This window comes from Marmota monax, unplaced genomic scaffold, assembly GCF_021218885.2.
Source record: "Marmota monax isolate L192 unplaced genomic scaffold, Marmota_monax_Labrador192_F-V1.1 WCK01_AAM20220418_F8-fsc00337, whole genome shotgun sequence".
Classification (NCBI taxonomy): domain Eukaryota; kingdom Metazoa; phylum Chordata; class Mammalia; order Rodentia; family Sciuridae; genus Marmota; species Marmota monax.
In genome coordinates, this window is record NW_026691996.1 from 136,990 (window position 1) to 281,168 (window position 144,179).

The 144,179-nt window shown below is 36.7% G+C and overlaps 4 protein-coding genes and 1 non-coding gene across 6 annotated transcripts; 4 read left to right on the forward strand and 1 right to left on the reverse strand.

Annotated features, from left to right (window-relative positions):
* The first annotated feature begins 6,956 nt into the window (after nucleotides 1-6,956).
* On the forward strand, nucleotides 6,957-13,904 carry Ccng1 (cyclin G1). The gene is made up of 6 exons (XM_046451175.2): nucleotides 6,957-7,178; nucleotides 8,225-8,488; nucleotides 10,451-10,704; nucleotides 11,090-11,168; nucleotides 11,249-11,347; nucleotides 11,579-13,904. Exons 2-6 carry the CDS (start codon nucleotides 8,225-8,227, stop codon nucleotides 11,768-11,770), a joined length of 888 nt encoding a protein of 295 aa, XP_046307131.1. The 5' UTR covers nucleotides 6,957-7,178; the 3' UTR covers nucleotides 11,771-13,904.
* A 5,058-nt stretch (nucleotides 13,905-18,962) lies between these two features.
* Nucleotides 18,963-28,025, reverse strand: Nudcd2 (NudC domain containing 2). The gene is made up of 4 exons (XM_046451185.2): nucleotides 27,772-28,025; nucleotides 25,730-25,778; nucleotides 25,372-25,523; nucleotides 18,963-22,580 (listed from the first exon to the last, which is right to left on the reverse strand). The coding sequence occupies exons 1-4, from the start codon at nucleotides 27,958-27,960 to the stop codon at nucleotides 22,497-22,499; spliced, it is 474 nt and encodes a 157-aa protein (XP_046307141.1). The 5' UTR covers nucleotides 27,961-28,025; the 3' UTR covers nucleotides 18,963-22,496.
* Nucleotides 28,026-28,482: 457 nt separating this feature from the next.
* Hmmr (hyaluronan mediated motility receptor) lies at nucleotides 28,483-57,777 on the forward strand. The gene is made up of 18 exons (XM_046451186.2): nucleotides 28,483-28,626; nucleotides 31,078-31,176; nucleotides 31,637-31,716; nucleotides 33,240-33,287; nucleotides 34,850-35,038; nucleotides 36,066-36,152; nucleotides 36,317-36,417; nucleotides 42,747-42,821; nucleotides 42,949-43,124; nucleotides 43,584-43,732; nucleotides 45,183-45,397; nucleotides 47,403-47,519; nucleotides 50,920-51,066; nucleotides 51,327-51,479; nucleotides 51,581-51,680; nucleotides 52,806-52,982; nucleotides 55,925-56,087; nucleotides 56,666-57,777. The coding sequence occupies exons 1-18, from the start codon at nucleotides 28,581-28,583 to the stop codon at nucleotides 56,683-56,685; spliced, it is 2,142 nt and encodes a 713-aa protein (XP_046307142.1). The 5' UTR covers nucleotides 28,483-28,580; the 3' UTR covers nucleotides 56,686-57,777.
* A 9,192-nt stretch (nucleotides 57,778-66,969) lies between these two features.
* Mat2b (methionine adenosyltransferase 2 non-catalytic beta subunit) lies at nucleotides 66,970-83,828 on the forward strand. Of its 2 annotated transcripts, none has more exons than XM_046451208.2 (7): nucleotides 66,970-67,241; nucleotides 77,478-77,672; nucleotides 78,821-78,935; nucleotides 79,119-79,271; nucleotides 80,227-80,420; nucleotides 82,287-82,400; nucleotides 82,747-83,828. In XM_046451208.2, exons 1-7 carry the CDS (start codon nucleotides 67,212-67,214, stop codon nucleotides 82,915-82,917), a joined length of 972 nt encoding a protein of 323 aa, XP_046307164.1. In that variant the 5' UTR covers nucleotides 66,970-67,211; the 3' UTR covers nucleotides 82,918-83,828. The 2 variants fall into 2 exon arrangements, with proteins under 2 accessions (XP_046307164.1, XP_046307155.1); XM_046451199.2 differs by lacking the exon at nucleotides 66,970-67,241 and adding an exon at nucleotides 69,542-69,709.
* Nucleotides 83,829-108,955: 25,127 nt separating this feature from the next.
* On the forward strand, nucleotides 108,956-109,091 carry LOC124097083 (small nucleolar RNA SNORA77). Its single transcript, XR_006853107.1, has one exon. It is a non-coding gene; the product is annotated as a small nucleolar RNA SNORA77 (small nucleolar RNA).
* Nucleotides 109,092-144,179: the final 35,088 nt, after the last annotated feature.

The following is a 144,179-nucleotide window of genomic DNA, read 5'->3' on the forward strand; positions in this document are numbered from 1 at the left end:
CTGAGTTTTGACTTGTTATTCATAAATCAAATGACTCTGAATACTTTTACCTCTCTGGTCTTACTCTCCTTTTCTCCCAAAATATGGACTCCAATCTGTTAGGGACAGAATTGTGGTCTCCAAAATTTGTATGTTGAAGCTATGGATCTGTTTGGAAATAGGGCCTTTAAAGACATAGTTAATGTCAAATGTGCTTACAAGGGTGGGCCCTAATTCAATATGGTGGGTGTTCTCATAAGAAGAGGAAGAGACACACAGAGACCATGTAAGGAAATGGATGGCCTCATGGGAATAAAGGAAAAGCCTCAAGAGAAAACAAACATTTTGACACCATGATCTCATACTTCCAGCCTCTTGAACTATGAGAAAACAAATTTCTATCATTGAAGCAATCTAGCCTGTTGAGTTTGTTATGGCAGTCTAGCAAACTGATACACAATCTCTGCCCTGAAAATCTGGCAAAGATTCTGGAAAGTTTGGCTTTAAAAAAAACTGTATGTGAGCTGCCTTTTGTAAACTATGAGTTTAACTGAAAATAAAAGATACCATTTTGCCTTGATGGGAGTCATCATTCACTTTCATATATAGGGTACAGTCCATTCAAAAAGAAAACTTAGCAGAAGAAAGACTAAAGAAAAACATAAAATATTGGTTTATATTTTTAATTTGGTTTGTATTAAATCAGCTCCTCCAAGTTTATGGAGTCTTATGTCTGGCAGGTTAATTCCACTTTTAGATTAAGCAGCTGAGGGGCTGGGGATGTGGCTCAAGTAGTAGCGTGCTGGCCTGGCATGCGTGAGGCACTGGGCTCGATCCCCAGCACCATATAAAAATAAAGACATTGTGTCTACCTAAAGCTAAAAAATAAATATTAAAAAAAGTAGCTGAAAGATTAACATTATTCAAATTACAAAGGCAAAGTCCCTGATAACATCTTGCTTAAATACAGTTAAGTCAACGATGCCAACAGTGCTATGAACTTATTTCTCTGCAATGTATTATTAGCTCAGTTAATCCTCACAACAGACCATAATGTTATATGTTATAATCACTCAATTAAAATATGAAGGTATTGAGGCTAAGAGTTAGTAACTAGGGAAACTGAGACCCAGAATGTAGTCTATTCACTAGTATCTCACTCTAATCACTGGTACTAGTTTATTAAAAGTTCTTCTCTAAGACTAGCATTGATATAAAATTTCATTATGGGATTTGACAGTGCTATTCACATACAAATTTTTAAAAACTTATTCCTGCAGTGCTAGGGATTGGACCCAAGACTCCACATAAGCTATGTTAGCACTCTACCACTACAGTACATACTCAGCATATTTTTTAATTTTATTTTGAGATAGGGTCTTGCTAAGTTGCCCAGGCTGGCCTTGAAATTGTGATAATGAATTTGTCTTAGCCTCCCAAATATCTGGGATTACAAGCATGTACCAATGAACCTAGCACATCCATGTATTTTTATGCTCTCTCATACTATATTTATAGTTACTTGATAAACATTATAAATGTTTATCTTGCCTACAGTTATTTTATGTGCACTCTCATTATTGCACTCTCATGATGTACATAAATGAATATTCCCATTAAAAACAGGAACACCCGGCCAGAGATGTTTATTTTATTCTTAAATCTATGTGCTCATATTACCCACAATACTATATGTTCTACAAGGCAAGGAACTACTCTAGTCTGTCCTCCACTGGCACAAATTAGAAGTTCAATAAATATTAACAAACTTTATTTTATTTTTATATGGTGCTGAGGATCAAACCCAGCGCCCCGTGCATGCCAGGTGAGCGCACTACCGCTTGAACCACATCCCCAGCCCCTAAAGCAATGTCCTCTTAACTTTTCTTCCTGATTGGGTTTTGATTGCCTTTCTCCAATCTTCATTCTGATGCCAAGTGTTCATTCTAAATCCACACTCAGTTATGGCATTAACTGTAAGCGCAAATAACCAAAACGGGAGGAGACATCAAGGGAGATTCATCAATGCCATTTATTAAGCTTTGAAGTCAATCAGTCAGGCATCGGAGAGGCTCATTTTGGGGGTAGAAAATGGCCAATGGTTACAAGAAGGGTCTGTATTTTATAGGTTACAACAAGGGGGACTTAATCAATGGAGACTTCAGCAGAACATGGCACTCTGGGCAGTCAGGAAAGAAACACATTATGGCTGGGAAAGGATGATAAGTCTCCAGCTCAGCACTCATTGCTTATCTTCTTCCTCTCAGGTCCATTGTCACCGAGAAAAGATTAATATTTGCCTTCTTCCCAGGGATTGTCATTTTCCATATCTTTCATTATCTTTGAATTCTATGGTTGGTTCCTCAAAGTCTGCAGTCACCAGAGCATGCCTCAAAGTCTGCAGTTCCTATATTCTAAGAATGATGGCTGTGAGCCAGGTGTAGTGGCACATACTTGTATTCCCAGCAACTGGGGAAGCTGAGGCAGGAGGCTCAGGAGTTCAAAGCCAGCCTCAACAAAAGCAAGGCTATAAGCAACTCAGTGAGACCCAGTCTCTAAATAAAATATAAAATAGGGCTGGGGATGTGGCTCAGTGATTGAGTGCCCCTGAGTGCAATCCCTGTATACACACACACATACACACACACACACACACACACACACACAGAGAGAGAGACAGAGAGAGAGAGAATAAATAAATAAAAAGAATGGTGGATGTGGTATTCACAGTCCTTCAGGATGAATAACTGCTTCTCTACCCAGTTTCATTGCTAGAACATCCCTCTTACCTTCATACTTTAGCCAGAGTGATCTACATTTCATTCACAGAAATCAGTTTACTCTTTCCCCTGTGTCTTTGTACATAGTGTTGTTTTTGTCTGCATTGTCTTTTGCAATCATCTCTTCATTTGGCTAAATCTTTCAAAACCCAGATCAGGAATTACATTATCTTGGAAATCTCTAAGAAGCCCCTTCCTCCATGGCGACCTTTAACACTGACTTAGTTTAAATCTTCTCATGTGCTCTTCTGGAACACATGAGAGTGCCCACCTCTTCATGCCACTTACTCTAGAGTTTGCATCTCTTCCTGAAATTTTTTTGTGTGATTTGTTTTGTTTTGAAGACAAACTGAAACATGTAATATGTTACCTTAATTACATGTTTTCCCTCCACACTCATGCAGCCACCCTTGGAATTCTGAGGAAGAGGGTTCCCCATGGTCCTCTAGCAGCAGCAGAAACTGATGCTGGAAAGAGGCTTTGACCCACCACCAACAGGAGGCAGTAGTAAACAACCAACTTGGGACTCACTAATTGTTAGGATAATGAGGTTGGGGTAGAGGAAAGAGCAAAGGCAAAATCAGATAGGGGAAAGAAGAGTTAAAAGGCTAGAGAGACAAGGGAAGTTGTGACCTAAAGCAAAGAAGCTATCATCAGTTTACTGCCACCCTAGGTAACAAAGGTTCTGACCTAGGAGGATCCTGATTTTAGTACAATGTAAAGGGAAAAGAAATTTAAATTAGAATGAGGAATCAAAGAAGCCACTGCCAAGCAAGTTATCTTCAAAGGAACAGAACAGAGTAGATTCACCAGAGCATGCCTGGAGCGGTGGAGGAGGCTATAAATAGTTATAAGAGAAGATCAGGAAGTAGATACTTTCCTGAGGGTCTCACTTGATTGAGTTCTTTTTGATCCTCTCTTCCTTGGTCCTCTTCATAGTTGAACAATTCTATATTCAAACATTCTATACATTTGTCAGTGAATCTGAACAGAAGGTAAAATGCTTGCATATTGTGTGTGGGGGGGTGGGGGGGGGGCAAATCCTTTATCACCTCCAAGATGGAAATAGAAACAATTAGGAATTTCCCTGTGAGTCAGGGCAGTATTAGACACATCACCAGTGTTACACCTGCCTGTCACAATCCTCATTGCTTAAAGGCACTTCTATACTACCATGTAGAGAATATGATTAAATCTTCCCGTTACTGTCTGGATTCCTGCCTAGCTTCAAGGTAATTATTCTGAGCATTAGTTCTTATTGCACTTAAATGTTGATGGAGAACAAAGTACAAAGACAGGAACTGAATATATCATTGAATCTAGACCATATTCTAGAAATCAGCCAGTTAAACAATTCTTGATAGGATGTCATGTGAAAATCTACACTTCTTTTAAAATAAGATCATAGGTAATGAAAGATTCATTTTTCTTATTTTCCAAGAATAGATAATTGTTGATTTTTAGATTTTTCTAGTTAGGTCTTTTAAATTATTCAAATGATGGTCTGTATCTAATACTATGGAATAAAATGGCAGGGGAAGGGGAAGAAGAAAAGGAAAAGAAAGTTCATTTGATTTGATTTATATTTAGTTACTATTTCTTCAGTGCTAGTGAAACAATGTTTTACATAAAAAGTAAAAATATTCAAATCTTGAAGAATACATTTTTTTCTTATAGAAACAATGATATATTTTCTAAAGCTTTCAAGTGAAAATTTCAAGTGTAAATAAGATGTAGAAATTAATACATGCAATGAAGATATTTTTATTTCTGTTAAAAATTTCTACTACTCTGATTTTCCTTCTAGGCTGAGAATAGAAGACTTAGTCTGACAATAAAAAACAATCAAACATATGTTTAAGCAAGACATTAAAAAAAGAAACATTAGCCAGGCTCAGTGGTACATGCCTGTAATCCCAATGACTCAGGAGGTATAAACAGGATGATTGCCATTTCTGGGACAGCCTGGGCAATTTAGCAATCCCCTGTTTCAAAATTTGAAAATAAAAATTAAAAAGGGCCAGGATATAGCTCAGAGATACAATACCCTTCGGTTCGATCCCCACTACTGCAAAAATAAATAAATAAATACATTAAAAATGTTAGGGGTTATAGACATAGCCCAATTGTAAAATGCTTGCCTAACATACATAGAGCTCTGGCACCAGCACCAAAAAAGAAAAAAGAAGGGAGGGTAAAAATAAATGTTTGTAACTTTGTAAGTTAATAATAAAGGCCACCATTTATCAAGTAATTTGTTGTATTCTGGGAATACTGCCTAACTCTTTATGTATTTTCATTATTTAATCCTCTCAATTACCCTATGAGTAAGATAATTTTTACTTCCTATTTTTGATAAAATAGAAACTCAATGTTATTAAATAACTTGCTTACAGTCACAAAGCTAATAAGTTTATTTTATTCTTAAATCTATGTGCTCATATTACCCACAAAACTATATGTTCTACAAGGTAAGGAACTACTCTAGCCTGTCCTCCACTGGCACAAATTAGAAGTTCAATAAATATTAACAAACTTGTGTGTGCTTGTCATTGCTATAAATATTTTATAGTTCTTAAACTCTTTTTCTTATATAGTGTGAATTTAATAATTAGGAATAACAGGACCTAAAAACTGAAAGGAGAACTGTACATTTGTAAACTCACATATTTTTGCAGGTAGTATTTTCAATTAAATTTAAATTACCAAGGTAAGCCAGGCCTGGTGGTGCATGCCGGCAATCCCAGATACTTAGGAAGGCTGAGGCAGGAAAATCACATGTTGGAGGCCAGGTTGGCAACTTAGCCAGACCCTGTCTCAAAATAAAAAATTCAAAGGGCTGGAATTAAGTTCAATGCTATAGTGTCCTAGGTTCAGTCTCCAGCATCACAAAAAAATCAATAAAGTGCCAATTTATTTTCATTGTCTACTTTCAAGGGCGACAAAAGCCCCTTCCCCATTTGTGCCACAGCTTCTAAAACTGACCTGAATATTTGACTGAGGTATTATCTTGAGGCATTAACTTTTTCTCCCTTAGCCTTCCTCCCCCTTCCCCTTCACATCACTGTCCCCAATTATTCCAGGGCTTGGTCTTGCGGCTCTGGCTCAGGAAAGTACATGGCAGGGCAAACAGCAGAGGTACCAGCAAAATCTTTCAGATTTTCACTCTTTCAATGTCCAGAGAACCATGGAACAGGAATTGACCATGAGGACAAAGATCTCTAGCTGCAGTCTGTAAGCGCTGAGGACTGATCTCTTATGCCCTCTTCCTCAGACTTTGTTAACTAGTAGACCCTTATTACTTGTGATAATCCAGGAGAGAGGGAAGGAATCCAGAAAGAGTTCCAACTAATTATTTTCCCACTAACCTGGCAAGTAAAAGGCCAATACAGATTAAGTTCATTATATTAAATAAGAAGAGTAATATTACTCTACACCCAGATAGGAGATTGAAATTCACACTCACTACATTGAAGATTTTCCTGTATTGCTCTTAATGGTCCACCACACAGTTTTCGTTTTAAATCAACTTAACTGTTTACATTACTATTTAAATTTGTTTTAAAAGCATGTTCAAAAAAATTAGTAGAGGATCAAGAAATTACACAGTCCAACGCCATCACACTATTTGACAAATTATACAAAAAGCAAAACGCGACGAAGATAGTCGATCTCCAAAGTTCACAAAGAGAACCTGCTGGAATTTAAATAAACCGCACACAGACAATCTACCACCTCTCCATGTGTAATGAAAAATCAAAGCTTGACTTTTTTTTTTTTTTTTAACTTGTCATTGTATTTTTAGAAAGAGGAGGCAGAACCACTTTGCAATTACAATACTGCAGAGAAAATTCCCCGTACATTCTGGAATGATAGTCTGACAGTTTGGCTGGCGGCAGAACGACCGGCCGTGACAAGCGCTGGCACGTTGTATTTAGTTCGGCCCCCTCCGGCGTGAAGACCCTTTAGAAAATTCTCCAATGAGAGACGCTTAGGGGTAGGGGCGTGGCCTCAGCAGGGCGGAGAATTCGAGTCTTTATAATAGGAAGTGTGCGCTGATTGGCCAAGCTTTTTTGCCTCTATGGACCAGCCCTCTTTGGACCACGGAGGCCATCCATCAAAAGAACCACACCAATCAGCGGCAAAAATGCTTCCCCCCGCGGGAAAGGCCCGCCCTCCAATATATCACTCCGGAGGCCAGGCGTGGCCCCTTCGGCTCGGAGCTGACCCTGGGGAGTGCAGAGGCGTCTCGGCTGCGCTGCTGAAACCACCACCCGCAGCTCCCCCTCCCCGGGCCTTTCCAGTCTGTCTCTGGAATCCCCTCCCCTTCGCGATCTCTCGGATTTGATATCCTGGGGCGAAGTGGGAGTTAGGCCCGGGGAGGGTGGTTACTGCTGAGGAGCCGCAGTCTCTGTCAAGGTGAGCTGAGTGGGGTTTCGGGTGACTCTCGGGCGGGTGGAGAGCAAGGTGGAGGCACGCGCAGAGGGCTAAGTCTGGCCCGCGCCCTTGTCCTGAGAGTGTGTGCACAAGCCCAGGCTAGTCTGAGCCTGGAGGGGCGGAGCTGGCTCAGTGCTCCTGAGGTGTCAGTCCCAACGACCACTCCAGGAGCCTAAAGGTTGGACCCCTGAAGTTAGTGGTTCAACCCTAAGGTGTCCTGCCTTCCCGTCGTTAAATTGATGTGAGGCTCTAGTTACCTTCCGCGTATCTAGACTTAACTGTTGCGGGGTCTTAGTTGTATTATGCACAGTTACAGTAATTCCCAGGTTCATCTCGCAGACTAGGTTACCGCACCCCGCCCCGCCAGCCTACTACGTGCCCCGCATAGCACCCTCTCCCCCCCATAATACTGATAAAAATCAACCATTACGTAGCACTGTGCTACACTCTTTAATCATCTTGTGTAATCGTTACAATCAGATATTGTTACCTTCATCTTAGATGTGGAAATGAGCTCATTATTGTTCAATGATTATTAAGCATCTACCTATGCGCTAAGCTCTAAACGATTTCATTTTAATCTGCACAGGTAGACTTGTGCAGGTAATAACCTTTTTCCCACTTTACATAAAAGTTAAGGAAAATTAACCAACATGAATGGTTCACATTGTTAATATGAGGCACAATACATGCTACTGTTCAATCCCAAAGTTTTGGTATCCTGCCTTACAGTGTCTGTTCGTTTGTTATCCATTGTCAGTAAGCAACTTGCACAATATTTCTTGAAGACTTACATTTTTAAAAAATGTATAGTTCTTGTGTTCTAGAAACTCAGAATTTACAATGTGACCAATTTGTAGAAGGGGGCAGGGGGAATGTAACAGCGCTTTGCAATGATTTAGATTCCCTAGCTCCATTGAGAGAGGGAAGATATGTACTATAGAACACCTCTTTGCACAATGCAAAGATAGCCAAGGAAAGCAGAAAGAGCTACTCTTACTCCTAACTGGGATTTGTTCTATATATAGATGATAGAGGTACTGACAACAACTGACTCTCAGAAACTGCTACACCAGCTGAATACCCTGTTGGAACAGGAGTCTAGATGTCAGCCAAAGGTCTGTGGCTTGAGGCTAATTGAGTCTGCACACGATAATGGCCTCAGAATGACTGCAAAACTAAGGGACTTTGAAGTAAAAGATCTTCTTAGTCTAACTCAGTTCTTTGGCTTCGACACGGAGACATTTTCTCTAGCTGTGAATTTGCTGGACAGATTTCTGTCTAAAATGAAGGTATGTTTAAGCTATATTATCCTGAATATTTCTTAATTTTGTTCATTGTGTTAGAGATGTAATTGCTAGCTTCTGCCTCATACTCAAAAACTTTTGTATATTCATCAAATAATCAAAACACTATAGGAATTTTGTGCACTATTGTATTAGATGCTTCCTTATCATAATCAAGAATAATGTATCATTTATTAGTTATATTCTGAGATGGAAAATAGCCCAATATCAAATAATTGCAGAGTCTTCCAGATGGAAAATTGGATGTTTTTAAAAACTTGACAGGTTGAATATTTCCATGTATTTACAGTTTTTTTTTTTTTTTTTTTTTTGACAGTAGGATTCATTTTTACATAATTATAAAAGCATGGACTATAATTTGTTCTCATTCAGTCCCCAGTATTTCCCCTTCACCTCCTCTTCTCCCCATCTGTTCCCTATTCTCTACTGGTCTTTCTGCTATTTAGTTTTTTTGTTTGTTTGTTTGTTTTTTTAATTAGTGTGTTGTGAATGTACATGATGGTGAGATTCACTGTAGTGTATTCATACATGTACATAGGAAAGTTAGGTCAGATTCATTCCACTATCTTTCCTTGTCCCACCCTCCTCCCTTCCCTTATTTCCCTTTGTGTACTCCAATGATCTTTCTTCTATTCTTTTTTTTTAAAAAATCTGCCCCCAACACCCCACCCCCCCTATTTTTTTGATTAGCTTCCACATATCAGAGAAAACATTCTGCCTTTGACTTTTGAGGACTGGCTTATTTCACATAGCAAGATAGTCTCCAGTTTCATTCATTTAACCTAGGTTGGCTCCATAGCTTGGCTAGTGTGAATAGTGCTACTGTATGCACAGTTGTTTTTTAAATTTAACGAAGTTTGTTAAAGGCAGAATGCTAGATTATGATTAAGAATGAGGATATATTTCTCTACTAATCATAACAAATTCTAATTGTTTTAACTATTTCAGTTTCAAGAAGTATCATTTTCCAGGAGTATGGGTATATAGTTATTTCTCTGTAAGACATCCGTGTAGCTTTCAAGCTTAAAAGCTTAACTGTTAAAAGTTCAACTGCCTTCCCTGTACCCACAAGATCACTGGATAATGTCAAAATTAGAATGAAACTCACATTTTAGTCTTTAGTAGCTAACACAATGCATCATGTATAGAAAGAATCCGATATTTGTTGAACTGAATGGTTCAAAAACTTATTAAACAACTCTTTAGACACCATGTGTGGGCACTACCTTTGAATCTGTGTTTCACAAAATGAAGAGTATAGAGCTGTCCTTCAAATATAATAGTTTTATGTGGGAATGTTTCTACAGATAATCATCATAGGAGAAGTCATAATAAGAAAATTAATTATGCTTTAAAAGAAGTGTACATTTACTGTTAAAGGCTTATAAGAGAAAAATTTAAAAATTAAAATTGTTTTCAAAAATGTTCTAAGAGGAGAACAGAGATATTGATTAAAACCTTACAGTTTCACACTGTAGACATTTAGAAAATGACAAATACATAAAAAGGATTTGTTGTAGATTGAAATTTATAGGCAAAGTAAATGGTATGTGTTATAGTAGTATTTTAAAAATATTTTTGATTACTGCAAAAACAGTGTGGAAAAAAAATATAACATCCTGGAAGGAAAATTGTGTATAAGCTATAACATGTTTGAGTACTTGTGTTAAGTCATTGACCAGTTAATTTAGTCAAATTAGAACACAGTGTTTGCTTGTAGTTCACAATGATTAAAAAAAAAAAGTCAGAATTTTGTTATGCTGAAGCCACACATTGTACTGAAAACTAGTTATATTGGTCAAAAAATAGTTCCAAGAGGGGTACGTAGTGTTGACAGGCTACATTTTAGGTATAATGACTCATAATGATGAGTCTGAGTTCTATATTATCCTTTATTCTATATTAATTGAAATATGATAGACGCATTGGCTTGGTTTTTGTTTTTAGGTACAGCCCAAGCACCTTGGGTGTGTTGGACTGAGCTGCTTTTATTTGGCTGTAAAATCAGTAGAAGAAGAAAGGAATGTCCCATTGGCAACTGATTTGATCCGCATAAGTCAATATAGATTCACGGTTTCAGACCTGATGAGAATGGAAAAGATTGTACTGGAGAAGGTGTGTTGGAAAGTTAAAGCTACTACTGCCTTTCAATTTCTGCAACTCTATTACTCACTCATTCAAGAGAACTTGCCATTTGAAAGGTATGTGCCCTTTGTTTTGAACAAATGAACTTTAGAAATTTGAATGATATTGTCTATATATTGCATAAAATCAATATTTGTAACAGTGCAGCACCTAATTCAAATTTATAGGAAAAGAACATTCAATAGGTATAGAAATAGATTAAAATGAAAATAAATCTTGATATTTGTGGCAAGATTCTGTTCATTTTATTTATTTTTGGCTCAAATCATTTAAAACTCAGGTTAAGAACTTAATGTCTCTGATTAAAAGGGAAATTTCTTTTACTTCAAATGACTTCCTATGATAAATGTGCGTGTTGTTTTTAAAAACAGATTTCAATATTTTTTTTAAAAATTGTTCCTGACTAGATATAATAAAATCACTTCCATTTTCTTTTTAAAGGAGAAATAGCCTTAATTTTGAAAGACTGGAAGCTCAACTTAAGGCATGTCATTGCAGGATCATATTTTCTAAAGCAAAGGTAAATATTTTATAAAGAATAAACATTTATGTAGATCTGTTTTTATATTTGACATTTACATTATATTTATTTCTTTTCAGCCTTCTGTGTTGGCTTTGTCTATCATAGCTTTGGAAATTCAAGCACAGAACTGTGTAGAGTTAACAGAAGGAGTAGAATGTCTTCAGAAACATTCCAAGGTGTGTCAAGGTCATAGCTTAAATCCTATTAACAACTGTGAAAGAAACTTGACCACTTGTACTATCTCCTGAAATAAAATGAAAGGTCATATGTTTATTTGAAACTTAAGTAGCTAGCCTTGAATCTTTTTTGACCAGGAAAGACACAAGTTAGTAGGCTGTATTTGTTACTGTAGTTAAATACAAGACTTTATTTTAATTCATTAATAACTTTTAAAATTTTATGTGCAGATACATGGCAGAGATTTGACCTTCTGGCAGGAGATTGTATCCAAGTGTTTAACGGAATATTCGTCAAACAAGTGTTCCAAACCAAATGTTCAGAAGTTGAAATGGATTGTTTCTGGACGTACTGCACGGCAACTGAAGCATAGTTACTATAAAATAACTCACCTTCCAACAATTCCTGAAACGGTTCCTTAACTGGCAAATATGGTTGTTATTCTTCATATAGAGAAATTTTTCCAATGACATAATTTTCTTCTACAATTGAAAAATTGCAATATTATTTTCAAAATAAGCAAAAAGGAGTTGGAATAGCAGAGGGAAAAATGACACTGATCTAGTCAGCTAATATTTGAAGGCATTTACTACACATAAGGTGCAACACGCTTAGAGAAAGGAATTATCCAACCTCTGATATGTTTGTTTCACTTAATGACCATTTAAATTATCAGCTTAGAAAACATCCTCAATGATAGATAGTCCAAATTTGTAAAGTAGCACTGAAATAGGACCTCACCCCAGTCATCTTGCAGTATGCATAACCTAAGCTTTAGCTCATTTAAAGTTATACAAGCCTAAGTAGGATAAGAGGACCAAAAATATCCATTAAAACAAAACAAACAACAAACAAAAAACCAATTTGGCCCATATTTTTAAAAAATCATACTTAAAGAAAGAGTAATATAAGGAGATGATCTCTGCACTAGGAAATTGCCAGTGTATCATTGTTATAGCAGTTGAACTACTAGGAAGTAATTAGATGATAAAAAAAGTAAACTTGGCCATTGCATATGTTATATATTCTTGTCATCTAAATTTCTTAACTCACAGTAATGATTTATCTTTTTGCTCTTAAAACGAAATGTTAATAGTTAACATCCACATATGATTATGAATCTGAGAATAATGAACAGTTAACTTGTAGTAATAATTAGGCAGACTTCTGCTAAGTTGGGATTTTGTTTTGTTTTGTTTTGGTTGTTGTTTACTTAAGGTCTATTTCTGTAGCAATAAAAAACCTCTTCTCTTGAGGCCTTTTCTCCAGAACCCTGAGATGTGGATTCCATAATGGTATAATGAATTTAAGCTATAAAGCCTAGCAGAATGTTCTCGGACTTAAAAAAACTGTCTAATAGTATGATGTAGTAAAATAATGTTTAGATTTAATTCACCTGTGAAGCATTCAAATGAAGCTAAAGGCATAAATGTGAAACAGTGATTATAAGCATGGGAAGGTAAACTGTGAATCTTCATTTCCTACATTGATCAATATGTTGTATTTAGGTGGTACTGAAATGGTAACCTACTTAAGTTAAGTGTTAAATTATCAGATTTACATCAAAAATGAACATTTCACAAAAGCACTTTAAGGCAAGATAAGGGTTAATAGTCTAGGCAATGTAAATGATTTCTTGGCACCTATAATTCAAGTAATAGATAATTCAGAGATGAGGGTTCAATGCTATATGAGAATTACATTTCAATTTGAGGGCATTTTATATAAAGCAAAAACTATAGACCTAGTAAATTTGGCATAATCATTATCTTTAATATTTCTTCTAGAAACACATGATGTTTGTATTCATGATAAAAAAAAACTTTTACATAGAATTTACTGCCTCATTAAGAAAACGTTTCTATTATATTAGTAACTCAAAATAAATTAATACTTTGAAAACTTGCTTTACCCTGTTAAATTTAGGCCAGATAAAGCACTCCCCAAAGTTTTTACTACAGACAACTGCCATTGCTTCTAATGTAAAATTTTGTTTAACCCATTATGTCCCATCATTCTATATACAGGGCACCTATAAAAACCTATAGAATTTTATAGGAGCCCTATAAAACTCCTTCATTTTTATAGGTGTCCTGTATATAGGGTGGGATATAATGGGTTAAAAGGAAGAGAATATACTTTCACAAATGCCCCTATTGTGTCTTACGTAGGCAACTTCTAATTATGAGATCTCTGAGGTAGTGTTCACTATTCTCCAGATCAGCGTGTGAATATAAGGAGACATACCATGTTAAAGTGTTGTAAGCAATGATTCAGTGTAGTGTGTAGCCCGAGTCTATCCAGAAAGGCTGTAACCAATTTTGACAATGTTATGGATATATAAGCACTGAAAAATAAACCAAAGAACCACAGTTTATTTTATCCTTAACTTTTGTAAGGTGTGTCAAGGATAACTTTTCAGTTTTCCCAAAAGATTGATATTTCAATATTTTGAAAACATCAGTGTTAATTTTGAGTTGGCAGATGTAACCTAACAAACTACCATTATGTTTGGTACTAAGGAATATACCTTTCAATAAAATTATTGAAATGCAATCCTTTGCTGGGTGGTTTTGTTCCTTTTCTGATTATTTTAGCATAGTAATGAAATAATAAAAATGATAAAGATCTGTCTCTATTTAGTATATTGAAATTGTTTACTAAAGATACATGGAAGCAGAAATTATAATCTCTTTTAATGTACAGCCATTACCTAATTGACACTTTGTAATATTTTGATACAACAAGTTAATGTTTAATATGCATTAAAAAGATGTTTGTGCAATATTAATCACTTTTGTTGTTTAGATTCATCACTGCTATGGATGTAGATTCCACCCACCTGAAGCTTTTTTGTTTTGAGAAAAAAGAAAAAGGTTTATTGCTTTGCAGGCAACATGGGACTCCTGTCCCGAAGACTGTGATTCCCCCAACCTCTCAACCTAATTAACTAGCATTCCAGCAGCAAAGTGACTAATTATGTTAATCCTGGTTGGATCAGTTGGTGATTATTGTTCAATAGAAACAATATATGATCTCAAATTATTAATATTTAACTACAACTAATAAGATATCTTATAATGTGGACATTGCCAGGAATTACTGATCAAAGAAAAAAACTCTTTTGCACTTGACTCCTATTAGACATTTAAAAAACCTTTAATAGTGTTATTTTTTTAAAAGTTACCTGATTGTTTTTCTAATTACGAAACATGCTGTTTAAATTGAGATATACTACACACTACTATCCTTAGAGCTATTTCTGTGCTAACTTTTTTTTATAAAGTCATTTTTATTTATTCTTTTATTTTGTAGTGCTGGGGATTGAACCCAGGGCTTTGTGCATGCTAGGCAAGTGTTCTACCACTGAGCTACATTCCCAACCCTTAACTAATATTTTAAAGCTGGCAATGGCAGCTTTTGCTGTCAGGTACTATTACTAGATGTTTTATATGAATCATCATGTGTAATTCTCTAAAGTGAGTGAGGCCATCCAAATTTACAAATGAAGTAGAAGCACAGAGAAGCTAAATGATTTGCCTCTGGTCACTTACTTGGTACTTGGAGGGGGAATTCAAATCCAGGCAGTTCTGACTCCAGAGGCCATGTTCTTACCATACTCTTACCTCTTACATTACCTTGTAATATAGATTAATTGTAAATAGAGGATTCACTGGACTCATGTGAAACTGTAATTTCTAAACAAAACTAATTCTAGCCACATTAACTTCAGTGTTGTTATGATCATGACAATAATAATAGAGAATTTTACAGTAATTAATTTTTGTTAAGATGTCATTGCTTATACATTGCCAAATTGTGACACAATTTTACATAAGCCAAAACAGTATCCAAAATAAATTGAACTAGAAGATAAAACAATTTTTATGTCAATTCAACAAAGTATACTGAGGAGCAACCAAAATTACTAAGGATAAAGGACATACAATGATAAAGCAATTGACTGACTAAAATGAAAATCCTAAATTTGTAGACACAGAGTATCACAACTTAAAAATACATCAATCAAACTGACAACACTGAAAAGTGAAATGGTCAAATCACAGTTAGGGAATTAAAACATTCCTGTCAGTAATATATAGAATTATTGGAAAATTAGCAAAAATGTAGAACTGAATAAAACCACCAACCAAATCTGACTTAAACCATCTTAAAAATACTTCCTAAGCATCATTTTCAAGCACATGTAAATAGTCACACCAAGGAAGACCCTTTCATGGATCTTAAAAAGAATCTTAACAAATTTAAAAGATCTTAAATAAAATGTTTTCTGAACATAAAATAGAAATCAATAGGGAAATCTGCAAGTGCTTGGAAATTAAAGATTAATGATTCATGGCTCTAAAAGGAAGCCTTAAAAGGGAATCTGAATATAATTTAAACAGTGTAAATGAAAATAACACTGTGGAGTGCAACTAAACCAATACTCAGCAAATTACAGCATCAACTGCTTTTATTGAATAGGAAAAAGGGTCTAAATCAATTAGTTTTAACTTTAAGTAAAAAATAAAACCCAAAACAAGCAAAAGGAAGAAAAAAAAACAGAAAGGAATTGATGAAATTCAACACCAACACCAGAAAAAAATTAACAAAATTAAAAATCAGTTATTTGAAAAGAGTAAAAACGCTGGGGCAGTGGCACTTGCACTTGCCTATGATCCCAGCAATTTGGGAGACTGAAGGATTATAATTTCCAGGCCAGCCTCAGTAACTTAATGAGAACTTGTCTCAAAAAATAAAAAAGGCTATAGTTCATATTGGTTGAATCCCCAGTACTAAAAATGAAAAGAAGAATAAAACTGATAAACAAGCAAGATTGACAAAAGAATTATGGATATTAGGAATGAAGCCAATATAACACTACAAACCTTAAAGACATTAAAAGAACACAAAGAAATATGAACAAATACAATCACAGTAAAATGAACCAATTCTTTATTTTTTTGTTTTGTACTAGGTATTGAAGCCAGGGATGCTCTACCACTGAGCTATAGCCCCAGCCCCTTTTGTTTATTTAAGTTGCAGAGGTTGACCTTGAATTTGCAATTCTCTTGCCTCAGCATCTGGAGATGTTGGGACTACAGGTACGTACCACTGTGCCAGGCTTAAACCAATTCCTTGAAAGACAAGAAGTACTAAAACAACCAAAATGAACTGGATAGCTTAAATAAATTATATAATTATTTTTTAAAAATAAATGCTTATTTAAAATCTTTCTGGCAAATTCATAAAGGATTAAGATTCTACAGTGTCTCTTTCAGAAAATTAAATCTAGATGGATCAACTGAACAATATATCCATGACCAAGTCTTGGGTGGGGGGTGCGGAGATAAGCAATTTCAAAATTTGAAAATCAATATAAAGCCACCATATTAACGTTCTAAACAGGATAAAAACATTTGATCAAAGCAAAATCATTTGAGAAAATTCAACATACTCTGATAATAAGCTCAGCTAACTAGAAATCAATAGATGGGAACCTCCTCAATCTGATGAAATTATGTATGAAAAAACTACAGCTAATTGGACACAGTGGCTCCTGTCTATAATCCCAGCAACCCAGGAGGGTGAGGAAGATTGAAGTTAGAAGCTAGCCTCAGCAACTTAGTGAGGCACTGTCTTAAAATTAAAAAATAATAATAATATAAAGCTGTAAATGTATAGATAGAATTGGAAAGGTAGCTCAGTGGTAGAGTACCGCTCCCCTCACTCTGCCCACCACCCCACTGCTGGTTTAATCCCCAGTAACAAACAGAACAAAATAAATGTACAGCTAATATCCTACTTAATGATGAAAAGCTTTACTTTCAAAACCCTAAAGAACAGATAAGATCACTTCTTCCACTTTATTGTTCTAGCTGGTGCACCAGGCAGGAAAAAGTAATAAAAGGTATATAGACTAAACATGATAAAATACAACTTCCTATTTATGGTTTATGTAGAAAACTCAAGGAAGGGATCAATAACAATAAGAACAAAAAACTCCTAGAACTAATCATTGAGTGTAGTAAAGTAACAGACTATAAGTCAACAAACAAAACTCTAATATATTTGTTGTAGATGCTAGTAATATACAAATGAAAACCCAAATTTCAAAAACATTTACAGTATCTCCTCCCTGAAAATGAACACTTAGGAATAAATCTAATAAAATAGATAAACTACAAAGAACACAAAATGCTGAAGACTGAAATCAAAAAGGAGCTAAATGGAGAGATACTTAATGTTCTTGGATTGAAAGACTCAGGCAATTCCATTCAAAACCCCATCAGGAATCAGGAGACTAAGGCTGGAGGATCAAAAGTTCCAAGTCAGTCTAGCAACTGAGCAAAACCTTGTCTCAAAATAAAAAGGGCTAGGGATGTGCCTCAGTGAAAGAGCTCCATGGATTTAATTCCCAGTACTGCCAAAAAAAAAAAGCTACAAGGATTTTTTCATAGATATTGCCTGGCTGATTCTAAACTTTATATAGAAAGATAAGGAAATAAAATAGCCAAAACAATTCTGAAAAGGAATAAAGTTGAAGGAATCATACTAACCAATTGCAATATAAAGCTATAATAATCCAGGCAGTATGGTATTTTTAAAGGATCTACACATAGTTCAATGGAAAAGAGCATACAAAAACACATAAATATATAACAACTGATTTTTGAACAAAGGTGCAAAGAGAATTCACTGGGGAATGGATAGTCTTTTCAACAAATCATTTTGAAATAAATGAACAGCCACATACAAAAAAAGTCACCTCCACCTAAACTTCATACCTTATACAAAGTTAACTTAAAACAGGCCACTGATTTAAATGTAAAACATAAAATCATAAAACTTTAGGACAAAAACAAAGGAAAGAATCCTTATGATTGGGTTTAAGGAAAGCATTCTGAGATATGGTACCAAAAGCATGATCTACTAACATGATGATTAGACTTCATCAAAATTAAAAACTTCACTGCTTCAAAAGGTACCATCATGAAAGTGAAAAATAACCCACAGGACAATTTACAAATCATATACCAGATATTTGAGGTAATATATAAAGAACTTTAAATAATATGACAATCCAATTTGAAAATGGGCAAAGGGCCGGGTGTGGTGGTACATACTTGTAATCCCAGCAGTTCAGCTAAGGCAGGAAGAATGCAAGTTCAAAGCCAGCCTAGCAACTTAGCAAGGCCCTGTCTCAAAATTTAAAAATAAAATAAAAAGGGGGCTGTGGTTCAGTGGTTAAGCACTCCTGGGTTCAATCATTGGTATCAAAAAAAAAAAAAAAGAAAAGAAAAAGAAAATGGGGCAAAGGATTTGAAAAAAACATTTCTCCAGGGGAAGATACACAAATGTTCAATAAGCACAAGACTGACATAGGCTTTAGGGAAATGCAAATCAGAGATACCACAAAGAACTATCACTCTATATCCACCAGAATAACTAGATTCCAAGAGACAGGTAAGTATTGGCAAGAATGTGAAGAAACTGGAATTCTGGTACACCACTGGTGGGAATAAATGATGTAACTGCTTTGGAAAACAATCTGATGGTTCCTCAAATTATTAAACATAACCTGAAAATTCTATTCCATATAAAACACATATGCACATAAAAACCTCTACACAGATGTTTATAGCAGCAATATAAAGCATAGATAAAAGATGGAAAACCCCCAAATACCCATCAATTTACAAATGAATTAACAAAGTATGATAGAGCCATGCAATGGAACATTCAGACATAAAAATGAAATACTGATATATGCTAGAACACAGATGAACCTCTAAAACGCTGTTGTAAAATAATCCAGTAACCAAAATCCACATATTATTTGATCCCACGTATATGAAATGTTTAGAACAGGGAAATCTATGCAACAGAAAATAAATTAGTGGTTGCTTGGCTGGTGAGGCAGGAAGAGATGACTGTTAAAGTGTACAAGGTTTTGGGGGGCTGAGATTGTGGCTCAGTGGCAGAGCGCTTGCCTAGCACATGTGAGGCACTGGGTTCAATTCTTAGCACCACATATAAATAAATAAAATAAAGGCCCATCAACAACTAAATTTTTTTTTAAAAAAGTGTACAAGGATTTTATTTCAAATGACAATATTCTAAAATTGACTATGGTAATGGCTATACATACTATGCATATTGAGTTATATACTTTCGTTGAAATGTATGTGAATTATGTCAATAAAAGCTATTTTTTAAAAATTAAGTGATCCCATTTATAATTTAAATGCATACCTTTTTTGATACTGGGGATTGAACCAAGGAGTGCCTTACCACTGAGCTATATTCCCATCCCTTTTTATTTTGAAACAAGAGTCATGCTAAGTTGCTGAGACTGACCTAAAACTTGTGTTCTTCCTGCCTCAGCCTCCCAAGTTGCTGGGATTACAGGCATGCACTACTATGCCCGGCTATATTATATATTCTTGAGAAGACAAAAATGTATAGATCAGTGGTTTACAAAGTTTAGAGATTGGGAGGTATGGGGTGACTACAAAGATAGCATAGGGGTATTTTTAGTGATTGAACTGTTTTAGGGTGATTATGAAGTTGTTCACATGTATCTATACATGTGCTAAATTTCACTGAATTATACTCCAGAAAGTTAAAATTTTCCTGTAAAACTAAATGCCAAAAAGAAACCAATTAAAAGAACAACTCATTCCTGAAATTACTAGGTAAAATCAACAAAGTAGGCATCAGAGGAGGACAGGCTACAGTGATCCAGAGTTAAGTATTGGGGTTCAGAGATGATGAGGAGGATGTCCCTGCTCAGCATAGAATATTAGATCTCCCTGTGAGATGACCTATGACAGGTAGTCAAATAGATTAAGTATAATAGGAATGAGACTTCTTACAGCTATGGGAGTTATAAAGATATAAAGAGATAAAAGTAAAATGAACCTGATGAGATTTGGATTCAAAGTTTAGGTGTGAAGTCATATGGTTTTACATATAATTTTATATATAGATACACACACAGATGTACTACACATATTATATACAAACTAACAGTAATTACTTACACACAGATCATAGTTTTGCGTATGTGGTGCTGGGGACTGAACTCAGGTCTTTGAACATGCTAGGCAAGTGCTCTACTAATGAGCTATACCCCCAGCTTCTTAAAAATACCCTTATTCACTAAAGAGAACAAAAGGGTTCCTTGGAAAAATGGCTGATTCTTGGGCTGGGGCAGGGAATGTGTAATTAGCCTGGTGTATATTAGATCAGAGTAAGAAATCACTCAAATAATCATGGGAATATGTTAAAAGGACAACAGAAGTCACCTAGCATGTGTCTTTTACTGGCCAATAATTTAATTTTATGAATTTAAAACATCAAAGTAATAAAAATAATAGATTTTAACCCACCAAGACATTGATTCTACAGATATAAATTTTGACTAGAAACATGGTAGTACTTTTAAATTACCTTCTCCCAAAATAATTAATCTTAAAAGGAGGTACTTTATAGTGAAGTATGGCAGCCACTATCTTATTCAGTGATCTAAGTAACACTATCTTAAGTAGGACAAATTGAAATCATTAATCTATGATAGGATAAAATAAGATCACTTCTATAACATTCTTGACAATAATTCACAACTTGAATTTCATCATGAAAAAATATCAGAGACACTGGGGATGTACCTCAGTGCTAGAGTATTTGCCTAGCATGTTTTAAGGCCATGGGTTTGATCTCCAACATCACAAATAAATAATTAAATAAACAAAAGGAATATCACATAAAGCTAGAATGTAATCTTTGAAAATGCCAAAGTTTTGAAAGCCAATGGGGGTTAAAAACAAAACACAAAAATAACTTGTTCCAGACTGACATCTACAGGCAGGTCATGATTGTGAAAGAGTTTTCTTGTTATGACAGACATTATTGGGACTATCAGTTTACTGTGATTAGAGGGAATATCTGAGGAACAGATGGTAGTAATATGTCACCATAAATTTCCTAATTTTAATGGTTAGGTTATAGTTATGAAAGTGAATGTCCTTTTCTGCAGCAAACACACAGTAAAGTACTAAAGTGAATCATCTCTTAAATTTATTTACAAATGGCTCAGGAAGAAAGAAATTTTGTGTACTTTACTTTGTAACTTTGCTATACATTTGAGATTCCTTAAAAAAAAAAATTAAAAAGGATACAGGATGAAATGAAATCTCGACAATTCCTATATATAGCCAGGGGCAGTGGTGCACAACTGTAAATACCAGCAATTCAAGAAGTTGAGGCAGAGGATCAAAGGTTTGAGGCTGCCTGGGCAAATTAGTGAAATCTTGTGTCTTATGGAGTAAACAATGGACTGTGGATGTAGCTCAGCAGAACACACCCCTGTGTTAAATTCCCATTACCAGAAACAAGAAACGACAAAAATCCCTGTCTATATTTCTGAATAACTAAGAGAAAAATAATGCCTCTGCTTTATAGTGACCTAAATTTGCATTCTGCTACTACAAACGACATGCCCAATAACCGTATTCACTTAGCTGCTTCTCTGTTGTATTATTACTTCTCATTTGTATTATTAGTTTTTTTAACTTTTTCAATTTCTTGACATAAAGTAATCCCTTAAGAAATAATATTATAATTAAGAAATTTACATTAACTCTTTTAATATTGTTACCCAAAATACTTTTGTGGAATTTTTGTTAAATTTTTTTTTTTTAATACTTATGTGAATTAATGTACTTAGATGAAGGGGCATACGATCCTCTTTCTGAAAAAGTTTATTGAACTTTATTCCTGCATCACACTTATCAAAAGAAAAACTTAATTTTCTCTGAAGGCACCCTTTCATTTAATATGATCTGCACCCCAATGTTTTTTATAGTAAAAATGCATTTAAATATGAAACTGGTAAAATGTAGCGTATAAAACTCCATGCTGAGCAAAAATAAGTCCAAAAAAATTACCATATGTTCACAGACAGTTCCCACTGTACGTTTCCTATGTAAATCATATTTGAATGCAATTTTTAGAACCATGTTTAAATGTATTTTGCAATTTAACTGCAAGCATCCGTATTTTTCTTCTAGCACATAATCTGTTCCTTTAAGTTGGCAACATCAGCTAGGATCCACAGAATGTAGCAAAAAAAAAGAAAAGCAGTTATTTCTCAAGGTTTGAGAAATCTGGTCCACCTTTACTGTAGTTTCCTGAGATTTCTGCTCCACTGAAGTCAAAACCAGGATTCTAAAAGACATGAAAAAAATGTATGATATAAAACTTAAACTAGGAAAAAGGTAAGTATGAACTAGTAATTGATTAAAAAAAGGAGATCTAAATGGACAAAAACTGAAAAGATACCAAACCTCGCTATAATCACCAAAATAAAATTTAAAACAATGAAGTATTTTTCAAGTTTACAATTTATAGATATTTAGATTGATATGTATAGTACTGCATTGACAAGCTTATAGAGAAACATATTTGAATATCAATACATAAACCGATTTTAAAAGCTATCTTGAAAGCTTACTGTATTGCCATGCAGGGTTCTGTAAATATATATCAACACATTTAACTCTCACAGCAATTCTATAAAATACATACTACCTCAGGCTTTCATCTTTTCATTGGGCAATTTCATTTATTTAACAAATTTACTGAATTACTACTGTTTGAAAGACACCATTAAAGGCATGTGAAGTTCAAGAGTGAACAAAGATTCCTGCTCCAGTGGCGTGTCCATTGTAGAAGAGACCAATAAACCATGTATTATTGAATGCAAGGGTTGGCAAACTTTTAAGTAGTCATATGGTAAATATTTCAGGCTTTGCAGACAACACAAGTATACACAAATATACAACTTTCACAAGTACACAACTATATGAAATTGCTGCATGCAAGATAATACACAAACAAATGAGCATGTGGGATGATTGATCAACATATGCTTCATCGAGCAATGATTTGAAAACAATGCAGAAGTTAGCTAAACTATGGAAAAAGAGTATTCAAGTCAGGACAACTAAAGAAAAGGCTACTATGTTTAATAGTAGTGAACAGTATGGTTGGAGTAGAAGGACTGAGGGGGACAGCAATAAGAGAAGAGAAGGTTGGGGAGATAACAGAGTAACTGTTTAGATTAATCCAGTAAGAGGAGCAATTTGCAGAGTTATGAGAAATTGTATGATCCAATTTGCATTTTAAAAGGACTTCTCCAACTGCTATTTTGAGAAGACAGCCTGGGCAAGGCAGAAGGAAGGAGGCCAGTTAGAAAATTACTGAAGTAATCCAGGCAATATATTTGAGATGGTACACAGCAGAGTAGTAGTAGCGCTGGTGGTGATAAGTGGTTAAATTCTGAATACATCTGGAAGATAGTTCTAATAAGACTTCCTAACAAACTGGAAAGGTCGTGAGAAAGAAGATAGGAATCAAAGAGAATTCCCAATTTTTCTGACCTATGCAACTAATTTCCATTAACTGATTTAACCTTTTTTTTTGCAATGCTGGGGACTGAACCTTGGGCCTCATACATGCTAGGCAGTGCTCTACTACTGAGCAAAATCCCTAGACCCAATTGCGTTTAACAAGATGAGAAGGATGGAGGTCAAATAAATTTATGGAGGAAATTAGATTACTAATTTGGACATGATGAGTTTGGTACACCTGTCAGATAGTCAAATGGAGATGCTGAACAGGTAATTGAATATGCAGATCCAAAGTTCAGAAGAAAAGTCTAGGCTAGATATATGTATTTGGAAATCATCATATAAAAAGAATTATTCATCAAAAATTTTTAAAAGTGCTTTGACTCAGTAATTCCTCTCCTAGCTATCTGGCTCAAAGATATGTTTCTTGGAACATTCAAGTAGTTTTACAGAGACGGAAACATAAGCTCTGCTTAAAATAGAGGAAAATGGAGAAATCCAAATATTATCAACGAGAAATAGCCAAATAAATAATTAATAGACCCAAACTAGGAAATGCTCTGAAGCAAATTAAAAGGACTGAATTTTATCCATATGTACTATTAGGGAAAGATATCCAAGATACACTATTACATGAGAAGACAACATGAAAAACAACACAGCGTGGAACCCAATGGATCACTTAAAATAGCTTCATTATATGATATACAAACTACACCTCAGTAAATATGAGAAAGAGTACACAGCAGAATGATTAAAAACTCACTTTTTTCATCTCAAACAACAGTGGAACAGGTTGTCTTTCAAGCAGTTTTCCTTTCCATCATGGATATTTTCATAATGCCTCAGAGAGGTATGAGTATCTCTGCCTCTCAAATCTAATGTATTTAATATACTCTATTCACTAACTAAAATCTTGCTTTGCCTTTTGCATTCTCTCTTGATTTGATACCACCCCTTTTAGCAATTTGCGATATAAATATTTTGCATTATGAATTCAATCCATGGCCAGATGACTAATAAACTCTCAATATTAAAAACAACAACAATAATACAGTGTGAACCTCCACTTAAACTAAAAATGAAACAAACAGAAATGCCAAAATAGAAGATGAAAATGAGACATGAAACAAATGAGGGAATGATGGTGAAGGGACCTTATACATTTTTATGCCACATATGTATCCTAATATTAACTTTATAAGAATTCATTACTTGGGGCTGGGGTTGTGGCTAAATGGTAGAGCACTTGACTGGCAAGCGTGAGAAAATGGGTTCGATCCTCAACACCACATAAAAATGAATAAATAAAATAAAAGTATTATGTCCATCTACAAGTAAAAAATATTTTAAAAAAAAGAATTCATTACTCACGATTTACTGATGTACATTAAGTAAATTTAAACTCAAAATCATAGCAATACAAATAAGTTATTTTCAAGAAAATTTTAAAAAATTATAAAGGCAAATTTTCTAATCATTTACCTTAAAAATTACATTAATTTTTATTACTTTTTATAAACACATTGAGTTTTAATGTCAAATAATAATTATTCTCTTATTTTTAGATATTTAACCTTACACCTTCATAGAGTCATCTGACTTACTTCTTTTTGGAATCTCTCTAATGTAAGTTTTCTCTGCATTTGGTCTTGTACCCAAGGATCAGCTGCATATTCAGATTCCAGAAGAGAAGTCCAACAATTTGCCGCATCTCTCTTTGTCTTTGTGAGAACAATACGAACCATTTTTCTATCCTCTAAAGAAAAAAATTACAAAAATACTAGAGTTTATTGTTTTATATATTCCTAAAAACATTAGGTAATTTTTGCATATAAATGTTCTCAAAGTATTTCTATATTCTCCAAAGCTCTGAAGACAAAGGACTTAAGGGGAAAGATATTAAGTTCCAATACAAAATTAATTTTAACAAAGATTCTATGAAGCCTAAAAGATTATCCTTACCCAAAGTCCATGTTCCCTCATCAGCTATTGTAGAATCAAAGAGTTTGCCCTGAAAAATAAACATGTTACTAAATATAGAGTTTCTCATTAGTTTTACAAAGCTTTCATTAAGACTTAGCTAATTTCAAACTGAACACATCTTACACCATTTCACTACATTTATGTGCTCAACCTTAAGTTTCCTTCCAGGGTTAAATGAAATCTAGGTTATAGGAATATTTACTATGACAAGCAACACAGAATTCCCTAAAGGAAGACCAGGGCCCTTGAATATTTATTTATTTATTGTAGTACTGGGGATTAGAACATAAGGGTACTCTACCCATGAGCTATATTCCCAGCCATTTATACTTTGCGTTTTATTTTGAGACAGGGTCTTGCTAAATTGTTGAAGCTGGCTTCAAACTTGCCATCCTTCTGCCTTATCCTCTTGAGTCACTGGGATTACAGGTATGCCCCATTGTGCCCAGACTTAACTTTTTAGAAGATGAAGAAGTACTACTGATCACTAATTGGCCAAATGTAAAATTTATATATTAAATGCGTTAATTTTACTAATCAAATTTAAGAATACAAAAAGGGATTTCCTGCTTTAAAAATGGTTTAAAATAAACATAAATAAACATAAAAACTGGATCAATCTCTTCGCTGACATGTTGGCATTAAAAACAAAAACCTTAAAGCAAATACTGTAGCTCATGAGAAATGTGCTCTAATTTTTCACAAAACCTTGTGTCAATAAAAAAAGAAGCAAAATATAAATTTAGACGAAAATGCCCATGCTCAAACACATACTTTTCCCAAATTTAAGTTATAGTAATTGAAATTAAAATGTTACTTTTAAAAAATCATTTAGCCAGGTATGATGACTAATGGCTGTAATCTCAGCAACTCAAGAAGACTCAGGCAGAAGGATCCAAGTACAAGGTCAGCCTCAGCAACTCGGGGAGACTCTGTCTCCAAATAAAAAATAAAAAGGTGCTGGGAATTTTAATTATTCTGGAAAGTAGGAACTGTACAGATATTCAGAAAGCTCATTAAGATCCAAGAGGACATAAATCAATGTCTTTTGCACAAATCATCCCAGGCACTCAAGGCGCTTCTATAGAAAATAATTGTAACAGACGAGCAGTGTGAGACAATAACATACCAAGCACTCTGCAAGCTCTTCAATCGCATGGATACCATACTTTGATCAAAACAATCCTAAGAAAGGTTCTATAATTACCACACCTTGCATATAAACAAGGTCGTTAGAACTTTGAATAACTTTTTGCCTAAGGTTAAAAAACTAGAAAACTGGCACAGCAGGGTATCCCACCAAGTAGTCTCCCTTCACCTCCACACTACAAGATAACCCAACATCTTGGGATTCTTATCTAGGAACAAAATTTATTTTCAAATTGTTATGTGAACTTTGACTGCTTTGGGTTTAGCAGGTCCAGACCCAAAGGGCATCGATGAGAAGAAATGCGCGCTAATTATTTTTTCTACTCCTCTTCACAATTGGCTTGACCACTTTGCAAACACGTAGGGTTTGTCTAATTCCAGATAACAAGTCACCTGACACTATCTCTGAATTCTCACCCTGTTATACCGTCCCTTCCATGTCGTGTTTTCCCATACCAGCCTACATATTTACTAGGAACGTAACCCGCTCTGCAGCAGGAGGATTTTATCGGTCTTTCATTTCCAAACCTAGATCAGTGCCCGGAAAAGAGAATATGTAGGATCAATGCTTGTCCCTTTAACGACCTAGTTAACCAGTTCTCCGCACGACCTCTGGAGTAATCGCAAGCAGAGGCCTGACTTTTTTGGGAAATTAAACAGTAAAATGCAACCTCGAAATTTCCACAATTCAAGATTTGCCCTAAGAATGGGTGCTCTGAGCAGAGCAAACACAGGCCAATTTCACCCCTTTCCCAGGCTGCCGGCGAGAGGAGCCGACCTGCCCAACAACCACTCCTCGGGAAGGGCGGGCTTTAGGGCCCCCGGGCTCCGAAGGTCTATGGAAGGAGAACGCCGGCCCGTCTAGCCGCTACCTTGAGGATCTCGCGGCCGCCTACGGCCAGGGCCACGTGCCGGCTCTGCAGACCGCACTGGATATCCTGAGCTCGAGTGCCTGGTGGCACCTGCACTTCAATGAACACCTCCTCCAGAGTCTGGTACCACTGACCCCAGGGCGTCCCGCACGGAACTACCCCACTGCGCTCCTCAAATGGGGCTGACATGCTCTCGCCGCCGGCCAGGACAGCCGCACCGAGCCACCCGAGCGCAGGCGCGAAATCCCCACGCTCCGGTTCCGCCTCGGGTCACTGCACATGCGCAGGGGCGCAAGGTGGTGACTCCCTGTGTGCCCTTTTTTCCCTCTCGAGGGCCATTTAAGGCACTGAGAGGAACCGGTTTAAAAGAACTGAAATCAAGGGAAGGGACAGAACGGTGGGAGAAGTTTGGAACCAGTGATGGAGGAATTCATTACCCCCTCACTTATGTGACGCCAAAATGCAACCTTAACTTTCCAGTTTGAAGTGCGCTTGCGCAAATGTTGCTAGTGTTTAGGCTGCAAGTGAGCAACCGCAAAAGTGATTGGGCGTGGAAGCAGCGAACAAAACCAACCTCCCATTGGCTGGCAGTCTCAATGTACAGGTTTTCTAATTGGATGCGGCAAGGAGCTAGTGCGCATGTTCCTTTGGTGTTTCCTTGCTTGATTGGTCTGCCCCGGGGTTTTGGTTTTCTCCAATTGGCTAATATGTTGGTGGGCGGGGACTCTGCGGGGATATTTGAATTCAAACGAGTAGCTGTCGGCAATCGTTCAGGAGATTTAGCTTCGTTTGGGAAGCCGGCTGTCAGCATGTCTTTTCCTAAGGCGCCGCTGAAGCGATTCAATGATCCTTCAGGTGTGTACGTCGGGAGGTGCGGGCTGGCAGCGGAGGGACGGGAGATGCCCTTACGCTTCTCGCCCTTTTTGGTCCCCTTCACCCGGGAGAGCCTGAGGCGACTTTAGGAAGGACCGGGGCTCCCTGTTTTTTATTTTCCCGTAAACGTTGTGACACACGCCAAGCATGTTAAGGATTCGAATGACACAGTGGTCAGTGAAGCAGTGTCCCTGCCCCGAGGACCTTTCCTTCTGACGGGGAGGAATATTCCTAAGCAGCGCAACGAAGAATGCCTGGGGCGAAGGGAACAGGGTAGGAGGCGTTCGTCTCCCCTGGTCCTGAGGTAGTGTCAAACACTCCTGCCATGTCCTCAGCTTCCCTGTCTGGGAAGTCAGGCGCTGGGTAAAAGCCTTCCTGCCTCCATCGTGGCCTCATGGGCCCGGACCCAGAAATCTCTTAGAATTAATAAATCAATTCAGCAAAGTAGCTGGATATAAAATCAACACCCATAAATCAAAGGCATTTCTCTACATAAGTGACAAATCCTCAGAGAAACTAGGAAAATCACCCCATTGACAATATATTTTATATTTCTACACACAGAATTAAAACAAATTCTAGGAAAAAAAATGCCTAACTTTGTTGTTTATGAGCTACACTGATATTTTCTATTATGTTTTACTTTTTTTCAGTGCTAGTTGAATCTACTAATGAGTGCTTATCTACTATTTGAAAAATATTTTAGGGACAGTAGTAGTTGCTTGGAATGGTCAATGTTCTTTGATATTCCCTTTTTATTTACATGAGAATCTAAACAAGTAAATAGCTTTTTAGAGAATAGATCTAACCTGTTGATTTCAAATCAGCTAAAGCTTTATGCTAATATTTAAATCCTGAGAGTCTCATCTCAACTCTGCTACCTGTAAGCACCCTGAAATTCCTTAAAATTTGGGACTCCAGTTAAATGAGGTTACACAGTATGAACTTTTTGAAAGTAAAACTATAGTATAGTTCATACTTCATATAATATGACTATAGATTTCTAGAGCTTCAATTTCCTTATCTATAAATTAACATGTAAAGTTTTTGTAAGGATTGAATAAAATAATATCTCTAACCTGTTTAGCACAATGGCGGCATTTAGTAAATACTAAAAATTTCTACTTGTTATTAGTGCAATTGCTTTCTGTCTCTGCATTCCAATTGTAGTTGATATCATCTATACATGTTGATATTAGCCAGAGATATATTATTACTCTAAATTTTTATTACAGACTTTTTAAAAAATTTTTTAAATTTGTTTTAATTAGTTATACATGACAGTAGAATGCATTTATGCACTTTTGATATACATAGATGGGATATAATTTCTCATTTTTCTGAGTGTATATGTTGTAGAATCATATTGGTCATGTAGTCACACATACACACACACACACACACACTAATGTCTGTTTCATTCTACTATCTTTCCTATCCCCAAATCCCCTCCCCTCCCCTCCTAACACTTCCGTCTACCTAATCTAAGGAAATGCTGTTCTTCTCTAGTGCCCCCCTGCCTTTTTGTGAATTAGCATTCTCATATTAGAGAACACATTTGGCCTTTGGTTTTGTGGGATTGGCTTATTTCGCTTAGCATGATATTCTCTAGCTCCCAACTATTTACTGGCAAATGCCATAATTTTACTCTTCTTTTACTATTTTTCTTCTTTAAAGCTGAGTAGTATTCCATTAAGTATATATACTAAGGCTAGATCATTTTAGTTATGATTCCTAGAATCCCATGGTATTTATCTTAGTGACTCTATTTGAAGACAGTTGTACCAAATATTTTATTTTGTATATTTAGTTCTTAACAACAAAACTATGGGCTGGATTCAGGGGCACATGCCTGTTGTAATCCCAGTTGCTTATAAGGTTGAGGTAACAGCATCATTAATATACAGTATATATACAGTATATATTAATGTATAAGTTGTCAGCCTGGGCAACGTAGTGAGACTGTCTTTAAAAAAAAAAGTCAGGGGGGACTGTCTTTTTGTTGTTGTTGTTGTTGTTGTTGATGGACACAATACCTTCATTTTATTTATTTTATGTGGTGCAGAGGATCGAACCCCGGGCCTCGCACGCACTAGGTGAGCACTCTACCACTGAGCCACAATCCCAGCCCCAGGGGAGGCTTTCTTAAAAAGTGTGTGGGGGGTGGGTGCTGAGGATGTAGCTCAGTGGTACTGCAAAAAATAAGAACAACAAAATCATATGATTTTTCTTCCTTTGACCCAGTCTATAGAAAAGGCAAGATTAGGATATTGTTCTTCATCATTTCAAATAGGTACTATTGTTACACTTACAGAAACAAAGAATCCAATTATAAATGGCATTTTTACACTTATATTCACATTATCATGACATGGTTTTAACTTCACATCATAAATAATATTATATAATACATTGATACTTTGTGTTTTCTAGGCTGTGCACCCTCTCCAGGTGCTTATGATGTTAACACTTCAGAAATATCTAAAGGACCGGTATCCTTTCAGAAATCACAGAGATTTAAAAAACAAAAAGGTAATGGGCCCCAAAATAAAACAATGGTTATATTATTTTATAAGTTTTAAAGTTATAAATGACAATATTTAAATTTAAAGTTGCTGTTGCATCTCAAAATATATAAAACTAGAATTATATTTACACTTTCTTGATGGATTTATGAAAGGATCAGATACAAAATAATGCTTTCATCATCATACTGTATATTAAGCAATATACTTATATTAAGCAATATACTCATAGATATGTAATTTTCTCTTTGGTTATTTCCTTAACCTTTCTCTTGAAGAATATTAGGAAAATGAGAAAGGTTTTTAGATGTATAGATATTGTACAATTAATTATTTAGAAATATATTATCAAGAAAAGAATAACTTTATATTGCTGTGTTTTTAGTTGCAGTAATATAGAAATTGTGTTTTGTGTGGTAGAAACATGTAAATACTAACTATGATTGGTACAATTCATTTTTCTGCAGAATCTCAACAAAATCTTAGTGTTGACAAAGATAGTACCATGCCTTCTTCAGCTAAAAAAGCTAAGACTTTGAGATTAAAGGTGAGGAGCTTTTACTACCATCTGGCTTATCAATTATCATTGAAAACATATCCAAAGGGTATTATATGTAATTAGAATGAGTTATAAGTATAAATCAAAATTATAATTAAATCTGTAAATAGATGGAATAAGTTATCATTAGGACTCTTTCAAGTTTTATATTCTGCCTAGGACTTTACTAAATCTATATTTAAATGTGCCCTTAGTTCACAATTACAAAATGATTACTATTTTTCTGTCATTTCTATATCAGATAAATTTTTCTTATAAATCTATACAAACTATATGATACTTTCATTAATTACTGCCACTTGAATTGTATAGGGTTTTTTTTTTTTTGTAGTATTTTGAGAAAACTATAGTTCTAACCACACAAGTATGTGTAGAACTCCCAAATAATAGACTTTCTAATACAAAATAATATCAGTTTAAAAATTAATAAAACATGAGATTGGTGTGCCTTCCCCTCAATGTAGAAACAAATAAACAGATTTTATTTAAGATGTTTTCTTCCATTTTTAGATGGCAAAAATCAATACTGTTTCTAGCTACTACATCAGAAAAGCTGTTGTATATAAAAAGATGTAGTGTGAAATTGTGTGTCTTAGGATAAAGGTAATGAGAAAATCAGATTTTTTTTTTTTTTTTTTTTTTTTTTTTGTACAGGGCATTGAACTCAGGGGCTTAAGGACTAAGTCACATCCCCATCCTTTTTCTGTATTTTATTTAGAGACAGGGTCTCACTGAGTTGCTTAGCACCTCACTGTTGCTGAGGCTGGCTTTGAACTCATGATCCTCCTGCTTCAGCCTCCCAAGCCACTGGGATTACAATTGTGTGTCACCACGCCTGATCTTAGAATCAGATTTTACTGTTTACATTTTTCTGTTATTTCTCTGGAATTGCATATTTGAAGTTTAAGTTGACTTTAAAAGATTTTTTTCCGTATGAGATTGGATAATCAAAATGTGTTGTTGCTATTTAACATTAGAAGATAGGTAGTCAGTAGTTTATCCATAAACTTCCATTTATCCTGCCCCCCACCACCCTCAACGGGGCTTCATAGAAACAGCTATTGGCCTATTGGGTTGAAAACTTAAACCTCAAGTATTTTGGGATATTTGGGGAGTGGGGGTACCAGGGAATGAAGTCAGGGGCACTTGACCACTAAGCCACATCTCCAGTCCTGTTTTGTATTTTATTTAGAGACAGGGTCTGAGTTGCTTAGTGTCTTGCTTTTGCTGAGTTTGGCTTTGAACTCCTGATCCTCCTGCCTCAGCTTCCTGAGCCACTGGGATTACAGGTGTGCCCCACCATTCGTGGCTTATTTTGAGATTTTAAGAACCTTTCCTTCACTTAACCAAATAAGTGATCTACAAAATATTTCGCAGACTCAGTGAACTCTTTAAAATAGAAATTAACTATTTGGAAAACCCTTAATTTTTTCAGATAGCTAAAAATCAAATTTTACGTGATATTTCTTGTGCTTAAGTTTGATTATAATTATTCTTTGGCTTTTAAACAGAAAGAATCTGAAAAGAATGATAAAGATTTGAAGAGACTAGAAAAAGAGGTGAGCAATACTTTTATTGAAAAGTAAATATGCTGTATTACGGAAAAAGGATCACATACAACTGAGAAACTAAGATTCCGTTGTAGTTTGGGCAATCTGTGTCCATTTATTAAAATTACAATATATGGACAGATGAGTGGGTCAAATATTTATAGTGTATACTCTTCCTGTATGACATTCTTTGTTAAGACAACATAGCTAGAGAATTAACATGTGGAGCATACAATTCTAGCAGGTTAGATGGACTGTGATGAAGTTATGCTAACTGTACTGTCCAATATTGTAGATGCTCACCACATCTAGCTATTTTTGGCTTTTTTTTTTGGAAGGGGTAGGTGTATACTGGGGATGTAACCCAGGGACATTTTGCCACTGAGCTAAATCCCCAGCCCCAGGGTCTCATTAAGTTTCTGACGCTGTCCTCAAACTTGAAATCCTCCTATCTCTGTCTCTCAAGTTGCTAGGATTATACGCGTGCACCCCTGTGCCCAGCACATGTGGTTGTTTTTAAATTAATCCTGAACAGAACTTAGTTCCTCAGTTGCATTAATCACATTTTAACTGCTTAGTTGCCTCTACTGGGCAGTGCATTTATAACATGGCAGGCATTTGTATGTGCAGTGTTGACCTAAAGAACCCACTTATCTTTCACAATACTAAATTGCTCACTGTACTCTTTGCTTCTCTGCCAGTCTTTTCCGTACTTCCATGACTAACAAGAATGTGGTGGACATGTTCTTTTGCTATATTAAGACTTTCCATTTAATCACAGTCAAATGATATCTTAGAACCAAGAATATACCAAAATAATTGTGAATCTTTTCTCTGGTTGCTTTGATCCCTTTGTATTTAATAATACTCATTGTCATTTTATTGAGGGTACATGTCAATGACGATACATGCAATTGATACTTAACATCTAAAACCTGAGTCACAGTGAACTAATTGGTGAGTGAGTGGTAGTGTCAGGATCAGAACTGATAGCTTGCATAAATTATTTCATTTGGTATAGAATTTTAGGTGCAAAGATTTTCCCCGATCATTTTAAAGTTGTAGGATTTCCTTGTCTCTGGCTTCTACATTTCTGTTGACAAATATTAGGGCTTTTGGGGTCTTTTCTTATTTTGTTTTGTTTAATCTACAAGTTAGTAACGGCAAGAGTTATGGCTGATGCCTACTACATTGTACTTGACAGCCTAGTTCTGCCTTCTCAAAATAAGAAAGAGTCCCCATCTCAAACTATAATTAATATTTGTGTAATTAGAACTAGAAAAGAAGAGCTGTAATAGGTAGAAATACTTTTTTAAAGTGAATAGACAGCTTAATTGAATTTGGAAATTTATGACAAAGTTCTTCAGTTCTTAAGATGCATGCAGATTTTTAAGATTTACAATAAGGTAAATATTATTATTCAAATAACTGATAAAATAAGAATATCTATGAGAGCATGGTGTCAAAACTCATGGTTTTTCTAGAAGCTTTAATGCTTTTGTTACCAGTAGCATTTATTTACATTGGTATTTTATTGGCGAATTATTCATTTATGATCTTGTTTTCTCCAGATTCGTGTCCTTGTCCAGGAGCGTGGTGTTCAAGACAAGAGGATCCAGGATATGGAAAATGAGTTGGAGAAGATGGAAGCAAAGTTAAATGTTGTAGTCAGGGAAAAAACATCTCTCTCTGCAAACAATGCTTCACTGGAAAAACAGCTTATTGACTTAACTAGAACTAATGAACTACTAAAATCTAAGGTATTTGAACCTCATGATAACACTTAAAATCAAATAAATAATAAGCATGTTGAGAAAACTCATTTCTCTTGTTTGGGAATTGGAGGCTCTGTTTGAGCCCTTTTCTTTCTCTGAATGTACCTTAAATATTAATACTTCAAGTAACTAGTGTTTCTCTTTTTTATTAGGTTGTTTGGCACATGAGTGGTTATAAACAAACAAGTTACTTTTTGTTTTAATGTCTTCACATTTTCTCACCTTTCATAATCAGCCCCAATTAACATCATCAATAAAAATCACAGACTTTACATTTTGACCTCATTTTAAAGATCTTTCTCTGAAATACATAATAGCATAGCAGCATGCTTCTATCTTTAGTCCTTATGGGAATAAAGTGGGAAATGAATTAATAGAATAAGTAATGTTCAATAAATAATCTGCATTTATCGATATTAATGCACTCATGATCTTAAAGAGCTGAACATGGTCCTCATATGCTTGTTATAGAAGTTGAGGGAGGATGTAAATCTGTGTTCAGTTTAATAAGAGTCACTAATTAAGAGCCTGTAATGTTCAGGGCTCTTTTCACTTAGAGAGTCAAAGTGCGTTAGACTCAAGCATGGGGAAGGGAGCAGTAACCTGGGCCATTCCCGGGAGCCTTCTGATTTAGTACGATGGAGACGGAACCGGTATTCTGCATATTTCAGATTTACCAGGTGATTAGTTTTAGTAAGCCAACACATATCAGTAAATTCTCTTGAAGAGGCAATTTTAGAGGTTTGCTGTGGATTTTACAGCATATAAACGTAAGTAACCACCCAGAGGGTTTCAGAAATAAAACAGAAAGTCACATTAAGGAAAGAAAAGGACAAAAACAGTATTAGTATGGAATCAGTAATTATGTTGATAAAAAGCTATTTTCTCTACCAAAGTATAGTATAGGCAAATAATAGCTACAATGATAGGTAGAATAATCAGTATTTAGATGATTTTATATTTGGCATAGCAGAAAATATTTCTGAATTTTTTGCATGTTTATTGTGCTTAGTTTTCGGAAGATGGTAACCAGAAAAATATAAGAATGCTAAGCCTGGAGCTAATGAAACTTAGAAACAAAAGAGAAACAAAAATGAGGGTGAGTAGTACCTTTGGTAAGTTACTGTGTCTAGATCTAAATATTTCAAATTTCTTTCTTTTTTTAGTGATTTTTTTAAAAAAATAAATGACAGTGGAATGCATTACAATTCTTATTACACATATAAGCACTCAAATTTCTTAAAACAAATTTCTCTGGTGTAGAGTATGATGGCTAAACAAGAAGGCATGGAAATGAAGCTGCTGGTTACTCAGAAGAATCTGGAAGAGTCTCAGGGGAAAATAGCACAACTTGAGGGGAAACTGTAAGTGAATAAAAGAAATTATTAAGTGTAACCAGTTATTTTGTTTTATTTATCTGATAAGTAAAAACATAAAATGGCACACATTCATTGACTGCCTCGTGGTGTTTATATATATGTTTGTGTATATGTATACACACACACACATTGTGTACTATTTAAATCAGGTTAAACATATCTATCTTCTCAGTTATTGCAAAAACATACAGAATTTCCCCCCACAGCCCACACTGAGAATAGAAACCCAGGGCACTTTGTCCTGAGCTACAATCTCAGTGCTTTTTTTTTATGTTTATTTTTTAGTTTTAGATGGACACAATATCTTTATTTTTATGTGGTGCTGAGGATCGAGCCCAGTGCTTTATGCATGCTAGGCAAGTAGTCTACTGCTGAGCTACAACCCCAGCCCCAGCCCTTTTTGTTTTTTGTTTTCTGATGGTGTCTTATTAAGTTGTTCAGGGCCTCACTAAATTGCTAAGATTAGCTTAGGACTTGTGAACCTCCTGTTTCAATCTCCTGATTTTCTGGGATTACAGGTATGCACCACCATGCCTGGCTCTTTCTTCTATTTGAGGTCTACCATATATAATTGTTATCTGTAGTCACCTTGCTGTAAAATAACACATCAGAACTCCTAACTCCTACCTAATGGTAACTTACTGCCCGTTGACTAATCTTTCCCCTCTCTGCCTACCCTTAATATTCCTTGCTCTGATAACCATTCTGTTTTCAACTTTATAAGATAACCTTTTTTCGATTCTACATATGAATGATATTGTGATATTTTCTTTCTGTGCCAGGCTTGCTTTACTTAACATAATGATATCTAGTACCATCTATGTTGTCATAATGACAGGATGTCATTCTTCATTATGATTAAACAGTATTCCATGATTTATATGGACCATTTTCTTTATCCATTATTAGTAAATATACAGTTAGGTGTTTTCATTTTCATTCCATTTCTTGGCTATGGTGCATAGTGCTGCAGTAAACATGGTGTATTTGTCTGTTTGTTTGTTTGTTTGTTTAAGGAGAAACCTACAGTTTTCCATAATGGCTGTACTAATTTATATTCTCACCACCAGTATGCAATGGTTCACTTTTCTGTACATCACCATAAGCACTTGTTTAATTTTTAATTTTTTTGATGATGGCATTCTTACATGACTAAGTTTTCACTTACTTGACTAGTGATATTGAGCACCTTTTCATATATCTGGTAACCATTCTTATGTCTTCTTTTGAGAAATGTCCATTTGGATCTATTGCCCATTTTTACATCAGATTATTTGGGTTTTTGCTATTGAGATTTTGAAGTTCCTTATATATTCTTGATATCAAAATCTTGTTAGAAGGGCTGGAAATGTAGCACAGTAGTAAGGTACTTGCCTAGCATGCCCAAGGCCAGGAGTTAAATCCCCAGCACCACCAAAAAACAAAACAAACCTTGTTAAATGTATAGTTTGCAAACATTTTCTCTCATTCTGTAGGTTGTCTCTGCATTCTGTTGAGTGTTTCTTTTGCTGTGCAGAAGATTTTTAATTTGATGCAAGCTCATTTGTCTTGTTTACTTTTTCTTCTTATGCTTTTGGGGTCTGGTTCAAAAAAATCTTCTGATTCCAATGTCTTAAAACATTTTGTCTGCTTTCTTCTACTAGTTCATTGTTTGAGTCATAAGTTTAATCTTCAATCCATTTTGAGTTGATTTTTATAGCTGGTGAGAGATAAGGTCTAGTTTCACTTTTCTGAAGGTAGATACCCATTTTTCCCCATACCATTTATAGAAAAGAGAGTCCTTTCTGCAGTGCTTATTCTTAGCACATTTGTTGACAACCAGTTTGCAGTGGATGTATGGGTTTATTTATGTCTCTTCTAATCCATTGGTCTGTGTGTAATTTTATTTCAATACCTTGCTGTTTTGATTACTGTAACTTTGTAGTATATTTTAAAGTCGGGTAGTGTAATGCCTTTTTGTGTTCTGCTCTTTTTGGGCAAGATTGCTTTGACAATTTGGGGGGGGTTGTGGTTTCTTGGAATTTTTAGGATAATTTTTTGTAGTTTAGTAAAGAATGCTATGGTATTTTGACAGGGATGATATTAAATCTGTAGATCACTTTGGGTACTATGGACATTTTAACAATATTAAGTCTGCCAATCCTAGAGCATGAGATGTCTTTCCAATTTTTTGTATCTTCTTCAATTTCTTTCATCAGTGCCTTATAATTTTCACTGTAGAAATATTTTATATCTTAGATTAAATTTATTCCTTAAATTTTTTTGTAGCTATCATAAATGAAATTGCTTTCATGATTTCTCTCTTTCATGTAGTAAACGATTAGGGAGTAATATTGATACCTATTTTTGGATGTTGAGTTTGTATCATGCAACTTCTCTAATTTAAATTTTTGGTGGAGCCTTTGTAGTTTTCTATATGTGAGATCATGTCATCTACAGACAATGAAAGTTTGACTTTATGTTATCCAGTCTGGATGTGTTTTATTTCTTTTTCCTGCTCTAGTTAGTACTTCTAGTACAACTTTGATTGAAAGTGGGCATCCCTATCTTTTTCTGGATCTTAGAAAGCTTTCAACTTTTCCCAATATGCTCACTGTTGGCTTATTATAAATGGACTTTATTATATTGAGGTACATTTTTTATACCTCATTTGTTCAGCATTTTTTAATCATGAAATGTTGAAGGTTTTTTTGGTTTTTAAATTTTTTTGGTTGATGATAGGGATCAAGCCCACGTGCATGCTAGGTTGGCATTCTTCCACTGACTACATCCTATATCCCAAGTTGTTTTTTGTTTGATTGACTGATTGTTTTTCGTGGTACTGAGGATTGAACCAAGGGCCTCACAGGTGCAAGGCAAGCACTGCACTGCTGAGACATAACCCCAATCCCAGCTCCTCTTTATTTTGAGACAGGATCTCACTAAGTTGTGAAGGCTGGCCTCACACTTGGGATTCTTTCATCTCAGCTTCCCAAATAGCTGAGATTAAAGTTATAATGTCACCATGCCTAATGGCTTGAATTTTATTAGATAACTTTTCTCTTTCTCTTGAAATGATGATGTGGTTTTTATCCTATGTTTTCTTGATATGGTTTGTCATAGTTATTGATTTGCTTCTGCTACACCATCCTTGTATATCTAGGAAGAATCCTACTTTATCATGGTGAATAATCTGAATAATCTTTCTAACATGCTACGGATTTTGTTGACAGTTTTGTATGTGTGTAGTGTATGTACCAGGGATGGAACCCACGGGCACTTTACCACTGAGCTACATCTCAACCTTTCTTATTTTTTGATTTTGAGACAAGACTGCTGAGGATCTGGCTAAGTTGCTGAGCCTAGCCTCAAACTTGGAATCAGCTTGCCTCAGCTTCCCAAGTTGCTAGAATTACAGCATGCACCATCAGGCTCAGCTGTGCTACAAATTCTGTTTGCTAATATTTTGCTGAAGATTTTTATGTCTATGTTCATGAGGATTTGGGCTTGTAGGGTTTTTGTTGTTGTTGTTATTGTTGTTGCGGGGGTAGGGATACCAGGGATTAAACTGTGGGGCTTTCAACCACTGAGCCACATCCCCAGCCCTGTTTTGTATTTTATTTAGAGACGGTTTCACTGAGTTGCTTAGCACCTCACTTTGGCTGAGGCTGGCTTTGAACTCGCAATCCTCCTTCCCCAGCCTCCTGAGCCACTGAGATTACAGGCATGTGCCACTGTACCTTGCTACAGTTTTTTTTATTGTTGTGTTCTTGTCTGGTTTGCATATCAGGGTAATCCTGTCTCCATTTAATATGTTTGAAAGAATATCTTCCTCTTCAGTGTGTGAGAATAATTTAAGAAGAACTGATACCAGTTCTTCCTTAAATGTTTGGTCAAACACAGCATTGAAATGTATGATTGGGGCTTTTCTTGGATGGGACACTTTTCTTTATTGTTTCAGTCTTGTTATTGATCTGTTCAGGTTTTCTATTTCTTCATTATTCAATCTTGTTAAGCTGAATGTGTCCAAGAAGTCATCCATTTCTTCCAGATTGTCAAATTTGGCTTATAGTTGTTCGTAATAATCTCCATTGAGTTTTTTGTGTATCTACAGTGTCAATTGTAGCATACCCCTTTCATTTTATTTATGAAATAAATGTATTTGATTTTATTTGAGTCTTCTGGTTTCTTTTTTAATATTTATTCATAAATTTTAGGTGGACACAATATCTTTATTTTACATTTATTTGATACTGAGGATCGAACCCAGTGCCTCGTGCATGCTAGGCGAGCACTCTATCACTGAGCCACAACCCCAGCCCCTGGTTTCTTTTTTTAAACTAGGCTGAGAGTTTGTCAATTTTTAAAATCTTTTCAAAGAACCAACATTCCTTTTGTTTATCTTCTGTATTTTATTTAGTTTCTGTTTCATTGATTTTCACTCTGATCTTTATTATTTCTTTCCTTCTACTAATTTTGTGTTCATTCTAGTTTTTTTGCTTTGGGGAGATGCAGCCATAGGTTGTTAGCAGTTCTTCGCTGGCTTTTCTAAGCAAATTATTCCTTAGTCAGATTTTAATCTTTCCTCAACACTTATCACTTCCTTAATTTTCCTGTTTCTCTCTCTCTCTCTCTCTCTTTTTTTTTTTCCAGTCCTCCATGGTTTACATAGGAAGCCCACACTGGGGTCCAGGAGTATGCTTTTATTTATTTATTTTTGTGGTGCTGGGAATTAAACCCAGGGCCTTGTGTATGCTAGGTAAGCACTCTATCACTGAGCTACACTCCAGTCCTCCCTATTTCTCTTAAGTGACAGTGAACCCTAATCATTCTCAAACATTTAATGCTAGAAAGTTATATGAATGTAGTACTTTTGTCCCATCTTCAGTAGCAATGATAAGGAAATGCTTATGATCTTCCCATTAGCGTAATCTTACGGAGATGGTAGTCAGAACCAAACTGAGAAACACTGGTATAAGAAGCTGTGATTAATGCACAGTAATATTCCTTTTTTATAATTACTTCTGTAATTTACATATAATAAATGCACTGATCTTAAATATTCAGGTTGATAACTTTTGACAGTTATATACATTTTTGTGACCATTAACCAAATAACATAGAGAATATTTCCATTCCCTCAGAAAGTTACTTTCATACCCCTCGTTACCTGACTGCTACCTGTGTAATGCTGGCCATCCCTGCAGCTACTTTCTATTTTTCATCATAAATTTGAGAAGTTTGTTATAGTATGGGTTGGGGGCTTCTTTTGTATGACATAATTTTTCACAATTCATCAATGTATACTCTTCTTCCTTCTTATTTCCGAGTAGCATTCTATTCTATGAATATATCTCTATTTGTTTACTGTTCTTTTCACCATTTTAGGCCTTTTTAAAAGTTTCTTACTCTGAAAAAGTATAAACGTACATTTTTGTGGATATTTATTTGTACTTTTCATGTGTAAATATCTAGAAGTGGAATTCTTGGGTCATAGGGTAATATATAACATTTAAAAAAAAAAAACTTCAAAGTTGTTGTATCATTTATACCCCCACTAGCAAGGTGGTTCTATATTTCTAACACCATTTGATGTATCCTGTTTACTTTGGCGTTTTTAATGGATTTGAAGTGGTAGTTTGTAACTTTGTTACTATGAACCTTGAATATCTTTCTGTGTACTTATAGATCATTTCTACATCTTCTGTTGTGAAATGTCTAGTTAAGTCTTTTGTTCATTTCTTAAATTAGGTTGTTAAGAAGAGTTGAACATATAAATAATTGAATGCCAGATAGCCTGAAACAAAAACTTTATGACACTCAAAATGCTATTTGGGTGGGTAAGGAAACCAAGAAAGCTACAAAATAAGATTATGTCTTTGATTTGGGATGTTGTGAGATGATTCTCATGATCATAGCTCTTTTGTCATAGTACCTTTGAAAATCTTTTTTACTTAAGTAAAATCATTAGTCTCCCGCTTGCATATAAATTGTCAACCTGAGAAGTAAGTCACTCTTAATGATTAAGAATTTGAACTCTGCAGTCACTTGCCTAATACAACAGTATCTTATACATAGTAAGCATTATGTGCAATTATTTTTTTTATTGGTTGCTCAAAACATTACAATGATCTTGACATATCATATTTCATACATTTGATTCAAGTGGGGTATGAATTCTTATTTTTACCACGTGTCCAGATTGCAGGATCACATTGGTATACATCCACGTTTATACATACTGCCATACTAGTGTCTCTTGTATTCTGCTGCCTTTCCTATCCCCTTCCTATATGTGCAATTATTAAATAAACTAACATCCAATTTTTTTTTAGTGTTTCAATAGAGAAAGAAAAGATTGATGAAAAATCTGAAACAGAGAAACTCTTAGAATACATCGAAGAAATTAGGTAATATGAAAAAGTAGCTTAATATTGAACCTTATTTTGTTAAACACTGATGAATACATCATTTTCATCTTTTTGCTGTTTCCATGTGCCTAAAAAGATATGTTCTTTTTCAATATTTTTAATATAGTTGTGCATCAGATCAAGTGGAAAAATATAAGCTAGATATTGCCCAGTTAGAAGAACATGTGAAAGAGAAGAATCATGAAATTTTAATCCTTAAGCAGTCTATTGAGGAAAATGTTATCTTGTCTAAACAAGTAGAAGACCTGAATGCTAAATGTGAGCTGCTTGAAAGAGAAAAAGGTATTATTGTGTTTATAGTTAGTGCATTATTGTATTTAAGAAAAGCACTGCTATGTCAAAACAACCTTTTTAAAATTATGTAATCAACAACAGAAAACGTTATTCTGTATTTGAAATTTTTTTTGAAATTTTTTTTATAATGTTTATTCTCTATTTCAGTATGTTGCTTTTCTTGATAGAAAAAGAAACAATTGTGCAATTCATGACTTCCCTTGACTGGCTATTTAAAATTGGTAGATAACATAGAACTAGTTTTGAGGGTTTTGTTATATAGCATACAGTGTATGTTATATGTTGTAATAATTGTACAAGCTTCATAATTTTTTGCTTTTTTCCTTTGAAAATATTTGGTCTGTGAATTGTGCTAAACACCAGCATAATGAAGTATTTTGGGTATCTAGGGTTTTTTTAATGATGTTTGTATGTTGTTACAGTATTTTAAATGTTTTCCTTTTATAGAAGACCTTCTCAGCAGGAAAACGGAAAGGGATGAAAGTCTAAATGCAGAGATGCAAAACTTAAAAGAGAAGCTTATTCTGGAAAAACAAGAACATGAAAGACTACAACAAAAAGAGTTGCAAATTGAGTCATTTCTCCAACAAGAGAAAGTAATTAACTGCAATGTTTTTTTAATTAAAGAATGCTTATTATGTGTCATAAATTTCACTGTCAGAAAACGTTGTTATATATCCTTTGATTCAACAATTCTAATTTTAAGATCTAATCCTGAGGAAATGACCATGGATATTCTGAAGACTTAGCCATACACCTTCACAATGTGTTCACTATGGGGTTATTAATAATGTGAAAAAAATTAAAATACAGATGTAGCAAAGTAGGGATCATTTAACATTGCTTTCCTATTACATTTTTGTATTTGAAGCCCATGTAGATTATTTAGAGTTGTCTTTAGAAGAATATCTTACTACAGGAAAAATATAATTATAAAATTTAGATTACATGAATAACATTACGTGTGTGTGTGTATGTGAGAGACAGACAGAGAGAGAAAACAGTCCACTAAAATATAGTGCAGAAATAGATAATTCTCCGTATCTTATAAACATGAAAGAAGCTCCATCTCAATAGTAATCAAGGAAATGGAAATAAAATTTTTCCATTTACAAGATTGGTGAAAATTAAAACATTTAATAATGTAAAATATTGGTAATGGTTGAGACAATTGGTACTTACATGCATTGATGTGAAGTAGTATGTATTTGGTTAACCTACAACAAATGAAGTAGAACACATTGAGTTAGAAAGATCTCAACTATCTATGATTTTTTATAATGACCTTTACATATGTCCAAAAAATATGTATGTGTATATATAAATATATTGACAAAGACCAGAAGGCATACATGTTCCAAACTAGTAGATGTTTCTGGGAAGAGACAACTAAAGTTGGGGTGGGAAGTAGTCAAAGATAATAGTCACTTTCTTTGTAATGTTAGAATGTTTTTCACAATGATGATGTGTTTATATAATTGATGTACTATATAGCTTAAAGTATTTTATATAATGTTGAAATCATAAAATACTTTTATATAGTATTATAGGAGAAAAGTATACATAAAAACCAGTTGTAAAACAGATATAAATATAATTTTAGTTTTATAAGTTTATGTGTATGTTGCATAGGAAAAAAAAAGCCTGAAATGAAAGTTGCCACAGTGTTAAGATGTGGAAAATAGCTCATGAAAAAAGTTTGTGTTTGTGTATGTATGTTTATGTTTATTTTATTTATATATAATATATATATAGTCCTGGGGATTGAACCCAGAGGCGCTTTACCTTTGAGACAGGATGTCACTGAGTTGTTTAGGGTCTCAGCCCCCCGAGTTACTGGGATTACAGGCATATGCCACTATGCCCAGCCATATATCTATATTTTTTAATGTTATTTTGAAACTCTTAAATTTAGTTTTCATACTTCATTTTATATATATATATATATATATATATATATATATATATATATAATTTTTTTTGTCTCTTCATAAAACCTAAGAATGCCATTTCAAATTATTTTGTTGGTTATCTTTTTGGATATAGGAATTATCTTCTAGTCTTCAGCAGAAGCTATTTTTTTATCAAGAAGAAATGATTAAAGAAAGAACTCTTTTTAAGGAAGAATTAAAACTTGCACTGGAAGAACTAGATCTAGTTCAGCAAAAGGAAGAACAAACTGAAAGACTGGTCAAACAGTTGGAAGAGGAAACAAAAACTACAGCAGAAGAACTAAAACTCCTAGAAGAACAGTTGAAAGAGTTCGTATTAATAGTGTACCTCTTATTTATATATGATTTGAGATGTTTAAAATTATTTCCTGGTTTATTTTTTTAAGATTCTCACCTCAATTGTGAATATGTGAGATTGAAATTACTTTTCAAGAAGGAATAGACAGAGACAAAGTCTATACATGCAAAGAATGTCTGTGCAAGCCAATATGACAGCTAAAATAAAAAGTATTGTCCCTTCTTAAATTTTTAAAGCCAGAAGTAGTTTTAGTTAACAAATGACAGAAGCTTTGTGCTATTTTACTACTCTTATGTATTCTAAAAGTCACTGTACATCAGCTTTACAGTGATGAATTTAGGGGAAAAAAAACTAATAACTCTACCCTTTAATAATAAAATGGATTGCATTTTTTTAATCTATGTGTACATCAATTTACATAGTATAAGTTGTACTTTTCATTACATTTCATGAGGCAGCAATCAAAAAACAAAATGGGGAAAAAACACCAGAAATGGAAAACATTAAAAAATAAGAAATTTATCAAAGTAGAAAATCTGAGATCTCATTTTGGTTTTTGACTCTAATTTTATATTCCTTTCATTATATTATACCTCTTTCACCACTTTATGTATTTATATTAAAATATCCATTTTGATTCTTGAATTTGAATTGCAAATCCTTGGGAACTCATCACTAAAACATTTTATTAGTAAGGAACCATGGATTAGATATGAACCTATATTATTATAGTAAATCTCCCACTTTTTCTTGTTGGATTTTTTTTTGTTATTAGTCTCTTTTCTATTTTTTTGTGATTGGTGATGGCAAAGAACACTTAAGAGTTTATACCTATTTTTTTGGAAACAGTACAAAAGTATAAATAGGGGGATTGTTCTGTACTGCTCCCAGTCTTAAAGAACAGGAACCTTAAGAAACTGAGTAGATATCAATTTCACAGAGGATAGTTGAGACATTTATCCTAAAGACAAAGAACTCTTGTGTAGCATTCAAGACATAAGAATTTTATTACTGCATCTGTTAACTAACTGTCTGATTCTGAGCAAAACATCATTAGTTTCTGTCATTTTCTATAAAATAAAGAAATTTAATTATAAGATGATCTCTAGGGTCTCTCCTAGACTAGAAATTTCAGGCTTAGGAAAATATCAACTAAGGATTGAAAGTAATTTCTCTAAAGGATAATGAAGAAAATGTTTTTATTACAAACCCTTTAGTAACATTTGATAGCTTTTGCTGTGATGTGTATATTTTAAAAATCTAAACTCATTGCTTAATGAACCTGATTAACTATTTATCTTATTTCAGTGTCCTACCTAGTTTGTAAGTACACAATGCTTATTACAGTTTTACTTTTGTATATTCTTTAAAAGGTTTCTCGTAAGCTCAGATAACTATGTAAAAACTTTTTCACCATTTTGATAATCTATCATGAATATTTCAAAAAATTCTGTGATTTATAATATATAAAGATGACTTAATTTATTTTGTCAATATAAAATAATCCATTTAAGTGTTGAATTTTTTATAACAATTATGTGGATTAATCATATAATCAGAATAATCCACAGAATCTTATAACTTTTTTTCCAAAAGAACTTTTAAAAAGAAGTGTTTAACTATATTTAGCATTAGTGTCTAAGTGCAGAGAATGAAACTTGAGTAAATCTGGGTACTTTTTAACTTGTAATTTTGGGCTTTTGTTGTTAAGATTCTGCATTAGGGCTTTTACTTACCTCCTGTCCCCCAAATTTTAAACACCCACTTAAATGCATATGATATGAAAAAAGGAATTTAGTAATGCATAAATTTGGATGAAAAAGAGTAAAATAAGAGCAGAAGAAATAAGATGAAGCCGGTACTCTTAGTACAGTAAATAAAAATATGAGAATTAGGCCATAAACTCTAAACTAATGCAGGTCCTGATAGGAGTTGTATGATTCACATTTCCTATGTATTCTCTTTCTTAATGATCTGTTGTTAGCGTTTTATCTTCTAAATTTTTCTTTTTCTTAGGAAGGAAGCTGAAATGGAGAAAAATGATGCTGCTCACATGCAGGCCACCCTAATTTTGCAGGAAAGGTATAATAGTACAGTGCAAAACCTTGGAGATGTTACTGCTCAATTTGAAAGGTATTTTTCTTAGGAGCCTTTACTCTCAAATATAATGTGAGCAGGGAGAAGTGTTTATCTACAGAAATCTGTGAACAAAGTAATCACACAAAGGATGGCTGGTACTACTTTAAATTATTTTTGTTGTTGGTTTGTTTTGTGGTCCTTGGGATTCAACTCAACAGTGCTCTATCACTGAGCTATATCCCCAGCCCTTTTTGTTATCTTGAGACAGTTTCACTAACTTGCTGGTCTGGGAACTTGTAATCCTCTTGTCTCAGTTTCCCAGTCTCCCAAGTTACTGTAATTATAGGCATGCTCTATGACACTTGGTTATTACTTTCCATACCATAAAGACTTGCCATAAATTGGTCACTATATTTATTCAGAAATGTTCAACTCCCACTATCTAGTTTTAATTTCATGCATTCTTGAACTTTTGACACTTCTATTTTCTTCCCTGATATTGTTTGCTTAAATTCAAAAACTTTTATGTCCTCATCAAACTTAAAAAACACCCACATGGCTATAAAGTCATACTGTCTTCTTACCTACTAGATTATTTCTATCTTTTAACCTTCAGTGACATCACTATATATTTGATCCTTGTTTCTCAAAATTTTCAACCTTTCTACTGGAATTTTCCCCATCAATATGAATTAATGTTAATGTGCAGTCATCTTTAAAATGCATGATTTAAAAAAAAAAATCTCCTTGACTCTTCCTTGCTTCTTGTACATGTCCAATACAAATCATTTCTAACATGTCTTAACCTAAAATTATATTCCTATTCCCAGTCCATCTTCTTAATAGAAGCTTATCTGTCTGCGTATTATATCTACTTCTTTACCTCTTGCTATTTTTCCTTTAAATAAAAGAAGTTTAATTGCAAAATATAACAGTGTATTAATATTTTTGTTTATCATAGTTTAGACCATTTGGGGAGGAGGTTTCTGCCACTTTAATATATATATTAGACACAAAAGAATATACATGAATAATAAAGCATAAAGTATAAAATCAATACATGTGAACCCATGAAAGACAACCATTAAGTATAATGATATTCAACAACTTGGTTGTATGAGTTTCATCTCTATGCCATTTCTGAACAGGTAACACTGTCTCAAAGCCTCCATTTAGTATTTTCTCACCTTTTTCCCCATGCATTATAGTTTTATAACATGTATACCCATACAAATATCACTTATCTAATTATACTCTTAGCATCAACAGAAATTGTCATCATACCATATGCCATTTCCTATGACTTGACTTGCTTTTTCACTCTGCCTTATGTATTTCTAGAACAGAATTATATTGTTTCATGAGAATATAGTTTGTTCATGGTCATGCTGTGAATATCTAAGTATGAACATACCACAATTTTTTTGTGCATTCTTACTTTGCACATTTGGGTTGTTTCCTTTTTTAAATTTATTTATTTATGTTTTGGTTATTATTGGTGATATATTTAATGAAAATTATCTTAGCGTCTCCTAGTATACAAGTATAGAATCCTTGTGTGTAAATGATAATTTTTAAAATTTAATACCAATCATTTTCTAAAGTGAGGGTAAGAATATACCCAGTGTTCTACTTTCTCACCAAAGCTGCTGTACTTTTAAAATTTTGCCACTATGCTAATGTAAAATGACTTTGTATTGTAGATAATTCATCAGCACTATGAGTTGTAAATATTTTCTTCCACAGTGTAGCCTGTCTGCATTTTCTTCATGGTTTCTTATGATGGGTGGAAATTCTTGATTTTAAATTTGGAAATTTTAATTATTCTTTTAAATTTATAAATTTTATAAGAACTTCTTTCTATCCCAGCAACATGAAGATATTTACCTATTTTTCTTCTTAAAGTTTCAAGTTTTACTTTCATTTTTTTGCCTACAACTGATTACTGTGTGTACAATGTTACGAAGATTAAATTTCTTTTTGTTTGTCCCTATGGAGAAATAGTTGCCTACTACCTATTCATTGAATACTACTTCCTTCCTAGTGATGTATTCCTTTATATGAAACATTCTGGTAAACATGTAGATAAATAATATATATTTTTATATATTTCACTAAAAACTTTTATATATCAGAACATATATGTAAATAACACAATCACAGTGTCCTCTAAAGGAATTTTTCTTCTCAGTGGTTTAAAAAATAGTGCTTTAGAGCAACATGGGAGACTAAGACAGTAGGAGGACAAGTTTGAGGCCAGCCTGGTGACTTAATGAGACACTGGGGGGCGGGGGGGGGGGGGACTGGCTTAAAAATAGTGCTTCAGGGGAGGGACTATAGCTTAGTGGCAGAGCACTTGCCTAGCTGGTGTGAGACACTGGGTTCAATCCTAAGCACCACATAAAAGTAAACAAATAAAATAAAGGCATTCTGTCTATGTACAACTATAAAAAAAACTTTTTAAAAAAATAGTGCTTCAGGAAGTCTTAATTCATTCTATATTATTAGTATGCTAATGACATGAAAATTTCTTTCTTCAAACACACTTATCTTTTCAGCTCCATATCATACATCTCTGTGTACTTGATATATTGAAGTAGATATTTTATTATTGCCTGATAATAACCTGCATCAAATAATTATTGGTCTTCTTTCTCTTTCTGCCTCTATTCTCTCATTGTTTTATCGTGTTTTTTTTTAATTGCAAGCAATAACATCTTCATCTTCCAGCCTTTCACCCCATAAATCCTAGACTTGTTTTTCTTTCCCTTTCCACCAACATCCAATTAATCTCTTTAGTTTTTCTGTTCTGCCTACAAAAGAGATCTCCCATCTTTCCATTGTTAACACCTTAGTTTAAGCCTCCGTAATTGCTCACCTGGGATGATAAATAATTGTCTTCCTTCTGATCTCCTGGTTTTCCATCCTCCAATTTTCAGGATCCATCCTTCACATATCTCTGGAGTAATCTACATACAAATTAATGGTTCTCCCTTATTCTTTAGGTAAACCCATTGTGCCCCTGATTGGCTTCATGCCTCTGGCTTCTGTTTCTGCCTCTCTTATTCATTAGATTCCATTCTGACCCCTTAGTGGACTTTGTTCTACCTCACTTTCATATCAGCTTTATCCTCTGAAATACTTTCCTCTAACTGCCTAGCTAATGCCTCCTTACATCATGTCTCAGCTTAATTCTAAATTTCTTAGAAAGGCCTTTTCTGAATCACCAACCAAAATGTAGATTCCCCTATTTTACCAACTTAAAGTGCTTTGTATATTCCCTTCATAACACTTACCTTAGAAGCCTGAATTCCTACCTGGGTAAGTGCAGGAATATATTATAAAGTTTTGTTAACTTTGCTGAAGAGTATGTAAAATATAAACTGATTCACTCTATTTGTCATTTTCATAGTAGTTAGAAAAATACTTTAACTTTGTTTTTCTTTTTAATAAGCTATAAAGCATTAATAATTAGTGAGCTAGAAGATCTTAGACTGGAGAACTCATCACTACAGGAAAAAGTGGCCAAGGCTGAAAAAAGAGCAGAGGATGTTCAACATCAGATACTGACAACTGAAAGCACAAATCAAGAATATGCAAGGTATGAATAAGCTGCTTGCTCACACTAATATCTTAGAACCATTAAAACTTCTTAATATTGTCAAAATCCAGCTACTAAGTGGTGCAGGGAATTGTCCCATGGCTTGCTTTTGGTCATCTTAAATTATAAATTTTTTTTTTAAATCCATAAAATTAAGATACTTGAGTTATTTGGGGTATTTTAGTTTGATTTTAAAAAGCAAGAAGTGAAAGAAAAATCAATGTCTAAAATATTTAGTGACTTTTCTCTCTAATTCAAAGGATGCTTGTAGATCTGCAGAACAAATCAGCACTGAAAGAAGTAGAAATTAAAGAAATGACAGTTTCTTCTCTTAAAAAGATAACTGATTTGCAGAACCAACTCAAACAACAAGATGAAGACTTTAAGAAGCAACTGGAAGAGGAAGAAGTAAGGTAAGTTAGAATGGGAAAGTGAGTACCATGAATGGTTATTTTTTCTAATTCGTAATTAATTTTTATAATTAATGTTTTCTTAATTTAATTTTCCCATATAGAAAAGTTGGGAAAGAAAACACAGTGGCAGAATTAACTGAGGAAGTTAATAAATGGCGTCTCCTTTATGAAGAACTGTATAAGAAAACAAAACCTTTTCAGGTTTGTCTCTTAGAATTAAACTTATATGTGTTTATTTTAAGTTCCAATTAAAAATTTATAAAATGGATTATGCATAAAATTTGTCCACCTTTATTGAAATATAATTTAAAATTTTACCAGACTTAAATTTTCATGCCCTTGTCTTTTTTATTAATTATTGATTCACCTTTATTCATTTATGTGTTTATATGTGGTGTTGAGAATCGAACCCAGTGCCTCACACGTGCTAGGCAAGTACTGTACTATTGAGCCATAACCCCAGCCCCCATAAGTTTTTAATATACTCTTTACAGGTTAAAAGTTGCTTTCTAGCCAGGCACAGTAGCGTATGCTATAATCCCTGTGGCTCAGGAGGCTGAGGCAGGAGAATCAAGAGTTCAGAGCCAGACTCAGCAACAGCGAGGCACTAAATAACTCAGTTGAGACCCTGTCTCTAACTTAAAAAGTACAAAAGTAGGGCTGGGGATGTGGCTCAGTGGACAAGTACCCCAGAGTTCAATCAGAAGGCTGTCCTGATAATAAACTTTCGATGATTAATCTATGTTACTTTGTGATATGCATTTTGTTATGATCTATCTCAAATACTATCTTTTTGGGGGGTGGGGGTACCAGGAATTGAACTTAGGGGCACTTGACCACTGAACCACATCTCCAGCCCTATTTTGTATTTTATTTAGAGACAGGGTCTCACTGAGTTGTTTAGCACCTCCCTGTTGCTGATGCTGGCTTTGAACTCATGATCCTCCTGCCTCAGCCTCCCGAGCCACTGGCTTTACAGGCAAGCAACACTGCATCCAGCTCAAATAGTATCATTTTAAGAGAAGAAATGGATAAATGCTAAGTTTGGCACTTAAATACAGTAGAAACACATTGGTTATAACTTGAGATCTATCTGTATCAGATAGATCTAGTTGGTTTTCTTGTTTCTTTTCCTCTGTCTTAATGATATTTAAAATGAAAACTAAAAAATTTAAAAGATTTATCAGAAAATCTGTTGAGATCCTTGAAAATAGGTAAGCATACTGTGGTTTGGTTTGGTTTGGGGTTTAGTTTTTTATGCTCTGTATGAAACCTGTAAAATTTAATAATTTTAAGTCTTTATTTCATTTAAAAAATCTTTTCTAGCTTCAACTGGATGCATTTGAAGCAGAGAAACAGGCTTTGTTGAGTGAACATGGTGCAACTCAGGAGCAGCTAAATAAAATAAGAGATTCATATGCGGAATTATTGGGTCATCAGAATCTGAAGCAAAAAATCAAGCATGTTGTGAAATTGAAAGATGAAAATAGCCAACTGAAATCGGTTTGTAAAATAGCATTTAGTTTTATTAATAGCATTTAGTTTTATTAATAGCATTTAGTTTTATTTAGTATTCAAGTTAAAGGCTTAATATCTTATTAATAATATTTAAGTATGATGAAAGTCTTCTATTTCAGAAAAAAAAATAACAGTTTACAGAGAAAATTCAGAGGAATTAATGGATTTATTTTAGTGTTTACGAGGTGGATATTCAGTGTTCTCAGGTTTTCCAGCTATGGTTTAATACATTTAAAATTACTGGTGTAGTTGGAAAAATGTATAAAGCTTTACACATCCATGTCTGTATGCAAAATAGCAAATTCCTTGATGTAAATACCATAAAAACAAACAATGTTCAAAAACACTTGTATACTTAATTTTTTTTTAAGTTGTAGATGAACATAATACCCTTTATTTTAATTGTTTTATTTTTATGTGGTGCCGGGGATGGAACCCAGTGCCTCACGCATGCTAGGCAAGTGCTCTACCATTGAGCCACACCCCTGGCCCAAGATGCTTAAATTTTTAATAGGCTTACTGAGATATAATTCATATCCCATATAATTCCCCCACTTAAAATACACAATTTGTGGTTTTTAGTATATTCACAGATGTGTGCAGCAGCATCACAATTATAGATCACTTTTTATCACCTCAAAATAAAATCCTGTTCTTTTTACCATTACCCTCTTATCTCCTCATTCTATCCCAGCCTCAACCTTAAGCGACTACTAATTGATTGCCTCAAATAATAGGTAGTCTTTTTGACTGTCTTCTTTCAAGCAGCATAATATTTTTAAGATTCATCCATGTTGTAGAATGTTTTGGTACTTCATTCATTTTTTATGGACTAATAATAATTCATTGTGTGAATAAACATTTATGTATTCATCAGTTAATGGCCATTTGGAGTTTTTTCTGCCTTTTGGCTATTATAATAATCGTACTGTAATCATTTCCATACAAGTTTTTTCTCCAGGGGCAGTAGCCAGTAATCCCAGCAACTGGGGAGGCTAATACAGAAGGATCCCAAGTTTGAGGATAGCCTCAGGAACTTGGCAATACCCTGTCTCAAAAAAAAGGACTGGGTATGTAGCTCAGTGGTAAAGCACGCTGGCATTCAATCCCCAATATACTCCCCCTAAAAAAAAATCCAAGTTTTTATATGGACATGTATTTTTATTTTTCTGGGTTATATGCCCAAGAGTGAAATTGGTGGGTTTTATGGTAGCTCTGTTTAATCATTTAAAGAACTGTTTTCTAAAGGGGCTATACCATTTTACTTTCTATCAGCAATATAGGGTTTCATTTTCTCCATATGCTCACCATTATTTGATATCACCTAACATTTTGATTCTAGCCATTCTAGTGTGTATAAATTAATACCTGCCTTGTAGTTTTTACTTGTCTAATAATGTTGATCTAGGGTGAATACTGCCAAACATGACAACCTTGCCTCCCAACACTGTTGTACCTCTGATGTTGCTATTCAGGGAGGTATAGTTTGGGTATGCTTAGTTACTCTGGTGTAAGTCTTGCTTTGGTAGTGCTATCTTCCTGTCTTTTACTGACACACATGACTGATAACTCTACTAGTTGCTGGTTCATGGCTATTTTCAGTAGTGTTCTAAGGCATACAAATTGCCTACAATATTAATCCAATCAGGGCCTGGGGATGTGGCTTAAGCGGTAGCGCGCTCGCCTGGCATGCGTGCGGCCCGGGGTTCGATCCTCAGCACTACATACAAACAAAGATGTTGTGACCGCCGATAACTAAAAAATAAATATTAAAAAAAAATTCTCTCTCTCTCTCTTCCTCCCCCTCTCTCACTCTCTCTTTTAAAAAAAATATATTAATCCAATCAAATTCTGGTTCATTTGTAGGAGTGATATATGAGAGTACTGTGTGGTATTTATTCTGATTCTGGAAAGGCTCATCCAAGCTGTTTTATTCCCTATTTCTGTCCTACAAAATTAGCCACTTACAATTTTTACTACCCCTAATCTTCTCCCAGTTCCTTTTCACCACAACCACCTCTGCTCTTTAGAGCACACTTAGGCTTCATCTCTGCATGTGAAATCTCTTCCAAATGAAATCACTTCCCTTGGAAAGAAATTAGGAGCTATTTTATGGTGTATTTTTCCTTCAGACAATATCTGAGCTATAATTCTAGAACTGAAATTGGGGATAGTGGGAGGTTTTTTGAATTTTACATCTGCCCTTAGAGCTGAGATCTTACAAGGAAAGTTTCTCAGCTTGCCTTTTCTGGCATGAAATTGTGCCTGAGCAAGGGTGATCAGGGTCACAGTATTTTTAACATACTGTGTCCTAGTCAAACTCTTGTACCATAGGTGAGGCTGAGCAGAAGAAGGGATTTTCCACCCTCAGCTGCATTTGCACAGGATATAACTACAGCAATAGAAGCTTTGGGCAAGATGAGAAAGTCTGATGCCTTGATCTTGCTGGCAAGAAGTCTCTGGAAGTTGGGAGGGAAGGAAGGATTATGTGGCTAGAGCAGTTGGGGTTGAAATTTCCCAGACTTTCAGGTTTCCTACAGATTTTTTTGTGGATCTTTTTGAATAAATGTTTCTTCATTTAGTATTTTGCCTTTGTAGCCATTTTTCAGAGGCCTTAATTGATTGCCTTTTTATAAATTTTTTCACTAGAAAGTAGGTTAGCAGAGCTTGTATGGTATCATGCCAGTAGTTGATTTCTGCAATTTCTTTTGAGTAGAACTTTTATTAGAAAAATAACTTTGTACTTACAGAGAAACAAAAAGACTTAAAAGTCTATCTCACTTGCATAGCTGTTCAAAGGCATTTTGTAATTCATTTTTAAAGTGTAATAGTGATTTTTGCCCAGTTTGCCTGCAACGTTGGTAATAATACATTTCTACCTACATGATCTTTAATAATTGTTTATTCTCTATACTTTTCTCATGTAGGAGGTGTCAAAACTCCGATCTCAGCTTGCTAAAAAGAAACAAAATGAGAGAAAACTTCAGGAGGAATTGAATAAAGTTCTGGGTATCAAACACTTTGATCCTTCAAAGGCCTTTCATCACGAAAGTAAAGAAAATTTTGCCCTCAAAACTCCATTAAAAGAAGGTAAGAAATGAGTACATGTATAGAACTGTCCTCTTCCTTTGGATTTGCTTTCACAGCATTTAGCAACTTACCTTTTTTTATGAACTGTGGAAATTTGTTGATATCTTTATAGATAAGAAATTCTTCCTAAGATTGATTCATATAATGCTTTTTTTCCTTCTGTCATACTCTTTCTGTATATCTAGATCCTGTCTATTCTTTAAGCCCCTTTAAAATTAGATCTTCCTTGAAGCCTTGTTTTACTTTTTTGCTTCTATATTCTCCCTGCCAAATTTTTTATTCCCTGTATAAAACATTTACATTTTAACCTAAATGTCTCTTAGGCCTTTAATAATAATTTTCTAATTTGTAGTTTTGCAGAAGCAAATTTTCTCTTTTGGCTGAATCTTTGTGTCTTTCACTATAAATCCAAGTAGGTTAAATAGTATATAAAGAACTATAAACAAAATTAAGCTGCAGAGTATAAATATTGTTCCATCTGCCTTCTAGAACATAAGTAGGCTCTTTTTAATTTATAACACTTGATGAAATTTGTTTTAATTTAAAAAAATAATAATATTTCTTAATAATCTTCCTAGGCAATTCAAACTGCTACTGAACTCCTGTGCAGTGTCAAGAATCATGCAAGTAAATGTCTGAAAAACCTGTTGAAGATTATTTTATACTTACTGCTATTATTGTTGATGTTATTATTATGTTTACAATGGGTGTCTTATAATGTTATATTTAATGTGAATTTGAGCATTTGAGCTTCCTATCCTCAGATATGTGAGGAAGTTCAACTTTTTTCAGTTAGGAGGGAGTTCAACTTTTTTTTTTTTTTTAACCAAAATTTCTGATGACATTTTCTATTGTAAAGTAATTCCTTATACTTTATTATTTAATTCTAAACATTCTAATTGGCTTTTTGGTTTTCAGTACACACCATCAAATTAGCATCTCTTTAAAAATGACCATTCAGATTATTATTCCCCTATTCTGTAACCTCAGTTTCAAGTTTCTAATTATCAGATTATTTTAGCTTGATTCTGGAGTCTTTTCTAATCTGAAAAGGATTAGAAAGGCTTAAATACATTTTGCTCATTCTTGCTTCTGCTTTGATTTACTAATAATGTCTATTCTGACCTACTCATCATCCATCCATTTGTCCAATTCAAACATGAAATAAGGACAGACTTAACTCCTAGTAACCTCATTATCGTTTATCAAAGTCACTGAGTTATTTAATAATTTACAGATTCCTAGACTCTATCTTAATTTGTAATTAGGCTTATAAACCTGCACTTTTAACAAATTCTTCGAATAATTATTAGATATGCTAAAAATCTTAGAAACTTTGCAAGTAACCTCTTTAGAGAACTTGATTTGTATATCTACTGAAACTTTGTTTAGTATTTGTGTAACATGAAATAAAATCACAGAGTAAATTTACTCAGTTATTAAATTTTCATTTTATGAAGCTACATTAATTCTTCTTTAAGATATATTTATTTTCTTTGTTCCCCTCACCACCACGATACTGGCCCTTGTTCCCAGTAATCACAAATGATACTCTTTAGAAAGTGGTAATTCTCCCTCTGCTATATCTGATTTGCACAATTGTGTGATTGTAAAACACCATTTTTGTAATGTTGATGGACTAACAATCACAGAATAGTTTTTCTTAATAAATTATTTTGTCAAACCTTAATACATGGTTGAATTTTAATCTGTGATTATTTGAAATAGGTTTAGAATAAAACAGAAATTAGAAAAATTGTCCAATAAAATCAAATGGTTTAAGACTGCTTTTAGTCAAGCTGAATTAACAGCAAAGTAAACACACAGGTGCACTGCTGGAAGTTCTGCTTACTGGAAGGGTTTCCCTTCACCACTGTCATACCCAAATGTCCCAGAAAATGGCCACAGTGTTACAGCTCTCCACTGTAGAGAGTAGTGGCTGCATATCATATCGAACCATCTTCTTCTCCTCTATCAACTGATTATAGGAAACTCCTACAAGGTCACAGGTACAGAACGGCAAAGAAAAGGCAGTAGTGGGCATATGGGCTAATTCTTCATGTAACTTGTACTTTTGTGGCCTGTTTGGGCCCTATCACCTATATACCAGTTTCATTTAATGATGGGGTGCTGCTATTTACATCCAACTTTATGGCTTGGATCAGATAACATCCAGTTCACAATTAGTAGCTCAGGTTACATGATAACTGGTGGCCTGTGGACAAGTGTTATATTTCCACTAAGGCCTAAACAGCAGGCCATGAGCTGTTTCTCAAAAGGAGTGTACTTATTTACAAAGGTCTTTGCTCCAAAAAGGATATACCCCTTGATTTACCTATAGAGATCTACTATGAGCTCCAAAGAACATCCCTATCTGCAAGTGACATTTCAAGTGTCATTAGATCTGACAGATTATGTAGCCTGAGCAGCTGAGAAGCTTGAGCAATAGTCTGGACCTATTACAGACCTTCCTCCTATTCTGTTCTGGGCCCTACTCAAAACTAGCAGTTTTTCAGGTCACTCAGTATCGACCACAGTAACACACCCAAATAAAGAATACATTTCTTCCAAAATTCAAAGAGGCCCACTAGGTGGTGTACCTCTTTTGTGGTTATGGGAAGGGGCAGATGCAACCACATTCCCTTCACCTTAGAAGTGATATCTCAACATATATCACCAGACCCCTAGAAATTTTACTGAGGTCCTTGAATTTTTGCCAGATTATATTCTGGCATGCAAATGTCTTACTCATAAGATTAAATTACTTCCGAGTCAATAAGTCCAGTCAGCCTAATATCTATGTAATGGACCAATGTAATACCTTGTGGAAGGAGAAATTAATTAATATTTCTGTGTACTAAATTATGACATAGGGTGGATAATTTTTATATACTTCTGAGTTAGGCCTTACCAGCTGAAAGCAAAATGCTTCTGCTCAGCTTTGTAAATAAAGATGAAGAAAAAGAAATTTGTCAGATCAGTAGTTAGGTACTAGAAACCAAGAACTACATTAATTTGTTCAAACAATGAAAACACTTTTGGTACTGCAACTGCAATGGGAGCCATCCCCTAGTTAAACTTAGGATTATCCAATCATTCTCCAAATTCCATCTGTCTTCTGCACTGATTAAATAGGTGAATTGAATAGGGATGTGGTAAGGATCACCACCCCTGCATCCTTTGAGAACTTATAGCATTGATCTCTTCAAGACCCTTAAGAATTTAGTACTAATGATCCTTGGTTTACAATTATTTCAAATGTACAATTTTGCCAAAGCGGCACACGTTAAATAGAAACAGCACTTCAGCTTTTGAATTTTGATCCTCCCAGGCCAGAGCTATGGGTTATAATACTCTCTTGCATGCTGAGCAGTAGTAGCCAGCCACAGCTCTCCATATTCCACATGATAAGGAGGGAAAACAACCAATACTCTAGTGTGTTTCCAGCATTTTGGCAATTGTGTTTTGTGTTTTCATACCTTATGTCTACAAAATGCCAATCGCTGTCTCCTGTACCATATACAACCATTCTGTTTTTATTACTGTACAGTCATACTCAGCATAACAATGTTTCCGTCATTGACAGAATGCATATATGTTGTTCCATCATACATCCTATAATGTCACTAGATAATCAGAAAAATTTCTGATTATCTAGTGACATTACAGGAATCATAACATAATAGCACAGAACATTATGTGTTCATGGTAAAGCTCCTGCACTGCCAGTCATGTGAAACATGTGCCAGTCATTACACATTCCTTATGTATAACATTGAATAACAGATGACTGTAAAAATACTTTAAGAGTATACCCGGGGCTGGGGATGCGGCTCAAGCGGTAGCGTGCTCGCCTGGCGTGCGTGCGGCCCGGGTTTGATCCTCAGCACCACATACAAACAAAGATGTTGTGACCGCCGAAAACTAATAAATGTTAAAAATTCTCTCTCTCTCTCTCTCTCTCTCTCTCTCTCTCTCTCTCTCTCTCTCTCTCTCTCTCTCTCTCTCTCTCTCTCAAAAAAAAAAAAAAAAAGTAAGAGTATACTCCTACTTATAAAAAACACAGTTGCAGAGCTAGGGATATAGCTCAGTTGGTAGAGTGCTTGCCTCGTATACACAAGGCCCTGGGTTCAATCCCCAGCACCACAGAAATAATAATAATAATAATACAGTTGCAACCATGTTAGGGTGGCAGAAGCTTTACATTTCTCATGTTTACCATGTCTCTGGATTGTTTCAAAAGGATACATCAAGTGATTGATCTTTACCATCTAGGTTTGTATAAGCACACTCTAATGTTTGCATAATGATGAAATTGCATAATGACACATTCCTCAGAGATATCCCCATTGTTAAGCTAATAGATTATGTGAGATATTCAACACTTTCATTATAAAGTAGGCTTTGTGTTAAATTATTTTGCCCAACGGTAAGCTATTGTGAGCCCATTAAGGTAGGTAAGTCTAAGTTATGATGTCTAGCATGTTAAGTATATTAAATGCATATTTCACTTTATGATATTTTCAATTTAGGATGAATTTATCAGGATATAATCCCATCTTAAGTTGAAGAGCATCTATAATGCTCTTGGTTTAATAGATAATAAGTCCTAGTGGCTTCTACTTAGCCTTCCCACCATAGTTGCTTACACTTCACAGGTTAGAGAATCAATATGGGGATTTTGCCATCTGTTGAGTATGTATTCTAGACCAAGAGAAATAGCCACAGGATACACTGGGAGATGGGCCTGCATAGACACTGTTCCAACACTTGGTGGGCCACATTAACATTTTGGGTCTGTTGAAATTTGTGTCAGTACAATGCCAGTATCCAGTATTCCACAAAAGTTGATTATTGTCTTTTACCTTGTATAGTAACCCTGTCAAAAGGCTGTAGGTACCTTTGGGAAAGACTGGGAGACACTTAACACTAAATTCTTAGTAATGTACTAAAATCCTTCCTTAAAGGACCCAGTCTCTGCTTCGCTCAAGGACTTCTGTAAACTAACTAAGTCTGGGAATTAATTCAGGGTCTAAGATTCTTTCATCATTATGATTCAAGTTAGGTTTTTGTTCACTTGACCTAGAACTTTTGTGCTTATACATATTAGGTAAGAAGTTAATAGACTTCCTGTCTATTTCACTCACAGGAAAACCATGATCACCAAAGCCATTGGTCTAGGCAAGCAGACTATTCTTATTACTCCTCTGGTTCTGATGTCTATTTTGAAAACTATGCCACATTAACTTCAGTGATTTTTTTCCCCCAATCACTTTGCCCCACTACCCTGGGATCTATTATTCCCCTTTCATTTAAATTTCCCATATCAGTAACTACAGTTATCACAGTGTGAGGTCTAGCCTACAAAGATTGACCAGGAAGCTCTGAAAAGAATACCTACCGGGATACTGTTACTATTTGGATCTTAAATGTCCCCCAGAGACCACTTGTTGAAGACTTGCTTACCTGCTGGTGGCGCCGAGGAGAGGTGGTAGAAATATTTGAGGCAGAGCCTAGTGAAAGAAGTTATGCCATAGGGGTAGGCCCTTGAAGGAGATATTGGGACCTAGACCCTTCCTCTTTCTTTGTTTCCTGGCCACCATGAAGTGAACATATGTTTTGCCACATGCTGCCAGCCATGGTGTTCTGCCTCATCATGGACCTAAAGCAACAGGACCAAGCAACACCAAATGAAATTTCTGAAACTGGGCCAAAATAAATGTCCTCCTTTAACATGATTTTCCAAGGTATTTTGTCAAAATGATGAAAAGCTGACAAATACTTATCTCTCACACTATTGTTGAAAAGATACTTCTTCTCAACCTCCTAGTGTGAGTGAATAGGTCTTAAGAGACAAGTCTTAACATTCCAATCTTCCTAAGACCTTCAATCCCTTCCTCTACATTAAATCAAGGCAGGACTAGCTTTCCAGTTTGCTCACTATGGGTGTCTTAGTCAGCTTTTTCACTGCTGTGACTAAAGGATCTGACCAGTACAACTGTAGGGGAGGAAAAGTTTATTTGAGGGCTCATGGTTTCAGATGTCTTAGTCCAGAGAGGGCCAGCTCCATTACTTGGGGCTCCAGGTGAGGCTGAACATCATGACGGCAGAGGGTGGCGGAGGAAAGCAGCTCACATCATGGCAATCAAGAAGCAAAGAGAGACTCCAGCTCCAGATACAAAATATGTACCCCATAGCCGTGCCCCCCCAATTAACCACTTCCTCCAGCCACACCCAACCTGCCTCTAGTTACCACTCAATCTCATCAGGGATTAATTCACTGATGAGGTTAAGACCCTCACAATCCAATCATTTCTCCTCTGAAACTTCCTGCATTGTCTCAAACATGAGCTTTTGGGGGACACCTCATTTCCAAACTATAACAGTAGGCCATTTTTTCTTCATGGTTCACCTATCCAAACTGTAAACTCCTAAATTCCCAAGCAGCAATATGACTGGATCCAACTTTATGTTTCTCCCATCATTTATTCACATCCTTAGTATCCTTCCCCACACATTTTCCCAGATTTCTTTTCATATAAATGAGAAAACTCAGGTAATTTCTTTTGGAGTATTATGCACCTTGTCATGGGTAACATTTCCTTATCTTAGGGAGCCTATGGGGCTTGAGTCTAGTTATAGGTCTATTTATCCCAAAGATGGGTGATGAGGATAAGTCCTTCAAAGAATCAGCATTGTCTACCTTGGCAACTGGCTGGGAGGTGGGAGGGGAGGCCATTATAATTTTCACAGACAATATGAGGTTAATTCCCTCAGGCAAGGTTGGAGGGTATTATAACCAAACACAGGGATGCTGCTTCCACTGGGCTTAGGGAAGCCTCTTCTACTGGCAAAGAAGACTTACCAGAATTTAGTGGTTCTTGTATTTCCAGTTTCATGGAGGTCTTTTCATGTGTTATCACAACTTAAAGGATTCCATTCTTTCCCAATCGGTGCCCTCAGTTTAATAATAGACATCCTGAAAAGTTGGGATTTCAACTTCAGCTGCAAGTCAGCCAGTGGGAAGATGAGATTCTGTGTTTAATTTTCATCAGCCTGAGCTGTGCAGTGACGCTAGATTAAGTCTCCATAAGGGCACACAAACACTTGTAGATCATGTTTGGTCACTTGAGTTAAAAACTGGAATTCCTGAACTCATCCTTTGTTTGCATCACTTTATCAAGTGATATTAGGAACAATCAGTCTACCTCATTTTACCCAACAGTTTTCTAAAACATTTGAAATAGTCACCTAGCTCCTTGCCTTTTATAAGTGGTTGATTAGGAGTACCCAATGAAAATATTTTATGTATCTCTATTGCCAAACCATGCTATGGACTGTCTTTATTACTGGAAAGAGGATTATTACATCTATATACATATTCCATCTGGAAAGAGGGCTATTAAGTTTAATGAGAGTGCCAACTTCAGAATCCCTGAAAAGCAATTCAGAAAATTTATTCTTAACATTTTGTTCCTTTTGAACCACTCTAAATACCAAAATCCATATTAGTCAGGGGTTTCTAAAGAAACAGAACCAGTGGGAAATAAAAAGAAAAGGTAATTTATTATGAAGAATTGGCTCATATGATTTTGAATACTGAGAAGACCCATAATCAGCTATTTTTAGGCTGCAGGCCCAAAAGACAGACACAATTCAGTCTAAGTTCAAGGGCTTAGGAACCAGAAGAGCAGATGGTGCAAATCTCCATCTAAGGGCAGAAAAAGTCCAATGCTGCAAGTTCAAACAGGTAGAAGGGATGAATTCTCTCCTCCTCTGCTTTTCTATTTGGGCCTTATTTAGAATCTGCTTTACTCAATCCAGCAATTCAAGTGTTAATCTCATCTGGAAACACAGACACACCCAGAAACAATGTTTAGCCATATATCTGGGCACCCCATGATCCTTTCAGGTTTACACATAAAATTAATCATTACACTGGACATGGGAAACCAGTGCATATCTGGCACAACTCACGCCCTATGTATCTACAATATCCTTTAACATAAACATCCCTTAAAATAGGGTGGGGACTCAAGGAAGTCTGGGTTCCTAAATGTGGATGGAGCTGGATATTGAGACATCTACCTTGTTACAAAGGTTACTTGAGTTCAGCTCACTGAATAGTCCTTTAAATCAAAAGTCATCCAAGTCACCAGTCAAATTTTGTTAGATTTTTAGAAGGCGGCTAGGAATATAGCTCAGGATAGAGTGCTTGCCTACAATCTTCAAGGCTCTGACCAATAGAGTAGCTTGTGCGATAGATAGTTGGGACTTCTTGCAGTGCTTTCTCTTATCGTAAACTTCTTCCTATTTCTCGTTCATTCCTCACTAACATTTCATATAATGTCATCGATGTAATAGACTAGTGTAATATCTTGTAGAAGGAAAAGGCAATCAAAATTAAGTTAATCCCCTTAGAACAGGCTGTATGATGCTATCACCAAGCATGGCAAAGCTGTTTCCATGGGCTTAGGGAAGCTTCTTTAACTGGCAAAGAAGATTCATCAGAATTTAGCAGGTCATTCTCTCCAGCTTCTTCATCGAAGGCGTTCTATTCATTTCAATCCTTACCAAAGTGTCTGTAAAATTTGTACTTAAATACATGTATATGCTTTTTAAAAAACGTGTATTAAATATATATGCATATATATACAACATATTTATGGATTGCATGGCCAGCCTAAGAAACTTAGCAAGAACCTCAGCAATTTAGAGAGAACCTGTCTCAAAGAATAAAATGGACTGGGGATGTAGCTCAGTGGTACAGCAACTCTGGGTTCAATCCCCAGTACCAAAATTAATTAATTTAATTAAATTAAAAGAAAATGAATGAATAAACTACAGACTAAGGAAAAGCAATTCCAATACAAATTTATATTCAGAAATATTTAAATAATTCTTTCAACTCAATAATTTGAAAAAAACAATTTTTAAAATGTACAGAAGACACTTCACTAAGGAAGATATTAGAATAGCAAACAAACACAGAAAAAGAGGCTCAACATCTAGGAATTTCAAATTAAAACCATATTGAGATACTGTTTCTCACCTAATGGAATAGATAAAATTAAAAACACTAATATGAAAGGAAAAATTTTGACTCTACATTTTAGGCTTTTTCAGTTAGACCTGAGACTTAAATTGACATAAGACAAGCACACAAGGACTGGGGACATGGCTTAGTTGCATATTGCAAGGCCCTGGATTTGATCCCCAGCATCACCACCAAAAAAAAAAAAAGGAAAAAGAAAAGATATTCCCATATATTTTCATATATATCTTCATATATGAATATCTTCATATATGAAGATATTCCCCTATATTTTCTTCTAAGCTTGATAGGTTAGCCTTTGTACCTTGACAAAGTTAATTTTTAAGTTACATATTTAAATATAAACACTAGGGGCTGGGGTTGTAGCTCAGTGGTAGAGCACTTACCTAGCACTGTTACCGCTGTTGACCGGCGACGAGTCCTTGCTTCCCCATAACACCAGAGAAGCACACCCAGGCAAGGTCAGAGTAGAAAATAGAAGTTTATTAAAGGACAGCAGAAAAGACTTCTCCAGGAGGAAGAAGGGGACCCAAGAGATGGAATCCGTGGAAGTGCGGTTGTCTCTCCATTTTATAGTTTCTTTCAGTGATGGAATGTAGGTGGGAAGGCCCAAGGGGTGGGACACAGGTGGGCCAAAGAAGTAATCTGGTCAGGAAGGACTTCTGAGTCAGCACCTTCAAGTTTGCTGGGGGCTGTTCATTAACACTTCTTTGGGATGGGCTATCTTTAAGTTTGCTGGGGGCTGTTCATTAACACTTCTTTGGGATGGGCTACCTTTAAGTTTGCTGGGGGCTGCTCATTAACACTTCTTTGGGATGGGTTATCTTCATGTTTGCTGGGGGCTGTTCATTAACACTTCTTTGAGATGGGCTCTGGCCTTGGGCTTTTTCCTGGACCATTAACATTCCATGAGTTGTCCTGCATTTCCCTGAATTCATTCTCAACATAGCCTCCATTTTAGATCTTACTCCATATTAGACCTGATTTACCTAACTACACTGACTACCTAACTTTAAATCTGGCTTCAGCACCACATACAAATAAACAAATAAAATAAAGATAATGTGTCCATCTACAACTAAAAAACTAAATTTAAATTTTTTTTAAATAAGAATTTAAAATTTTTTAAAAATGTAAACAACAAAAGTTTATGATGTAGACACTCTGAATGCCTCCTAGAGTTTGCCATGTGCTGTAAATTCTAAATGAGCAGAATATAAAGACTTAAGTAATTTTTTTCAAGCCCAGTTAAAATGGCAATTTTGGTTGCTTTTTAAATTGGCACAGAGCCATAATCCAAAACAGTTGTTCAAAACTTAACTTTTACAATTATTTTGCTTAATTTCTGGAGAATGATTTTGTTGTATAGGTTTTGTGGTGCACTCAAGTTTGGGAATTTCTGGCTAGAACTCCTTAATGCTTGGCTAGATTTAAGGCCACTTCACCTACCATTTTCTCAAACAATAAGAGAGAGGGCCAAAGAATGTTAATGGAAATAACCTGCTGCACTCACACATCCGTGTGCTGTTACCACCAGTGCTTTTTATTATCCCTTGAAATAATTAATTAAAAATCACTGCGGGGAAAAGCTTTGGAGAATTTTACAAAACACATTGTTACAGTAAGATATGATGGTATAACCTATTTTAGGAAAGGAATCATTTACTGGGACTGTGCTTTCCAAAAGCTTGCTTATGCTTTCCTTCTAGGAGAGAAAATTTCATCAAGCCTGGACAGGAAGTTGTAGGGTTTTTTTTTCTTTTTAATAGCTGTTTCTGCCATATGGTTTTGATAATGGATTCTAGTTTGTCTGGCAATGAAACATGAAACTTCTCATTGGGTATTTTGGAAACTACCACGGGGAATCAGCTGCCAGCTTACTGCTTTGTGGAAAACTGCACGAGGTTCCGGGATTGGAATCAAAATGCTAATATAAAAGGTCAAGTGAAGCTGCGCCTCACGTTTTGAGCGTGCCTACTCTTTCTGAAGGCGGAGGAAACAAAGAGCCAGCCCGAGAAGGCAGTTGCTGAGACCTATTCCGATTGTTTTCCCGAAATAATTTTGGAATCATGCCTGAAATGCCGGAGGACATGGAACAGGTAAGAGTTAGCAATGAAAGAAATTAAGAGTGTGTTTAAAAGCATTTCGGTGAACGCCTGGTACAAGCAGAATGGGTATGTAAAGAAAATAGAAACTGGCGTCATTCATTTCCTTAAAGCATAACCTTAGGACACTGAGTTACTGACCCAGGAAACCTGGTTATGGAGCCCTCAGCTAACATTAATTGACAAAAATAAATGCAAAACATAACAGCAGTTTCATATGCCAAATTAAATGTAATGATAAGTAAAGGTTCTATGTAAACAAGGATTTTATTCATGCATTAGCTTTTGTGTGACTTGAATCTGCTAACATTTAACTTTTAGTTTTAGGCCGTTCCCTTTGGGTTTGGCCTCCCTGTGAAGTTGCATATTGTCTGTAAAAGGATAGTTAATGCACACAGAACCTATCATTAAAGGAAATGATTAGAAATGGTACCCGAATATATGTCCCTAGAACTGTATCTAGTTTTCCCTTCCCCCATCAGTACAGGGGATTGAGCTCAGGGTCTTGGGCTCAAGCACTTGCACTACCACTGGGCTACATCCACAGGCCCTATACCCAGCTTTTACCTGGCAAACATCAAACCAGATTCTTAAATACAGAGAAGTACTTTGTTCCTCACTCAAGTAGGCTCTGAGAATTAAAATGCCAATTACATATGTAAACTCTTGAAATCTCCTAGATGGACCCAGTTTTTCCCTCCTCGAGGAAGATTAGATTGCATCACACATTAAAACTAACAACTTTAAACAAAACTCCCACTTTTAAGGAAAGATAATGAAGAAGAGGATCTTGAGTCAGTTCTTTCCTCAGCAGTTTTATCATCTCCTGATTATGCTTGTTTAGTGCCTGGGCAATCCGCACTAGAATTTCCTAAATAATGCTAAATTCATGAATTCACAAGCACTAAACTGTCTGGATTTAAAAAAGCAGTGGGGGGAGGGTGAAGAATCTCAAGCTGCCTTTGGTTACTGTTCCACAAAAACTTTTGTGTTTACGTGAATAAGGAAGTGAGTTATTTGGGAGGTTGGGAGGAAGGAAAGTCACGGGTCTCTGAGGTAGAAAAACTTTCTTAGGGTGTTTGATCTTTAGTTCTACAATAAACCAGAGGGATCTTAAAAATAAGACCTTTTTAGGGAAATCCAAGCCATGGTCACGTTTGTGGGCAACTTTTAAATCTTTCATTCCGGTGTATGGACTTGCACACTCACAAGGTTCACGGTTCAGTTAAAAGTGGAAGAATCCTAGAACCCTTCGTGCTCTGTGTGGGATTCCCCCGCCCCCAACACACGCCTTCCCTGCGTAAATTTCAGAGGCTTGGCTGACAGGGGTCTTTTGAGATTTAGAACTGGAAGGGAATTCAGTTAAATGCTTGGTCAGTCTCAATCGTTTGTGCTGTTGTTTCTGCTGATTTACTTTTTTTTTTTTTTTTTTTGGTGGTGGTGCTGGGGATTGAATCCAGGGCCTTGTGCTTGCGGGACAAGCACTGACTTACTTTTAAAAAGCGATACAGGTGGGAAAACGCCCAGCTTCGCCCTCCCCATCCTTCTTCAATCTGCGTTCCCCACCAAGGCTTTGTTCCCAGAGGCTGGCAAGGCACTCTAAGCCGAAGCTTCTTAAACATTGGCCTTGACTCCTGTTAAAGATACTGAGAAGTCAAGTCCAGGATCTATTACCAATTTTCATTACCAGTTTTAATTACTATGGATATGGATATGTTTTGAAGAGATACACAGATGATTCATCTCGTCTCCCACACCTTATTTTAAAATTGGTGCAAAATTAATTTTTGAAATTTCACAACTATTTTTTTCAGGATTCTAGAAAAACAAATGATTCCTGAGATGTTAATAACTCAGATGCTTGCACTTTTTATTCCAGTCTTTTACTGAATCTCTTAAAGACCACGCTTTATGCCCTAGAGCTATGTCCTTTCGTTGCCTCGCCGGACTTTAAATGTTTTATTCTATTGTATATGTTGCATGTTGTTGATTTTGATGTACTGTGCAAGTCCTGCAGACCTGAAATTCTAGGCGATTTAATTCTATCCCTGCCCAGTTAAGAAGAAAAAATAAGTGGAAAGAGAAAATAGAACAATTTCGGGGGCGGGGGGGGGGGGGGGACTTGGATTCACTGCTTAGGTCAGAGTCTTTGTTTTGTGTGTCGCTTTAAGATTTGGCGCGTGGGCTGGGAGCGTCCTGCACGGGCCCGCCCCCTTTTTGGAGCGTCCGCGGAGCGTGGCCAATCAACAGGCGCGACCATGGCGGCGGAAGTCGGAAGCCGCGAGCGGGGTCGGCCTTGGCCTAGGGGAGGCGGGCCGAGGACGGCTGAGCTGCTGCCCGAGGTAGTCAGGGGTCGGGGAGGTGGCGGCCGCTCCGGCGGCGGCGCGAAGACGGCGGGCATGGTAGGACGGGAGAAAGAGCTCTCCATCCACTTCGTTCCCGGGAGCTGCCGGCTGGTGGAGGTGAGTGGTACTGGAGTCTTCTGTGGGAACCTGGTCGGCGAAGAGTACTGCTGCCTCCGGGGGCTCGGGTAGTTTTCTAGTTGCTGCCCTTCAGATTCGCAGCCTCTGGCTGGAGGCGCTCCGGAGCCTCCTCCCTAGTCGCGGAGCCGCTGGGGACGCAGCCGGATTTGTTTACTTCTGCGCGCAGCAGTCACTGTCCGCTTTCCCAGCCGCTGCGGCAGGAAGCTCCGAGGTGGAGGTTTTATTTTCGAGTTTTCTGTCCTCCCCTCCTGGGGACCAGGAGGCGGGGCTTGCAGTTATTTCTGTTTTGATTCTTTATTCTTCATCTTTTGTTTGTGTTCCTTGATCTTTCAAGTTCATAGCTTTGAGAAAGAAGAGGGGAAGATAGCTTTTCAGAAACATCAGTGTTGGCTGTGACAACTCTGAACTCTTGCTTTGTACAGGCACTTCAGGCCGCGCGCTTCGCATTCGTTAATCTTTTGAGATTGTTATTCCCTCATTTTCAGAAGGGAAAACTGAGGCATGGCTGGTGGTTTTACGGTCGAGGGCTTTGAACCTCTGCATTTTGCATGATGGAAAGTGATTAGTGATGTTTCGAAGATCTATCCCTGGCATCCCCTCATCCTCCCCTCCATTCCGTTTTAGGCACCTTAACATTTATCCATGCGCAGAATATAGGCAGCACTGAGGATTGGAAGACTGCTAATCCCTGTATCAATATGTTATAGATGTGAGGAAGAATATAGGATATGGCTGTTTTTATTAATGAAGCATTTTTGTTTCCAAAATGTAATGGATTGTTTTCAACTCACTTTGAGACCAAGGTTTAAGTAGCCCATCTATCAAAACTTTACCAATCTTCCCATGTATCCCAAACTGCTGAGTACCTGTTACCTATTGCTTTGTATACCTGCAATACGTTTATTTTATACATGTATTTATTTGTGTGTATATACAGCTTACTTTGTTTTTAAAGTTTAGTAAAGAAATGAAAAATGGCATTTCATGTTTTCCTCAATTAAAAATGGTACAAGATCTTGGCACCCACTTGTTGCTCTCTCAAAACCTGTAGCAGTAAAATTCACTGGTTCACAAGGACACTTACAGTTTATGTTACAGAAGCAGCTCCTAATGATTCCTATTAAGAATACTATATGTGGTACAATAATAGGGTGACAATAGAGTCAGACCTATGTAAGTAGTCATGAGATCTTAGTTTATTAAATTCCAGGGGTGCGTAGGTAAAGGTCCACTTCTGTAGGAACACTGGGAGAATTAATTAAAAATTCATTGTGAAAATTTGCCAAATTTAAAAATTAAAGTATTAAGATACTAAATTTCTTAACTCCTTTCAGATATTTATGATATTTCACTTTACTTTTTGAGAAATCACTGCCCCAGAGTATTCTGTTGAACCATTTGGAAAGAGCCATTCATCTCCCAATATCTATACAATATGATATCATTTGATTAGATAGCATGAGTACTAGCTCTGTATTTATTTATATGTACTTAATATTTCAAGAATTTTTTAGTGTCTATATACCTGATCACCTGAAGTGGTTGCATTTCATATACCTAAGACTTTGTACAGTATGGCAGATATGTTTAGAGTGACAAACTGGTGTTTGTTTTGTTTTTTTAGAGCTTTGTAGTTATACATGGTAGCTGGGTTCATACTGACAAACTTATAAATGCATGGAATTTGGTTTCATTTATAATCCTCCCCTTTTCTCATCTTTCCTCCCTCCCCTCTCCTTTCTATACTAGACTTTCTTTTACTTATTTTTTTACTTTTTTAGTTGTAGATAGACACAATACCTTTATTTATTTATTTTATTTTTAATGTAGTGCTGTGCTGAGGATTGAACTTAGTCATTCACATGTGCAAGAGCTTTACCACTGAGCTAGGACCCCAGCCCTGGATCTCCTCCTTTATTGCTGATCTTTCCTTTATCTTTGTGTTGTCCCATTCTTCTCTCCCCCTTTTACTCCAGCTTCCACATATGTGAAAACATTTGACCTTGGAGTTTGAGTTGGGCTTACTTCACTTAGCATGTTATTCTCCATTTTCATGCGTTTACCATTAAATGGCTGAGTAGAACTCCTTTGTATGTATACATCACAATTCTTTAATCTGTTCATCTTTTAACAGGCACATTAGCTGATTCCATAATTTAGCTCTTAAAAATTGTGCTGCTATAAACATTGAGGTGGCTGTATTACTGTAGGTTGCCAATTTCAGAACTTTTGGGGAAATACCAGGGAATGGGATAGCTTGGTCATGTGGAGGTTCAATCCTAGTTTTTTGAGAAATTTCCATACAGCTTTCCAGAATCTTGTACTAATCTGCAGTCCCACCAACAGTATACAGGCATACCTTTTTCCCCACACCCTTGCTAATATTTGTTATTGTTTGTATTCTTAATCGTTGTCATTTTTACTGGAGCAAGATGAAATCTTAGTGTAGGTTTTGTTTTTGGTGAGGCCCTTGCTAAGTTGCTGAGTGTGGCTTTGAATTTGCCATCCTCTTGGCTCATCTTTCCAAGCCCCAATGGCTACAGGTGTGCACTATTGCACTGCACTTAGTTTTGTTTTGATTTTCATTTCCTTGATAGCTTGAGATGTTGGTAATTTTTAAATTTATTCGTTGGCCATTTGTGTTTCTTCTTTTAAGAAGTTTCTATTCTTTTGCCCATTTATTGATTTTTTTTTTTTTTTTTTTTTTAAGTTTTTGAGTTCTTTGTGTGTTGTGGACATTAATCCCCTATCCGAGGAGTAGCTAGCCAAGATTTTCTTCCATTCTATAAGGTCTTTCTTCATACTCTTGTTTCCTTTGCTGTGCAAAAGCTTTTTGGTTTGATGGCTTCCCACTTATTGATTCTTGGTTTTATTTTTGCAGTTAGGGTGTTAAACTGATGTTTGATCTGCTTTACCCTTAAAATAACTTTTTTTTTTTTTTTTTTTTTTTTTTTTAGTAAAGCAGACTTCTCAGGCAGACAAAATATTTTTAATTTTATTGTGGTTTGGTTAACCTGGCAGCTTTTTTTTTTTTTTCTCTTCATTCCTTGAAGTGTTTGGACATTCCTGTGTTTTGCAGGAAAAAATTAATGATAGTCTAAAGTAATATTTAAAGGAATAGTTATATTCCTATAACAACAAAACAATGTACTTTCAAGAGCTTCAGGAACAGTTTAGTTTATATAGAAACAAACTGGAAAATGGAAGAGCTGTTTTGGGTATTTTTAATTTGTAATGTGTATTCTGTTTCTCAATTACCAATAAACTTGCAATTCATATGGCGAGGGCAGGTTGGGCGGGGCTGGGTTTTGCTCTTATACAGATGACAGAAGGTGCTCTTTGTGTCTTTAGAGAGACCTGAACTATTTGAAAAGGGGAAAAAGTTACCTTAAGTAAATGAAGCTCTTTTCTCCCTCTTCAGATCCTTTGTAAGAAAGATAATTTAGAAAATGGTAGAATTATAGAACTTAAAGTTGCAAGAGCCTTAGTCATCTAGTCCACATGCCTCATTTTGTCAAAGAGAAATTGGATCAATAGATATGTAATAATTTCTCAGAATGACAGTTTGTAGCATAGCAGATGAAACTTTAATCACTGACCAAACCAAATGTAGGTTCAGAGAGTTGAAACAAGATTCATTGTATTTGGCTTGACCATAGAAACAATAAGACTCAAGTTCAGCTTACAACTTTTTTCTTTTTACCATGGATAAAATCTTTAAAAATCAGGGTCCTCTTTTGGAAATTACGAAAGTGGAACAGCCTACATTTATATAACACTTGAATTATTTCAAATATAAGGTTGTATACTGTTATTTCCATTTCAATAGTGCTTGCATTTTTTCATAACAGAAAATTCTTAAGCATTAACATTTGATTCCTGAGTAATGTATATTATTTGATATTTTCTTCTTGGGATCTTATATATTATTCCAAGGTATAAGGTTATAAAGTCGTGTTTTACTCATGAAACCCTTGTTCTTGTTTTTCTTTATTTTTATTCTAACTTGTTACATATGACAGCAGAATTCATTACACTTCATATTACACAATAGAGCACAGTTTTTTATATCTCTAGTTATACACAAAGTAGAGTCACACCATTTGTGTCTTCATACATGTACCTAGAGTAATGATGTCCATCTCATTCCACCATCTTTTCTACCCCAATTTCCCCTCCCACACCTTTGCCCAATTTAGAGTTCATCTAATTAGTCCTTGTGTTTAAAGTGTATTCTATTTCAAATTAAACCTTTAATTTTTTCCCCTCTCTGGTACTAGGAATTGAACCCAAGGCCCAATGCATGCCTGAGGCAAAAGCCCTACTACAGTTATACACCCAGCCCCATGTAATTTGCTATAGTGTTATAGTTCTATGAGAACAAAAGCTTTTTTTGTTTGATTTTTTTTTCCAAGGGAATGATCAATGGATTTTATACCATGATGTAGTGAGATTTATTCTTGCAAAGCAAGAACATTTCAACATGAGAAAATCAACCTATGGTATACATTGTATTAACAGAATACAGGTAAACAGAAACAATGAGTCAATTGATGCAGATAAACCTTTTACAAAATTCAAGTCCTGTTTGTTTATTTTTTTGTTTTCCTTCTTTTTGTATTGGGGATTAAACTCTGGGTACTTTAACACTGAGCCACATCCCCAGCCCCCTTTTCTATTTTTTATTTTGAAACAGAAACTCAATAACTTGCTGAGGCTTCACTAAGTTGCTGAGGCAGGTTTGGAATTTGCAACCCTCCTCTCTTTGCCTCCCTGGGCTTTGGGATTACAGGCATGTGCCTTCTCACCCAGCTAGCTGCCTTCTTCTTAAACTTAATACTTTACCAAATCAAAGATGCTCTTAGATTCATAAGATCATCTGGGCTTTTATTTTAAGATGCTCTAAGATAGCGCAAAAAAAAAAAAAAAAAAAGCCTGCCAAACTGTGACACATTCATAAAATTCATCTTTTTCATTCACCAGAAAATGTTCTCCACAGGAATCAGTCAAGTACGGAGATCCTAAGATTCACTGTTTCATAACCACTGTGGTTTGATTTCTATTTCCAGTTTTCCTTTTTTGGGTGGTGCTGGGGTTTGAACCCAGGGCTTTGTGCATGTGAAGCAAGCACTCTACCTACTGAGCTATATCTCCAGCCCCATCCAGTTTTCCATTTTAAGGGAAAGATTATCATTTCTAAAAAGGTAATAGCAGTATCTTGTTTGTTTGGATAAAAGAAATGTATCTTTATGAAAAGCTTTGCACTTTCCTGGAGTTTAAGATTACAAATGTTCTCAAAGTACAGGCCCCAAGCCAGAATCACCTGGAAAATGTTTAGAACTGTGGAGTATCAGACCTACAGTTCTGAAAGCTCTCCAGTTGATTCTGGACCTCACTGTAATGATGGACTGGGAACTTTGATGTGATGACAATAGGAATGAAATTGAGTGAGTACAAATACACAGGCAAACCTTTTACTGGGGCCTCTGTCTGGGAAGGGAGTCACAGCTCCAACAAGTGTCAGCCATTTTTCACTAGAACAAAAGAAGGGTGGGATAAAGGCCAGGGCTGCTTTACCTCTGAGCCACACCCCCAGTTCTTTTTATTTTTTGAGACTGAGGGGGTGGGGGGGGTATCATTAAGTTTCTGAGGCTGATCTCAAACTTGGGCTTCTCTTGCTTGGATTCCTGAGTTCCTAGGATTCAGTATGTGCCTTTTCTCTGAACGAAGTGGTACCTGAGAACTGTTAAGTATTCATTTGCTTCTCTAGAGTGAAGGAAAAAGTGAGAAACTTGGAATACACTAAGTCATCTCTTTTCGGGGGAAGGGATTTAATCCAGGGGTAGTTTACCACTGAGTTGTATTTTCAGCCCTTTTTATTTTGTATTTTGAGACAGGAGTCTAAGTTGCTGAGAGCCTTGCTAAGCAGCTGAGGCTGGCCTTGAACTTGAAATTCTCCTGTCTCAGCCCCTGAGCTGTGGGGATTGTAGGGCTGCCCCACCTATGTCTTTCATTTTATCTTCCCAGGAGTTTGGAAAATTTATTCTGCCTAAGTTGTTTTCTGAATCTTATTTTTACTAGACTTGGAATATTATTTCCTCTTTACAGTTAAATCTTTGTAGAACTGTTTTCTTGCCAAAATTCAAAGAAAATATTTTGCTGACTGACATCCGTTTTGCATAAATCAACTGGTTTAGAGCCAAATGTCCCAACAGAGAACATGGATGAGATTGCTTTAAACTTTTTAAATGTTTTGAAATTGGTAGAACTAAACAATAATAATGATTCTTAAGAATTTATCCTGGGGGCTGGGGATGTGGCTCAAGTGGTAGCGCGCTCACCTGGCATGCGTGCGGCCCAGGTTCGATCCTCAGCACCACATACAAACAAAGATGTTGTGTCCACCGAGAACAAAAAAAATAAAAATAAATATTAAATTCTCTCTCTCTGTCTCTTTAAAAAAAAAATTATCCTCTACTGGTTTTTCCTGTCAGCCCTTTCATTTCAGGTTTTTCATAAGCTAGAAATATCTGACTTTTGTGTTTTTTTTTTTTTTTTAAGTGTATAAGTAATATAACTGAAGTAAGGTTTTAAAAAAATGTCTTTGGTTATTGTATACATAGTTTTTGAGAGCTCAGACTTAGATGTCTAAAATAACACTTGAAGTAAAAAGGCTTCAAGTTGATAAAACTTAATTAAGTCTTTAAAGTATTTTACTGCTAACTTACATGCATGTATGTGTATATATTTTTTGTTTAGTTTTTGCACTTCTGGGAATTGAGCCCACTAAGCTGTATCCCCTACCCTCTTTTATTTTTTATTTTGAAACAGGGTCTTGCTAAAATTGCTGGGGCTGGCCTCAGATTTGCAGATTCTTCTGCCTCAGACTCCTGACTTGCTGGGTTTACTGGTGTATACCACCAGTCACAGCCAATCACATCTTTTGCCAGATGGCGAAAGTTGATTTTTTTCTGGAGACTCGGAGGAAATTTAATGTTACTCATCTTGAGAAGAGAGAAATTTTGAAACTTTGTCTTGGATATCCAGAATTTACATTTTATTAAATAGTGTTTCTCTTAAATGTCTGTGTATAATTGTTTTTAAATCTAGGAACATAGGTCAATTTAAAATATTTTTTTTCCATCACTGTTTACTGAAGCTATTTCATATAGGCAAATATAAAGTTAACTCAGCATTTTCCAATCCAGTAAAATTTAGAAAGCATGTTGTGTTGTGAAGACTCAATTTATTTTTTCACATAAGCTCTTTTGAAATGTTGGCTAATTCTCAGAACCATCAAAATGTGATAAATAAATTGAGGTTTGAAGGAAAGTTTGGGATTAAAAACTGAAAAGTAGAAATGTCATCTTATATAAACATATTGGCAGTTATAATCTAAATACTTAATCAGACCATAAAAACAATTAAGACTTGTATATTTTTATAAACTGAACATAAAGTTTCTGTTTATTACTCATTGGGGGGGCATCATCAATCAAATGTAAAACCTGCTTTTGTTACCATGAAATCTAAATCAAATAAGATGATCATTTTATGTTTTTTTCCTTTAAAACTTTGAAGTGATAAAGTTGTTGATGCATTTTGATGAATTTTTATTCTTTGTATTGACTTGTAGATATGACAGAAGGTTAAAAAGCAGTCGACTTGAGGTATTTAGTGAATATGGCAACTCATTTCTTTGAGGGAATTATTTTCAAAGTGAATAATCACATTTTCTCTTTTTTAGGAGGAAGTAAACATCCCGAGTAGGCGGGTTCTAATTACTGGTGCCACTGGACTCCTTGGCAGAGCTGTATACAAAGAATTTCACCAGAATAATTGGCATGCTGTTGGTTGTGGTTTTAGAAGAGCAAGACCAAAATTTGAACAGGTTAATCTGTTGGATACTAATGCAGTTCATCACATCATTCATGAATTTCAGGTATGGTTGTCTGTTTATTTAAATACACACATGAATTATTAAGGATTTTCTAGATGACATAGAAAATGTGCTTGTCTAGAAAATGATATATTTAAAAGCACCCACAATATTCAGTACTGTTTATTGTAGTATGACAAAGGTATATGTAATCATTAAAAAGCTTACGGTGATACAGGTTGGCAAAGACAAAAACTTAAGCTTTTCATAAAATCCTTCATATTTGTGAATGACTTCTAAGTTAAAAACATTTTTCAAAAACTACATAGTTTATCTATATATCTGAAGCACCTACATCAGAATCATTTTGAAAACATGTTCTCAGGTCTCATTCCCTGAGATTGTAACTCAGGAAATCATCCCTCTTGGGGTCCAGAATGTTGCATTTTAAGAAGCACTCCAGATTATATACTTACAGTCTTGGAAGCACTCAATGATTGTCTCCTTAATTAATTGTTGAGAAGGAGTAAACTTGGTATATGATACACTGCCTCTGTCAGTCGTCTTGTTAGATCTTAGCTATCACTCAGCTCCTCTGGCAACTAGGTGCCTTTTGTCTAAGAGGACCTTTTATTTTATAGACCTTTATCTTGATGTCTGTCACATCAGTGAAATTCTCTTTACATTCGTCTTTTCCACTAGATTATGAAATTCTTGGTCTTCCCAAAATATCTGTTTTATAGGTGGCAGTCTGGATGCTCAACTAGGAATATGTACTTGCGCATACTTGATTTTCATTAAGCAATTGATCAAAAAATTTTTGATTTGAATTTGCAATTGATAATACTTCCCCTTTGTCATAAATATATTAAATATTAGGTCTCCCATTCAAATCGGGAGATTAAAATTTATTTTGATACTTAAATTCTATTTCTACATAGTTGGGAGAGTTTTTTCTGATTTTTTTCTAAGGATTACAAAATTTATCTTTGGGCGGACTTATTAGATATATTTGAGGAAATTTGAACCTTCGGGGGAATGAAGAAATGTGACAATACTACATTAAAGATTAACAGTGATCAATTTATTCTTAGTTGAAGAAATATTGATTTAAGGAACATTTTTCTCTGAATTAATTTACTCTGGAAAAGCTGTAATTCCTCTAATTTATTCCATTTTGGATTAAAAATACATTAATGCTTACCTTCCAGCCTCATGTCATAGTACATTGTGCAGCAGAGAGAAGACCAGATGTTGTAGAGAATCAGCCAGATGCTGCTTCTCAACTTAATGTGGATGCTTCTGGGAATTTAGCTAAGGAAGCAGGTAATGATGACTTCATAAAATCTTCATAAAATATTGAATCATCACTGAGTTTTTAAAGATTAAAGTTTTGTAGATGAGTTATAAGAGATTTGTAATATTGCACAGAACACACTGTTCTAAATTCCACTGAAGAGTAATGTCTTGTAAAAGACTTAATAGATTCATTTTTTTTTTCTTTTGTAGCTGCAATTGGAGCATTTCTCATTTATATTAGCTCAGATTATGTATTTGATGGAACAGATCCACCTTACAGTGAGGAAGACATACCAAGTCCCCTAAATTTGTATGGTAAAACAAAATTAGAAGGAGAAAAGGCAGTCCTGGAGAATAATTTGGGTAAGACATTCCTCTTTAGCCCCTGATTAAAGTTTTGCAGAAATTTTATTTAGGAGAGATATGGTTTTGTTTTGGGTTTTAAAATCAAGGAATATAAACCATTGGATAAAAATTAGAGAATATAGTTAATAAAAAGAAAAAACAAGGATTTTTTAAAATCCTGAAGGATTTGTACATCTAGACTTTTTCCCGTCCTATCAATATATGCGTATACATCTTTGCAACTTTTTTTTTTTCCTTCTTTTGAGGTACTGGGGATTGAACCCTGGGACATTCTACATGAATTACATCCCCAGTCATCCCTCCCCTCTCCACTACTTTTTTTTTTTTTTTTTTTTTTTGAGCAGGGTTTCACTAAATTGTTGAGGCTGGCCTATATCTTGTGATCTTCTTACCTTAGTCTCCCAAGTCACTGGTAATATAAGTGTGCACCATCATGCCTAGCTCATCTTTATAATTGCTATGTTCTACTTTGAATAAAATGTTCTTTATTGTTTTTTCTTTTAATCTGGCATCCAATCAGCATTATTTATTGTATTTGTTGTCCTATAGGTTTTATTTTTAATGATTATAATATAGAAATTGGGGGCCAGGTGTAGGGGTAGACAACCTGTAATCCCAGCAATTTAGCAAAACTTCTCTCAGAATAAAATATAATAAAGGACTGGGGATGTAGCTCAGTGGTAAGAGCATTCTGGATTCAAACCCTAGTACTGATTAAAAAATAATAATAATAATGTTACATGTAAACACATCCCAAGTGACAAAAGATGTTTATCGTATTCAAGATCATGTTTATTAAGTTGGCATGATAACAGGTGAGCTGTGTTATTTTGGTATATTTTTGTTAAAAGGCAAGTTTTTTATTGTGATACTCCTTAAATCCATATATTGTTCTTTTATCAAAACCTAGGAAACAATAGGTTTTAAAATGTCTGTTTATATTAATCTCTAGGAGCTGCTGTTTTGAGAATTCCTGTTCTGTATGGAGAAGTTGAAAAGCTTGAAGAAAGTGCTGTGACGGTCATGTTTGATAAAGTGCAGTTCAGCAACAAGTCAGCAAACATGGACCATTGGCAGCAGAGGTTTCCCACACATGTCAAAGATGTGGCTACTGTGTGTCGGCAGCTGGCAGAGAAGAGAATGCTGGTGAGTCTTTGGCAGGAATGGTTCCTAGCTTCCATCTTAATAAAGATTCACTTGTCTTTTCCATGCTTAAACTTTCATAGCTACGCTTGGAGTGTCAGTGAAAGTTAAAAATGCCTTTTTGAAACTAGGAGACCAAACAAAAATAGTTTATAGGTAATACACTATATTCATAAAGGATAAAAATATTCTCATGTTTGTTTATTTCTTACATATTTACAGACCCCATCTTTTTTTTTTTTTTTCTTTTTTTTGCAAGAGTGACAGAAAATTTGTAGTTGTTGTTTAGGTAATAAACTAATTACCTCATATCTTTTCGAACCCAGGGCCTTGTGCATGTGAGGCAGGCACTCTACCAACTGAGCTATGTCCCCAGCCACTAATGTCTTTTTTGTTTGTTTGGTACTGGGAACTGAACCCAGGGGTCCTTAATCTCTGAGCCACATCGACGGCTTTTTTAATATTTTATTTTGAAACAGGATCCCGCCAAGTTGTTTTAGGGCCTTGCTAAATTTCTGAGGCTTGCTTTGAACTCACGATTCTCCTGCCTCAGCCTCCTGAACCACTGGGATTACAGGTATTCACCACTGCACCCAGCATCACCTGATGACTTAGAAGTTTTGTTGATTAAGATATATTTAGTACCAGCGAGGCTAGGTGGTGCACACCTATAATCTCAGTGATTTGGGAAGCTGAGGTAGGAGAATTGCAAGTTCAAGGCCCGCCTTAGCAATTTAGTAAGGCTCCAAGCAACTTAACAACAACCTATCTCAAAATAAAAAAGGCAGCTGGGGGGTGTAGCTCAATGGTTAAGTTCCCCTGGTTCAATCCTTGGTAACCCCCAGAAAATTGTAGTGCCAAAGAAGAATCTAAGTAGGAATTTAGTCATTTTACCCACATTGAGAATAATTGATGGGGCATGGTGGATGTCTGTAATACCTGTGACTTGGGAAGCTGAGGCAGGCATATCGCAAGTTTGAGGTCAGTGATGATTTTTGTTTATAAAAGGCTATGGATGTAGCTCAGTGATAAAGCACCCCATTGATTTAGTCCCCAGTACTGCCAAAAGAAAAAAAAAGTTTGTATTTTGTTGTTTGAATAAGAGTTAATTTTAAATACTTGAGAAAGTTGGCACTAAATAAAAGGTCTATAGAATTAGGGACAGATTTAAAGTTTTGTTAATAGCACGGTTCGATATATATATATATATATATATATATATATATATTTTTTTTTTTTTTTTTTTTTTTTTTTTTTTTTTTTTTTATTTTTATTTTTTCCCCCTGTTACCAGGGATTGAACTGGGGGCACTTGACCACTGAGACACATCCCAGCCCTATTTTGTATATTATTGAGAGACAGGATCTCACTGATTTGCTTAACACCTCAGCCTCCCGAGCCTCTGGGATTACAGGTGTGAACCACCACACCTGGCTGTATTTTGATTTTTTTTTTTTTTTTAGTATATTATTATTTATAATAAGAATATTTAATTATCTTATCTTGAAAAAATGCTTATTAAATTTGGTTTTAGCCTTTTAGAATAATTTAAAGTATTCATTAACTTAGTCTATTTCCATGAAAATGTCTTAATTTTCAGGGTTATTATTATGTAAAATTGGAGGCATGTACATTTTTATTTCAAAAAAGTTCTTCAGAATGAATTTTAGAAAAATATTTTGTATGTGTGCTTAGCTGGTAAGAGTAATAGGAATTGGATTTTTGGATAATTGTGGAAAGTATTCCAGAAAATGAATGTTGCATTTTAGTTCTTGGATCTTTTATAAATTAGCTTTCTTGTCAAATCTATCATTCCATTCAACCCAAAAGTTTGAAACTATTTTGAATTTTTTGTGTCCTTATTCATAGGACCCATCAATTAAGGGAACCTTTCACTGGTCTGGTAATGAACAGATGACCAAGTATGAAATGGCATGTGCAATTGCAGATGCCTTCAACCTCCCCAGCAGTCACTTAAGACCTGTAAGTACATGGCATTTAAAAACTCCTAAAAGTCTAGATCCTTCACTGTAGTGTGTATTATTGTTTGTTGCTTTTGGATAACTTTATTTCCTGGTACTAATCAGAGTGAACTTTGCTCATATGTTTTCAGTTTGTAGTGATACTTTTCTCTAAATTATTATCTGTTTAAAAAAAAAAAAAAAGTCCATGAGTATTGATGAAATTAAATGTCTGCCATCAAAATAATACTTTACTTCCAGGGATGATACAAATCAGTTTTCTGGAACTATATGCAAAATGATATAAGAATAAAAGCCTGAAGGTGTGGTCCTTCGTTGACTTGCAATTTTTTTTTTCTCCCTTAAAGATCACTGACAGCCCAGTCATAGGAGCACAACGTCCACATAATGCTCAGCTTGACTGCTCCAAATTGGAGACCTTGGGCATTGGCCAGCGAACACCATTTCGAATTGGAATCAAGGAATCACTCTGGCCTTTCCTCATTGACAAGAGATGGAGACAGACAGTCTTTCACTAGTTTGTGTGTGTGTTTTTTTTTTTTTTTTTTTAATGAAAAGTATATAGTATGTGGCACTTTTTAAAGAAAAAAGGAAATAGTTTTGTATGGGTACTCTTTAATTGTTACTCTTAAATATATCTTTCAGGTAAATGATGCTCTTGCACTAGTGAAATTGTCTAAAGAAACTATAGGGCAATGATGCTTTATTTAGTGATGATTTTTGTTTATCATATTTGTTCTGGCTTAATTTGCAATTTGAAATAAAATTATGATTCTTAAATATTTAGAGCCAGGATGAATCAATCTGCTGTAGACTTATTTTGTATGAAATGCATTGTTCATTTCTACGAGTTCTGTATTTTCAGGTTTTTTTTTTTAAGCTGTTGACTCGTATGTTGATTGTTTAAAGTGTGAAGTCATACAAAAATCATTGGTGTTCATTATGTGCTTTGCTTGAGCTCAGATCAAAATATTTGAAGAAAGAAACTTTATTTTTGCAACTTAAGTACAGTTTTTATGCTTGAGATACTTCAATATGTTATGTATATGGGAACTTCTGCAGCTTGATGCCTCCTGCTTTCCTAGCAGTGTATGGTGAGCATTTGAGAGAGTGTGTATGTTTATTTTTAAATATAAATATAGAACTGTTCTTTTCATCCCATGTTGCTAAGTAATATTTCATATGTGTGGTTATAATAATAATAATAATAGATCTTGTAATTCTTTTGACCACTCATGAATAATAAATATGTACTGCTGGCATGTAATGCTTAGTTTTCTTGTATTCATTTTAAATGTAATGCCTAAACAATTGTTCTTTTTCTTTTTTAAAGAAAATTATATTGTTATGTAATATCTGATGCATACAAAATGTAGTTTATGTATGTTGAGAGAAAGCACACCAATAAATTGAACACTGAAGAACTCAACACTGGAGATCTACAGTGTGACTTTATCTGCTTGTACTAACTGAATAAAAATAACTAATCATGTGTATTATGCATTTACAAAGATTTACAAAGAATATACCTTCTTAAAAATGCAGAGTATTTGAATATGTTGTAAATTGCTATGTAATTTTCAGGTGACCTTGGCTTGGACAGTACTTGAGTTCTTAGTAAGGGAAGCCAGGAAGGTAAATTGACTCCTATGACTTGGCTGCTTCTATTCAGTAGTCATTGCAAATATTCTAATTTCACTTTTGAAGTTTTCTTTTCCCAGATTATGTTTTATTTCTGTCATTGGACACAGTATTTCTAATTTCCTAATATACTTAAAATTTTGGGATTAGAGTGGATCATACTTGGGTAATTTGGTTAAAACAGCAGTTCCCAGGTGCCATATATTTGAGGATTAACTGGAGAAATCTTACTGATTCTTAACCCTGGACCTGCTGAAATGGAACTTTGGAAATTGAGGCCTACTCATCTAGAAGGTTTTTTTGTTTTTTATTTTGTTTTAATTATAGATTGAACCTATAGGAACTTAACCACTGAGCCACATCCCCAGCCCTTGCTATAATTTTGAGAGGGGCTCTTCCTAAGTTGCTTAGGGCCTTGCTAAATAGCTGAGGCTGGCTTTGAAATCGCAATCATCCTGCTTCAGCCACTGGGATTCCACGCATGTGCCACCACTCCCAGTCTCATCTAGTTTTAAATACTTCCTGGGTGTTTCTAAGGTAGCCAGTGTGACACTTGCATTTGGCAAATGCTAAAAAAAAAAAAAAAAGTATATTTAAGTTGCTACATATCATATAGCCCAAAATTCAAAAACTTCAGAGAATAGAAACCTCATTCTTTTCTAGCCACCCATTTTCCATCTGTGCAAGAAACCAATATAGATCATGTTTCCAGAGGTGTTTTGCATATACAAGAATATACTCAAGGACTGGGGTTGTGGCTCAGTGGTACAGTGCCTGCCTAGCACATGTGAGGCACTGGGTTTAATCCTCAGCACCACATAAAAATATTGTGTCCATCTACAACTAAAGAAATATATAAAAATGTGTGTCCGTACTCTCCCTATCCCTCTTACACAAAGAGTGGTATGATATACATTTTGCCACCTTACTTTTCACTTAGTTTGTTCTATATAGAGAGAGTCTTTGAAATTTCAAAATGAAGTTTTAAATCTTACAGAAAAGTTGCCCTAAGTACAGGGACCTTTATTCCCTTTCCAGGGCCTCCATTTGTCAGCTGTTATATACATGTATATTATTTTCTGTTTTTTTAATACACATATATGCTATATTTTCCCTGAACTATTTAAGTTGAAGTCATGGTGCCTTGTCACTTCAGTGTGTTTTATAAGAATAGAATTGCACTTACACATGACTCATTAAAAGAAGTTATCTTTGATTCAATAAGGTATGGATCCCCATTGAAGTTTCATTAGGTAACCCAGTAATGTCCTTTATAGGGCTGCCAGTTCCAGAAGTACTCATGGCATTTGTCGCCATGTTGCTTTAGCTTCAATCTGGAAGAGTTCCTTGATCTTGACATCTCCCTACATAAGAAGCCAGAAAATTCACATTGGTAACTTCCAATCCAGTTTTATCATCAGGGTTTATTTTAGCTTCTCTCTTTGTGTATTTGTAGCTCCTTTCTCTTAACAGAAACCTATCTCCCATTATTCTTAATACATTTTCCCAACTCATTTATAAAACCCAACTGATCAAAAGTCCGCCCACTCATCACACAAGTCTCCATGAGACAGCTGAGCATTTCCAGACTACTGCCCCTCCCTCATGCCAGTGGCTATGCAGACCCCTGTAGTGGGCCCCAAGCCCATGGCTTACTGCACTAACAGCCACACAGGCCAACAGGTACCAGCAAACCACCAAAAGGAGGAGCTAAGTATTCCTTTCATTATTCCATTATGTCAATAAATAAAACCAATTTAATCATTCTGTAACTGTTGTGCTTAGACTATAAAATCTTAATAGCATGCTTTGAATGAGCTGTGTAAAGCTTTCATGTTTGTCAGATTTCATTCTGTGTCCACAAGTATCCATATACGCTACACATCCCAAATGTGTATCTGCGGAATAAGATCCAAAGAAGAGAAGTGGGCACACCTATAAATAATCCCAGCAACTTGGCTGAGGAGGGAGGACACAAGTTCAAGTTGAACCTGGGCAATTCAGTGAGATTCTGACTAAAAATGAAAAGAGCTGAGGAGGTAGCTCAGTAGTAAGGTTTCTCTGGGTTCAATCCGCAGTACCAAGGGAAAACATGTTTTTCCAGGAAAAAAGTCATTATTAGAATGACTGCTGAAGGTTTCCTCATTCTTTGTTTTGCTCCTGTTTTTGAAGGGCTGTTGGGAAAGAGTGGGAGGAAATTAAATTTTCTTTTGAACCAGAATGAGGGCTTTAAATCAAGGACAAGCAGCTCCAGTTATGGTGTGTCTCAATATGTGAGAGGTATAACATCTTGAACATATCTCAGTCTGTATGCTTAAGACACTTTCATGTCATAAAGTTGTTACTTCACATGGGTTTTAATACAGACTAGTAATCACTTCAGCCATTGTCAAAAAGTGAGAAATACACTGCTGTCCAGTAGCAAAACCTTTCAAAGAACTATTGGATTTTAAATTAAATCTTTGAAAAATAATCTCATTAACAATATGACAGGTTTTAAATCAAAGTCAAGCAGGTCATGAGTTTTTTGACTTAAAGGCAGCATTATATATATATATAGTAAAAAGAAATGACCAAATTTGGATTTGAATGTGATTCTACCAGGTGCTAGTGGCAAATGTATAAGTCAGCTTCATGTTGTTATAACAAAATGCCTGAGGCAGTACACTTGAGAGGTCTATTTTGACTCACTGTTCTCAAGGTTCTAGTCCAGGATGAAGTGGTGCCATTTCTTTGGTCCTCTAGCAAGAGCAGCACATCATATCAAGAGAGCATGTGGAATAAATCACTTCTATCGTGAGCCAGGAAGCAGAAATGAAAACAGAAAACATTATGGGACATCATAGTCCGTCCCTGTCAGGGCTTGTCCCCAATGACCTAAGGACCTCTGACTAGTCCCAACCTCCTAAAAATCCCACCAACCTACCTACCAAGCCTTTTAAATATGGACCGTTGGGGGATATTCATCATCCAAACCATACCACCAAGTTACTTTTACTTTATGAACTTCAAGTCTTTTTTAGAATTAAATGAATATCTCCTATTTTTGCAGACCTATTATAGAAATTCTTGGAAAAGAGATATTTGCAAATATGGCTGCAAAATTCCCAAATGGTTAAAAGTTGAGATTTGGGGGAGAGGTGCTGTACTTGTTATTGTCAATATTACCTTCACTTTTAGTCAAAAGATACTAAGAATTTCAAAAATAATATTACTAGCGGTTTTATTTGTGACTTAAAAACTATTTTCCAAGTTTTCTGCAATAAAATTATAAGAAATAAAATAAAATTATATATGGTAGGTAGGTTGGTGGGATTTTTAGGAGTTGGGGACTAGTGGGAGATCCTTAGGTCATTGGGGACAAGCCTTTACAGGGACTATGAGGTCCCATAATGCTTTCTGTTTTCATTTCTGCTTCCTGGCTCATGATAGAAGTGTACTTATAATATTCTGGAAATAACCTTTGAGAGATTTCAAAGATAAATTATTTTTGCAATGTCTTTTGCCTAATGACTTCTGAAACTTCTGTGTTTTGCCACAGAAATGGTAAAATACTTGAATTTATATGCACATAATTTTATCTCTGGAAATTGGATACATTCAAATTCATGTATTTACTTGCAAATGATTTATATAGAAAGATGGCTATGAAATTGCTCAGCTCTACTTACAATCGTTCTGCTTTCCATAGTCCCCACCTTGATTCTAATTTATAACATACATTCTAATTTATAACATTAAACAATTCTGATTTTTTGCCAGTTTGTTACAGAACTCAAAATATGTTGCCTTAAAAACGTAAATTTGATATAAAGGCCTCAAAATATTCTAATGTGAGATGCTAAAACTTATCCATGATAAGTCAAACACATTGGAAGTTTGGAGGGCTGGGAATAATTTTTTTTTCTCCTACAGTATTATCCCCCAGGCTTTAAGTGCTTAGTGTATGTATATATAAAGTATATATTATATATATATTAAGTCCTCAGAAAATTAAAAATGTGTGTATGGTTCTGGCTTTCAGAGGTGTTCTTCCATAGTTAGAATTCACACTGAAAAGAGAAGATGAGGATGAATGATGGAAAAAATGCATGCTATATGACAAAATTTCATATATGACATGAAATTTTCTGACACCATTTATCTCGTTGGATAACATGTCTTCTCAGGCACGAGGGATTTTGATCATTCCTAAAGTCAACTTAAAAAAAACCTCTCAATTTCTCTAGATGACCCATTACAGATCCATCCTGTGTGATTTACATAATTCTGCCAAACCTAAGTTAGTAAGTTTAATGATTTCTATCTACAGATGAGTTTATCAGGCTTAGGCTATTTCTTTTATTTAAAATCTTAGAGTTGTTTGTAAGCTGGTGAGAATGTTCGTGAGAATGCTAATTAGTACAACCACTTTGGAAAATAGGAGATTCCTTAAAGACTAGGAATGAAAACTACCGAATGACCCATCTATCCCACTCAGTATTTATATAAAAGAACTAAAATCAACATACTGTATTGATACATGCATAGCAATATTTATAGCAGCAGAATTTACAATGGCCACATTATAGAACCAGATTAGGTGTCCTCAGTAGACAGCTGGATGTAGAAAATGTTGTCTACATATACAATGGAGTTTTACTCAGTCATAAAGAAAAATGAAATTACATCATTTGCTGGTAACTGGATGAAACTGGACAACATTGTGATGAGTGAAATAAATCATACTAAAAAAGTCAAAAGGTTGAAGGTTTCATATGCAGAAGATAGAAATAAGGAATTTTTTAAAAGGTTGGGTTGAAGGGAGAACAATAGAGTAAAGGAAGGGGAATGAAGGAGAGGAAGAAGAGATGAGAAAGGGGAGGAACACAGAATGAAATTAACCAAAATATGTCATGTGCATGCATGAAGCTGTGACAGAAAATTCTACTTTCATGTATGACTATAAAGCACTGATGAAAAATAGATCAGTAGGGCTGGGGTTGTGGCTAAGCGGTAGAGCACTTGCCTAGCATTTGTGAGGCCCTGGGTTTCATTCTCAGCACCACATAAAAATAAATGAATAAAATAAAGACCCATCAACATCTAAAAAAAAATAGATCAGTACAAAAAGTGTTCCTAATAATATGTGAACTTTGGTGAATGGATTGGTTGCATTTCAACTTTAGACTCTTTGAAAAAAAAAGTTTTTATTTTGAAGAGAATAATACATACAAAAAAAGTGCATAGGGCTGGGGATGTGGCTCAAGCGGTAGCGCGCTCACCTGGCATGCGTGCAGCCGGGGTTCAATCCTCAGCACCACATACAAACAAAGATGTTGTGTCCGACGAAAACTAAAAAATAAAAATAAAAAAGTACATAAAATATAGATACAATTTAAAGAATAATGATAAATTTTCATACCTGCCACCCATGTTAAGAAATACAACTTCATGAATACCTTAGAAGCTCTCTAAATATTTTTCCCCTATTGTGTGTGTATTAGGATTTTGTAGAGAGAGAGAAAAAAAAAATTGTGTGTGTGTGTGTGTGTGTGTGTGTGTTAGTTATAAGGAATTGGCTCAGATGATTATGGAGGCTAGCAAGTCTAAAATCTGCAGGGTGGGCCAACAGCCTGGAGAGTTAGGGGATCTTATTTTCCAGCTCAGGTTAAAAACTGCTGTTGAATGTGATATCCGAAGACTGTCTGCTGGGGAATTCTTTCTTCCCTAGGGAAGGCCAGCCTTTTTGTTCTACATAGGCCTGTAATTGATGAGGCCCACATACATTTTAGAGGGCAGTCTGCATTACTCAAAGTCCATTGATTAAAATGTCAACATCCAAAACACACAGAAACACCCAGAATAACATTTGATCCAATATCCGGATATACCTTGACCCAAACAAATTGTCAAATGTGGCATAAAATTAACCATCATAATGCCTCTTTCTTCCTAGAGGTGACCATTTCTTCCCTTCCTCATACTTTTTAAAAAATGTGGTAAACCATATCTAACATGACCTTTACCATCTTATTGACTTCGGAATGTACAGTTCACTTCGGTTAGATACATTTACATTTTTATGCAACCAATTTCCAGAATTCTTAATCTTGTAAAACCAAAACTTCATAATCATTAACAAGAACCATTACTTTCTTAATTCTCTCCCCTGCTACTGACAGCTACCATCTTTCTGTCTCTACTAATTGACTATTATAAATACCTCTTATCTACATACAAAGTCTCAAACTGGTTTATTTCACTTAGCTTAATGTTCTCAAGTTTCATTTATGTTGTAGCATATTTCAGAATTTCCTTCCAAGGCCCCAATAATATTCCATTCTATGTATGTATCACATTTTGTTAATAAATCTGTTGATGGACATTTGAGTTGCTTCCACCTCTTGGCCATTGTGAATAATGCTGAAATCAATCTGGATGTCAAATGCCTCTTTGAGACTATGCTTTCAGTTTTTCTGGGTAATGCCCATCAATGGAGTTGCTGGATCCTATGGTGATCTATTTCTGATTCTTTTGTGGAACTGCCATATTGTTTTCCATGATAGTTGTACCATTTTACATTTTCACCAAAAAGGCCACAAGCATTCCAGTATCTCTGTGTCTTCACCAATACTGGTTATTTTCTTGTTTTTCTGATAGTAGCCATCCTAATAGGTGTGAGGCACTATTCAGACTTTTGTATTAGTATCTTTATTATTTTTACAGTTGTTTATAATATACGTCTGTATTTTCCAGTATACATTATTTAGTTTCAAAACAGCACACATCTAACCAAGGGGGAAAAGTGCTCCGAGAAGATTGACTGCTTTGTCTGTGGTTTCAATTTTCCTGAAAGTTTAGAGTTCCTTGGGATTCCAAGGGCAAGGGCATCAATGAGTCTTGGGAAAATTGGGCCTACTACAAGATAGTACTTTGTGAAGGGATTGGGTAGGCAGTAAGAGTATTGCAAAGGGAATTGGGTTGCTCTGTATTTTCCGCTTTCAAGCTAATTGTTAGCTACCTCTGACTTTCAGGTGTGTCAGTGATGAAGTAAGAATCTTATTCCGGGTATCACAGCATGGAGAAAAAAAGAGAAAGAAAAGTGGTGTTATTGTTTGGATCTGGAATGTTCCACAAAGGTTCCACATGTGTTGAAGGCTTGGTCCCAAATACAGCAGTGTTCAGTTATGGGGCTTTGGGGCAGTAATTAGATCATGAGGGCTCTGATCCACCGATGGTGGATTGGACTGCTGGGAGGTCCTGGAAACTCTAGGCAGTGGGGAAATGTTGGAGGAAGTAGAACTCTGAGGGCCTGCATTGGAAGGGTATTTATTGTCTCCAGGCCCACTCTTCCACCCACACCTGCAGACTCCTGGCTCCTGTGAGCAGAGTAGCTTTTTCCTTTCTATGGCCACTCCCTACCACCATGATGTTCTGCCTCACCTCAGGCCCCATGGATCCAGCCAAGCATGGACAGAAACCTTTGAAACCGTGAGCCAAAACAAAGCATTCCTCCTTTATTTTAAGTTGTCATGTATTTTGTTCATAGGCACCAACAGCCTATGACCGATGGTGGTACAATGGCAAAAGCCCTTCATTTTGTTCTCTAGTCATTTTGTTCCAGCCTCTACTGGTTGCTATATATTTGTGATCTCCCTTCACAGCCGTCCCCAAACGTCCTTCCTCTCTCTTTGCAGGATCTCCTGTTACCTGCACATTTTTTCTCTCTCAGTCTATTGTGTTTTAGTTGCTCATCCTTCAGTAGCTGCTTGAGGAAGGATGCATATGAGATAAAAATGTTAAGATTTAACTGAGTGCCTGGCTATCAAAGTTGAGCTGGGAAATAATTTTTTTCACCAAATTTTGAAGACACTGCTCTATTGTTTGTGCTTCTAGTGTTGCTAAATTGAAACTCTAGAGCCAACAAGAATCCTTACCCCTTGAATGTTTTCCTCCCCTTCTCTCTGCCTTCAGTATTCTGAAATTCCACAGTGGAGGGTTCTGCTGTGGTTCTGTTTTTACCCATATTGCCTTGCTATTGGTAGGCCCTTTCAACCTTTCAACCTAAATCCTTCACTATTAAATGGCTATTTTCTACCTTATAAATATGACATCTATTCAGATTGTGGTAGGCTCAAAAAGGCCCTCTTTTCAAGAAGTCCTTGTCTAAATCCCCACAACTGGGGCTGTAATTATATATAGCAAGAGGGACTTTGCCCATGTGTCAATTTAAAAATCTTGAAATAAGATTTACCTGAATTATCTTGGTATGTCCAAGGGTCCTTTTAAGAGGAATACAGGAAATTGAAAAGGAAGTAGGAAATGTGTTGAACTCTAGATAAATTTTTAAAATATTTATTTATTTTAATTAGGTATATATGACGGCAGAATGCATTTTGATTCATTGTACACAATTGCAGCACAACTTTTCATTTCTCTTATTGTATACGATGTAGCATCACACCATATGTGCAGTCATACATGTACCTAGGGTAATGATGTCTAACTCATTCCACTATCTTTCCTGCCCCCCTCCCATTTCTTTCCTACCCACCTTTGCCCAAAGTTCCTCCATTTTTCCTATTGTCTCTCCCCGAACCCTCCACTATGGATCAGCATTCACTTATCAGAGAGAACATTTGGGCTTGGGTGTTTTGGGGATTTGCTTACTTCATCTAGCATAACATTCTCCAACTCTATCCATTCATCTGAAAATGCCGCAACTTTATTCTTTTTTTAATGCTGAGTAATATTCCATTGATCTATTGAAGGAAATCTAGGTTGGTTCCACAGTTTAGCTATTGTGAATTGAGCTGCTATAAACATTGATGTGACTGCATTACTATAGTATGCTGATTTAAGTCCTTTGGATATAGACCAGGGAGTGAGATAGCTGGTCAAATGATGGTTCCATTCCAAGTCTTCTAAGGAATCTCCATACTGCTTTCCAGAGTGGTTGCACTAATTTGCAGCCCCATCAGCAAGGTATGAGTGTGCCTTTCCCCTACTTATTGTTGTTTGCATTCTTGATAATTGCCATTCTGACTGGAGTGAGATGAAATCTTAGTTTTGATTTGCATTTCTCTAATTACTAGAGATGTTGAACATTTTAAAAATATATTTGTTGATCAATTGTATATCTTCTTCTGAGAAGTGTCTGTTTAGCTCCTTAGCCCATTTATTGATTTTGTGTGTGTGTGTGTGTGTGTGTGTTAAGTTTTTTGAGTTCTTTATATATCCTGGAGATTAGTGCTCTGTCTGACGTGTGCATGACAAAAATTTGCTCCCAAAATGTAGGCTCTCTTTTCACCTCTTTGATTATTTCTTTTGCTGAGAAGAAGCTTCTTAGTTTGAATCCATTCCATTTATTAATTCTTGATTTTATTTCTTGTGCTTTAGGAGTCTTGTTAAGGAAGTCAGGGATTAATCTGACATGATGAAGATTTGGGCCTGCTCTTTCCTCTATTAGGTGCAGGGTCTAGATAATTTATTTTTTGTGGGGGGAATTGTTTTGGGGTGTTTTTGGTTTTTGAGATATCTGTTTTTGCTAAGTTGCTTTTGCTTTGTTTTGGTCAGTTTTCTTTTTGGTTAGAGGCTTTCCATAGCTATCTAGTAATTTTCAGTTTCTGATCATAATTGAGAATGAGACAAAAAAATTTCTGAGTCTAAGATGTTGTTCTGTCTTGATGGCAAAAGGGGGAGTGGTCTTGTGCATAGTGAGATAACTAGCAGCATCCTTGGCCTCTACTCACTCAGCTGAGGTATGTCCTGTCTTCCAGCCCCAACAATCAAGATGCTGCCCCGTTTCCTGCGAGCAAAATCAACCTGGATAAGAACTACTATTCTAGAACCGTGTGAGCAGTTACCTTTAGCTAGAGAACCACCAGTGTAGATTTTAGTTTTCTCTCTTAGGATCAGATTTCCAGGTTTCCTTCAGTGACCTATCTAGAGGGCAAAGTTCTGACTGTCCAGGATCTAAAGAGAGTGCAAGAAGGTGGACATTGACCACAGCAAAGTGATGCTGGAAGGAAGTAGGGTGAGCACATCAGCATCCCACTGTCATTCCTTTAAGCTTCTGGGACAGACAGGAGATTGCTGGTCTAGATGGGTAACCACCTAGTGCTTCTCACAAACCCTTGTCCTGCTTTAGCTGATCATACCATGGAGATTCCATAATTAGTACTGTTGAGGGCCATTGTTAGAACGAATCTTATCTTTTCCTTAACAGGCTTTCTTCCTTAAGAGTGTACAGTCCATCCAGCGGAGGCCTAGCCCCATGATACAGGATAAGCAATGTTGGGCTTCTTGCTGAATAATGGCCAAGGTTGCTGTGATTAGCATTCAGCCTTCACATGTTCGCTTCATCTGTTCTCAGTGCAGTACCTCCAACATCATCCTGGCTGTCTACCCGTCACCTCACCCCAGTCTAGGCCTCATTTGTGTTGGTCTCTCCAGAGGATAGAAGCCTGTCATCTGGAGGTGTAGGAGAGGAGCTCTGGGAATCTAATTTGACTACTTTCTCTTTATCACTTCCCCTTCACCCAACATTCAGAAGTGTATTTCTGAGTTTTTGATACTTTTTAGAGGAAGTTTAGTTAGCTAACTCTCCACACTGGCTAAAGTTCAGCTTTGGAGGCGGGGTCAGCTAAGTCCTTTACCATTAGTATCCTTGCCTTTCTGCTCCCCGCATGTTGTTACTTTTGACTCCTTTCCTGCTCTCTCTGTTCTTGTTATTTTATCTTTAAAAAAAAAAAACAACAAAAACAAAAACTTCCCCACTGGGGTTTTGGAAGGACACAAAATTTGATACATGCATTCAATCCACCACATTAATGTGGGATGCTATGCCACTGTTGATTTTATGGGCTTGGGTCCTGAACGTCCTCCTGACCTGCTTTATGAGCTGAAACTCTGTTTTCTTTAGTTTGATACTTTACATAGCAGTTTGTGATCCTCAGGATCCCTTGAATTACTATTCTTTGCCATTATGTCTTTGGCAAAATTAATTAACTACAACTGGAACATTAAGTATCTCAGATAAGGTCATCCTTTAATACAAAAGAAGCCCTGAACCGGACATTTTATTTTGGTCTATTAATATTGGCTGCCTTCACCTGGGTAAAGAGATGCTGTTATTACTCATGATTCCTATGGTTTCTGGAGTATCTTTGGTTGAAAAGATCTGAACATTCCTTGAACTCCTGTGGACTTCTCATTACAGACTCTCAAAGCTAAGCTTTGAACTAGAGAACAATCAATTCTCTGATTCCTGTCAAGAGCACCTCTTGGAGGATGTTTAAGGGTCAGCATGCATATTAACAATGTGAGTCTAAAACAAAGTTATTCATTTTCATCCTTTGCCCAATGTCCCAATCATTGTTCTTAATAATGGAGGTTTTCTGACATGAGAGTATAGTCTATTTTCCATTTATAAAATATGGTTTAATTTGATTTTAGCAAGCAGTATTTGAATGACCACTGCATAGGATCGTGGAACTAGATGCCAGATGCAATAAAATTAATATTCTATCTCTTCTGTTTGAGCACTTCATGGATGATCAGGGTATGAGAACAGGATATTATGGTGTGGATAGCATATTAGTTTTCTACATGGCTTTAATGAGTCACTACAAACATGGATTACAAAATTCATATGTGTTATTTTATGGTTCTGTTGGTCAAAAGTCTGATACCAGTCTCACTGGGCTTAAATCAAGGTTCTGTGGGCTGCATTTCTTTATGGAGGCTCCAAAGGAGAATTTTGTTTCTACCTCACTTGGGTTGGTGTTGGAATTCAGTTCCTTGATTCTATGGGAGTGAGGTCATAAGCTGGCTGGTCATAAGCTGAGGAAAGTGCCCACCTTCAGCTTCTGGAGGCCACCACACTCCTTGGTTGGTAGCCCCTTTCCTCCCTTTTAAAATACAGTGGCAGCAGGTTGAATGCCCATGTCAAAACTCTCCCATGCATCTGTGTCACCTGTCTCTGGCCACAGCCAGGGAAGTCTCTCTAATTCTCAAGAGGTGTGTGATTCTATTGGGTACCCCCTGATAATCCAGAATAATCTCCCCATTTTAAGGAATTTTCTTGCATCTACTAGATTACATCTACAAAGTCCATTTTGCCATGCCATTTCCTGGGGATGAGGTATGGACAAGTAGGGTGTGAGGGACCATCGTCTGCCTACCATGTACAGTAAATGCAATTTATCCTGCAATTAAAATATAAAATTATTTAAAATTAGCACCTTCAAAGCCCAACGCAAAAAAAAAAAGTTCTCCTAAAATGAATAAATTTACTATCATTTGTTTAATGATGGCAGAGACACACCCAGTTTTTAAAACAGATGTCTATTTGTTTTTAATTGATACATAGTAGTTATGTTTGGGGGGTATGTGTGACATTTCAACACATCACAAGCAGCTTTTAATAATATTCCTTCTCTCAAAATTTGGTTATTTTATTTTTTGATTAATATTTATTTAATCTTTGGTTAAAAGTCTTTGAGAATAACAAAACTTATACTTTTATCTTTTTATAAACATTGACTACCTGTCCCCAAAGCTGAAGCCATTGCCATAGGGTAGATACAAATAGGGCAATTTCTCTTTTTTGTTTATTTATTTATTTTGTGTGTATGGTGCTGGGAATCAAACCCAGGGCCTTGTGGATGGGAGGCAAGCACTCTACCAACTAAGCTACATCCCCAGCCTCTCTCTTTGTTATTCTTAGGCACCGACAAAGTCATTTAAAGGGGAAACAAATTAAAACAGAGATACTGCATAGTTTCAGAGGCAAATACTGCCTTTCTTTTCTCTTACCTCGAAACTTCAGCGTATGATCCTAAGACAGACTGGCAATATTGTCTACTGTCTTTTATCATGCTCCAAAAAGCAGTTGATTATCTTGGAAGGGCTTCAAAAGCAATTAAGAAAATCCCTTATGTCAAGTTACATTTCAGACAGGACAAATTAGATGTATGGGGAAATGTCCTGATGAAGTACTCTAGAAATAATGAATCTGTGTACAATTTGTAATTGCTCCTGCAAAAAATTTACAACATAAAAGGGCCTGTTAACCTGAGACTGGAAGTGCAATGATGGATTTTTTTTTCTTTCATTACAAATGCAAATGTCTTATGAAATTGAGCCCAGAGCATTTTTAAATGTCCAAAATGTAATTCAAAACATTGTTTATTACATTTCTGTCTGGGCTCTTCACTGGATCACAAGCTGTTTTGTAAATGCTGATTTTTCAGCCAGCAGGACTGCAGTGAAAAATGGCTGACCTGGCTCACAAATGTAGTCTGTCCAAAAGGGCAGCTCTGGGCCAGAATGAAGGGCCGGGTTAACACGAAGGCCACTGAAGGATGGTGATGGATGGCAACCAGAAAGACGTTTTAGTTTTAAGGTGTCCCTGAGATTATTGCACTTGAATTCAACTCAATACCCCAGAGACAGACAGAAGCTCTTCAGTGTGCATAATCCCATTCTTCTCACTTCAGAATGAGGCTGACTCCATGGATCATGGATAATGGGTTGATGGGGGGCAGGATTTGGTGGATTGGGTGCTACAGGCTAGGGATCCTCAGTTAGAAAGAGGTATCATCTAGATAGGGTACCTTTATCACAATGCTGGGAAATTCAGCTGTAATTTTCTTCCCGTATGAACTGCTGTTTCCCCTCTGAGTCAAATGATTTCAACTCTTCCAAGCGACTTGGCTTTTATCCTCAATTTTCTAACTTTTGAAGGATGGGTATGCCCATTGCTACTCCCCCTCCCCATGATAAACATTAGAAAGTGGGATGTTATTATAGGGTTATTATACAATATTTATAGTCCACTTTTTTTTTTATTTGGGAAGTGTTTGAAGGTCTCTTAAATATGAACTGTTTCCAAATAACCTTGGGCTCATTTTTCATCTTGATCCAAATCCCATGGAAGCAAACCAATCATGAAGCTCTCTGAAAAGTCATTGGGAGCCCGAGGCTCAGAACCCAGCTGTGTAGCATGAACTATTAGGCCCAGTGCTGCTGGAAGCTTTCAGTAACCGAACCGCAGGGACGGATGCTCATTTAGGAATCAAAGTTGGTGCTTTGTTTCCCGAAGCCTTTGCTTGAGCAGAGCAAGTGGAATAAATCCCTCACAGGAGTTTAAATTGTACAGACTTTATTTTATACACAATTCCTTTTGAGATGGTTCAACAAAGTGATGTCTTTTTTTTTTTTTTTTGTTAAAAGACTAGGAAACAACAACAAAGCCAGTAAGAACACTGACTTTGGGGTCTTCTCATCCACAGGATGACTCTGATTTCTTAGTTTGCCTTCATTAATGTTCTGTTCCAATTTCATTGGCCCAGCTTTTTTTTTTTTTTTCTTTTTTCTTGGCAAGCTTTTCCTCTCTCCTCCCTCTCAGGTACATACACAAACCCCGCCCCCCGTATGTCTCTACCTCAATCTCAGATTATAACTTGATTGTATATCTTTATGTTAACAAAATATGTTTTTCTCTGTTTTTCTCCAGATTCATCAGTTGACACTATGCTAGTGCTTACTAAATATCTTACTAACTAAAGTTCTTGTTTAGGTCCAGTTTTTGTTTAGTATAACCCCACTAGATAGTTCACTAATGTTGTGCCCATTTTACAAGCTCAGGAACCTAAGCCTCATGACAGTAAAGGTGAAGACATTGTTGAAATCTCACAGTTTGCATGTCTGGGTGTCTGGCTGCAGAGCCCCACTGTGCGCTGCTTGGAGCTGGCTCTGGAGTGGAGGAGCCTCAGCTTTCAGTGCATAGAGGACTTTGTTGAATTGCAGATCCTGCTGTTGACCAAACATAGTGTATCAAAGATGTTTGACCTTGAGCAAGGTAACTCCTCTGAGCTCTAGTTTCCTCAGCAGTAGAAAAGTGATACTTGTGTGAAGAAAACAGAAATAATCCTCATAAAAGTTGCTGTATTTTGGATATGAAATGTCCTCCGAAGTCCCATGTACTAAAGGCTTGATCTCCAGCTTGTTGTGTTATCCTGAGCGGTGAAATCTTAAAGAGGTGGGGCCTTGTGGGAGGAAATTAGGTCATTCCCAGTGTCTCTTAAAGGTAATATTGAGACCTTATCACACCTTCCCACCATAATACACTGTATCTCCATGAGCCCAAAGGCAACATGGAGAAGGGACTATGGACTGAAACCTCTGAAACCCTGAGTCAAATCAAGCCTCTTGTCTTATTATCTCTGGTATTTTGTTATAGTAACAGAAGGTTAATAAATGTCTATGGCCCTAACAGGTGCTTGGTAAAGTTAAGGTGTTAGGTAACCCTGACTCCTCAGTGTGCTGCCTCAGCTACATAACTTGCAAATGAAATCAGCTGATTTGTCTGGGCGGATGAGGAAAGTGGTTTATTATGTTGCCTTTTTCTGAGTTAACTTCAAGCATCACGTATTTTCAGGTTGGTAGACTTCTCAGTGTTCTAATCCATCCTGGCAAAGGCTCTAATCTTCTCTGAAATTGTACCAAATCACGTTTCCGGGAGTATTTATTTTTGATCTGGAACTTTTATGTTTCACTTACGTGTGCTCATTAATGTGATCTTCGGAAAAATGTTTTGAATGAAGAAATGAAGTGAAGCTGCAACCACCTGCTTCTGCTTTGCATCACATCACGAAGAGCTGGTGGGCCGGTTTGGTACTCTGAGAAGGGCAATGACCCATAGCAAATGCTTCGGCAGCCGTCACAATCCTCCCTGGCCATGAGGCCAGCTGTTTCTAACCGCACTGCGCCGTGTGGTGGGAAGTTCCCTTTCCAAGCTGCATCTTTCCTGGGAACCACACAGTCTATTAATTTTACAGTGGCAGATATAACTGCAGATGGCAGTGGCGCAAGACTGGGTTGCAGGATGAGCGTGAGGAGTTTGCACACTTTCTGGGAACAAAATGGAAAGTTTTTAATTTTTCTGTTACAGTTGTCACAGTAGCAATTAGCATTATAGCTCTTACCATGTTTCCTTTGTATTTATTTATATGAGATATTAAGTATATGAAAAGCTTGTCCTATGCTAACCAAATACTTCCTCAAATGAGCCCTAACATTATTTACATGATCAGTTCAGATGTATCTTTTCCTCTACATCCCTTGCTTTACTTGGCTTTCCCATGTGTAAATCGGAACATCTTAACTCACATTTATTGAGTATCTCCCACGTGGAATTTCCTGTGCATGTGGGAATATCAAGAAGAATAAAACACCACCCATGTCCTTAGGTCCTGAAATCTATTAAGAGCTAAGTATCTAACATGTAAAAGTCCTAGGCAAATGAATAATTCATATTTTTTTTAACAGAAGCTATTTGCAAACTACCAATTTTTTTTTGATATCCTTCCACCAGTAGTCTATGCAGAGATTAAGCATAGGCTAATAAACATATTCATTTTCAAAATACAGCAAGAAAGATGCTGACATGCTTTAGTGTTCTTTGATTTTTGGCACTGGACGATATATTTTGAAGGTCATGTTGTAGCTAGACAGATATATCTGCTCTGTTATTCGTAGTGGCTTCCTAGTATCCATTATATGCAAACTAGTTATGTTATTGCCTTTCTGTTTTAACCCCAAACAAGTACATCAAACTTGATCACTTATTTATCTATGTTAATTGATTAAAATGCTCTTATGGGAGAAAGTTCTAGTAACAGTGAAGATTTTGACAGAGAACTTTGGCACATTATTGAAACTAGTTATGTAGCCTGGTGCAGTGGTGCACATGGTAATTCCAGTGACTCAGGAGACTGGGGCAGGAGGGTCACAAGTTTGAGGCCAGCCTCAGCAACTTAGCAAGCCCCTGTTTCAAAATAAAATAAAAAGAGCAGAGGATGCAGCTCAGTGATAGAGTACTTATTTGGCAAGTGCTAGTGTTCAATCATCAGGACCCCTTCCCCCCCACACAATTATATGTTGTCTCTGTGACTATTTTGAAAGAAATGGCACTTATTGTATATTTCAGGTTCTATTCCTGTTGACAAGCAGTTCTCCATTTCCCCCTCCTGCCAGAGCCTGGCAACTATCATTCCACTCTCTGTTTCTGTGTTTGGCTATTTAGACACGTCAGTATGAACCGTATAGATTTTCCTTCAGACATTTTATGGCAGGTAATGTTCTCTGGGTTCATCTGTGTTGATACATATGGCAGGATTCCTCCTTGTTTAAGGCTGAATAAAATTCCTTTGTCTTTTTAAATCTGCTATTGAACAGTTGTTTTCACATCTTGACTATTGCAAATAATGCTGAAATGTAGATGATAGTGCTAATCTCTATTTGAGAATCTGACTTCAGTTCTTTTGGAAAAATACCAAGATGAGAGCTTGCTGGATCTTACCGGAGTTCTGTTTTTATTTATTTATTTATTTTGAAGTGTCTCTATATTGTTTTTTCATAGTCCTTGTATCATTTTGCATTCCTATCAACAATGTAAAAGGGTTCCAATTTTCTACATTCTTGTCAACACTCGGTACCTTTTTTTCTTTTTAAATATCTGCCACCCTAATAGGTGTGAGGAAATAATTCACTGTGGTTTTGACTTGGATTTTCCTGATGTTTAATAATAGTAAACATCTTTTTATATACCAGTTGGTGATTTGTAGGTCTTCTTTGGAGAAATTTTTACTCAACTTCTTAGCCCATTTTTAAGTTAGGTAATTTGTTTTGTTTTTGTTTTTGCTGCTGAGTTGTAGGAGTTCTTTATGTGCTTTGGAAATTAACCCTTTATGTCTTTATGCTTTGCAAATATTTTTTTTCCCATTATCTAGACTATCTTTTCACTCTGTTGACTCTTCACTTGCCCAGATAGTCTTGTTTTTGCTGTTGTTATTGTTTATTTGCTTAAGACAACATAAAAAAGAAATAACAAGCTCAGCAAATTTTAACTGTTTTCTTTTTATCTTTAGCACAGTAAGAGCTAATGCTTATAATGTTGTTTTAGAAATTCAGAGATGTCTGTATTAGTGTTGAAGAAAGATGAAATCCATGCTATTTTCACACCTATGTTTAATTCTATTTTTTTTTAGTGCTCTTACTGTTGTGTCAAATGATTTACGTGCATTATGTCATAGAATCCTCACATGTACAGTAAATTTTATTCTTTACAGATGAAATAAACTTGGGAAACTAAGTAACTCACCATAGTGTTGCAGCAAGTTGCATAGCTGGAACTGAGGTCTGGATTTATGTCAAGCTCTTTCATTTCTGTCTTGCCACACTGCCTTTCAATCTTTGAAAACTGTGTATCTGAATGTTATTCTCATACGTGCACCACATACACATCCACGGCCCTCCATGTGTATTAACTAAAATAGTAGCCCTGAGCCACTTGCAGTCACCTTTAATTATAAAGAGGAGGTAACATGTGCACATTATAACATCATACTCATCTTTTCATTTTAAAAAGAGCTGGAGGTCCACCCATATCATGTGGAATCTTACTCCTCTTTTTTTTCCGGGGGGCGTGGAGGTGGCTACCAGGGATTGAACTCAAGGATACTCAACCACTGAGCCATATCCCCAGCCCTGTTTTGCATTTTATTTAGAGACAGGGTCTTGCTGAGTTGCTTAGCACCTCGCCATGGCTGAGGCTAGCTTTGAACTTGCAATCCTCCCCTCTCAGCCTCCTGAGCTGCTGGGATTACAGGCATGTGCCAGAGCGCCTAGCCAGAATCCCACTCCTCTTGAGGAAAACAATTCTGTGTGGTACTCATGGGCTGAACTTCTCCTCCCTGTCAAGGGATAGTCATATCTCCTGAGCAGCATACCTGTTTTTCTGGTACCCAGTTTTTGGATCAGGGGTAGGCCTCTGGCCTCATTTGACCTCTCTGGGGAACTTTTGCCATGACTCTCTGGAAAGGAATTTTTTCTTTTTTTCTTGGGAACACTAGCTACAAAGAAAGCATTAGTGACCAGCTTAGCCACAACGTGTACGTACCATCTTAGCCACCACCTCATGTCTAAAAATGAATCTGAGAAAGGCAGGGTTCAGTGTTTGCAAGGAAGCTTTGAACCCTTAATGACCTCAGCTGAATCCTTAATTTGCGGTTCATGAAACCAGCTTTACTGCCTTGAACTTTTTGATGACGTCAGTGTCCTTGGAGAAATGGCTCATCCCAGGGCTGGAAACATGTGATGAACATAGATGAAGGAAAATGAGGAGGTGCTCAGAAATAAAGGACATGTCAAAAGGACACAGAAACTAACTTAAAAAAAATCTTCCAATGGCCAAATATGGGGCACTTTTACCAAAATATAAATAATAATAGTGATGGATTATAGCTCATCAAATAAATATCTGAGTCCATACTGATAAAAATAAACAAGTGAGTGAACAAACCAGGGAAATGGGACAGCTCTTCCCTATGGTAGAATTCCAATTAATAAACAACGTAAGCTGCATGGTAGAATTAGAAATCTACCATTTGTTTGTGCTAAATACCACTGTGAACATTGTTGCAGGCAATATCCATAGATGGACGCTAAAATTAGCAGGTGAAAGCATGAGAGATAGTATATTTGCCTTACCTTAACACATCACTCCACAAATTACTTATTATTTAAAAAGGAAAAAATAGTAAGCACACAGCGAGGAAAGCATCTCAATCAAGTGATCAAACTTAACACAACCAGGAATGAGACCTGTGTCTTGCTACGATGCACTGGGAAGGACATATCACTTTTGTGGTATTCTTACCCCAAAATGCATGTCCAAGTTCATATCATGAGAAAATATCAGACAAACTCAAATTGAGATTTTTCAATAAAGCAACTGTTCAATATTTTTCAGACTTTTCAAGGTTAAGAAAAAGGGGAAATTTCTCAGGCTAGAGGAGTCTTAGGAGAAAGGAAACCTAAATTCAATGTGGTATGCTGAACCAGAAAAAGACATTATTCGGACAATTGCCAAAATTGAAATCATGTCTTTAAGAGTATTTTATCAAGTTGGGAGTATATCTCAGTGCATTGAGCACTTGCCCTGGGTTTGATCCCTAGCACCACACAGAAAAAGACAATTATGAAAAAAGTATTTCACCAATGTTAATTTCATAGATTTTAATAATATTATGGCAGTTATCAAGTTGTTTGTATATGGGGAATCTGGATGAAGAGTATGTAGAAACTGTATATTTTTGAAAAATTTTTAATTCTAAAATTATTGTAAATTAAAACAGCCTATTTCCCTGTTCTGTTATCATTTTAAGTGATTTTTTAAATGCTGTTTTTCTAGTCTGAAACTCAAAATATCGTTATTTATTTATTGGTACTGAGGATTGAACCCAAGGGTAATCTACCACTGGACTAGGTCCCCAGCCCTTTTTATTTTTATTTTTTTAATTTTTATTTTGAGACAGGGTCTTTTTAATTTGCCAAGGCTGGCTGGGAACTTGCAATCCTCCTGCCTCAGCATCCCAAGTTGCTGGGATTAGAGGCCTATAGGACTGCACCCGGCTAAAAAACTCTAATAAGGTATACTTATCTTGTCTAATTTTTACCACAAATTTTTAATCTTAGGGTTATTATCCCTCAATTACCGATTGTGAAACCAAGTCTTAGGTAGTTTGAATAACTTTTCCAAGATCACATAGAGTGAGGATTTAAACTTATGCATGCTCGACTTCAGAATATGAATATTATAAAAGCAATCAGCAGGCTGGATAAATAATTCTTCTTACTTTTAAAGTTTACTGTACTTCCCAAATCTGCTTTGTTCTGGAGAGGACTGGAGAGGCAGACTACTTGAGAATTGACTGCAGGTTGGGAGTAATAATGGTACAATATTAGGAAACGTCTTGGTACTTTCGTCTCAGACGCATACAGTAGAACTCAGTAATTACATGGTGCAGGAGGGCAGGCCAATTAGCCTCAATTTGGACTTCTAAAAATAATTAACATTTGACAAACAGTATGATCAAATAAACCTGATAGCAGAAGCATTTTTTCCCCAACGGAACATATACTTGGTTTAAACCTTTGATGAGCTGTTTTTCTATATTGAAGTAGTTTAAATTTAAAGAAAAGCAAACAGTAGGGCATGTTAAAATATCCATTAACTAAACATCCTGAAAGGGTATAAAACGCCTCCAGCTGCCAAAAAAACAATTAGGCTGCAAATATGCCTTTGGTTACCTAACCACACATTCCCTAAACGTTTAGTTCTAATTAATTTTCTTCATTACACAACAATGCCTCTCCTAATTACACTAGAGAAATTCTATAAACCTACTAGCTATTCAAAGTCTTTATTGCACAAATTATTCTGGTAGGTCCCTCTTATAAGCAAATCCTCACTCTCTAATTTATACATTCCTCATCTCTGTGGACACGAGCTACTTAGTAAACCCTTGACAGCCGGGCAAACTAATCCTGTATGTGACCATATTTCAAATTAGCAATTTTAGTGCGATGGAACATCGAGGATGAATAATTTAAAACCTATCAAGGTAAAGGTGAAAAGTACAAGCCCAGGAAGCATGTAGCTTCTGAATTCCTACACGTGTCACCAAGGCTTGTGATGCCCGAATCAGCAACAGAAGCAAACTCCAGGGAGCAGAATCCCTTGCTTTCACTGAACTCCTAAGTGCAAAGGGTGGTAATGTGGCAACCTTCAGGCACTGGGAGCAATGGAGCAAGTGTAATAATAGAAAGGACCGAAGGGTCATAGGACCAGGCTGTTCAGGGCGGGCAAAGACCATCACTCAATAAGTGAGGAAAACAGAACCTGGTAATGTGATGTGATGTGACATGCCCCTAGTTGGCAGAGCTGGGAGCAGACATGTCCACATAGCACAGTGTCCCTTACTGTCAGTTTGGAACAGAGCCTAATAGCTGGTAACTGACATATTTGTACATTGGGCAAAAGGCAGACTTTGCTCCCAGCTCAGCCACTTTTAGTTTCCTTTCCCAGGCCCATAAAACTATATAATCTCACTTGTCAGGGTTTTGGAAGATGGAGTATGGGCCAATCTGCATGAATGTATCCTTCGTACTTAAAACTCAAAGCCAGTGGAGGGATCTCAGCATCTACACAACTATGCCTACAGTATGTTTAGTAACCAGCCACTTCAGCCCATGACATTCATTATATTAGGTCAAAGATTAACCTAGAGTTTGGATACTTGAAGTGTAGTCTATGAATTAGTAACATCAATGTCCTTTGGGACAATATCACTTAATTCTTAAACTTCTCAAAATAATTTACATTTTGGCAGATGACTCACTTTGCATAAAAGTGTGTGCAACCTGGGTCTGCAGCAGTGTTCCTGAACTTCCAGCTTGCAGAATCATCCCTAAGTACCCAGGCCATGGAGTTTGGGTAGCCCTGAGCTGAGGCTGAAAATTTGCATTTCCAGCAAGTGTTTCAGGAGGCTTCTGGGACAGAGCCTTCCTGGCTTCAGTCACAGACTCTTTGCTCTATCTAGAGTTTGGGGGTTTGGGGGATTTGATTGATTGAAAGACATAACCAGAGTTATTGTTCACAGAATGTGTGTGGATTTCTGCAGTCTTTTTGGATGATCTTAGAAATTCTATATACCTAAGGATACTTACCCAGTAGTTCCATTTTAAAGGCAGGTTATTAAATGATGCATATTCCTGGTCCCCATTACCATCACAAACAAACAAGAGTAACCCAAATTAGTGGGTCCTGAAAGTGGTTCAGAAATCTGCATTTTTCATAAACATCCAGATGATTCTGAGACAGATGACCAACAAATAACACTCTGAGAAGCATTGATTTGAAGCATCATCATAGGGAAAGAGCTGAACTTGTGTTCTCTCAGCAGCAGAGTGTCAACATTCCTCCAGTATGGCAGCAAATGTGTCTCAAAATTTAGAAAATGAAGCAGCTTTAGGACATCAGTCGACTGGGACTTTCCTCACTGATGCTCCAGTGGAACTTACAAACTCCGCCTTTCTTAATTATGTCTGGCCAGCGGCGAGCACTCCAGCCACTGAGCTCTTTAATCTGTTTATCCACCTACAGCTCCATCTAGCCAGGTGCATCCGTCCATCTGTCTAATATGAGACAAGCTGTTAATTTGCAAGTGAAGGAAAAGGTCTGCAGACAACAAGCACATTAGCAAGGGGCTCTTGGAAAGTATCAATGACCCAAATCTATGCAAAGCAGAGTGAGAGGACAGGGGAATTAATTTCTCTTAATAAAAGAAGGAAATATTCTTTGGGGATGGGAAGGGAATACTGAAGGCGGGCAGATTTTGGTGTCCATGTGAGGTCCCCCAGTTCATCTCTGAAGTTCATATTTCTACCTATGTATTAGGAAGATAATCATACTTAGTCTTCGTTTCAGGGAAGTTAGGAGACTCCATGAGTCCAAATTATATAAGACACTTTGTAAAATGCATCAGAAATAGTTTATTGATTTTTGGGCGACATTTCTTTTGATTTCTTTTCTGTGAGTATACAGGGGAATGTGCTCACGTTTCATGCACACCTCACAGTTTAAAATCAGTGTTTCTAGTAAGCAAATTGTAAACCTTGATTACAGGGTACCTTTACTATTTTTAGTCTTCCACATATATTTTGTTTTGCTTTCAGTTTCTAAAGTAAAAACAGAATAGATTTCCTGGGTCACCTCCAACCTATTCATAAACATTAACCTGCATTGCAATTACCTGGAGAAATGTTGATCCCATATAGCTGGGCTTCATCCCCAGCATTTCTGATTCAGTAAGTTTGGGAGAGATTTTTTTTTTTTTTTTTTTTTTTGTACAGGGGTGTGAACCCAGCTTAACCACTAAGCCACATCCCCAGCCCTTTTAAAATATTTTATTTAGAGACAGGTTTTCACTGAATTGCTTAGGGCCTCACTAAATTGCAACTAAGTTGCCTCACTAAGAGGCAACTCTGTGTGTAGGCACTGATAAGCCAGGAGCTGGCTTTAAACTCAAGATCCTCCTGCCTCAGCCTCCCTGGGATTATAGGTATGTGCCACCATGCCTGGATGAGCATTTGCATTTTTGACTAGTTTTCTTTCTTTCTTAATTACGCTTGTTGCAGATCACATTTGAGAACAATTGTATTTAAACAACCCTTCGCCTGATTATAAAATACAAAATAGTCATGCCTAATCTGAAATCTGAAATGCTCCCAAATCTGAAGCTTTTTTTTGAATGTAGACATGGTGCCATAAGAAGACACTTCCACACCTGACGGTTGCACTAAAAATATTATACAAATCAACGTCCAGGCTATGTATAAAAGGGGGTCTGTGAAACAAAGAATGTTGTGCTTAGAATTGAATCCCATTCCCAAAATATCTCATCCTGTTTATGCAAATATCCCAAATCTGAAAAAAAACTTTTGGCCCCCAACCTTTTGGTTAAGAGATACTCAACTTTTATAAGCTTTCCTTACTTTAAAAAGTTAATATCCTCCACCTCAAATTAGTACTCCCGGGGGTCAATTTGAAAAGAGTAATTCTCCAGATTCAGAGCTGAATGAGAGAGCAGAAAACTAGCACCCGTGACCTTGGGTGCACTTCTGTAAACAGCACTGCACTAAGCATTTCTCTCTTTCCGTGGGTTCTTTTAATTTTTAAAAGGTTGCTAACTACCCCAGGAGTTTATGATCAAACTGGGGAGACCAAATAGACCCTATAAAACACTTTGTGAATAATTACTGAGCAAAATAAACTATAAATGTAAAACAGCACTGCCTGAAGTTCCCAGGTGAGATTGCAGTCACATTCCTAGAAGGAGAAATTGGGATTTAAATCCCAAATGCTGAGAAAAGCTACTTTATCACTTTGACCTTTTTACAGCCAGCAAGAGGCCAACATCCTGATTTCATTTCAATCAGAGATGGGGTAAAATTTAGATCTCAGTATCTGCATGGTGTAATTACATAAAGTTTGAAAGCAGTGTGATGTGTGCACCGTTTGTAGCAGAATTGCTTTTGAAAGCTATTCAGTGTGCATATTAATTATGACCTATCATTTTTCTGTCTGCCAGAGAAACATTCCAGTTTACTGTGGCTGCCTTGACCTGTTGGGGTGTTGTACCTACCCAGGGACACAGAAAAGAAAATAAAACATTATGCAGCAAAACAGAATCTTGAGATCAAGGTCTTGGAAAATCATGTAACCATTGCCTTAGATACATCTTGTTTGTTTTGTTTAGTTTGAGAGGGTGTCCTCCGGAAACTTCTCCCCAAGCCACGCAGCACATTAAACTTTGAGATTAACACATTATCTTTGAGGCAACTCTGTGTGGAGGCATTGATAAGCCAGGAGCTGTCAAGAGATACCTGGTTTTCAGTAGATCCTCAGTTTCTCTGTAGCTATAAGGTCCCATCAAGGACTTGATCCTACTGTTGCTGAAAGCTCTGTCCTTGTCCCCATGCCAATCTAATAATGAGGACACGGTTTTGAGAAAAAAGGAAAAAAAGATGGTTTATTGCTTTGCAAGCAAAGGAAAAACATATGGGACTCCTGTCCCAAAGGCTGTGATTCTCTCCATCAACAGGAACAGGGGTTTTTATAAGGGGTGATTCAGAGAAATGAGATTAGGGAGGAGAGATCAGGAAGGAGAAGATCAGGGAAAAGAAGATCAGGAAGGAGAAAGGGAAAAGAAGATTGGGAAAAAGAAAAATAGTGTAAGTTTCAAAGCCACAGGGGACATAGGCAAAGCATCCAGTGAACTCCTGTTATACTACCTGTGACAGGCACTGGACTTTGGCACCTGCAAGGAGCACAGAGATCCATACTGGATGAATGGAGACATCAAGGAAAGACTGTAATAAGTACATTTGAGAAGAGTAGTCTAAAGGGCAAGAAATGGATCAGGATCTGAGGGCAATAGGAAGAGCCAAGTTGCTGTTGGTGGTGTCCTAGGGAGATTAAGAGACTAAGTTAAGAGGTAAACTTGCTTTTGTTTGTTTTCTTAAATGATTTAATTACTAAAAAGATTTTTAAAAATACTTATTTTTTAGTTGTAGTTTGACACAATACTTTTGTTCCACTCATTCATTTTTATACGGCCCTGAGGATTGAACCCAGGGCCTCACATGTGCTGGGCGAGTGCTCTACCACTGAGCCACAACCCCAACCCACTAAGAAGGAATATGCTTTCATTAACCCATGCTATCTCCAAAGAGTAGAGGATATGACATGAGGACAGTAAATGTGGTCAGTCCTGTGGTCTAATTTTGAGTTGCAGCATGGTGCAGTCTTTGTCTCTCTTTTTGAATTCTACTGAGTTTAAAAACCACTTAAATTTTCATTTAATCCTTAGAGGTTTACTGAAAGCAAATACAACAAAAATCCCAACCCCAAGAACTTCATAATTAATTAATTCAGTATATATTAATAAAAGGTGGTGCCTGAGTCACAAGTCCTGTCTTTCATGGGTTCCATTTTGGAGAAGCCCCTGAGCAATATCCAAGTAAAAAAAAATATATAATATAATGTGAAATACTGATAAGAAGACCTATGTAAAGGTACATAGGTCTAGATTTATTACTATTAATTAGAAGGACATTTGTCCTATTGCAAACCCTGTAATTCCCACAATGTCACAGCAGCGGGCTGAGAGGTCAGGCATGGCAGCTCAAGGACCCCTACCCTCTGACAGGTAGCACTTCTTGATTAGACCCTGATGATCTTCCCCTCTTATGGAACATATCAAGAGGCTGATGATAGCTTGATGCATGACAATTTTTAAATTGGATGGAGGATACAAGTTCTATTTTTTCTTTTCTTTTTTATTGGGAGGTTAGCTAGTAGTGGGATTCATTATGCCATATTCATACATGCACATAACACCATTTGGTCAATCTCCTTTCCCAGTATTCTCCCTTTTCCTCCTCTTCTTCCTCCCACTGGTCCACTTGTTCTACTCTAGTGATCTCTGTTCTACTACTATTAATATGACTATTATTATTTTAATTAACGCATTATCAATGTAATTGTGATCTGTTTATATTCGGACACTTCATAATTTAGTAGATCTTGTTCCCCAATACTTTCCTATGTTCTCGTCTCCCTTCTCCTTCTTGATCCCATTCCTCTATTGGTCTCCCTTCTATTTTCATGAGTCCCCTTTGTTCTCCCCTCTCATTTTCTAGCTTCTGCATATAAGAGAAAACATTTGACCCTTGATTTGTATTTCATTCTTCATGATGTTCTTCAGTTCTATCCACTTACCAGCCAACGGCACAAGTTCACTCTTTCTGGCTGAGTAAGACTCCATTGTCTGTGTAGACCACATTTTCTTTATCCATTCATTTGTTGATGGGCACTTGGCTGTTGTGAATTGTGCTGCTATGAACATTGGTAGGCCTGTGTCACTGCAGTATGCTGATTTTTTTTTTCTTTTGGATAAATTATTAAGAAGTGAGATAGCTGAGTCATATTGTGGTTCCAGTCCTAGTCTTTTGAGGAATTTCCATACTGCTTTCCAAAATAGTCGTACTAACTCGCAGTCCCGCCAACAATGTATGAATGTAGTCCTTTTCCCTACATTCTTGCCAGAATTTATTGCTATTTACATTTTTGATGATTGTCATTCTAACTAGAGTGAGATAAAATCTCAGTGTAGTTTTGATTTGCATTTTCCTGACTGCTAAGGATGTTGGAATTTTTTTCACATATTTGTTTGTGATTTATATTTCTTCTTTTGAGAAAATGTCTATTTAGCTCATTGTGACTTTCTGGTCATGTTAGAGAGGACTGAAACAGTTTGCTTTCCTATGATTAGAGTATTATTATTATTTTTGGTGTTAAGTTTTTTGAGTTCTTTATATATTCTGAGTATTAATTACCTGTTGGAGGAAGTAGCTGGCAAAGATTTTCTCCCATTCAATAGGCTCTTTCTTCACATTATTTTTTCCTTTGCTGTGCAAAAGGCTTTTAATTTGATGACCAGGCCTATTTTCTAAAGTGGATCATTTCATTCACAATGTCCTTGCCATTACTACCTATTGTTTTTATTTTTTTTTTTCTTTTGTTGTTACTTCTTTTTTCTTTATTTGTTCTAAATCAATGAAGGGTTTAGATTGGGTTAGATAATATCAGGAGTTTAATTTTGCCTTTCAAGTTGAACAGATGCTATTTACTGTGTATTTCTGGGGTCAAGCAAATCAATAAAAGAGGCCACCCAAAGCCTGCCCTTCAAGAGGCACAGGCGCACTGTCTGCGAATTGTGGCAAAAGCTGGACCTTTAGATCTCAAGAGAAAGGGACAGATCCTACTAGTACATGCTCTGTGGCAACATATGAACAGAAAAAGTGTCCAAAAAGTGGCTCTGGTACCTCATTGGACTTCAAATGACTATTCATAGATAGAACTTCTACTTAGCTAGTAGTCTGGCTCCGTGAGGTCATCAAAGACTGATGTTTTCAGAAATAAATTTAAGTGTGACTTTCTGGTAAGGTGAGAGAACACTGAAACAGTTTGCTTTCCAATGAAGTTCTTTTCTGTTAATGCTAAAGATGAAATCTCCATGATCTCTTATATGTTTATAAGGATCATAGCTAAACATTGCCGAGGATTTTCTCATCATTTTTTTCTGTAATTCAAACCTACACAAGCTTAAAAGGAATGATAATGATATCTAGGATTGGTTTGATAGGCCCAGATGGCTTTTGCATATTTTCATTACACTCTACTTTCATTTGGTAATCAGAAAAATATATAAATATTTCCTCTGAAAAACAAAGTCAGAGTAAAGTGAGAACTGGCATGCATTATGAATGTTCCTATATTAGAAGAAAATATAGCTTTTAGCCCTATCTATGGAAAAGGAGTTAGGAAGTCCAAGTTCAAAACCTGGTTAGTCTGATGATTGTAGAATATATTTCCTTAATGTGGCATGATCAAATTTTTATGGGTTAAAAAAAATGCTTGGACCAATTCTGAGGAAACTTGCATGGGATCTTTCTGGAAGAGATTGTCCCAAGTGTGAAAACTTTCCATGGTCTGTCCTTTAAACAGACAGGGAAGTAAATGATAAACTGAAATGAGAACTTTCAGAAGTTCTGATGGAGCCTCAGATCTGACTATCATATTGACACAGGACACTTGCTCCCTGTTCAGAAGCTTGATGATGCTTCTGAAGCCAGAAACGTGAGGTGGTCTTTCTCATTATTATTATTTTTGTTTTAAAGAAAGCTTCTAGCTGCTCATTGCAGAACACAGGGAGAAAAGAAAACAAAGAAAAAGAAAATCATACACACAAAGAAAAATAAGCTCACAATTTTACCAGGTAGAAATAACCATTGTAAACATTTGGGCTTTTTAATTTACTCTTTGTTTTAATAATGAATTAATAGAGTATTGGCCACATATTAGGTACTTGGAAGTCACTGAAAAACAGCTATTGTTATCCTCCATTCTTAGAAATTAGCGTGTCATGTACAGATCAAAGGAAAATTCTTACCGGATTTCCTACATGCTGTAATTAATGTGGATCACAAACATACACAAGGCTGATTCCTGTGTATCGGTTTCTCTGCACTTGATGTCACTCAACACACTATCATGAACATTTACCCATGAAAATGGATAACTTTAGAAATGCCTTTTAGGAAGGCATGTGGTTCAAGACATGGCTGGACCACAGTGTATTCAAGCACATCCCTCTTCTTGGCTTCTTAGATTGTGGGTCTTACTCTTTTCCACTGCTTTCAACACACTTGGCATGTCCTAACATATGAGAACCAAAATGTTGATTTTCTGAGAATTGGGTATTTCCAACTGGGGCTGGGGTAGTTCTTTGACAGACTAAATTGTTTATGGGATTATGAGCAAGCCAATGTTGAATAGGAGCATTCCCCAGAAAGGTGTCTTTAAAACAACGTTCTTTGATAGACTCTTTCATAGAGAAGTCACCCTGCAGCGACACTCACAGTTGACAATCCCTCCCTTCATTCAGGTTCCAGTTTTGTTGTACAGTGACATTCAAGACAAAGCAAAACCAGGAAGACTGGAGAGATGGATGGTCACCAGGAGCTAGGAGGGAAGAAGGGAGGGAAGGATAGAGAAGAATCCAGAGGCCAGGCCAGAGTCTTTAAAACAATTCTCCAGGGTTAAAAGCCCATCTCAGAATCCCTAGCCATCTCACACTGCAACCCTTTCTCTCTCCTGACGCTTCCATCAATTCAATTCCATACACATCTTTTTTGGGAGGTGGGTAATTTTTTATTTTGATGAAATCGCAAACTTCCCAAAATATTTGCAAGAATAATACAAAGAACTCCCATGTAGTCAAAATCACCGATGGTGAAAATTTTGTGTGATTTGCTTCCTCAATTTTATATCTTTAAACATGGTTTCCCCCTGAATTACTTAAGAGGAAGTTATAAACCTCTTCCACCTATACCCCATAAGCAAACAGTATGTTTCCTGGGAACAAAGATGTTTTCATGGTACTATGATCAAAATCAGGAAATTTAACATAGATAAAATATTCCTATGTAACCCAGTCTCTGGTCAAATTTTCACAAGTTTTCCAGTAATATTCTTTATGATTTGGGGAAAGGGGGGCAGGATCCAGTGAGATATTTCATTGCATTTAGTTCTCATGTGTCTTTATAAAACTTAGTTTGCTCTTTCTTTTTCTTTCTTGATGTCAGTGTTGTTTAAGCATCTATTTTGAAGAATGTGCCTCTGTCTGTGTTTATCCAGTGCTTCCTCACAATTAGATTCAATTTATGCATTTTTTTTTGGTGAGATACCAAATCACATTTGCCTTTGTCAGTACACACCATCAGGAGAAGCTGGGTAGCTATTTTTTTGTGTTACTGGTGATGTTATCTTTGATCCCTTAGTGAAAGTTAAAGGGTATCTGCCAGATTTCTCCACAGGGAGGTTATTTTCTCCATGTTATTGATACTTTGTTAGGAAGTACTCTCAAATTATGTAAACACCCCATTTCTCCGTGACCTTCCAATATCATTTTAGCGTCTCTTTTTTTTTTAATGTCTTATTTTTCAGTTGTAGGTGGACACAATACCTTTATTTTATTTATTTTTATGTGGTGCTGAGGATCAATCCAGGGCCTTGCAGTGCGCTAGGTGAGCGCTCTACCACTGAGCCATAACCCCAGACCCAGCCTCTCTTTTTTGAAGGCTGCAGAATGGTGATTTTCTAACTCCGTGATTCATCTATGTTTGTTAGCTGGCATTCTACCTTAGGAAGATCTTTTCATTGTTCCTCATTTAATTATTTGCTTATTTGTTAATACCAGTATGGGTTCATGGATTGTTTCATTCACTTGTTTAAAATACATTACTATTATAGTTAAATTTGATGATCAATTTTTGACTCTCATTTTTTTTTTTTAATATTAAATTGTTACCCAGATTTGGTCAGTGGGACGCCTTCAGGCTAGCTTTATTTTTGTTTTGGTATGTCCATGATGTGTCTTAAACACTTCCAAACTTTCTGATCTAGCACATTCTCTGTTCATTTTGACTTTTCCTGCCTCAGCCCTGGAATATGCTTTAGCGCGTGTTACTAAAGAAGGGTGTTTAGAAATCAGGGTGTTTCTAATAAATTCCTCAATGCTAAAGTAATTTTTATTGCCCTGTGGAGTTTGTGTTCTGGTAGACAGTAAGAGAGGCCTTTGGTTAAATTCCCTTTTCATTCATTTTGCTTGCTATTTGATAAGCCCTCTCCATATGGAAACTTATGGCCTTTTGTTTTAGAGAATAATATAAGACATAAATTTTAGTTTTCTTTTGAATGGGTCTTCTAATTTTCTTATCTTCCTTTCTCTCTCTCTCTCTCTCTCTCTCTCTCTCTCTCTGCATTTCTTTGTCTTCTTTCTCTTGTTTCTGGGAGATTTTCTAAACTTTATCTTTCCACCCTTCTGTTTATGTTTTTATTTCTGTTTTTAGTAATTTTATTTATTGGTTTTAAATTAAAAGTGACCCTTTTTTTAATGAAAAATTCTCATAGTTTGCTGAGGATGCCAATGAAAATGTTTAATTTGAATTTTTCATTTTTCTTCCTATTACATATGCAAATACAAGTGTGTTTTATTTATTTGCTTGTTTTCCTCTTTCATGTAGATTTCCTTAAGTGTCTGGTCATCCTTGAATGTCTGCTCATTTATTTTAAAATGGATATTTTTAGGGCAGTTTTAGGTTCATAGTAAAACAGCAGAAAATACAGAGCTCTCCCATGTCTCCTTACCCTCACACATGTAGCTTCTCCCACTATGGATGGGCACCAAGAAGATGTGATCACTACAATTAATAAACTTACATTGAGATGTTGTTATCACTGTAAATGATAATAATTATCACCAAAGTTTACATTAAGTTTCACTTTTGGCATTGCGCATTCTTTGGGTTTTGACAAATGTATAATAACATGTGTCCACCAATCTAGTATCATTAAGAATGGTTTCACTGCCCTAAAAATCCTCTGGACTCTCTTTCTCTCTCTCTCTTTTTTGATACTAGGGATTGAACTCATGGTCACTCAACCACTGAGCCACATCCCCAGCCCCATATTGTATTTTATTTAGAGACAGGGTCTCACTGAGTTGCTTAGCACTTCACTTTTTCTGAGGCTGGCTTTGAACCTGCAATCCTCCTGCCCCAGCCTCCTGAGCCACTGGGATTATAGGTGCTGCCGTGCTCAGCCTCTGAACTCTTCTCTATCCTTCCCATCCTTCTTCCCTCCTAGCTCCTGGTGACCATTGATTTTCCAGTCTTCCTGGTTTTGCTTTGTCCTGAATGTCACAGTACAACAAAACTGGAACCTGAGTGAAGGGAGGGATTGTCAACTGTGAGTGTCACTACAGGTGACTTCTCTAGCTATCTCACCAGGCTACCCTAAATATAGTGAGGCTTTTCCTGTGGCTGACCTGATTCCCTAGAGAAGTCTGTGGCAGTGTTCTGCTTGGAGGACTTATTCAAGGTGCCAGCAACCTGGGTTGAGGTGGAGGAGGAGGGATGTGGGAGGCGGCCTCAAGTTTTGCTGTGTAAACTTTCAGCCTCTGCCTTTGGTGGAAGATGCCTGCCTGGGACTAGGTCTCTCACTGGCTCTCTGGGCCGAGTGGAGGAGGCAGTCTGTACCTAACTGATTACAAAACAGCCTGTCAATTTTCTAGTGTTTTCATGCCACTCTTTCTCTATTCTCCTTAAGGTATCCAAGGCCACAGACACCTGTGCATTTGGGGCTTGGATGTGTCAATGGGTTGCTCTTTGGCTCTCCCTACTGCCAGTTTAGGAGTCTGTTTCCCCAGGTTTTCTAGATCAATTACCCCTTTGTCCTTATGAGTATAGGCCTTTTTCTTTTTAAATTCCTTTACTATAGATACAGTGAGGCTTCAGGATGGAGAGGATATGAAACGTATATTCTATCTGCTGAATTTCATTGAAAGTCTCCCAGTACTTTGTGTTATGCTTTTATTCCCTTGTTGATGATGCATGCTATTGATTAAGAAGCCCCCCTCCCCATTTATCTTTCCACACTATTCTTACAAGTTCCAGAGGGAGCGAGATTTCTACTCAGTGTTATAGTTTAGATATGAGGTATCCCCTAAATTTGTAGAGGTAAAATGGTTAGAATATGAGAATTGTAACCCAATTAGTGGATTAGTCCACTATAGATTAATTTTGTGGTACCTGTAGGCAGGTAGGGTGTAGCTGGCGGAGCTGTCATTGGGGCATGCCTTTGGGATTTGTATTTTGTCTTTGGCAAGCACAGTCCTCTCTCTGATTCTTAGTGGCCATGATCTGAGCTGCTTTCCTCTTCCATATACTTCTGCCATGCTGTTCTGCCTCTCCTTGGGCCCAGATCTATGGAGTTGGCCAACCATGAATCGAACCTCTGAAACCATGAGCCAAAATAAACATTTCCTCTTCTATAATGTTCTTTTCAGGTCTTTTGGACACCCCGATAAAAAAGCTGACTAAAACACCTAGTCCTGTCTTGTGACACTGGGCAAGTCACTCCATTTCCCCAAGCCACAATTTCTCCACTTGCAAAATGGAAATTGAAGCAATCCTTATCCTTATGTGGATGTCTTCAGGATTGGCTGAGACAACAGTTGTTAGTGTGCCATCATGAGTACCTGACACCTAAATAGGTGCTAAGAAGGTGACTTCTTTTTTACTTGTTCTCATCCTCATTCCTGTTACAACGTCAGTACCAAATGGTCCAAAAGAGCTGTGACATTTTCAGTAATTGAATCTGTTTCTGAAATACTGATCTCAACTGAACGTGGTCTTCTGACATCCAAAGTAGAGTGAACCAACCCACAGGTGAGAGGCCTAGGATCCCTGAGTCATTCATTTCTTTACTCACTCATGCAACACAGGATGTGTGTGTATGTGTGTGTGTGTGTGTGTAACACTTAAAAGTAAATAATGTATGCCTTTTAGCAAAACATTAAGTACTTCAGAATCTCACAAAGAAACATGTTTTTAAAATAAGACTTTAGGTAAGTAAGAAAATGTCCTTAATATTATCTAATACTCAATGCATATGAACATAGCTTTGATTATTATAAACTTTTTATCCAAATGATTTTCTCTTTATTAAATTGACTTCCAAATTTGTTCTGCTTATTGCTTTTTGATTCTTAAATCTTGGCTCTCTTTTAACTCCTTTTTTAATTCCCCCAGAACATTTCCTGTTCCTTTTTTCCCCATATGTCTTTGCTTATTAAAGAAACAAGGTAATTGTCCCACAGAACATTCCACATGCTGTACTTGGCTGGTGCTTCCCCATGGTGCAGTTTGACTTACCCACTCATGTCCAGTGTTCTTTATGAGTAGAAGGGAGAAATAAAGGCACATTATTTTCCACATTTGTTCATTATTTTATTTGTTATAGTGGGGTCATATAGTTTATGCTTCATTCCTTTGTCTAATAAATAAGCTTGTTTAGCTTAGTGATTCTAAGGTGGTCATGATTTTATTCCTTCATGTAAGATTTCCCATAACTTTCAATAATCTTTTTAATCTTTGAGTTGAATTATATCCTCCAAAAAGACAGGTTGAAACTCTAAATCCTGGTGCCTATGAAAGTAATCTTTATTTGAAAATGAAGTCTTTGCAGAGATAATCAAGTTTAAATGAGGTCATGACAATGGGCCTAAGTCCAACATGACTGGTAGTTCTACTTATTTATTTATTTTTGTGCTACTAGGGATTGAACCCAGGGTCTTGGGCACTGAGTTTTATATCCCCTGACCTTTTTAAAAAATTTTATTTTAAGATAGTCTCTCACTAAATTTTCCAGGCCAACCTTGACATTGTGATCCTCTTGCCACAGCCTCCAGAGTATCTGGATTACCGTGCCTGGCACCTGATTGGTATCTTTATAAATAAGAAAATATGAGGAACACCAAGGACTGACAGGGCTATCAACAGAAGCAAGAAAGAGACGAGGAAGGATTCTGTCTAGACTCTCAGAGGGAGCCCAATCCTGCTGATACCTTGATTTTGGACTTCCAGCTTTCAGAACATTTCTGGAATGTTCTGAAATTCTCAGGAGAGAATACATTTCTGCTGTTCCAGGCCTCCCAGTTGTACATAGCTTGTTATAGAAGTACCACAAAATTAAATCAAAGACCATTGCTTGGATTGGTGATTTTGTTAATATTTAAGAAATGATGATTTTTGATTTCTATCATTTCTTCTACATTTATTGGCTGAAATACTTTTGGATAGAAGAACTTTTTTTTTTTTTTCACTAAGACTATTTTCATTTCACTAAAATTCATTTACCTCTTAGAAAGTGTAGCATATGCTGACCTTTTTTCCCCCTTTTTATCATCACATTTCAAAATAATGAATTGGTATCTGTCTAGGTGTCTAGAAACTTTCGTGAGACCAGTATGTTTATTTAATTCCACTCTTTCCTTTTTGAATTCATTATGGGCTTATGAAGAGAACTTATTTAAAGAAAATATTCTTTAAAAATCATTCTGAGCCCGTGGGCTTCTTTGAGTTGTAAATGAAATGTAGGATTGGTATCTTACTCTTGAGTAAAATCTTCACCAAGAAAAAATGACCTTGTAAGGATGTCTAAGAAAGTGACTTTAAGAAAGTGACTTTTGGTACTCCAATGGGAGCCTGTTGATGTTTTAGCAGAATCAAAGATGAGTATGGTTCAGAAAATTCCCTGAATACCAGCATGCGGTTTGGTACAATTATATTACTATTTCTTTTCCAGCTTGGTAAGTCTTGTATCTTGGTAAGTCTTGTATCTTGGTAAGTCTTATATAAATTTGGAACTATAACCATTTTATCTGGAAGGAATCAAACTTACATGTACTCTCAGAATGTCTTTTTATCTCAAAGCCATTATGAACTATTAATAGAATTCCCCCTTTTTATGGGGCAGATGAGCAGCAGGATAAAGACTTGCTTGAAAGCAACTGAATGGAGATCTGTGATTATTGTGACCTTGTCTTCAAAAACAAAAATCTGAGCTTGAGAATTAGTATATTTGAGAGAAAAGGACAGATTACTTAAAATTGGAAACGTTTGGGAAAATTCAGTTGAATAGTTTCAGCTTTGTCTCATCTCTCCCCAATAAATTCCAACTCCTCTGGTGCAAGACCATGTCTAACTTATCATTATATCCCTCAAATATTCAGTATAATGTTTTCAGAGAGTAGGTGCTCAATAAATAAATGACTTTAATTAGAATTCAGAGCAATTAAAGTTCCTCAACAGACCAATAACTTTAGACAAATTTAGAGCAATGAACAACATCATGTGAGAGGAGGCAATGAATCCAATTACCATAAAAAGGATATATGAGCTGTATACAAAATGATGTGGAAGTGCATTGATAAAGATGCCTATAATATGAAGCAGGTTATGCCATGACACAGTATCCCATTATATAAAGAAAAATGATAGGTAATATTACAATATGAATTTTAAAATATTAGAATAATGTGATATATATATACACACACATACATATATATGTGATAAATATATGGCCCCTTTTATCAGTCAGGATGCAATTAGGCAAAAGAAACCATACAAATATTTCAACATAAGAAATTCAGCATGGGAGAATGCTTACATGGTTAGATTGCTAAAAGAACGAGAAGGGAATACTAAGGTATCAAGAAACAGTAACTGTGGGAAGCAAGAACTTAGGAATGAGAAACAAAGGATGTGACCAGGGTGAATCTGGGTTGGGTGGACCTCTGAGGAGGAAGCACTGCCTGGCTGTTCTGGTGCCTTCCAGAGGAGCATCATGGGAATGGTCCTGTGGGTGCTGGCAGAAGCTGGGGGCTGGGAGCAGAGCCAGCTGTGCTTTGGGACCCAGTGCCATTGCTGTGGTGGCACTTCTGGGACTCAGTGTCATTCCTGGGGGGACACTGACAGAATAAGAAGTAAGTTGAAAGTGGAACTCTCCTTTTTCCTGACTCCCAGTCTCCCTCTAGTGAGAAATGTGAGGCATGAAGTCCCAGTGGGTGCATCACGTAGCAGAACCTGGAAGAGGGGGCTGGGCTGAGAGTCCAGAGCTTAGCTGTAGTCACAGGAGAGGAAGGGGGTGCACAGCACGCTCTCTCCCCATGCCCTTCTTCACTGAATTGAGTTCACAAATGGACAAGCCTTCCTTATTTTTTTGTTAAGAGATGACTTTCATACCCTTTTAAAATCTCCAACTCAATGTAGCTTTTGTTAGTCTACTTATAATGCTGTGAAATTATTATCATTATCTAATTCTAGAATATTTCCATTGGTCCCCAAAGAAACTATCACTTTTCATCCCGAGCCCTAGGCAATCATTAGCCTACTTTATGCATCTGTGGATTTGTTTATTCTGGAAATTTTATACAAATGGAAACATACAATCAGTGGTCTTCTTTGACTCGTTTCATTTAACAAAATATTTTCAAGGTTTGGCTATGTTGTGGCATGTATCAGTACTACCTTCCTTTTTATGACTGAATAATATTTTGTTGTATGGACATATCATATTTTGCTAATCAATTTATCAGTTGGGTTGCCATTCGGGGTGTTTCTAACATTAAGCTACTATCAGTGAAGTTGGTATGAATATCTGTGTACAAGTTTTCATGTGACATGTGTTTTCAGTACTAACAGGTATATACCAAGTAGTGGAATTGCTGGTATCTCTATGCTCATGGTAACTCTATGCTAAACATTTTGAGGAGCTAATAAACTGTTTGCCGCAGTGGCGACACCATTTTACGTCTCTGTGAATGATGTGCAGCAGTTTATGAAGGTTCCAATTCTCTATGTCCTTGTATTTCCATATGAATACTAGGATTAGCTTGTCAATTTTTCCAAAAAATGGAAGTTGGGATTTTCATACGAATTATCCTGAATATCATGTCATACTTTTAGCAAAAACAATATTATTTTAATTTTCATTAGAAAATATTTTCAAGATACTAACTCTCTTTTTAAATTTTTTAATTGATTTTATTTTTTTAAATACATGACAGCGGAATGTATTACAATTCTTATTACACATATAGAGCACTATTTTTCATATCTTTGTATAAAGTATGTTCACGCCAATTCATGTCTTTATACATGTACTTTTTTGCATTACAATTCTTATTACACATATATACCACAATTTTTCATATCTCTGTTTGTATATAAAGTAGGTTGACACCCAATTTGAGTCTTCATACATGTACTTTGGATAATGATGAAGATACTAACTCTCTTGATAACAGGGAAATATTTTAAATTGCATTAAGCTAACTCAGGTTAAAATTGTTTTTCTTCTCCCTTTTATAGAACATATGACATTGCTAGTTTTAAATTTATTTAGATGACATAAACACTTGTATAGCACTGTGAGGAAGAGACTTTGTCTAGATTTGCTGAACACTGTATTCCCAGGCTAAAACCAGCAGCTTGCAAGTGGAGAGTACTTAAAGAGTTGTCAAGAAGTGCAGACACCCTCTCCAACAGGCCAGGAGCCAGAGCAGGGGGTGTGTGGGCGTGAGCTGTCCAACATAATGTCCAAGGTTCCAGGACAGATAATAGGATAGAGTCCACTGACACAAAAGTACATGCAGTTTATACTTCCACTTGAAATGATTCCGTGTGAAATGTTCAGAGTCTTGGGGGTGGGAATATGAAGTTGCAGTACATATTCTAAAATTAGATCATGGTGATGATTGTACTCTGTAATTTTCCTAGAATTCATTTATTTATACACTTAACTACAGTGAATTTTATGATATCTAAATTATATCACAATAAAGCTATCTGAAAAAGAACTCCAGCTTAAGAATGGGGCCTTAGGCCATGTCAGGTTTTAGAAGGGAAAAGAATGCAGTCAAGGCAAGTCAAAATGGGAAAAAAACCTCAAACAAAACCAAAAGTGGAAGCAGAGGGCTGGAGTTGTGGCTCAGTGGTAGAGCGCTTGCCTAGCATGTGTGAGACACTGAGTTCGATCCTCAGCAACACATAAAAATAAATAAAATAAAAGTATTGTGTCCATCTACAACTAAAAATATTGAGAAAAAAGTGGAAGTGTAATGATTGGAAGGAATAGTGGATTGTTCAGAATGGTTGTGCCTGAGGCTCATAATAAAGGTGATAAGGGTTCAAGGATCAAAATTTCTGTCAGAAATGGGTCTATACCAGGGTCTGGAATACTAAACAGGAAATGGACACTAGTTTGAAGGGAGACTGGGGATTGGAAGCTTAACCTATCTTCCCAGTTCTTGACAGTAAAGAAATAAAGGTCATGGGCTTGCTTTTCAGCAGTCCTAGGGGGACCACCTTTACAACACTCCAGGGAAGGGCTGATGACCCTGGTGTTAATAGACAAGACCAGTCACTTGGTGGGAAAGCCTTCCCTTTGTGAGGAGCCATCCCTTTGCCATTCACCCTCATCAGGCCAGCCACTCGGGTGGCTCAGAAAGGAAAGGAAACATCCATCATGGCCCTGACAGTTTCCGAGGGAAGAAGTAAATGTTCGACAAATGGCTAGGGGTCATGTTGTCAGGCTCTCTGACTCCCAATCCTGACATTGGGGAGTGTGCATCCCTCACGGTCTCCAAGTCGAAATCACATGCAGGAGCTTTCCTGCCTGGAGACTCTGCTCATCCCAGGCAAACATGACCCGGCCTTCGAACTGGCTTTAATTATTTTCCGTGGCAGCACTCTTATCATCCTCTAGCATGTGTCATGGGCCAGGGGCCGTGCTAAAATCACGGCAAGCATGTGCTCATTCTCGTTTTAGCTCAAGGAATTGGGGCATTATGCAGATTGGGTGAAAGCTCAGACTTGGATTAATTTGCTGAAATCATACAGCTAATAACTGGGAGAGGTGAGGCTTCAATTTAGGTGTGTCCGATGCCAAAGCCTATTTCCTCAGACCCTGTGTCCCCTCTTTCAAAATGTTCACCTTTGATGTGAATCTTCACACAGAACAGCCAACATACTGATATCTATAAAACAAAGCGAGCTATGATGCTCTCTCTCCACCAGTGGGGCAGAGGGCTCTATTCCCCTTTGTGGCAGGACAGGGGAAGTGCAGAGAGTGGGGCTGGGCCTCGCCACAGAAGCCAGCAGCCCAGGAGGGCGTTAGGTTCATCTGGTTAGCACCTTGCATGACCTGGTACTGGTCACAGACCTGGAGCTATGTCAGGCTCCCCTGCAGAGAGGTCAAAGAGTCCTTTCTTTTCTGACCAGATGGTCTGTTTTTGACCCTTAGGGGAAGCAACTTTGCAAAATGTGTTGATTGACACAAGCTGAGGTTAATCACTAAGGTTTCAGATTAACACATGAACAATCATGTCCATGGAATTTAAATCAAACATTTGCACTTCAGTTCAAACTGCAATATTATGATATAGCTTACAGGTTTTGGCCAATCTTGGGAAAATTTAGGTACCCAAGAGAATAAATTTTTATTACATCTTAACTTTCCATAGGGTGATTGCAAGGATTAAATAGATGGAATTTCCCCCATTTTACAGGTAAACTGGATTGGAAGCATTTTGATCCTGAATGAGCGTGGTACCTTATTTTTGTCAATAGACACTCCATTTGAAATTGTGTTCATTGCCTGAGTCACTCTATAGTTGGGGTTGGGGCGGAGAAACAAGAGATATAATTGATGTAGAGAGGCTGGGTTTGTGGCTCAGTGTAGAGTGCATGCCTTGCATGTGGGTTCAATCCTCAGCACCATATACAAATAAATAAATAAATAAACAAACGAAAGATATTGTGTCCATCTTCAACTAAAAATAACAAAAACAAATTATGTTGTTAGCTACCATTCTATCTGCTTCTCCTTGATGGGGAAATTTTTCTTTGTGCTCTGTTGAACCACTGAGTTCCTGAGAGCCCTTCAGAGAATGCCTATCCAGGAATAATCTCTGGGATTATCTTGCCACCATGGTGTGTTGTGTTGTTGATGATTGAACCCAGGGATTTGCTCATGCTAGACCACTATGCTGCATCTCCAATCCATATCCAGCAGTTTTCTAATGATCTCTCCCTTCTATGAGAAAACTCAGTGTGGAATGAAGCTCAGCATCCAGTGTATGATTTGAATAGGTTTTATTACAAGTGATATTTGTATTATTTAAAATGAAAGTTTCTTCATATACTGCTTTATGTTATAAATGATTTATATTTGTGAAGAGTGTTGTTTTTGGTCATATAATCTTCAGAGCTTCTTTGGAAAGTAGCTGCATTATTATTTCTGAACACAGGAGGGCAGTGGTGTCACATGAAAAAAAATGCCCGTCTCCTGCTTTCTGAACAGATGGCACATTTGTTAGACTTCATTGGATGTATTTTTCCTTTATTGAAGCACAGGGGAATTTCAAATTTGCAGGTAGGATGGGGAAAGATAGTTAAAATTTTATACCGTATTTTTATCTCTTTGTTTATGCTGATAAAGGTAGCAAAGACAGTTGATTTATCCTCCTTTTTGCTGTTTTGAGGGACTGGTGTGCTAACAAGCTGAGGCGAGTGTTCAGTATAACTTGTGACCCTGACAGAAGATGTTCTGCTGATTTTACATTTAATTGGAAAATGTCACAAAGATAATGCATAAACCCATCCTTCCCCCAAACCATCTAGTACCCTTTAGATATGACTCAATCTTGTTGTTCCCAGGAAATCCTTGCATATAATCTTCTTCTGCATTCAACAAGCTTTCTCTGAGAATGGAACTGGGTGTTCTTTCTTAAACCCATGATCCTAGGAACTCCGAAGTGGCCCCTTTCACAGATGGCCCCAGTCCAGGTTTCTCATGTCTTTTGTCCCCCTGTGCTTTCTGCAGGTCTTAAAACTAATCGGTTCACTCTTCCAAAGGTGGGTTGAGACACAGCTTTCAGGATAAAGGTGGGCAGTTTTAGCACTGTTCTCTAGGCATTTTTGGTTTGTCATGTTATATTGATCTATACAGTTTTTCTAAAAATGAGTTGTCGACACTTAAATGCAAAGAGCTCTCATTAAAGATCCAGATTCTGAAACACTAGACACTGTGGTATTGCTAGCCTGATAGTCCCCTGGTAACAGCCAGGTCACCTCCTTCCTTGTGGCTTTATGTCGTCACCACATATACACAAGTCCCCCTTTTGTTTCCTTGACACAAAGGGAGGAGCCTTTGTAATTGCCTTTGTATGGTTTTTGTCACAATAACAAAAGGAAATGAGAGTTTAATACACATGCCTGCCTCGAAGTAGAACAAATGAAAGATATAGTGTTAGAGCAACATGTCTGAAGAAAAATGAGCTTGAATGTAGACCTGTGTGCCTGGCATTTGGAAACATTGCCTGGCCCGGCTGGAGTTTGGATTTCAGCACCTGGGAGAGCTCCTTAGCTGGTAGGCTGGCTTCAGGTTGACCTTGCACCTCACTAGCCTCATTTAACTTCATAATCATCCTCCTAGGGTCACACTGTTTACCAGGATGCGGAGCACACATTGAGAGATGGGCTATGCCCTGGCTTTTTTGTACCTTCCTCTAAGGAGCAATGGGTTTTCAGGTCGCTGCTCTATGAGCCTCCCAACTAGTACTGCTTTGGCAATTTGCAGATCCATTGGCTGAGTAGGCTGGGGAAGAAAGGGTTAAAGAAGTGGGAGTGGGAGAGGAATTGCCTTTGGATCCTGAGTTCTGACCTGGGTGTCTCCTCACACCTACTCTCCAGCCTCAAGGTGGTGTCAGAGCTGAGCATGGCTAGAGGAGGCTGCAGGAACAGACAGGAAATCCATTCTTGTTCTGTGGATACATCAGCAAAATGCCCAAAGCAAACAGCAGAGAAAGTTTGCTTTAGTGGAGACAAACTCACAACTTTGTTCTCTCAAAGCTTCTGTTTACAAGTCAAAGCCCAGGCTCAGATTCACCTCTACAGGTACTGATTCTGGGGCTTTGGCTACCAGAAGCTGTGACAGCTGCTGGCTATGGATAACCCAGTAGCTATGACTGGGATGGAGACCAGGGCTCTCTCTGTTGAATAGCTGGGCTGCTTACCTCAGGTCTCCAGGGGTTTAAATTTGGGAAATGGGGAAATGAGGAAAAAAAAAAAGCCCTTTGTTCTGGAATGCAGCTTCCCCCTTACAGTGAGGTGACTCAAAATGGAAATTGACAATTGCTGACCTTGGGTAATTGCTGCAGTGCAGGAAGGTGCTAAACCAGCTGCGAAAAGAATAGAGGCCAACAAGACATCTCTAAGTGCTGGTGGGGGCTGAGTTACCTAACAGTTCCCACTGTTACACTCGAGTGTATCTGTTACTTTGAAATAAAATAACTGTAAGATCAACTAGCACTTGGAATAAAAAATATGTTGCCTAAAGGTGGAGTTTGGTGAATTTTTAACAACAGCACAGATCTTATGTAACTTTATATTCCAATAAAATCTTTCCTGGGGGGGTGGTGAGCAAAGGTAATGCTTTTAGCTTACTAATAAGGGGACAGAGACCCAGAGGGACTAGTGGGGGACCATGAGGATTGTTTGAGTGACTGGATTCCTTGTCCTGGAATTGCTGAACTCAAAGGGCTGAAGTCTTAGATATGGTATTTTACTATATGGCCCAGGCCAGGAATGCCAGAGGAAGCTATATCTGGCTTGGAGTCCTAGCCGTGATATTTTCTACCTATGTGCTATTGGGCAAGGTATATCATTTCATTAAAATTTAGTTTCCCCTTTGCTAGAAAGGGGATGAAGAGAGATTAAGCACCCAAAGTTACACAAGGGGTAAATGACAGGCTGACGTTCAAATGAGGACATCTGATGTCAGAACCCTGGCACTTTTACTTTATATACTGTCAGAGAGCTGAAAAGAGCTCAACTCCCCACTGCCTCCTGTTCTGCTCTCCCTGTGCAGATTTTGAGCTCTTAGATCATCTAGGTCCTTCCATCTTTGCTGTTGATTTGTTAGTTCAGGAAATTTCTCTCTTTCTGTTCTTTCAGGCTTTGCATTTCCTTTGTGATCTGGTCTTATTTTTTTGAAATGGAATCTGCAACTCTTCTCAGCCATAACTCTTGACTAATCTGTGCTCTTCTTTATGCCATTTGCTCTCAGACCACCCACACCTTCTGTGATACCCTTCTTTTGCAGAGTCTGGCAGGGTTCTTCTGTGTCCCTGTCTTCCCCCAAACTATTTCTTCCTAGGGGTCCCTGTGGGGTTTGGTGATCACAGAAGTTTGAAAGATGATGGCTTGCTTAAATGAAATTTGACCCTAATATACATGACAAACCCTTCAAAGGATGCTATTGCGTACAGAGTATCTCAAACTATTTGGACCTGGGAATTTAAAACTCTTCCTCCCTCGCTCCCTCTCATCTTTTCTTCCTTCCTTTTCTCCTCCCTCCTGTTTCCCTTCTTTCTTCTCTTCCTTTCCCTTCCCTCCTATTCTTTCTTTATTTTATTTTTCTTTCATTTAAAATATTCCATGGGTTTGAACATCATGGTACATGTTTTGGAGGATCCATCTCTGGCCATCATATACTGAATTCCTCAGCAGAGTGAGCGGAAGGTAGACCCTGGAACTCATTCTGTTCCTGGGCTGTAGATCCTGGAACTCATTCTGTTCCTGGGCTGTATATGATGAGGACACCCATCAGCCTCGCTGTGGCTCTGCAGAACTGGGTTGTTACGTCTTGCCTGGTAACCAAAACCATGTCTTATAACTATCCCATCTGCTTTGTTTTCTTTAGTATTATCCTAATTCCTTTGGTGTGATTTGTCATTCCAAGGTCTGGCACCCTACCTTGTCCCCAAGCTAAACTCTGTATTGCTAGTTGCCCCCCAGGACCCTGCTCCACTGGTTTTCTTTCAATTTGCCTTTCCCTGTGGGCCTGTCTGGGCAGCCAAGTCTTCATTCATGGTTCTGTGCCTTTCTGATCCATCCTAACTCTTTGTCAAGTATTTGGTGTGATTTATTTGTTGAAAATTACAGGCTTTGTGGCCTGCCCAACTGAGTTCATATTCCAATTTCACTGTCTTACAATGGTACACTCTTGGGTAAGTTACTTAACTTTCAACCTCTTTTTTCTCATTTGTTTAGCAGGGGTAACTACCCCTTTGTACAATCTGTAGAGTTAAATGATATGCATATACCTGGTATAGAATAAGAGAACAATAATGGTCAGTTATTATCTAACCCAAGTCCCAAAGGCTTCTTAGATCAATTTATTCCACACAGAGCTCTCTGTTCTCTAAATATTTTATATTTGGTATCTCATACTTAACACTTAATACGTGAATTAATTATCATGTTCCAACCTAGATTTATACTTAATTAAAAAAATGGGAAATCTCAGACATGGCTGTAAATAGATCAGTAGTCTTGGTCCTCTTATACTTGTTGTTGAATTGGGACTTTTGTGATGGTTCTTTTTCACGCTGCTCTATTGAGTTTAATATTGCCATATATAGGTGACATGGCATTTGCCCTGACTGAGCAGGAGCCGCCTCCTATGTGTGAGGCTTCAGTAAAGATGTCGCTGCTCAGCTTTCTTGGAGGGTGGGACTAGCAAAAAGCCCCTCTCTCTTTCTCCCTAAGGAGTTGGGAGATGGAAGACCAGCACCATACTGTATTGTTTTCTATGGAACCCACTTCATTTTCCAAAGCTTCACTCTTTGATCTCCCCTCATCCGTTCTCTAAGGGCTTGGAGCGAGTTTAGTCCACTTTCATGTCCCCAGCTCCTGATGGATCTTGGTAGAAAACACGGTACGAGTGAACCTTTTTCCATTTTGTCTAAAGTTTTATTAGAACTGCCTTCTAGGATCAGTTTTGAATCCCAGTTCTAGACCTTTGAGGCTTAATGCTGCAGAGTGGGGAAGACAGATCCGAGAGCTAAATCACTCTCTTTGTTGTTTTTGTTTGTTTTGTATAGGGTGGTTGACATCTGGGGACACAGCCTATTGACTTCTCTTAGGATGCTGAACAAAACAAAAATCATGTGCAGAAGGAAACATGATCCTACACTTATTTCGGTGGAACCCGACAATGTTCCAGGAAACAGATGTTTTGTGCCATAATTCCTCTTGATGGCACTGGAGCCTTAAATATCGTTGCAAGTCCAGCCTTTTCACATTCTAAATCCTATTATCTAGGTTAGCTCATCTGTATTCAAAAGATCAATGTTGCATTATTACAAAGATCCTTTCAAGTGTAAAAAGGATGGCACTTCATTATAGAAAGTAAAAGAAACTAATCAAACTTTCTTGGTGAAATCATTGACTTTTTTAAGTAAAGGGCAAATTTAAGAATTTGAAAGTCCGAGATGCAAGGGAACTCAGTGGTTTGGGCCCGCTCTGGCAATGGTCCGGGTGAGAGTATGGTCTTGGATAACCCAAAGAAGAAAGAAGCTTTCTTGAATGAGTCTCAGTGTTCCCAGCTCTTTTCATTTCTTCTGTCACTGGTCATGTATCTTGGAAAAAATGAGCCCCTAGTGGGAGGACTCAAGGATGTATGGTATATGGGCAAACACTTGTATTTGGCTCACAGCAATTATTATCAGAACATAGGGGACTGGGACTGTAGCTCCGTGGCAGAGCGCTTGCCTAGTATGGGTGAGGCACTGGGTTCAATCCTTAGCACCACATAAATATAAAAACAAATAAAATGAAGGTATAAAAATACAATAACACTGAAAAAAAGAACATGGGTAATTTAGATCCTTCCTTCCTTCCTTCCTTCCTTGATTTCTTGATTTCTTTCTTCCTTTCATACTGGGATTGAACCCAGGGTTCAGGGCATGCTAAGCGTGTGCTCTCTACCACTAAGCTATACCTCTAGCCCCATCCACTGTCCTAATTTTTCTTTCAACATCGGGTGAGGTTCTCTGGGTTTGTATATTGATATGCAGGATTTTTATTGGGAAGTGCTTTGGGGATCAACACCAGTGGAAGGGAGGAGAGGGAGGAGTTGAGCCACAATGCATGGCCAAGGATCCAAACGCAAGATAAGGAGCTCTGGAGCAGGAACAGCCTTCCATAGCTATATCTTCCACAGGAAAGGAGAGCTTGCCTGAGTGTCATTGTGTTATAAACAAACAGCCCTGGAAAGGGGCTTGGCTTGGTAAGGCACTACTCTTTCTTATTTTATATTATTCAATGACACATATAGTATGTGCACATCTGTATGGGGTGCATTGTGACTTTTCAATATATATCTACAACATGTAATGATCCTAACAATGTAACTGCCCCATCTACCAGCTTAGATATGTATCATTTCTTTGTCCTGGGAACTTTAAAAATCCTCCCTACAGGCTATTTTGAAGCATTCCATTAATTGTTGTCAACCATAGTTGTCTTCCTGTGCTATGCAGCATTAGAAGTCATTCCCGTCCAACTGAACTCCTGAACAGTTAACCATCCTCTCTCCACTCTCCTCGCCCACATCCTTCCCTGGTTCTGGTCACCACTGTTCTACTCTCTACATTTATGAGATCAACTTTTTTTAGATTGTGCATATGAGTGAGATTGTACAGTACTTGTCTTTCTGTGCCTGGCTTATTTTATTTAACACAGTGATCCCTGGTTTTATCCTTGATGGTACAAATGACAGGATTTCCTTCCTTTCTGTGGTAGGACAATATGCCCTATTTTCTTTTTTAATTATTTTTATTTGTTCTGCTTATTTGTACATGTATTTTGATTCATCATACACAAATGGAGCACAGCATTTCAATTTTCTGGTTGTACACAGTGTAGAGATGCACCATTCATACAGTCATACATGTACCTAGGGTGATGATGTCCATCTCACTCTACCATCTTTCCTAACCCTATAACTCCTCCCTACCCTCTCCTTTGCCCAATACAAAGTTCCTCCATTCTTCCCATGCCCACCACCCTCATCATAGATAAGCATCCACTAATTAGAGAAAATATTTAGTTTCTATTTTTGGGGGATTGGCTTACTTCAATTAGCATAATATTCTCCAACTCCATCCATTTACCTGCAAATGCCATAATTCTATTCTCTTTTAATGCTGAGTAATATTCCATTGTGTATATATACCACAGATTCTTTATCCTTTTGTCTACTGATGGGCATCTAGGTTGGTTCCACAGTTTAGCTATTGTGAATTCAGCTGCTGTAAGCATTGGTATGGCTATGTCACTACAGTATGTTGATTTAAGTCCTTTGGGTATAGACTGAGGAGAGGGATAGCTGGGTCAAATGGTGGTTCCATTTCAAGTTTTCTGTGGAATCTCCACACTGCTTTCCAAAGTGGTGCACCAGTTTGCAGCCCCACCTGCAATGTATGACTGTACCTTTTCCCCACATCCTCTCCAAAACTTATTATTGCTTATATTCTTGATAACTGCCATTCTGACTGGGGTAAGATGAAATCTTAGAGTAGTTTTCATTTGCATTTCTTTAATTACTAAAGATGTTGAACACTTTTTCATATATTTGTTGATCTCTTGTATATTTCCTGAGAAGTATCTGTTCAGCTCCTTAGCCCATTTATTGATTGGGTTGTTTGTTTTTTTTGGCATTAAGTCTTTTGAGTTCTTTATATATCCTGGAGATTAATGCTGTATCTGATGTGTGTGTAGTAAAAACTTGCTCCCATACTGTAGGTTCTCTCTTCACATCAGTGATTGTTTTCTTTGCTGAGAAGAAGCTTTTTAGTTTGAATCCATTCCACTTATTGATTCTTGATTTTATTTCTTTAGAAGTCTTGTTAAGGAAGTCGGGGCCTACTCCAACATGATGAAGACTTGGGCCTCCTTTTTGCTCTATTAGTCGCAGGGTCTCTGGTCTAATTCCTATGTCCTTGATTGATCTTAAGTTGAGTTTTGTGAATGGTGAGACATAGAGGTTTAATTTCATTTTGCTGCGTATGGATTCCAGTTTTCCCAGCATCTTTTGATGAAGAGGCTATCCTTTCTCCAATGTATATTTTGGGCACCTTTGTCTAGTATGATATAACTGTATTCATGTGGTTGGTCTCTGTGTCTTCTATTCTGTACCAGTGGTCTACATGTCCATTTTGGTCTATTTTCTGTATCCATTCATCTGTTGATGGATACAGGCTGACTCTGTATTTATGAATAGTGTTGTAATCAACACATAAATGCAGAGGTCTTTTGGACTTTGTAGTTTCATTTCCTTTGGATATAGACCCAGCAGTAGGATAGTTGGATCACATGGTAGCTCGATTTCTAGTTTTATGAGGACCCTCCATACTGTTTTCCCTAATGGCTGTACTAATTTATTTTCTCACCAGCAATGCGTGAGAGTTCTCTACATGCTCACCAGCGTTTGTTAGTTTAGTCTTTTTAATTATCCATCCTAATGGGGGTGAGATGATGCCTCCTTGCGGTTCTGATTTGCAGCTCCCTGAGGGTGGTATCGCTCTTGACCTAGGGCAATCCCTGGAGGGAGATAATAGCAGGGGCTATTTGCTGGTGTCACTCCTTGCAGCCTAAGTAAAATTTCAATTATTTCTGGAGGTAGAATCTGGGCAGAACATCACAGTACCTACCACCCTGACCATCTTAAATAAACTATTCATTGACTACCTTCTGTATACTAGGACTGTGGTAAGTGTTGGGACTTGTGGTGATAAATAAGGAACAATCTTATCTGCAAGATATTCTCATCAGCCTCTTCTTGCTAAGATTTGTTGATTATGATGATATTCCAGGCACAGTTCCAACACTGTACTTGTATTAACTGATTCAACCCACTTACCTGCATGAGATACTTTAGGTTCTTGTCATCATTTTTCCAACAGGGAAACTGAGACACATGGTCTTGAAGCTTGGAGAAGGTTCGTCTCAGAATCCTGGCAACCTGCTGCAGTTACTACTTCTCAGATGTTATTCCTAAGAGATCATAATGGTTCATCATATTCTTGTAGCTTGGTGTCTGAGTTAACTATTACATCTGCTTAGAAATACATATGACGTGGTCATTACTTTGAGGTTGCACGGTCCAATGTCAGCCACCAACCAGATGAGTCTACTGAGAATTCAAAATATGCAGTTAAAATTGAGATGTGCAGTTAGGTATGGAAGACATACTCAAGTATGCAAAGAAGAATACAAAATGTCATCCATTTTTTATTTCGATTGTATGTTCAAGTAATAATATTTTGGATGTATTAGGTTAAATAGAAATATGTTTCAAAAATGAATTTCATGAGACTTTACATTTTAATGTGGCTACCAGAAAAATTTTAAATTACATACGTGGCTTGCATTTCTTTTCTACAGAACGGCATTACTCTAGAGTATCTGAGATTCTTCCTTTGATGGGGTTGTATTTTTCTTTTTGAAATGCAGACAAAAATCCTTATTTAGTTTAGTATTGGGATCAGGTTCTTTTTGCTATGCTTCATTTAATTTGTATTTATTAGTAGGGATTCCATCCCTCGGATAGCCACTACTTGCTGGTTGTTTAGCGATTGTTGAAAACTAGTTAGAGGCAGCCTGAGTGAGATGAATTAAAGTTCTATTGTTGCAGGGGAACAAGGTCATCAACTTGAAATTAATCAACGGATTTCAAATCACCAGGAAGGGATATTTTACCCTCAGCTTTACAGTTTCGGCATGTAAATTGCTGTTTAGAGGAGAGCCTGTAAAATCAATCCAGTCTTTCTCCCTTCAGAAATTAAAAACAATTTATTTTTATTTTTGGCAAATCCTGGAAAGCACTTGTACGCCCAATTCCTTCTCCCTACACCACCTGCGTTGCATGTTTTTTAGACCTTTGAATCAAAGAGGTGGGAAAAATCAGTTGTTTTTGAGTCCCAAAAGATTTGGAGGAAACTCCTCTGGTCCCTGTTGGGGAGCCCATCTGTCCTCACCTAATATATTTTATTTCAAATGAGTCAGAAACTCCAAAGCTAAACTTGGCCAAAGTAGCACATATCATGTGGACTCCACCCAAAGCCATATAAATCATCCCCGGATCACACCAAACTTGGCCCCCAAACTGGGCACAGATTTTCCAATCTGGTCCTGGAGTATGCCAGAAGGCAGGAGGACCACAGAGATGTGTGGGATGCATCTGGCTCTTATCCCAACTTCTGTGGTTAGTGAAGCCTGTCTGATCTGGGATTGGGTATAAACACAGCCCTGTGCTTGAAATGTACAAAACTACCTTGAAGGGTCATTTCATTCAAAGCCCTGCAGAAAACCCCTCCACAGTCAGCTGTGGAGCCAACTGCCCAAGACCCAAAAACAGGTTAAAAATATACACATCCAGAGTCCCCATCGATTGCTCCCTGAGTACTTTTCAATATCAATGCTTTCATGATAAACCCAAGCTGGGTCCTTAAAGGAATGAACTTTCATTTCTCTTTGAATAGATAAGCCAAGGCTGCCTCATTTGGCAAACTGACTCTTAAAAATATAACAGTAGTAAGTTTGGTTTATTTCTAGGGAAGGCTCTTTCAAGTGTGTGTTGTTCTTAATGGAAAGGAACAATAATGATTGACTTTATCATATCTTGTTCTCTTGGGGTCAGGGTAATTGGTTTTCTAGTTTGCACTGAGGAGCACTGTGTTATATGGCATCTGTCTGATTTGTGGAATCTGTCTGATTTGGGGAGAAAACTGGAAAGGATTGTTAGCATTTTTTTTTTCTTAAGCTCTACCTAGGACCCTCCACCTACCCCCAAATAAACAGTCATTGCTGAATAAAGAGAGGACTTTCACTCTCAATGTGTTCTTTCTTCTGCTATTTCTAACACTACACATTCATAATCTATTTGAAAATAAAATAAAATGGTGTCTGGAAAGAAAGGAGCAAGCTTCCCAGGAAGTTCTCGGTTAAAACAAAATCACTGCTTTCAGTAAGAAGGATATTTTGATCTACGCCAATCAGTGGGCTTGGCCAGGTTAACAGTTTAGGAGTTGCTGACTGTGCATTTAGGCAGTTTACTTAACTTTTATGGGCCTCGGTTTCATCATCTGTGAAGTAGAAATTTAAGATAATAAGATAGAATGAAAGAGGTTCATGTGGCATAAATAAGAGAATACTGTGGCTGGGGTATAACTCAGTGGTGGAGCATTTGCTAGCATGCCTGAGAACCTGGGTTTAATCCCTAGTATGGAGGCAGGGTACAGATTAATCAGAGAATACTGTGAAATGACTAACCCAGTCTGTGGGCTATGGTGAGTTATCAAATGCAAGGAAGTAGGCAGCAGGAGTGGTAACCAAGGGCCACCTCTCTCCATCTTAAAGCTTTTCTGCAAAGTGGTTTACTTAAATACTAGAAGAGGTTTCTAATAGCATCCATGCCATCTACTTCCATGAACATCTTAAAAATAGAGCACATGCAGAATTGCTAAGAAGCTTCACTGTTTAAGAATGGTGTTCATTGGAGTCAAGGTCTTGAATTTGAGTGCCTCATGAATCAGCACTTTTTTCTTCTTCTTTTTTATTTATTTATTTTTTGAGTGTAACAGGATTTATTGAAGAACAGGGACAGAAATCTTGCAGTGCAAGAGGGGAGCCAATAGCAGGTTTTCTCCATCAGTGTATGCTAATCTAGGCATTTATACAATGCATTGGCTTCACTGCTATTGGTTGAAACTTATGCTCATTTGGGCTTAGAAACATACTAACACTATTGGTCAATTTTTTTTTTCAGTTTTGCATTTTTAAAAATAATTCATTTATTTTTTCGAATCAGTTATACACGACAGCAGAATGCCCTTCAAATCATTGTACACAAATGGAGCACAGTTTTTGACTTCTTTGGCTGTACCCAAAGTAGGGCCTTCAAAAGGCTCATGAGTCAGCACTTTCTAACAATAAAAATGGAGAACCGCAAGGCTGTTGATGGGAGTTGCCTGTACATCGCCACTTCCCTCAAATACATGGTTGGACTCAGCACCCCGGCCTCAGCTTCTGGTCTCTTATCTTATCCAGGCTCATTTTAATGCTCAGCCTCACCAGATGTCACAACTGCACACGTGAACATGTCCAGAGAAGATTAAGATGTGGTTTTTCCCTTTTGAAGTGCCCTACCGTGGGACAGCACTCATCCTAGGAACCTGATGCTGCCTTCTTCACCAACAGCATCTGGTCTTAGTCCTAGATGTGTCCTTTGAAGAATAAAGGCATCCTCTCTTCCACATGGCCGTGTTTTAGATATTTGAGGATGGTTATTATTCTTTCTGAGTGTTCCCTTCTCTAAGCTAAATATAGGTTGTTCCCTCAACCATTCCTCACGTGGTAGGAAATAGCCCGTGAAGCAGGAAACTCATGTTACAGTTATCTGTTTCTTTTATAACCTAATGGCTAAACCCACTTATTGTTATGTAGGTTATTATTATATATGGTACAATTTCATGTCAAAAGACAGTGGTATTATTATGTCTCATGAATCTGTAGGTTGACTGAACTTAGCCAGGTGGCCTTTACCTGGGTCACTCGTGCATTTATGATCAGATTGTCAGTGGGTCTGGTTCCCCTTGGGCAGGCTCTGTAAAATAGCTTCATCACTCACATTTCTGGCTCCTCTATGGGGTGATTTGCATAACTCAGGCATGGGATGGATTGAGACTGAATGGGCAGCTATCCTTCTATAAGGGCCCTTCATATGGCTTGGCTTCCTCAACAGCATGGCGACCTCAGGGTAAATAGGCTTTTTTAAATGGTGGTTGAGCACTCTAAGAGAGAAGTGGAGGCTGCCAATGCCTTAAATCCTGGGCCTTAAAGCTGTCACAGAGCCAGCTGTATTCTGTTGATCAGAGCAGTCATGGAACCTTCTCAGATGCAAGGGGAAGTAGATTTTCATACATAAGAACATAAAAAAGTTTATGGCCATCAGCCCCTCCCTTAGAAGCCCTCCTGATGCTAATGCCTACAGTTGCCTTTTAAGACAAGGCTAAAGGGTCCAAAACAGGAAATAGGACATAATAGCTTACCAGGCTATTAGAAAAGCCAGGAGACATTTTTTTTTTTCATCTAGTGGCTGTTGTTGCAATTTATAATCTCCTAATAGCTTTTCTAATAGCTGTCACCCACTGTGGGTGTCTAGTAAACTATCCACTAGACTCCTCACATCTTTATTTCATAAACCATTATTAGGCTGCTGTCTCAGATGTTTGTATAAATTCTTTTTTGAATCAAAAGGCAGAATTTGATTTTTGTTAATGGAATTTTCATCCTATTGGCTTAACTGGTTATTGTTTGGATAGTAACTGTCTTTAGGACATTTGAAAAGTGCTTTTTTAGCTCAGATGGAGTTTGTGGCCTTGCTTGCTCTTGCCAATCCATGGCAGAGTGAGCCTCCTCAAGCACAAATATGTGGTAGTCCTCTGCATAAAATTCTTCAGAGGCTGTGTTTGTCTGCTTTCCATTACTGAGATGAAATACCTGAGGTAATCAACTTATAAGAGAGGAAAGGTTTATTTTGTCTTATGGTTTCATTCCATGGTGGTTGGCCCAGTTACTTTTGCTGTATTGGGGCAGCATAACATGGTGAAAATTTGTGGTGATAGAAGATGGTTTACTTCATGGTGGGGAAGTGAAAGAAAGAGGAAGAAGGAGAGACTGGTGTGCCCTTTGAGGGCACACCCCCAGTGATTTAAGAATTTCCACTAGACTCAACCTTTTAAAGTTTCTACCATGTCCCAAATAGCATCATGCTGAGGACCAAATCTTTAACACATGAGCGATTTGGGACATTCCAGATCCAAACTATAGTGGGGGCCAAGATTTTGTCCTTAGGAGCAGATATTGGGCTTTTATACATGAACTCATGAACTATAAGGTTTTCATTCTTGTTCCATGAGTATATTTTCATCTTACTTTTTTTTTTTTTTGGATGGGGGTAGGGAAGACAAAAGTACTTTTCTTTTTAAAATTCTCTAATTATTTATCAGTGTATTAGAACATAAGTTCAAAAACTGATCTCATTTCTAGCCATCTTTCTGATTACTTGTAATTGTTCTAATAGATTTTCCATGCAACATTCTGGATTTTCTATGTGCATAATGCCTTTGTCTATGAATAATGGCAATTATTTTTCCCACTGAACAGTTGAGCATTTTATCTCTTACTGAGTTGTCTGCCCTGTAGTTCAGTGTTGAACAGAAGTGGTGGTTGGGGAGTCTTGGCTTGTTTCTGATTCAAAAGGAAGCATTTCTGACTTTTTAATCATTAAGTATTCTGTTTGCTGTAGGTTTATTTTTTGAAGGTATTATTTATCAGATTAAAGCAGTGTCTGTCTTTCCCAGTTTGCTACTTCAGTTTTCAAATTTTTATTATTTTGTTCTGTACTGACAAATTACAGTTGCACATACTTAGGGCACAAAGTGACATCATGTTTTTGAATACAATGTGGTATGACCAAATAAAGCCAAAAATGCATCTTAAAAAACTGCTACATTAGTTTTAATGCCTGCATGGATATGGAATTAAAACAATTTTTACTGGATTAATAGATGATCATGATTCTTTTCTTCCTGTCAATCAGTAATATGGTAAATTACAACATTTTGTTTCTACAGTTAAATCCAGGCTTTATTCCTTTTTATTGCTGTGCAATTTTTCTTCTTCTTCTTCTTTTTTTAGAGAGAGAGAGAGAGAATTTTAATATTTATTTTTTTTAGTTTTTGGCGGACACAACATCTTTGTTTGTATGTGGTGCTGAGGATCGAACCTGGGCCGCACGCATGCCAGGTGAGCGTGCTACTGCTTGAGCCACATCCCCAGCCCCCTGCAATTTTTCACTTATAGATCAATCACATTGTTTACTTGTTAATGAACATTTGAATTTATACAAGGAGATAATTGATAAGGATAAGTAGTTGCAAATTATGACAGTTTTTTAAAATATTATTTTTGCTATGTCAGGATACCAATTAAGGAAACTGTACAAAGAGCTTACAAGAGGAGCAGTAGGATTTTTTTTTTTTTTGCTTAAATTGTCTAATTTTTGCTAAGTACTAGATTTTAAAGTATTTAGACAAGTGACTGAGATAAGACCTCTGTGCTTTTCACCAAAGCTACTCGAAGTGGGATCTGTTGTCTTGAAGTTTGTTGCTGTTTAGATTAAGAAAAGAGCAGATATTGAGAATTAATATTTAGAAACTTTACTGCAATGCCTCACTGCTGTGACACACAAGCAAGTGATTAGTGACCTCTTCCTGTTAGAGTCTGGTTCAGTTGGGTGATGTCAAACCCGTGTGATGAGCTATATGTACTACAGAGACTTACTGTCATCAGCCTCCAGTGGAATGGAAATTAATAAACAAACAAAAACAAGCTCCTCTTGCACCATACAGCACTCAAGAAACATTCAAGTGGGAAATAATTAAGCTGTTGGTCATGTGTAATTATATATTACATATAATTAAAAGGAAAGGGTCAAGTCATTTCTAGATCTGTGAAAATGTAGCTAATATACCACCGAGAAAGCATCTGTGCAACTTTCTGAAACCTTGGTGATTTCTAGAACTTTCCACCAGACAAAAATTAAATGTTGTTTCTAGAAGGAAATGCAGCTTTTTCTCCACTGGGGATTTTCTCATCTGAGGACGTCAGAAGCGCCACAGACAATCATACATGATAGTCACTTCATATAATTGCTTAGAGAGTTTTTGATGGCTTAAACATAATTGTTAAAAAATAGCCAGGCTTGGTAGCACAGGACTGTAATCCCAGAAGCTTGGAAGGCTGAGGTGGGAGGATCACAAGTTCAAAGCCAGCCTTATCAACTTAGCAAGGCCTTAAGCAACTTAGTAAGACCCTGTCTCACAATAAAAAATAAAAAGGGCGGGATGTAGTTCAGTGGCAGAGCACTCCTGGGTTTAATCTCTGGTATTACATGCACACTCACTTATTTTAGCCACTGAAGACTCATTAAGCTGCCTTTCTCTCTGAAAACAAAATTTAGTTTAAAAAATGTTTCACCTTTTTTTGGATGTATTTACTGATTTACTGGTGCATTTTTGAAATTTTTAAAAATGAGAGTCTTTTGCCTTCTTGATCTTCCTCTTCCTTAGAAGCATCCTCTTCCTAAGCATTGCAATGACAGCTATCAAACCTTATGGCTTGTTTTCTAATTTCATATTATTCTCTGAATAATATAGATTGATCTATCCTTATTGGTAAGGGTGACACAAGTCTACCTCATTCTTGGATGGCAGTTGAGTTTTCTACTGAAAGAATCAGTGATTATGGCTTTGCCCACCCTTATGCTGTTGGACATAGGTTTTTACAGGATGACCTGATGATGAATATTAATTCTAGAATATTAATGCAGAGAAAATGTTTTTATATTCATGCAAATTACCCTGTGCTAAGGGGACTAAATGAAACCAACTTGGCCTTGAAGGATAAAAAGGCAGCAATTTCAAAGGCATTTGAACAAAAACACTAAAATAAAATTAATTAGCTTCCCTTTAAACAAAATCTTTTAAGTTTTCATGGCAATTTTGTGTTTGTGTAAAAAATTCTTGGCATGTCTTTTTACAGGGAAGACACTTATTCTCTGTAAACCTTAAAGATTGAGGAAAAGGAGATAACTTCAGGTGGAAAGGGAAGTCTCTGTTAACACTGGAAAGACCAAAAAAATATATATATATATGTAACTGATTGTTTGCTAAAAGACCCTTTGAAACAAATTGAAACCATGCAATGGTAATTCCATTGTAAAATTTACACACAGAGTATAAAAGCTATTGATTGAATATGAGAAAGTCTCTAGTTGGTTTCTAGGCCTGCTGTAGGTGTTTATGTGTGTGTGGAATGAATGTGGTTGTGGGTTGAATGACCAGATGCAGAACCAGAAGCGAGACATGGCTGAGGTCTCACAGTGGGTTTTATACTGCTGGGACCATGAACCCTGAAGGAAGCTTGGCAGCCCCCTGAGCTTCCTGAAGGGCTGGAAAGTGATCCCTTAATTCAAATAAATCCAATAATCTAGAATTTGGGAATAGGAACAGTATTTCAACCAGCCTCTGATCCCTTAGTAGGCAGGAAGAAGTTAGGAGAGCTTCCTTCTCTGGAAGATCTCCTCTGGGGACCATGTGTGGACACAATGTATGGTACTTATGAAATCAAGAATGAGAAAGTCAAGGCTATTCTTGTAAATCATGTCAGTCCCTTCTAGAGATCATTTTTGAATTAAACATAATTAAAATATAATATATATATATATTCATATATATATTACTTTTTCTGGAAAAGGTACTTTTGAGATGGTCTATGGCAATGCACAGAGGAAAAAAGCAGACTTTAGACTCCAGTGAAAATTTAACTCTACTTACTTCAAACTGATGTTGAAATTTGCAATTTGGAGTCTGTGACAGATGATATCCTGGAAACCTAAATTATAACTTTGGTAACAATGAAGTATGACTCAATGAACCAGACATCAAGATCTGGGGTCTGGTACTTTATTTTTATTCCTTAACTACTTTTATATTTTTGGGAAAGAAAGTTAGCCTGACTGGGCTTTATCATCAGAAAGTTGGGAATAAAAATACTAGTCCTGCTTATTTTGCAAGGTTGTTGCAAGGATGAAATGGAAGACATGAATATGAAACATTTTATATACTGCTGCTATACCATGACAAAGTCTCATTACTTGCAGAGGATTATAATGTTCTCAAACTTTCGCGTGTGGAGAAGAATCACTTGTGTTGCTTGCTAAGAAAATCTTCTATTTCCAGCAATCCACAAGGCAACATACCCTAAAAAACCCTCCCACTGCACAACTCTTAGAAATGCTGGATGAAGTATAGGCAAAATCATTGTAAGTGCACAATTGAGCTTGTGATGGAGAAAGGAAAATTCTAAGGATCAGAAACTGGAATGGAGAATAGCAACTTGGAGAGGAAACTGGGTGCTAAAGCCACATCCCTCTGAGGGGCGACAGAGTCCTGCATCTCAGGCTGTGGGGGAGACAAGATAAAGTGAGAGGCCCACCCAAGGTAGGGAATGGGAATCGAGACCTCCTATACATCCATCTCTTCTGAAGGGCTTGTTTCCTCATTAGAAGGCAGATTGAAGGGAAACTCTACCATTGGCAGAAGGGAGTGGCAAAGAGCTAAAATTTTGGCTTGAGTTCTAAGAGGGGGTTCCATGGGATGGCTCTTTTGTGAAGTCTCACCATTTGTATGGTCTGTGAAGATCCAGCCCTGAAACTACTATTGCTGAGTTCCTGGGTTGGTGAAACTGAGACGTGGAGAGAAGAAGTCAAAGTATTTTCTCCCAAAGCATTGGGGATACTATCTCAACCCAAGTGTACCTGGGTTTCAAATATAAAGCCCAGTCTAACAGTAGCTCTGGTTCTAAACTCCATCTGTGAAAAGACCCAGTGGAAATACAGTCTGCCAGTCACCTTAGACGTTGATGTAAAATATAGAATACAAATTTGTTCAAAAGGTTTTAAAAGCAGAGCCTTCTGCATCCCACTGGTGTTCCAGTGAAATCAATGGCTGGGGTGGGCCCAGGAATCTGAATTTTAAGCAAACATCTTAGAGGATGCTTTGGGGAACATAACTTTGCCATTTTCCCAAATTCAATTAAAAAATTTGGCACTTAGGGAATACTAAAACGATTCATACTGCATTCCATGTCTCCATTGGTGAGTTAAACTATACCTGTTAATGCGATTTTCTTTTTCTTTCCTGTAGCTATTTAGGCTTTTTATCAGTTTTCTGACTTGAATAGATAATTAGGTAGCATGATTTTTTTTTTCTCTCTCTGGGACTGAAAAACGAGTACAACA

Bases quoted from the DNA above. Each gene is read 5' to 3' on its own strand.
- Ccng1 (XM_046451175.2), top strand. From the start codon at position 8,225: ATGATAGAGGTACTGACAACAACTGACTCTCAGAAACTGCTACACCAG. The intron at 10,705-11,089 runs GTATGTGCCCTT...TTCTTTTTAAAG, and splicing joins GAGAACTTGCCATTTGAAAG to GAGAAATAGCCTTAATTTTG. The intron at 11,169-11,248 runs GTAAATATTTTA...ATTTCTTTTCAG, and splicing joins TCATATTTTCTAAAGCAAAG to CCTTCTGTGTTGGCTTTGTC.
- Nudcd2 (XM_046451185.2), bottom strand. From the start codon at position 27,960: ATGTCAGCCCCATTTGAGGAGCGCAGTGGGGTAGTTCCGTGCGGGACG. The intron at 25,524-25,729 runs GTAAGGATAATC...TTTTTTCTTTAG, and splicing joins TGAGGGAACATGGACTTTGG to AGGATAGAAAAATGGTTCGT. The intron at 22,581-25,371 runs GTAAGTCAGATG...CATGTCTTTTAG, and splicing joins TAGAGAGATTCCAAAAAGAA to AATCCTGGTTTTGACTTCAG.
- Hmmr (XM_046451186.2), top strand. From the start codon at position 28,581: ATGTCTTTTCCTAAGGCGCCGCTGAAGCGATTCAATGATCCTTCAG. The intron at 31,717-33,239 runs GTGAGGAGCTTT...GCTTTTAAACAG, and splicing joins CTAAGACTTTGAGATTAAAG to AAAGAATCTGAAAAGAATGA. The intron at 35,039-36,065 runs GTATTTGAACCT...TATTGTGCTTAG, and splicing joins ATGAACTACTAAAATCTAAG to TTTTCGGAAGATGGTAACCA.
- Mat2b (XM_046451199.2), top strand. From the start codon at position 69,647: ATGGTAGGACGGGAGAAAGAGCTCTCCATCCACTTCGTTCCCGGGAGC. The intron at 77,673-78,820 runs GTATGGTTGTCT...CTTACCTTCCAG, and splicing joins ACATCATTCATGAATTTCAG to CCTCATGTCATAGTACATTG. The intron at 82,401-82,746 runs GTAAGTACATGG...TCTCCCTTAAAG, and splicing joins CCAGCAGTCACTTAAGACCT to ATCACTGACAGCCCAGTCAT.